Source organism: Rhinolophus sinicus, chromosome 3 (genome assembly GCF_057876585.1).
Source record: "Rhinolophus sinicus isolate RSI-liver-muscle chromosome 3, RSI-T2T, whole genome shotgun sequence".
Classification (NCBI taxonomy): domain Eukaryota; kingdom Metazoa; phylum Chordata; class Mammalia; order Chiroptera; family Rhinolophidae; genus Rhinolophus; species Rhinolophus sinicus.
This window is the reverse complement of record NC_142503.1, coordinates 174,476,793-174,620,971: the sequence shown is the minus strand read 5'-3', so window position 1 is coordinate 174,620,971 and position 144,179 is coordinate 174,476,793. Positions and strand designations below refer to the sequence as shown.

Genomic DNA, 144,179 nt, shown 5'->3' with positions numbered 1-144,179 from the left:
GAGAGAGAGAGAGAGAGAGAAGAGAGGAGAGGAGAGGAGAAGAGGAGAAAGTTCCATTCATTTCCAAGGTTTAGGTTCTTCATGCACCAGATTCCAGAACTTGGCTCCATCAATTCTTTCTTTCTCTCTTTCCCCCCCACCCATTTCAAGTCCCACCCTCTTCACTACCTCTTAAATCTTTAACTGCCGAAGACTTAGTTTTCCTCTTAAAAAAAAGAAAATCCTCTTAATCTACATCACTTGTCAAGCTGCCCCATCTACCTTTCCTAAGCCAACGTGTTTCTTAGTGGAGCCAGTAACCTTTACACTCCGAGGTGCCCCTTTCTCAAGCTCTCATTCATCTCCAGCCAGACTTCCACCCACCTTTCCATTGAAACTGCTCTCAACATTCATCATCAACCTAATTGCAAACTCCAGTGGCCGCTTTACAAGCCACATCCTTCTGAATAAAAGCTGCCATTCATCTTCCCCTTGCCGTATGCCAGGCTTTGCATTTATTAGCCTATTCAGCCCTTATACAACTTTCTAAAGTCAGTTCATACTCCTTTTTTTTTTTTTTAATATGTTGAAACCAAAGCTCTAAATCACACAGCTGGAAGTAGAAACTTGAACCCAGTGTGTCTTTTCTAACTCTATGCTTCCAAAGGATTTTCTTTCCGAAGTTATAGGAGTTACTCAAAGGGGAAATAAAAAACCTTGTAGCATTCTTTAATTCAGGAGAGAAAATTTCGCATCATGGGTAAATAACGTTAGCTACATTTTTGTCTGTCTCTGTGTTACAAAGATGTGAACTGAGCTAGACTATGAAAATGGATTCAGCATAAGCCATTACTATTAAGGACCGAAGCATCTAGGCTATGTTACAAGTAACATCCACAGGCTCAATCACACAGGGAAGCAGCTGAGCCTCAGATAAGCATGCAGGCGCTGAAATCAGATGTGTGTTGAAATTTCTGGTCCAATACTTACTGCGGTATGCTCCAGAGACCAAAATAGGGCCTGGCACATCAAAGACACTCCAACGATAATAAGGAGTGAATCTATGACCTCCAGCATGTTGCTGGACCTTTTGAGCCTCAGTTTCCTCATGTGAAAAATAGGTCAATAACTACTTAATTTGTAAAGTTGTTATGAGGATTAAGTGAGGCAATACTTGTAATATATTTGATCCAGTGCCTGGTACACTCAACACATATCAGCTATAGTAAGTGCTACAGATAGGTTTGTCTCTCCATTCAGAAAGGAGAAAGATTAGAGTGAAGGTTAACCTGTTGTAACCAAGAGAATCAGTAAGACAGTGACTTAAAGAACATGGAAGGATCTTTCTCATGCCCCCAAATTTTCTGTAAATAAAATATTACAGACTGAAGCATTCTGAAGACCAAACCATTCAAGGGACTTATAAGAGGGAGAAAGAACTGGACAAAGGTCCATATCTACCCAAGAGTCACCCCCAATGCTCCTTGTCCTCTACACTTACTTTCCCCGCAAGCTGTCAGGAGCTGGAGACTGACCAATTACTGGGCTCTTTTCATCTTTAGTATCAAGAGAGAAGCCTCAAAAGTATGAACTCCCAATACCAATTCATAACAGAGCCATTGTGATAGAGAACACATACTCCCAGAAAGAGAGACCTTCTAGATCCGCCCCAGTCCTGGAAGTTAGTTCTTCCCCCATACAACAATTAGGGTCAAGGCACACAGGACCAACCCAATGAAGAACACTTGACATTCTATCTATTTGATTGATCAGAGTACCCACAAATAGGTCCAGTTTAGTCTGGAAGAAATGGCTTACTCTAGTGTAGAGAGTTGTGGAAGGAAATAGGAAGCCCTGCGTGTGTTTCTTCCTGATCATTGTACCTCAAATAAATAGTCTCCTGTTTTAAGAGCTTGGATATTGAGTATTTAATTCAATGACCATGGCTTGGGTTAAGGAGAACTGGAGTAAGATACCCTGCAGTGCGATTCGGCTGTCCTACTGAGCGCTGAGAGATCTGGATGAATCCACAGGGAGATACTGCTAGGAATCCAGAGCTGCGGAAACTTGGAGCCTGACGGAAAGCCAATGACCAGGGAAGGCCCGGTGTCTCCAGTGTTAGCACATAAGAACTGGTGCAACTTCTGAGTCTAAGTCGGGTTTCCAGGCTGCCTGGATTAGGCTGACTGTAGTCCTCTCTTCTGGTTTCTACCACCCTAATTCCTGTGCTCCCAGCCAAGGGCCCTCTTCAGAACAGCAGGGCATGTGGTATAAATAGTTGAGTGTTGCTCAAAATGGAAACAAGGAAAGAAGAGCCCAGACATGGAGACAGAGAGGATCATGATGGCCTCAACTACCATGTTAATGAGCTGGGATTCTGTTTCTTGCCATATAAAGAGTCCTAATTGATTTGGCCACCAGCCCCCTCACCGTCTTCCCCCTCTAAAACATACATCTGAGCATGCTACCTTCTGGCATAAAACCTTGCAACATCCCCTGGACACAAACCAGCTTGTATAGGACATCACTTGTGTAACAGCGAAATGCTCCAGTCTCTCTGACTCCGTCTTATTTGGGCCTGTGTTGTTCCCAGGGCCTTCAGGCTACAGATCCTGCGTCAGACAAACGTGTTAATCGCTAGAAGAATTCTGCTTGGGGCTTGAGTTTTTACAAAAACAGCCCCTCCCATTTTCCCTTTCTTTGATGTAAAAGCAGCCTGAACTCTACTTTTTTGAGAGTTTGAGAAATTGCTAGGACTCACATCATGCTTGGTGCCATCTCAATAAATAAAACTTTCCTTGCTCCAAAGTCTGACATTTTGAGCTTCGGTTCTTTCGAAGCATCAACACATGGACTTTGTACTTGTAACACTGGGCTGGCTGATCAATGCTGCAATACTGTGATTTGTAAGAAATATACATTTGAATGACCAAATATATATTTCTTTTTTTGCCCCCCTTCTTGCGCCTTTCCCTGCCTCCCTCCCTCCGGTTCAAGGAACTGTTTCTCAGTCTAGTTGTGTAGGACACAGCTCCCTGGCCCAGGCTGGCATTCTGAGCCTTGCGCTCCCTCCCGCTGAGGCAATCTGTCTCCAGCCTTTGGTCAGCCGCTCACAGCAGCTCATGCCGGCTGCTCACGATGGCTGCCAGCCACTGACGGCAGTCCACGCACAGCAGCAGCCCTCGCCGACCAGCTCCAGGGAGAGCTGTTGTTCACAATCTTAGCTGTAGAAGGCGCAGCTCTGTGGGAATCAAACCCGTGGCCTCGGCGTTGTTAAGAGCATGGCGCTCCAACCACCTGAGGCACCAGGCCAGCCACCAAGTATATGTATGTATTTCTTAATATATGTGATCTTTTTCCACTGTTCCAGACTGACAGCTCCTTAAACTCTTGGAATTTTCTAAGTGTTGAAAATGATAAAGATGTCTTTTATTATGTGAATGAAGTGACTTTTGGAAGCCCCCGAGGATAGGGGCTGGTTGCCAGCAGAACCTGTGATTAGAGGGTTAAAACTCTCAGTCCACCTCTGACCTCCTGGGGGAGGAGAGGGACTGGAGGTTGAATCAATCTCCAAAGGCCAATGATTTAATCAGTCGTGCCTATGTAGTGAAACCTCCTTAAAAACCCGAAAGGACTGGGTTCAGAGAGCTTCCAGGTTGATGAACACAACGTGGAGATGCCAGGAGAATGGCATGTCTGGAGAGGACATGGAAGCCCTGTGCTCTTTCCCCAAACCTTGTCCAACACATCTCTATACCTGGCTATTCCTGACATACAACCTCTTACAATAAACCAGTGATCTAGTAAGTAACATGTTTCTCTGCATCTTGTAAGCCGTTCTAGCAAATTAAATTGAACCTAATCAAGGGGTTGTGGGAGCCTCTGATTTATAGCCAGTTGGTCAGAAGCACAGGTAAGAGCCTGGGCTTGAGACTGGCGTCTGAATTTGTGGGGGGTGGGGGGGAGGGCAGTCTTGTGGGAATGAACCCTTAACCTGCGGAATCTGATGCTATTTCCAGGTAGATAGTATCAGAATTGAGTTGAATTCTTGGGCATGCTGCTGGTATCTGAGAATTGCTTGTTGGTATGTGGGAAACAGACCCCGCACCCCCCCCCCACACACACACACACACACATTGGAATTGGATCTCAGAACACCACTTAGGTGCCCACTCCTTGTTTTTGGTGATCAGCACATCCTGTCCTCAGGATTAATCTCTCTCAGCAGCTATGTTTCTGCTGCCTGAAACTACCTCGTAGCCTTTACTAGCTGCCTCATCATGAATCAAGAGATTCTCCCTACCTCAGGAACTTGGAGTTTTGAACTGAGAGACCCAACTCTGAGGCATTTCGATGGCAGCATACCAGAAGGAAGTTGGCTTCCCAGTCTCTGACTGAAGTACTCAGAGCTGCCCTGGCGCTGGCACCTCCTGAAACCGGGGTGTTCAAACCTCCTGGATCTCATGAGATCCTCTAGCACCTTCCACTAATTTTCCTCTTTTTGCTTAAACTAGCTCAAGTTGGCTTCTGTAATGTGAGCAAAATAACTTAACATCCTACATTATCCAGTTTAAGCAACAAAAAATGGGTTTACATTAAGGATTCAGAAGTGTCTTGTGAAAACCAAGGGCAAGAATGTGCCCAAGCTTGAAAGGAGTCTGGAGACTGGAAGTGGGAGCTGTCAAGAATTCCGGAATATAGTCTCTCTCTCTCTCTCTCTCTCTCTCTCTCTCTCTCTCTCTCTCTCTCTCTCTCTCGTCTGTTTTGTTTTTGTTTTATTTCATTTTCTGTCTCCCTGTAGTCTGGCTTTCCTTAATTCTCAATCCATATGGAGGAAGATGGCCACACGATGTCACCAAATTTTTAAATATCCTCCATCAAAAAGCAGATCCCAGAATGAGAGTGGAACCTCTTAGTCAAAATTCCAAATTCCCTGGTGTGGAAAATCTGATTAACCCAGCTGGGCGCGGTGTCTATCCTGGTCCAATCAGAAGAGATGAGGTCACAAGACACAAACATGGCTGTTGCAGAACCCACCTCATAGAAGAGAATGAAGTGTAAAAGGGCCATTGTAAACTAGGCTGACACTCTAAATGTTGAACAAGTGACTCAACTTCAAAATGGCCCAGTCTTCCCTAGATCCGACTTATAATCACCCACCACCCGTCTACCAGAGCAGGCCAAACCAGCTTATCTGTGTTCCTACGCTAGGCTCTGCTTTGGCAAAGACCTGTGAAAATGCCTATCTGCCTGAGTCATGACTATTTTCCTCATTATGTCTAACATTGGAAGATACATCAATAATTACCTGCTGTACCCTGCAACATTTGGGAATAATTGGAGGCCTACTGTGTGTCAAATACTGTGCAAGGGGTTTCATAAATTTATCTCATTTGACCTTCTCAATAACCCTAAGATGGGGATTGCTGACCTTATTTTATGGAAGAGTAAATACGTTCCAAGAGGTCTAGTTGCCAAGTTCAATAACTCTGAGTGACAACGCGGAATTCAAACCCAAGCCTGTCTGAACTCAAAGCCCATTTCCTTTTTCCACAGCTAAGGTCAATCCCAGTACGGAACGGAGGCATAGAAAGAGTGGAGACATGTGCCTTGGAAAGCAGGCGCGGAAAGTGAAATTGAGTTCAGGCTGAAGGGCTCAGGCACCGTGGGTATCTGCTCAGTTTCAGAGGATATGGCACTGACTCCACAGCCCTAACGCAGCATACTGCCTCTCTGATCCAACCTGCCCCCAGGAAAATGGGGCCAATGAGGAGCAGAGTCACATGATGGTAACAATAGGGCTTGAGATTCTGTGCAGTGATTAATCTTCTGAGTCTCGAAGCATTTTATGAGCATTGCCTGTCCCAGGAAGACTTAAAAGGGGCTGAATATAGGGCAACCGCAAATAAGATAATAGCTTACATTTATTGAGTGTGCACTGTGCCTGACATTGTACTCGGAACTTCATGTGCATTAAATCACTTAAACCTCCTAACAAAACAAGTTTGCATAAGAGGAGACTGAGGCTTAGAAAGTAACTTCCAAAGTTACACAACAAGTAAGCATTTGAACTCTAGGCGTTTGTCTCAAAAGAGCTCCAACTTTTACTACCATGACAAAGACATAAATACTTCATATGTGCTGAAGAAACTCCAGGACATACCCAGAGAAGTTTAAGAAAAGAATCTGTTACTGGAGAGGGAGGCTGAGGCCAAGGAGCCGTTTTCTCCCGAGCGGGGAACCAGAGGAACCACCAGGCAGCTCCAGGTGTGACCCGTCACGAAAAGCGGCCTGATGAGCAAGCAGCTTTCACCTCCTCAGCAGTCAGTCCAGGCACTAAGAGCTACAGCAGCTGCTCCACCTGGCTTGCCCAGGTGTGCATGTGTTGGGTATGTGAACCACTGGGGGACACACTGAGACTTTCCAAGGGATATTTGGGCATTAAATTCCATGTTAAGGGATCCATCGGTCATTCTAGAGCCTTGTCATACTCAGTTTGGGCTGCTATAACTGGATGCCATAACGTGGGTCGCTTGCGAAAAATAAAAATTTATTTCTCACAGTTCTGGAGTCTGGGAAGTCCAAGATCAAGGTGCTGCCAGATTTGGTGTCTGATGAGAGCCCGCTTCCTGGTTCGAAGACTGAGCCTTCTCACTGTGCCCTCACATGACGAGAGGGTGAGGGAGCTCACTGGCGTCTCCTTTACAAGGGCATTAATCCCATTACCTAATCAACTCCCAAAGGCCCCACCTCCAAATGCCATCTCATTGGGGGTTAGGACCTCAACATATGAACTTGGCAGGGGGCACAAATATTTAGTCCATAACAATCCTTTGCTTCAATATGAACTCTTTCATAAGATGCCTGTTGGTCCAGGCATCTTCTTTCTAATAGCCCCTTTCCCGCTAGACAGAGGTTTGGGATGGGGAGAGGTTAACTTTCTTTTGTCCAATGGCGGAGGAACGCCTCTGAGGCACCAAAAAAAGGGATAATCAGAAACATTGGGTAGGTATCGAGAAAGCCACTATGTCTAATGACAAAATAACAAATTCTTTTGAAAATCAAATCGTTTCCAATCCTTTGCTTTAACTCAATTACAGGAGGACATAACCAAGTTGACAACTAATACCTGATTAAGTTTTGATAATTCATAAAAATATTTTTGACATTTAATTCAGTAGGAATTTTACAAATTGAATGATATTGCTTTAACAAAATTCCATCCAATCCCGTCTACTTGTTCATATAAACATTTCCCAGCATTTAAGTATGTAAATGTCTTTTTGCAATGAAAGTTATTCATCCACAGTTATGTGGAAAAAGTAACCCTATCCACCTCATTAACAGATGTATTTCCAATAAAATTACTTTTGAAATGGAACAACTATCAAAATGTGTAATATATTTCGGTCATTTTGATCACAGGCAATTAAAACATTTTTAATTTCTATTAAATACCTAATTTTTGATGCATAGAAATATGAACGGTGCTTAAAAATGCTTACAAGTATAAAAACATATTGGGATAAAATTCTGAGGGGGGAGTGGAATGGAAATGAGTTCAAGAAAAAGAATTATATAAATTTCTGTGTTATTAATAGAGGTGGTTTCTGTGCATTAAAATGGAACATGATGGGTATCAAATTGCAATGGTATGCAGGTCCCAATGGATTTATATAAAAGAGTGATGTAATAGTTTTTATTTCGAAATGTCAGTATTTAAAATACACTAGAAATTATATCATTCGTGACTATGTAAATCAATGAAAAGTTTTAGATGTCAACTTAAAAATGTGGAAAAAGTTACGTAGTTTGTGTGTTTTATAAGACTAAGTGAACAATCAGATTGGAAGAACACAGGCCTGAGCTACAGAACACAGGGCAGTAGATTTGAAAAGGTGAGTGTTGTGGGAGTTACCCCACCCCACAGAGAGACTGGACACCCGGCCTCACACTGAGTCCTATCCCCACTCACACTGAGTTCCTATCAGGTGACATTCTATGAAGCAGATGGTTTTTCTCAAAGGCCCATTTCAGTACCCTCTCTTGGCAACTCTCCCCCTCCTAGTGGGATCACCAAGCCTATAAGTCAACAAGTTGTTGACCTTCTAAGTCAACAACTCTGAAACTCACAGAACCACCAGAATCAGGCCCATTGGAAGGTCTGGTTCACAATGCAATTTCAGTGGGCCCTTATAGACCAACGGAATCACATTTTCTGGGGGCTGAGAAAGAAACTGTCCCAAACCCAAGCTGATGTGAAACTCTGTGGTCTGGTAGGAACAGCTGTTCCTTCCCAGAACTTTGTATTCCTGATAAAACACTTGAGAAAATCTATTCTGATAGATAGACTTAGCCTTTTCTGGGAATCTCACCCAGCCTGCTATGGTCTTGGGAGGAGCCCAAGGACCTTTAACCAGTCCTAGGAGATTTCTGATAATCTTTAACCTGACATTCTTCTTTTTTCTTTTATCTCCGGTCTAACAATGGTTATCTAAACCAGCACTGCTCAATAGAAATATAATGCAAGCCACAAATGAAAGCCACATTTACTATTTTAAATTTTCTAGTGGCCACATTTTTTAAATTAATTAAACAATAATGAAATTAATGCAATAATATATTTTATTTAACTCAGTATATCCAAAATATTATCATTTCATTGTGTAATCAATGTAAAAATTATTAGTGTGATGTTTTACATTTTTACCATGTTGTTTTAAAAATCCAGTGTGTGTTTCAGACTTTCAGCACACATTTCGAGTGCTCAGTAGCTATGTGTGTTTTGTGGCTGCTGTATAGGACAGCAAACATTTAAACACTCTTATTTTTCCCTTTTAAAATGTCTTTGACAAGAAAGAAGTCTTTCAATTGGTTTCTTTTTTTTCTTTTAGAAAGCCTCCTCCCTTGCAGCATTTGAAACAAAACTTTGATGTGTGTTTGTAATCACTGTGTCTGAAAAGTTGCTTTGACTAGGGCGTGGGTGAGGTTAACAACTGCTTCAGGTGGTTCTGCGCAGCCATAAGCTTTGGGATCACTTTTGTAACTAGTCCACATCAAATTCCAATTTGCAAGTGGCCAATTCTTCCCCAGCTGTCTCTATGGAAACCTACCTGTCTATTATCCAGATTCTTTCATACTCCAGAGGCAATGATTGGTACAGCTGCCAAATGTATTGCTTCTCCTCATGTACTAACCTCAACAAAGGGATGGTACACTCCTGACTCTAGGCTCTGCTACATGTCCCAAATGTAGAGGCTTGAAACATGTGCATTGTATGTAGACAGCTCAGTAAATGGTGGCTGCTAGGTTTAGATAGCCTCCGTTCCAGAACCAGGTTCTACCATTCAATAGCTTCGTGATTTGGACGCGTTACTTGACCTCAGGTCTTCATCTATAAATAAGGAGATAACGATGTTCCTACTTCATTGTAGAGTTGGACCCAGTACGTAAAGCCCACTGGACCAGGACAAACCATGGGCATCTCACCCAAAGGACGTTGGGAGGAATTTTTACAGGGTTTGAGGCTTCTGCTGAATGATTGGGGAAGGAAGAAGGGAGGAGGAAGCAGCTGTGGGTTGAGTGTTGTCATGAAGTAAGGACAGTTGACAGTGGAGTTTCTCAGCAATCTTTGTTTATGAGGCAAGAGGAAGGAGGGTGTCACTGGTAAGGAAGTAATAAGGTTCCAAAGGAGAGGGGCCTGTGACCTTGGCTACAGTTCCGTAGAAACATTATTTTAGGTTCTGTTAGAAACTTCAAGTTTTATGGTTCATAGTCGTAAGGAGTGTTAAATGAGATAATATATGCAAAGTGCCTGGTGCATAATAAGGGCCAATCAACGGCAGCTGCTCTTATTAGTGAGTATTAGTGTCAGCACTGGTACAATTCACCTAGGTTTTCCGTAAAACCGTTCCTTTCCTTCTGCTGCATGGGCTACTGCCACTCAAAAGTTGGACAGGTTTTTATTTAAATCTTAGTCCTCACCAGATTGCTCATTAAAGACGCATCACAGAGGCTCCTGGTCCAGGAGTCCCAGTGTCCTCACACTGCCCACAGCCAGAGGCTCTCTTTTCATCCATGACCACTGCTTTCCTTACCTAAGAATTCTGGCTTTGCTGTGTCAGGACTTCACTTCTGGGTTTTGTTTTGTTTTTCAGGTACAAATTGCCTAAAGGATCCATAGGGAAGGGAACCTAATTTTATCAGGAGTCAACCACTCATTTCAAGCCTGCTACACTAGATCAGGGCTACTTGCTCAAAGTGGCACACGCACACACACATATACACACACTGACAAAAGACTCCCCAGGTTCTGTGAGGTGTTTTGTTTCCTGTGTACGACACCCACACCTGTACCCTCCACCTCCACTCTTTCACACCTGAGGAGACAGAGTCATTTTCAGTGTCCTCCCTCAGCGCCTGTTTTCATCAGACTGGTTTTTCCAGCTCCACCTTCTCTGAGTGTAGCATCCAGGGGCACTTCCTGTTTTCAAATGCAATGATACTGGGATTAATAAAATAAAAATGTATTTATTTTGAGTGTTTTAATTGCTTTTAAATAAATTGCTTATTTTTCTATATGCATCTCATAGGGGAAGAGTAGACACAGAGAGGAGCTAGAAGAATCCAAAACGCCACCATAAGCAGACCCCCACACAACACTAACATGTTGACATCTTTCCAGATCTCCTTGCTATGGATATGTTCTTTTGTCAACATCAAAATTAGGCTCACCCTGTTGGCAGTATTATAACGTTTCCCCCTACTTAGCAAGAATATACCACAAACGGCCTACTCGGTCAAATAAATTTTCACACCATGACTTGAAGTAACTGCTTATCATTTGTGAATTCAATTTGCGGAGGCCTGGCAGCCTTTTCTGTTTGTGATGGTTTTTCAACACCAGAAACATAGCACCGAGTGAGTGAATAAGGGGTTGCCAAACCATTTGAAGCATGTGACAGACAGCTGTCTCTCTGACCAGGACAGGAGCTACCTGACCCTGTCCCTCTAAACGGAACACACTCTTTTTTAAAAATGAGCTGCCAGAACAAGCCACCGATACTAAGAGCTCAGCAGCAGTCAGTTGGACAAATTTTTCTTGCGATTAACCTGCAGTTCCAGATGTCTAACGATGCATTCCACAGGAGTGGGATCATGCTGTGCTAATCATTCTTTATAAACTGCCTTTTACTACAAACCAAGACCATCTTTTCCTGTCAGTAAACATCATTTCAATCCCTCATTTAAAAAAATTATACAACATTGATAGACTATTGATAAATGTTGAAACACAGAAATAGGTACGTGGAGGTTTGTCGAACTCTTGTCTTAATTTTATGCCTGTTTGAAATTTCCCCTAATCATTTCTTTTAAATAGGTTCTAGTGTGCTCTTACATTCCATCTTTAGTTTTCTGAGACCACACCCCAGGCTCGGGGAGATTAATGAATACTCAAGTTCAATGGAGGTGTGTGGCCAGCTTGGAGCAGAAGACCAGTTAGGAGATTTTCAGCACGGTGTCCGTTCTCACTCTAGAAAAGCTATTGTAAGGGGGCGGGAGGCAGGAGGCGGGAGACAGAGGCGGAGGTAGCTGTTCTTTGCAGCTCTCTGGTTGCTCTTTTCCTCCAGCCTCTAGCTCAAGCTTAGGGTGCCGGGGAATGTTATTAGCACCTGGGTGGTCTGGAAGGAGCTGCCCTCTGTACCCACTGGAGGCAGACCATGGGTGTCGGAGGATGCTCAGTGATGGGATGGGGTGGAGAAGATTTCCTCATGGCGCATTTTCTGCTTTCTCCCGCCTGAGGCACCTTTTGCCCACCCCCAGCCCTACCCCTTGAGTGTGTAGTTGCGGAGTAACCCAGAGATGCAGTGAGAGGTGCTTGCAAAAGACACGTGGGGTTGAGGAAGCACCTGACAGCGAATTAAACAAGCGTGCAACCTGTTCTGGCGATGTGATCCCACTGAATTGGTTTGAGGTGGGACAGGCCAGCAAAGGTGCAACAAGCAAAAGGACTGGTCATTTACAAAGAACTAAAACTTCTGGCCCTGCAGGCTTTTTCACCTCTTTCTTTCTTATGTTTGCACAGTATTTAAAAACCAAAATCATAAACTTCTCGTATTTGGTCTAAAACCAAAGTTATTACTGCAATTAAAAATCAGGGGATTTTACCTAAAAATTTGTATTTGGGGACTTGTTTAAAAGCCACCTGGAGATCTGCCTTCAGACCTGTTGGCTGTGGGTGCTGACAAGGTCACCATCCTCCCTCCCTCCCACAGGCCTGGCTCAGGGAATGTAAGCTCAGGAACCTTGGTCACAGACTCACAGAATGTCAGGAGAACATTTAGTCCACACTGTGGTTCTCAACCCATTAGTGGTCCTTGAAATCACTTTATTTTTAATGAACTAGAATAGAAGACAGGACTGTAACAGAGAGAAGAGAGGAGAATCTTGGCTATCAGAGGACATCGAAAGCACGGTGTAAGTTGTACTCATATGTCCTACAGTAAAGTGCAGTCAAAAAAAACAAACCAAAACAAGGTTTGAAAATTGCTGAACTAGCCTAATCCTCTCATTTTACAGATCAAGACATTAAGGACCAGAGAAGATGAGTGACTGCCCCACAGTCACACAGCAATGCAGTCAGAGCCAGGAGGATGTGCGGTCCCTGACCCTACACCACCCCCACCTTGTCTAAGGGTTGGGACGGCTGAACACACCTGTGGTTAAGCCAGGCTCAAGTCAATACTCTTATTAGAAAGGACACGCCCACTTAGGGGTTAAAAATGTAACACAAAGAACTGTGCTCCTTCTACTTAGAGTCAACAATTAATAATTTGCCACATTAACTGTATTGTGTGTGTGTGTGTGTGTGTGTATGTTTGGCTAAACCATTTGAAAGAAAGTTGCATAATCATGACATTCACCCCTAAACACTTGTCGTTCAGGGTGTCATGTGTGGTCTCTGCTCCCGCTCCCTGCACAAGAACACAGGTGTCTTGTGGGGAGACCCTGCTCACTGCGCCATTTGTCACGTAGGGTGTCATGCAGGGGTCTCAGCTCCCACTCCCCACACAAGAACACAGGATATGGTGAGGCCAAACAGGAACACCCATGGAGCCATAGGTAGGGGAGTCATACCACTATATTCTCCCTGGCAGCTGGGTTGGAGACACAGGAGGCAGAAGCCACACTATTCTTAACCCTCACTGCGCCGCTTGCAGGCTCAGCCACCATCTTCTTGTTAGCCCCCATTTTTCTGCAGGCGTAGCCACGGCAGTTATATTAGTGGCCAATGGCTCACTGGTTACAGCTGATGGCCATCTAGCCACAGCTGATGGCCATCCAATCACAGTTGATGGCCATTTACTACCTGAGCCAGCACTTTTCTATGTGAGGCCGAGAGCCTGGAAACTGCTTTCTGGGGCTCTGTCCCCAAAACACTTCAGCATGTATCTCCCAAAAGTAAGTAAAGACATTCTCCTATGTAACCACAGCACCATTACGACACCCAAGAAAATGAACATTTTCTTGAATATTAATTCTATAGTATCATCTCATATCCAGGACATATTCAAATTCCCCCAATTGTCTGAAAAATGCTTTCTAGGATTGTCTTTCCCTGCAATCCAGGAAGCAATCAAAGCTCACACATTACATTTGATTGTTTTTATCTTTTTAGGCACCACCTGTTAGCAGCTGCCATGAAGAGGGAGCCAGCGTCCAAGTGCATCCAGCGCCCGCCCCCGCCCCAGCCCACATTCACACCAGTGTGCCTTCCTTGTTTTAGCCTGTGAATTTCTAAAATATTAGACATATTGATACTTAAATGAATGCCAATATCACTTTCCAAAGCAGAAAGAAAGAATCTGAGAGTATTCTAAGTTTTTGCCTTATCTCTTTAGGGGATCTGGGTCTCAAATTAAGCTTTGCTGCTAAGTAGCAATGCGACCTTGGCAAGTCCTTGGTGATACCCAGGAAACATTCGATGAATGAATGAACGAAAAAAACAAATGAAACAATTTGTTTTTCTCATTGCTCTAGACTTATCATTTCTGTAAGAAAAAAAGATTCAGAGGATCTAGTACAGATCTTACATCTGTTATTTTAAGTTCCTGGTCCTAGTACACAGACACACACACACACACACACACACACACACACACACACACACACACACACACACACACATTGGATATGAATCTTTCATCTTTCGTTAAAAAAAATCCCCCATTCCTTCGGGTAGAAATGAGCTCCCAAATGTACACTTAGTGCGCCACCTGTTGGACACATTACATTGACGCAGTCTCTCTCACTGGAACTGACAAAAAGTCAGATGTCAGAAAGTTCTTCAAATGTTCTGAAGCAGGTGTTGTTCCTCGTCACCAAATCCATTGTCAGTGCCTGACCATCACTTTATGAACCTAAGCTCATTTTTAAGCTTTACCAGGGTTTTAATTTGAATTTGAAAGAGGATCGTGTGCCTGAGCAACAAACTATCCAAATGCAGCAAATACGAACAGAGGTTGGCGTTAAAATGAAATAAATACACTGCAAAATCAATGTGGTGCATGATTATGGGACTGCAGGAGAGCATCTGGGCATAAGGCAAGCAACGACTGACAAGACTTCAGGGAGAATTAGATAAGTCAACAACTGTAGTTTGAAATATTACCACACTTCCGTGGTCAAACAGATATTAAGGATCTGAGCAATATCATTAATAAGACTGAGATATTAGCTGCAGCACTCTGTACCTGGAAAAAATGGAATACACATTCTTTTTGAGAAATCTGACATTTAGAACAATATAGTAAATCATAAAGAAAACTTCTACAAATTCCAAAGTATCCTTATCATTCAGAATATAGTCTTTGCTACCAAAGCAAAAAAACTAGAAATTTATAACAAAAGTAGAGCTTTTTTAAATCTTAGGATAAACAAAGGTCTTTGAAATATTTGGGAGGACAGAAACAATAACTTCAAATTTTGGGGAAAAATTGGATGGCCTCTGAAAGAATGGGAACACAACCTATGGCTTCCCAACTGAGGGAATAATAGAAATGATAGAAAAAACTAATGAACTTCATCTAAGTTGGAAACTTCTGCGCTTTGAAAGACACTGTTAAGAAAGTAAAACAAAACAAAAGACAGGGAGCAAATATTTGCAGAATACACACCTGACAAAGGATTAGTACCCAGAACAGAAAAGAACTCCCAAAACTTAATAAGAAAACAAACAACCCGATTTGTAAATAAGCAAAAGCTTTCAACAGACACTTAAACCAAAGAAGACAAATGAGTGGCAAATAAGCACCTGAAAAGATGCTCCACATCACTAGTCAAAAACGGAAATAACCCAAACGTAGTTCAACTAGTGAACAGAAACAAATGACATATTTATACAACGGGATACTATTTGGCAATAAAAAGGAATGACTTACTTGTACATGTAACAACATGGATGAAAATCAAATGCATTATACTAAGTAAAAGAAACCAGATTTAAAAAGCTACATAATATATGATTCTATTTATATGACATTCTGTAAAAAGCAAAACTATAAAGACAGAAAACAGATCAGTAATTGCCAGGGGCTGGGGTGGAGAAGGGGTTCACTACAAAGGAATACAAAGGAATTTTGACAGGGTTTGGACCATTTCTATAGCCTGATTGTGGTGGTGGCTACATGATTGTATGTGTCAAAACTAAAAGCTAAAACAGATGAATTTTACTATATATATAAATTATATGTTACTAAACCTGACCAAAACAAACAAACTATAGACAAATTTCTAATAAGATTGATCAAGAAAAAAGAAAAAATCACACAAGTAAACAATTTTAGCAATTGAGAAATATGAAAAAAGACATGATTATGGATAATAAAAATTTTAAAATTAAAAACACAATATCTTGAACCACTTTAAACAAATGAATTTGAAAAACATTAAAATGGATAAGTCTATAGAAAAAAGTCACCAAGATTATCTCAATAAAATGGAAAATCTAACTAAACCAACACTCATTCAGGAAATTGCACTGATAATCAAAAGACTCTTCCACCAAAAGACACCAGGCACATATGATTTTATAGCTCAGTTTTATCCAACTGTTAAGAAACCAATAAACTCTATATCCTACATACTTTTTCAGAAAACTGAAAAGAGGGAAGCTACCTATTTCATTTTATGGGGCTAGTATAGCTCCGATAGCAAACAAGGACAAGACAAGAAAATAATGGACCATTTTCACTTATAAACATAGATGCATAAATAAAAAACAGCAGTGTATTTTAAAACACACATGCAAGCACTCCCACATGCTCTTATCATAACCAAATTGGGTTTATCAAGAATACAAGGATGGTTTAATAGCAATAAATTCTATTACTATTCAATATAATACAGTACATTAACATATTACAGAAAAACATGTTTGCATCTAAATAGGTGCAGAAAAAGCATTTGATAAAATCAAACTCTGGTTCATTGTTAACAACACTCATCAGACTAGAAATTAAAAGGGTTTTTTAACCACCTTGATGCCCATAGCCAACTACTCTTAGGGTCACGTCTATAGTCACCCAGATTGGATTTTCTGGTACTTGTTGCCATGAAAGAGATTACACACCTCAGGAAGCAGATGCTACCAGGGGCCTGTTTTAGAAGTTGGGCTTGTATTAAGCATTTTGGGGAAGTTTTAAGGCAGCTTGGTTTTCCTCTGGACTAGGTGCTGCCAGAAAGTGGGGGCCATTCTGTGACCGGACATTTTTAGTCAAAGAGGCCCTCTTTTCCATGACCTCTGCCTGCTGCACAGTCTCTACTCCTGGTAACTGTGACACCACACCGAGAGCATGCGTTAAAGCCTCCTAGGGTGCCCCTCCACCTATGAGATAATGTTGAAAGCCCTGACAATGGCTCTCAAGACTCTTCCTTATAGAGCCACCATTTTCAGGTCCATGCCATTTGGCAGCACACCCCAGCCCATACACCCTTTTCCAACCAAACATCACAGCACCTTTCACAGTTCTAAGCCAATGCTCACACTTTCAGCTCTGCCTGGAAAGTCTCTCCCCGCGCTCAACTCTTTTCTGTCCGGCAAACTCCCATGGCTGCAGGACCCAGCTGAAGGAAACTTGCTCTGCAAAGCTCTCGCCAACTGTTCTGCACTCCCTTTTCCCCCTGTGTCATACCCCTCCTCCTCATTCCTGCAGCCCTTATTTCCTCTCGCCTGCCCTTTCTTGGTCCTAATTGCCTCCTTCAACGAAATACTGAGTCTCTGGGCCTGCCCTGCTGGGTGCTGAGGAATCAAAGGTGAGGCAGGAGGCCACAGATCAGTGGTGAGACTATTAAAGAGCCACACGTGAGAACCTCAAAGACAGAGCAGACTCTCCCTAGTCAGCTCCGTAGGCCCAGCCCCCCAGCTCAAGACTGGCACTTTGCAGATGCCCAGGGACATCTGTTGGATGAAAACAAAAGTCTGTTGTGGCTTGAATTGTGCCCCCCAAAAAGATATGTTCAAGTTCCAATCCCCAGTACCTGTGACTGTGACCTTATTTGGATGTAGGGTCTTTGCAGATGTAATCAAGATAAGATGAAGTCTACTGGATTGGGCAGATCTTAATCTGATCACTGGTGTCCTCATAAGTAGAGGGACATTTGGATACAGACATACGGGGAAGAACGCCACGTGAAGACTGAGGCAGAGATCGGAGTGATGCATCTATAAGCCAACAAATGACAAAAATTTCTGGCAGCCACCAGAAGCAGGAAGGGGTAAAGCCTTCAGTGGGAGAATGGCCCTACTGACACCTTGATTTTGGACTTTTAGCTCCCAGAACTGTGAGAGAATACATTTTTGTTGCTTTAATCCACCCAGTTAGTGGTAATTTGTCACAGCTGCCCTAGAAAATTAAAACGGAGTCCAAGACTCATTGCTCATAAACTCCCGGGTCACACTTCTCCCACGCCCCAACCCAGGAGGCGGAAGCTGCCCCAAGCTCCGATACAGGGTGGATTTCAACTTTTGGGTCAACCTCACCCTCCTTCCTTAAACCTCCCCTCTCCACCCGCAGAGGACCCCACCTCATCCGACACTAGATGGTGCCAGCGGGCTGAGCCATCGCAGCTCCGTGGGCTCCACAGGCAGCTTTTAAAGGGACTCGGTGTGAGGACTCGCCATGGGCTGAGCTCTCAAATCCAAGACGAGGATCAGGCATCAACTTCTTTAAATTCTTCCCAGACAAGAGGCTTATGTCCTGCCGAAGAGAGGAAGTCGGATCCTCCCCTCTGCAAACTGTCCTGCCAGTCCCTGCTGGCCCTTTGCAGCCTCGGAGTTGGAGTTGCTGGGGGTGGAAATCAGAGTGGGGTAACTGCCTGCCGAGGGTTCTGCACTCACAGGCTGGCTCTGCTCTGATCCTTCAAGTTCCTCTACATCTGCCTGAGGGAGGCCAACCACTTCCATTTTCGCCTCAGAAGCGATTCCCTCAAACAGGCTTCGGTGTTCCCTGCGGATCAAGTGCGATGGACCCCTCCCTGGGTCCTGCTCCCCCAGCCCCACACTCCTCCACGGTGATTATTTAGGTTATTTTCAAATTTTGGCTTTATGAGACAATTGCAATGACTAGCTTGTACACATAGGCTACTTCACATGTGAGCAAGGACATCTGTAGGAAAAATTCCTGAAAGTAGAATTTCCAGGTCAAAGGGTTCATTTAACAGTTTAATTAAACCCTTAAGTTAATTAAGTAAATAACTTTATTTAGAAACAATCACAAACTTCTAGAAAGTTTCCTGACCCATTCGGGAGTATATTGCCCAACCCCCTTCAAATACTTGAATATGCATTTCCTACAAACAAGGACATTCTCCGACATAACCACAATATAACCAACAAATCAAGGAATTAACACGGATACATTACAACCATCTAATCCTCACACCCCATTCAAGTTTTGCCAATTGTTGCAATAACACCTTTCACGGCAAAAGGATCCAGTTCAGAATCATGCCTTGCGTTTCTCTGCGTTTCTTTAGTCTCCTTCAGTAGGAAGCAATTCTTCAGTCTTTCCTTGACTCTCATGTCCATGACATTTTGAAGATTACAGGCCAGTCCTTTCATACAAAATCACTCAGTTTGGGTTGTGTCATTTTTTCATGTCTAGATTTACATTGCATTTCGGTGGGAATATCATGGAAGTGATGCTGGCTTCTCTCATTGCATCCTCTCTGCGGGTTCATGATTTTGACTTGTCCTGCTTGAGTAAAGTAATGTCTACCAGGCTTCTCCACTTTTGTCTGTATGGACTTATGGTCTCCTATTTTATTCAATGGATTATAATCCATTATTGTTACTATTTTCACGCTCGAATTGTTCCTGATTTGGTCAGTAGAAGCCGCTTCACATGGGCATCCTTTGGGCATCGTTCTTTGAGTATTTGCTTGCTTGCCGACACTACAAAATGTCCCAGGCTCCTCTTGTAATCCTCCTGCCTCGGCTATGGAATCAGTCATTTCTCCAAGGAGCACGGGTTCCTTTCAGTGGAAAACAGTATTTGAAAGCCAAAATCTGAGCTCTGTGTGTGCTCACTGCTATTGAGGTGTCCCTGGGAAGAGCTAGGGAATCTCTCTCTCTCTCTCTCTCTCTCTCTCTCTCTCTCTCTCTCTCTCTCTCTCTCTCTCTCTCTCTCTCTCTCCATTACATTTATATTTATTTCTATAGCCATTTGTGTAGATTGAAAACCATGAATTCACACTAATCCTGAAAATTACAATCCGACATTGCAGGGTTCATCTGTTTGTTTTGTTCCCACTCTGAATGTGTTGCTCTCCCCTACACTATGCTTTAGAATTGAACTGTTCAGTCAGAGAAGGGAAAAGGAGCAGCATTATACTTTGATAGCTGTTGCCAAATTGCCTTCCATAGAGAATGTACCAATTTATACTTCTGCTAGACATTTTAAAAGCCTTTTCTTTTGCTAATCTGGTAGGTGAAAAATATAATTTCTGATGTTTTAACATCTATTACTCTTATTATAAGACAGTTTGATTATTTTTTAATGTTTCTAATGAAAAACAGAGAAACTTGACAAGGAAAGGGTGTTATAAGTGGATTTAATTACTGTCCCTCAATTTTTGCCCTAAGGAAAATAATAAAAAAGGGTAAAAATAGCTCTTACCATTATAATGGCTGCCTGGCTGTTGCTGGCAGAAACTTGGTTGCAAGCAGTGGGCTTCCCTTCTGTTGTCTGTCCCAAGCAGCAACTAAATTGCCTTGTCCTCAAGACTTGAACCATTCACGTGATTTCTGAAGACATTCCCTGGAAGCAGGGGACAGGAGCTGGTGGGTTTTGACCAGAAAGTCAGCTATGGTTGGTGCTCTATTTTTGTAGGGAATAGGCTCTGGGACAGGAAGTCTCTGGACACTTGTTTATGGGTATCCTGACATTTCTTTCTTGGGACTAAAACAATTAAAGTTTTGTCGACCCAGAGAAGAAAGGCAGTTCTAATTTTGGCAGATCTTAACCTTTTCACTGAGTTAATTGAGTTCAAGTTTGTTCTCCAAAATGTGTCAAAAATCCACAGAAAATAATTACAGTATTTATATTTTTAAGTAAATATAGTTAAGGTGCTACAGTTTATTAAAATGAATGATTAAAGTATAAAAATTTCCTATTGTTCTTGAAAAACACAAAAATATAGAAAAATGTACATCTGCTTTCCTAAACTTCCTTTCTGGAACATTGAGCTCGTGGGGTAAAATTGAATGCCACAGTCAGCGGCGTGGAAATATTCGTCTATAGACATACATCACAGCGAAAATGTTAAAACAATTATGTATTAGGTTGAAATTGCCCATATGTGACCTTTTTTGTTAACCTGCAAAGATGGTAATTTCATGTGCTTCATAGTTTTGTATGTTGCTACTTTTGTTCCTACAGGTCTCTATAGACTGAAAAGCCCTCTTCTTCATACTTCCCACCCCACACAGCTCCTTGTTCACTCACTTTCCAACCTATAGTGTTGAAATACAATTCATCCTCATGATGCAAAGAAAACAGCACCTTTCCTAGGAACACTTTGCTCATCCCCCCAAAGAAATTACCTCCTCCTCCCTCTTTACTCTCCAGGCACTTTGCTGGTGCTTCATTAGGTGTTTTCCTTTCTTTTCTTCTTCTTCTTCTTTTTTTTTTTTTTTTAATTCTGCCTTAAGTTTTAGGTAGCTGTTTCATCTCCTCCCACATTAGTCTACAAACTCTTTGAGAGCAAAGACCGACTCAGGCACTGCTGTGCCCTGGAAACTAGTACCAGGCTTTGTGTAAAGTAAATCCTAAAAAAATTTTTGTTGTTGTTGAATGAATTAGCAAATGAACGAACGAACGAATGCTTGCAGCAGGAGAGACTACAGCATCAAGGTCCCTACAAGTCTTTGGAGCCTAGATGTTCAAGGGCCTCACGAGACCACCCAGAAGCCACACAGTTCCCGCCTGCGCAAGCTTTCTCTCGGTGTGTTTGTGTGTCCTTCCTTCCCACACCCCCAATGGTCCCAGATGTGCACCCCAACCGGCAGGCTTAACCTGCAAACAGGCTGCCTTTGCTGGAGGCCGGGCTACTTGCTCCCCTGTGAGACCGCTGGGGGACGTCCACTCTTGCCAAATCCTCTGGGGTGCCCTGCCAAGTTGAAAATCATTGTCTACCCTAGGCTCAGGGACAGTTCAAGCTGCCCCAGACGGGCTGCTCAGGACATTCCTATGTTGTGAAATTTCCTTTTCTGGGGGCACTGGGTGTCATGGGAAATCTGAAATGCCAAACAGCTGTTCACCTCTTGGTGTGGGATGGGACTGTCCTCAAGCCCTGTAATGCTCCTCCACCACCAGGGAGCCTTGAGGAGGGACCCCGGCCGTCCTGGGAACGTGTCATGTCTTGCCCCAGGTTCAGATCAATTCCTCGCCTCAGGAATTTCAGATGAAATTCCTATACGGATGAGACTCAACACTGTGATTCCCCCTTTAAATAATCCTTTTACTATTCCGTATTCCCATAACCATATGTAGGAAGGGAACCGGGTTTGACTTTTCCTCTCAAATATGAACATCTCGGACATCAAACGTGCACAGTTTTCAATGTCGTTATAAAGAGTAAGCAAACATTTTAAAAATTCAACTTTAGAAATTATGATACAAATGTGAATCAAAACAATACCATTTCAACTGGCATATTTTTTAAATTGACAATTGCCAATGCTGGTGAGGTTGTGGGAAAATGAACACTGCCAATGAAACTATAATTTGGAATAACTTTCTTGGTGGGCAGTTTGAGGTATAGCAAAAGGCCCTAAAATGCACATTTCTTTTGATCCAGCAATTTCATTTCCAGTAATTTATCCTAAGGAAATAATTTAAAATGCTATCAAACCATTGGTTATAAGAGCTTTTTAAAAAAATTGGCAGCCTGAAAGTCCTAATTACCAATGATAGAAAACTTTGCAGCCATTGAAGTGGTGCAGATGAATGTTTTATGGGATTGCAATATAGATTGCAAAGTTTAAAAAAGCAAAGTACTATTTAAAAGTGATCTTTTTAAAGAAGAAACTATGTATGCATATAGGCATAGCAATAAGAACAGTATTATTGGTAGGAGGTGGCAGTCTGTGTGATTTTTCTTTCTACTGAAATAATGTATGTATTACTTTGGCGGATTTAAGATATTTTCAGTAGTCTGAGAAAGACCCTGAGCGATTATCCCTACGTTTGTTGCTGTCTATGGGTCTCAACTTTGCAAGCTGGGAGGTGGGAGTTCAGCAACAGGGCAGGAAATTCCTTTTCTCTCCTCCCATCCACCTTTCCCAACCTGAGGCAACCACTTCAAAGACAGTCCTCCCCCATCAGCTCTGAGGGTTTTGTGGGCTTTGCTATCTTTGTCCCCACCCACCACCTGCCATCAGGAGAAAGGCAACAACCCCAGGGTTGACCCCATGCTGACAAGTCTCCCTTCCCCACCATTCCTTACCTGATGGGACACGTTTCTGCCTGTTTCCAGACACAAAGACAACTTACCTGTCACTGAAATAGGCAGTCTTTCCCTTTTCTATTTTTTTTTTTTCTTGGTGGGGGAACAATTCCTTCTGCTTTGTGAACTTATTTCTTACCACGTCTTGCATAGCTTAAGTGTCCCCACCACCACGCTGGGCCCCTCCCATTCTTTGAAATAAGAGTTTATTATCTTAGTGAACAGTGTGCCAGTTCCCTCCCCTGAAATTAAGTTTTCCTCCACCTGAAGCTCACTGGTTAGAACAGGCTCTGAAGGCAGGGAAAGCCGTGAGGGCCTTGAGAGCCAGGCAGTGTCGGATGGTGTCAGGAATGGGGTATTTAGCAGAACTCCCTGGGCTTGAGTGAAATCCCGGCTCCACCTTGGACAAGTGAATGTTCCTCTTTATGCCTCCGTTTCATTGTATGTGGCTGCAGCAGTAAGGGCACCTGCCTTGTAGTTTCTGTGTGGATTGCACACCAAGTGCGTAAGAACCGTGCCTGGTACATTGAAGTGCTTTTTAAGTATCAGCTATTATCACCATTCCTTTCAGAAGCTGCGAAAGTGCTCTTCCCTTTCATCGTCCTGGCAACGAATGGCAGGGATGTTTGTGCGGATCCTGCTGAGGCCTCGTGCTACCGAGGGTAAGACCGCGTGCGTGGTTGGCACAGATGACCTCAAAATGTTTCCCCTCCCGACACTGTCAGAGAAACACATCCGGCTGTTAGCCCCTGCCCCCAGCAAGTTTAAGCGTGGCCTGATTTTTTTACCCGAAGTACTCTGTTCACACCCTTACTGCTCCCTACTGTGAGCCTCTCCTCGGCAACCAGCTCTTCACCTGTATGGCCTTTGCTCCAGCTGCCTCCTTCCCCACAAGACCTACAATGTCTTACATGGTCGCCGCGTACAGTACGCTTTATCCCCCTAAACTCTCTCTTCCTAAGAGATGGAGACAGCGCCTCCCCACCCCTGCCCCTGCCAAATACAGAGATTACGAGCCATTCTGTTGTTTAAAACTGTTAAGGCACTTCCGGCTGCTGTTCGGCTGAAGTGAACCGCCAACCTGGCTCACGAGGGCCCCCACTACCTAGCCCTGCCCCCTCCCTCAGCCCCGCCCTGCAGCAGCGCTAGAAACCACTCCGTCTGGTTTCTCAAACTGGATGTGCTTTCTTCTGCCTTTGCCCCTTTGCCTCACTTTACTGGCCCTCCACCTTTCAGCTTACATGCCACTTTGTCCAAAAGGAGCTTTCCGACGGCCCGCGCCACCCTGTGCTTCCCGGTCACAAGCGTCCCGCATAGCGTCGCCGCTGCCTGCCTCCCCAGCACAGGAGACCCGGCGGGCCCCCAAGACGCGGTCCCGCCGACTGAGTCCCAGCTTGAGCACAGTGGTTGGCACACTGAGAGCACTTACAAGAAGAAATCAATTTGCACCTATGTTTGTGGTCTCTCTTCCTTGTCATATAGACCACCTTTGTCCCCGCTCCTCCTCTCCCAGAGCCACGTCTTCTTCCCTTTGCGAGCTCCTATGCACACACTTTTCAATCTATGGTTTCTACAAAAACTTTGTGGAAGAATCGCCATCTCTCACAAGTGCCTCATTAAGAAGGTGTTTTTTTTTATTATTTAGAAATGCAGTTATATACATAGAACAATTAAAATTAAATTAAACTTTGTACAAATATTAAAATACTATCTTCACACCCACTGCAATGTACAGGATACCAAAAAAATATATATATATCAAATAAAATAAGCAAACCCAAACTGACCAAGTGACATCCTGCAGAGTCACTAATGCATACGTCGTTAGAAATCATTGTATGAGTACCATTCTGCAAGAATTCCATAGTGGTGTGGTAAGCCAGGGCAGGGGTGCTGGGGGGGGGGGGGCAGCCACGCAACCTGCACCCATCTCTCCTCCCTGCTTGGCAAGCCAAACGCTTTGCCCCTGCACCCCACCCCAGAGAGCTTTGCTGCTCGGTACACGGCTCAACCTTGGAGTTTTTGTTCAAAGTTCTACTAGGTTTTCAACCGGAGATTGAGTTGTTTCCCAGCAAAGCTGAGACTGCTGTCTTTCCCTCTCCAGGGAACCAGCTATTGTACTCCCCAGTACACCCATCTGCCAAGCAAAATCCTCCACGAGCCAGTCACTGGGCACCAGTAATGAGAGTCCCTATGCTGAGAGCCAGGAGACCCGCAGGCCCCACCAGAGAAGCTCCCAGCCTGACCTCAGCAAGCACATCTGGAGCTCAGCTGGAAAGCCTGTATATCACTTCCCTTCTGGGTCCTTTATTCTCTTTAAGGGGGAAGAAAAGGGGCAAGGATTAAGAAATGTTTGTGGCATATTCCACTCTTGATGCAAAGATGTAACCTGGGAATAGAAGTGACATTGTTACGCGGGAAGCAAGTGGTCTGAGAGCTCAGCTGAGATGGAGGGGAAAGGCTGAGAGTACTACTGATCCCCGTGTCACCACTTAGGAGGCAGGGAGAGCATCCCTTTATCTGGCGTGTCATCCAGCTTCTCCACAGGACGTAAAGCAGGAGCGCGGGTGGCAAGGGCAAGAGGAATAGGGAGGATAACCTTAATTCCAGTTCTGTTTGCAAATAGTTAGAACGCACACGGAAATGCCTTCCACAACCAAAAGACTCAAAGTGGCCAGGATTCAGCTCATTTCACACTTTATACTGAGTGAAATGGGAACGCGGCACAAAAAATTCAGAAATGGCAATAGAGCCTACATGCTAAACTGAGGCATTGAAAGGGATGGAAATTTTAAGTGATTTTCATCATATACTGGTCCTTGTAAGTCGCTGGAATGTGACTACAAGTTGCCAGGATATAAAACCTGTACGGACTCAGCTCACGTGTGCAAAAAAAATACCTTTCTAAAAGTCCTTTGGTGCTGACCATTCTCCTGGACAAGCCCTCTGCTGGACTCCCCTAGAGGTGAGCCCAGGAAAGCCAGGCTATGGACAGTTTTTCCACCTGCTCCAGGCTCCTCTGGCAGCCTCTTTCCTAACAGCCCGCCACCTGACACCACCTGTCTCTCAGGCAGTCCCCACCTCAAGGCAGCTGTGAAGTCCCTAATCCCTTGCAAGGAACAAAGCCCAGAAGCCCCAGAAACAGCAGCACATGGCTGATGGCTAAGAAACTGCTTGGGGGGCGGGGGAGAAAACTAACAGCTGTCAGCAGCAAGGAGGCCTGGCTCCTGCACCCACAGACTCAGGGCCTTGGGGAGGGGCTCATCAAAGCCAGTGACACGTGCAGTGGGGGAAGAGGCTCCCCTTTACCCTGACTTTTCTTTCCCACCAGCTACACAAGTCTGGGCTTGTGACCCACAGGACAGTATTCGTGGCAGGCTGGCTGGTGAGAGGGGAGAAAGCTTCAGAAGGAAGGGTTTTCAGTTTTGTGAAGGCTCAAGCTGATAACCTATGTGGCTGAATAAACCTAAAATAAAAAGTGCAGTCTCTTAGAGGAAAAATAAACCACCACCCCAGAGTAATGATATAAAAAAGGGTAAGGTCTTCTATTTTAAAAAACATTGTAGGCTAGAATTCAGATTTTGGAAGATTGGAAATAAAAGCTGCAGGTTTAGCAGTGAGACTTTGGACCCCCCACCATCTGCTCCTGCTTTCTGTTTTGGAGGAAGACAAGGGTACCCCCGTGGGGAAGGAGAGCCCATGCAGGTGAGGCAGCTGGGGCGTTAGGGACCCACCCTCCAGATGGGCCCAGAGCCAGCGACTGCTGGCAGGCACTCTCTGGAAATGGCCTCTTCTGGGGCCAAGGACAGCTCCCTGGTACATGCCATCTCCCTTAGAGGCTTCTGTTCTAGTTCTGGCACCTCTGACAACATTCCCATCTAACCATGCTGGCCGGGGCTCCTGGTGGGGAAGGGGAGAGGGGTGGGAGTGGCCAACAGGCATGGCAGGCATGGCCCTTACCCTGAGAGAAAGGAAGACTGCAAGTGGCGGCAAGAGACCAGGAATGAGCGGGTAGTAAAGTGCGTGAGTGGAGGCAGAAGGCTGAGAGAATGCCATCCCCTCATCTCCGAGGCCCTGCTCCTGGAGCTACCCTGTTGGTCAGGGGCTGAAAATACACTGGGCTCTTTATTACATTTAACACCCCAAACAGGCTGGGGGAGGAGCAGAGGTGCAGCACCGGGTCAGCTTTGAAGTTTCCCAGCCCCAGTGCTTCAAAAACAAGTACTACTTGATAGCACATATTCTGAAGATGGCAGCAGCCTGGCTGAGCTCTGCCAGCCCAGCCCTGTCAGCTTAGACACGACTGATGGAGAGACCCCAGCAGAAGCATGTGGAGCATGGAGCCCACTCCTTCCACACCAGAGCCCAGAGCCCGGCTGCTTTGTTTGCAGCCATTCACCCAGGGCAGGCCGGCAAGGTGGGATGTGAGGGCGGTCTCAGCCCCTCCCCCAGGTGCCAGAGAAGACCAAGAAGCAGTCTGTCAGTGAGACAGGAGGGGAGGGGATGGCGGGGGAGGCCAGAAGTAGGAAAAGCAGCAGTGCAGCAAGCAGCAGGGCGCTTCCTGGAGCAGTTACTAAGGCACGTGACTGTGGCGAGGACGGGGCTGGCGCTGCCTGCAGCTGCCTGGGGACTCAGTCTGTGCCTCTCAGGTTCCCTCCATCACCACGAACCCCGATGGGGCAACCTGCCCCAACTGCCAGGGACCAGATGGGCATTCCGTGGCATCTCAGGGATGATTCCCCTTGGGCCTCTGTGGGCAGCAAGGAAGCAGGAGCTGCCCAGGATAACACCCAGGAGGCAGCATGCAGCGTCCCTGATACTCCAGGAAAAGAGGAAAACCGAGGCCAGGAAGGTCGCTGTTGGAGGAGGAGGTGAGTCTTTGCATATTAGGAAGACAGTTCATTAGCAGCCACCTTACTGGCCTCCTTTGGGATCTTCTGGATGTTTTCTGGAAACTCAACTCAGCAGGGGCCAGAAGCGGCACCTCTGAGCTAGACGCCAGGTGCTGGGACAGCTTTGGTAGGATTTCCCACATCCTCCACCCTCAGTCAAGGAAATGTGCCACTAGGGGCAGGCCCAGGGTCCCAAAACTCTTGCCCCATTTAGAGCCACTCTTGTCTCCACAGCCCTCTCTCCTGGATCTGCTTCTGCTAAGGGCAGCGATGCCAGCCCTCAAAGAAAACAGGCCAGCCCCAGCCCCAGCCCCTTGTGTGGCAGGGGGCAGCAGTGCGGCCACTAAGGCTTGTAGGACAGGAACAGGCCTGCGTGACAGGGAAACTGGACGGGCTTGTGGGAAGGCACAAGTAAACACAGCGGCTCTCAGGCCCATGTGGGCTGGTGGGGCTGCTGCCAAAGAGCTGGCTGGAGGGGACCCAGAGGGCTCAGGGAAAGGAAAGGTTCAATCCAGCACATTCAAATACGTCCCTGACACAGATGGGAAGGCTGGGCCAGGCAAAAAGCCAGCTCCTTCAGCTGTCCAGCAGGCAGATGGCGAATCTTCCTTGAGTTTCCAGCGAGGTGGGTCTGTAGGCCCTCAGAGATACACAGATCCACAGGTGGCAGCTCAGGTGTCCGGGTAGGGTGGCTGGAGCACAGGGTGCTGAAACCCACAGGGAGAGGGAGGAAGGGCAGAGAGGCCCATTGCAGAGGAGAGAGGCCAGTGGCAGCCCTCATGCTTCTTTCAACAGTGGGATATCTGCAGGAAGAGAAGGAAAGCACAACGGTTACCCCATGTGGGTCTCGATGGCTGATCCCAGTGCACGGGTCCTCAGGCAGCCCCTAGTTTAATGGAATAAAATGAACAGCTCATACCATTTTAGGTAGTCTAAATCCCTCGCCTCTTTTTTAGATCTTTCTTACTCATCTCTCCTACCTATGTGATAAAATCAGAATGTTCAGCCTGGTATTTGAACCCCTTCTACTCCCACTAATTTGAACCTCTTTCCTGCCTAACTGCTGGGGTAGTTGCTACTCTTCGTCCTTAACCTCACCCTATGAGACGACAGAGCCTTGCTTAAGTCCTCCCTCCCCCTCAATGCCACCCTCCAGCTGTATGACAGTGCATAAACGATTTACCCTCTCAGGGTCTCAGTCTCCTAATACCTCAAGCTCCTGACTTCCTACGGTACTGTCAGCTTCAGATAGCTAAGGCATGGCCTACAACGAACTCAACAGCCTCCGTGTTTTGTCTTCTGAACCCCTCATTCTGACACGGACCCTACAATTCTTGATCCCATTATTTCTCGGGTATAGCCCCCCCTCTTCCCAAGTGACTGACAATCCATGCAGGCAGAGAGCATGTTTCATATTTCTATGCATTACCCCTGCAACCTAATCTGGCACCAGGCACAAGCTGGGCTCTTGAAAATGCTTGTTTGATACATGGAACAAAGCAAAATAGCAAGAAGGAGAAGAGGGAAGAGCAGGCACCATCTTGGCTCCTTAGGAAGCATAAGGGCTGAGATTTGCACTTGGACATTTGTCAGTATGTGTGGACACACAATATGTGTGCACTTAGACACATAGTATGTGTGGCTCGCTGCCCATGGGGGCAGTGGCTTCTACCTTTAAAGCTGGGTCAACTACTCAGTGGCCCTCACTAGCTCTATATCCTACCAAGAAAAAAGAAGGCATGTTACTGATAATTGGGAAACGCCATAAAATGATCTGCATTCAAGAATTTCCAGCTTCTTTACCTTCAGATATTCTAAACCTTAGACACTTACCCAGGAGTCCCTGGAAGCATAAATTTTTCTCTACGGCTCTTTTTGAGGGACTTTGTAAGTGCAGAAGTCCTCACTGTCAAAAGGGACACATCTAAGTTTTGTCTGCATCCTGAACCACACTAGGATTTCATGTAAAGATATGTTTTAAAGTGACAGAATCAATCCCCACATTCAATTCTCCAAGCTCCAACAAAAGCAGAGGTGTCAGGAGGTGTCTATTTCATTCTATGGCTGGTTTGCCACTAAGGGCCTGGAGTCATCTAGGAGGCAGCATGGCACCATGGGATTATAATCGCAGGCTTTGGAGCCAGATCTACCTGGTTTCAAATCCCAGCTCAGCCACTTCCCTATGGGCAAGTGACTTACCCTCTTGGAGCCTCAGTTTCCTCATCTGTAAAATGTGGATATAATATACTTCTCAGGATCATTGAGAGGTTTAACTGAGATAGTGCAAGAAAACCAACTAACATAGGACCTGACATTCTCCTACTTACAATGAAGTACTCGAATGCTCTGGAAAAGAAATAGGCTTCAGTTTTCTCTGTAATATGACCCCACACCTCCTCATCATTCCCGTCCTTTTGGGAACATAAAAATGATAACGAGAGGACAAACCCCCACCCCCACCTCCAACCAGCTGTCTACCCTTTGATTTAGCACAGCCATGTGGCCATGAATAATTTTGGAGACTCCAAACCATTAAAATTCACAGACAACAGTGAAAGTGTCCCTATACAGAGCCCAAAGAACTATCTGGAGCTGAGGGTGAAATCCTCTTGTGCAGGCTAATACCCCAGGTATTGTCTTTCTTCGCAGCCCCCCGCCCCCCACACCACTTATTAGAGGCTCCCAGTCCTTCCTCACTCCCAGCAAGGACCCTGAGCTGCTAGTAATTCACGCTCAGCACAGACCACCTACCATCTGTGTAGTCCTCTGATGTGAGGGATAAAAGGCTTTGTATGTCACTGTTCTCTGAATCAGGGGCTTCTTTGTGCGCCAGTTGGCTGTTCCCTGAGCCGGCCACCCAGGACGAGGTGGTTGCCTGATGTACCATCACAGTCTCTGAGCCCCGGGAGCCCCAGGCTTCACACAGTCCAGACTGGCCCGGGGCCTCCTCCTCTCCACCTGCAGAGGAACAGGCGCCCTGGTCCTGCAGCTGCTGCTCCCTCGGCCCGTTCCTCCCACTGGGCGCAGACTCTTCTGACAGCACAATCTGCACTCTGGGGTCAGCGGGCGGCACACAGTGACCGGAACTGCCATACACAGCCTCCTCGTAAGACGGCAGCGCAACCTGGACTCCATCCACCATGATGGAGACCTGGTCCCCAGATACCCCCTGCTCACGCCTGTATCCGGAGGAGGAAAAGACAAAGGAAGAATTAAAACACACACACACATGAATACTGCAACACTCTAAGTACCAATCAATTTTGAGCGCTGACCATCCGCCGGACACCGCACTGAGTGCTGTATACACTTGGTCACACCGAATCCTCCCTGAGCCCTTTCACAGAGCGAGTCACCAAAAATGCAGAAGAGGCTCAGAGAAGTTCAATAACTTGCTCACAGTTACACAGCTGGTAAGGGAGGAAGCTGGAATGTGAATCCAGTTCCGGCTGCTTCTAGAGATTGTGTTCTTAACCTCTGGGCTCACAGGCACCTAGACTGTGCAAAACTAGGCACCTAGAGACCTGGGCAAAGAGCCATTCGTCTGGCACAGGCAGGCTGAGAAAGTGAGAGGACGATGGGTGCACATACCCAGGAACCCACTGAAACCATGGCCTGTGGACTCTAATCGGCCACACCGAATGACCTGTGAATTACATCTCCACACAGCGATTTTTAAAAAAGGAGAGTAGAGAGAAGCACTGTGGTCTTGAAATGGGATACTGGACTCCAACTTGGAAGAATTTAGTTCTGACTCTGCCACTTTGCGTGCCTTATTATTATTATTATTTTAACTTTCTAAAGTTAAAAAAATACTGTGTATGAATTGTAACACAAATATGGAAAATAACACACAGAAAAATGTGTACCTCAGTGACTTATCGCGAAGGTCACACTGTATAAACCATACCTCGGTCAGAAAGAGAACCTGCCGGCACCCAGACCTCCTCTCCTGCCCATCACCTCCCACGTCCTCATCACCTGAAGTAACGGGCATCCAAATGTTCGTGAAAATCACTCCTTTGCTTTTTGTTTTAATAGTTTTACTGCATATACATGAAATCCTCCAACACTATAGTCTTGCATATTTCTGATCTTTCTATGAATGGGGTATACAGTAAATTTGTGGGTATATATGTGTATGTGTCTGGCTTCTTTTACTCAACTCAACATTATGTTTGCGGTTTATTCACATGGACACATTTCTGGGGATCACTTGTTATGTGTGTACACTTTTCTTTTAATCCAAACCATTTTGAAAGTAAGTTGAAGACATTATTGAGTACACACCTCCTAGAACTTCTCTCCTGTGTAACTACAGCATATGACACCTAGAAATTGAACATTGGTATAATACTGTAACACAAATTTCCCCAACTAGCCACAAATACATCCGTTCCAGGTGTTTGTTTTCATCCATGACCCAATTAAGGATCATGCACTGTATTTACGTAGCTGTCGTGTCTCTTTCCTCTCCTTTAATCCAGAAGAGTCCCCTACAGCTTTTCTTTCATGACAATGACTTTTTTTTATAGACTCTAGGCCAGCCGTCTCCTAGAATGTCTCACAACCTGGACTTGTCCAATTGCTTCCTTGGGATTAGATGGAGGCGAATGTTTGCCTAGAACACTGGATAGCTGCTGTGCCCTCCTCAGTGCATCACAATAGGGGACATATGGTCCATGGCTGGACCGCATTATATTGCTAGACTGTTGTTAGTTCTCAATTTCCTCATCTGTTCTTGGAGGTAAAACCTGTGCTACCCAATTCAAATGGCATACACACTGTGAGGATGACAGAAGTGGCACTCATGAAAGTGCTCAGAGGTTTCTGGAGGAAGGAAAACTTTGATGATAAGGTGGCAAGGAAAGCAGTGTGTATTCTAGCATGTGCTTAACTAGTTATTCAAAATAATTTTTGTTGTTGTTTAAAAAGTAATACATGTACACAGTACAAAACCTAAACAGAGTCCATAACGAAAACCAAATCTATCTTCCACTCAAGAGAGGTAAAATCAGCCAGACTAACTAACTAGTTAACTACAAGGGGGAAAAGCTCCCTATTTGAATGAAATGTCAAGAAGATCAGCTTGACTTTATGTGGAAACAGCTTATTCTCTCAAGTAAATAGTCCCTTCCAAATCCTCTTTATTCTATTAATTATTTAACAACCTTAAAAGTAGCTGATACCCTCTCTCTCAAACAAAACAAAGGAAAAAGAAAAATCGCACGTAGTCCAGGAGATTAAACAGAGCCTGGTCCATATCTGTAAATTCCAAGTAGGAACATTGTATGCTGTTCCTTGGTGCCTGTGACTGACGACAGTGACTTCTGAAGGGCTGTGAATGAACAGAAACTGTTCCAGTCGGAGGGAAGGAGGAACTGCCAGGGCAATGCACTCAGGTGGTCTGGGAGGGGCCTGAAAACTTGCATTCCTCAAAGTTCCCAGGTGACGGTGGTGCTGGAACCACACTCTGAAAGCCACTAATGTAGGTTTTGGAGTTGGTTTGGACATGGTTTTGGAGTTGGACAGATAGGGTTCAGATCTCAGCTCTGTCATCATCTAGAGGGAAGACCTGAGAGAATGACTTAACCTCTCTAAGCCTCAGTTTCCTTATATGAAATATTCCTATGAGGATTAAGATAATGTATGTAAAGCAACAACACAGTGCCCAGCACATCCAGGAGTGTAACACATGGCAGGGCCCCTTCCTTTCCCTGGGCACCCACAGACACGCACAGGCTGGCAGACATCCCAGCAACCCTCTGCCAAAGGCCAGCGCTCACCGCAATGCCCATCACCCACTGCAACTGGGCTCACCTGCTGTGATGGAAAGACTTCAGCTTTGGCTGCAGCAGCACAAACAGCACCACAAGGAGGAGAATGAGCGCCACGGAGCTGGCAGTGGAAGCCACTATGGATAGCGTGGGGACCCCGAGTGACGTATTGGTGTCTTTGTCTACAGAAACAAGCCATTATCAGAAGCGGTTTGTATCCAGACACATAAAACATGAGCCCCACAGTTGATCTTATCAAAGGCCCTTTGCATGGTTCCATGCAGAGACATGCCACAGCGAGGGCCATATTAGGAGTAACAGTGCACAGCAGCTTATGCAAACAAGGAAAGGGGCCATTTCCCTAATCCGCTTCCTGAACCTAATATTCCCTTCACTGAGGGCCATCTGACACCTAACCTCACTCGCATGGAGAGATTATCTTTATAAACCACTTCCGATCCTGTCCCCAGTAGTCATTAAATGGACACATCATTCCACTATCTTAAGTCCACCCATCTTTTTCCTCATGTAGCAGAAAAATTTGTAAGAACTGGGCTGTAATAACCCGCTGTTCTAAGATCCTGCAGCTTTAGTTGTCATTCTCAGGCCGGTCCCCTCCCTTCTCTGGGGTGTCATGGCCGTGCAGCCTGAGTGTGAAGCAGAGACGGCTGGACGATGCACACTTTCCCGCAGCCAGCTGGATGTTTCTGTCATGCATGACAGGAGGAGGTGGGGGGGGGGGGGGAGATCTTCTGTCCAGCTGGACTGTAGCTCCATAACAAAACAGTCCATTATCATTCAAGAAAAAAATAATATAAAAGAGACACTACAGAAGGTGTTGGCATTATGCTTATGTGTTAGCAAAACACAAAGTCCACCAGCACTTGGCTAGGTAAACGAGATTCTGAGCATCAAAGGCCTTACATAGCAGAACAGATGCCTCAGTGAGGCGACCGAGCCCATGAGCGGCTCAGCTGAACCACAGTGGGACATGCACCAAAAACCCCAAACGTCTTTCACAAAGACATGAAATCACAAAAGAAGGTAGACTTCAGGGCATCAAAAGGGCTGTATTACCCCCCAGCACAGGACGCTCTGGGGAAAGCGGGCACCGTTTCCTGTAAGTTAAACAAAAGCAGAACCCCTTTTTCATCTGCCCAACTGACCCTCGTTGAGATGGCAGCTGATCTCCATGGCTGGTTTCCATTCGCCATTTTTACACGTCAGGTATTTGTAGTCACCCTTCAACATGTAGCCTTCAGCACACAGGTACTCGATGACACTGCCCGAGTTCAGGGGGTCTCTGCAGGGCCGAGGGTGGCAGACATAGCCCCCATTCTCTGGCTCTGGGGGCAGGGAACACACTGCAAAGACAAAGAGAGTGGTGAGGATTTCTAGTGGGAGTCCTCTCAGTGACACGGACGGGGCGAGTTCTGAAGCCTCAACAAGAAACACAAGAGCAGCAGAGCTGGTCCAATGGAAAGGCTGTTGGTCAAGCCCTGGAAATTCAGGTTGCCACTGAGAGAGGAAGTGCGCCGGCAACAAGGGAAGTCTGGCTGCTTGCAAAATTTTCCCTTCCTCTCCCCACTGCTCCTTAAGAGAGCTGCATCCACAATTGAATGGTAGACTCTGACCAAGTCCTGAACTCAGAGATCTAGCGCATAATATGGTTTTAACAATACCTAATGAAACACACAATGAATCAGCGAAAGGTGGTACAAAACTCTTAACCGGTGGGGGAAATGCTAGCCTTATTTCCAATATCAATACCAGAAAGGACTTCATCGCGTAATACAAATGCACCATCTTGGCGGCAGAGAAGATTTCTGATGGATTTGCGGGGATTACCTCCCATTTCCAGACTAGTTACTGGCATCGGGTGTCTCCAGCCCGTAGCAAATCCACATTTTTCATTCAGGACTGTCCAGTTTTAAAAGCCCCTTCACTTCCTATCTTACGTATTCATCTGACAGCTCCATGAGGTAGTTATCATGACTCCCCTTTGAAGATGTTAAATGACTTTTAGCTATGCGTAAGACAGAGTAAATGGCAGGCCTGGGAGCAGAGTCCAGTCTTCTGGTTTTAATATCTGTGCTCTTTCCCCAGCAGACACTGCTTCTACCCCATGAGCTAATGAAGAGTGTGTATCAAGGTTACCTTCCATTCAAACAGGCCAGTTAGGGGGATGTGGATAAGCTGCAGAAATGGTAAGTCAGAGGAGCTGGAAGGTCTGAGCAGCCCTGGGGAGGAGAGGGTGACCTCTGATTCCATGGCCTGCCCTTCTGACCCCGGACCAACACTGCAGAACTGAGTCCCCAGGCAGTGGGCTACGGAGTGTACGTAGCCAAAACAGGAGGGGCCGCAGCGTGGACACTAAGGGACCATTGTCTGGAAAGCTAAGCTGGGAGAGAAGGCGCGCTGGCAGGACGGCCAGAAACCCACTAACTTCAACTTTCCATAGCCTCACGAATGCAAGAAAGACACAAGTTTGCAAAGGACATTGGATTTGGCTGACGGCCGCCCCACCCTGGAGACCACAAGGACATCAGTATGAGAATAGGATCTGTGGGGTTTTTTTTCACTTCCTCTAACAGACCTGGAGTCACTGTCTGTCCCAGATAGGTGCTCTCCCATTCACAGGCCGACCCAGCACTCACTCAGAGGTGCCCTTCCCGCATCTCACCAAATACCACTTCCTTTCAACCTACAAACTGCTATTAGCAAGCTGACTGCTGGCCAGGCTGGGACTGGATGACGTGTCTACCAGGGGACAATGGCTCCCCGCTCTCCAGCTGCTTAGCACTAAGATAGAGAGAAAAGACTCCAATTTTTTTCTTATTGGGGAATATTGGGGGACAGTGTGTTTCTCCAGGGCCTATCAGCTCCAAGTTGTTGTCCTTCAATCTAATTGTGGAGGGTGCAGCTCAGCTCCAAGTCCAGTTGCCATTTTCAATCTTTAGTTGCAGGGGGCACAGCCCACCATCCCATGAGGGAATTGAACCGGCAACCTTGTTGAGAGCTCGCGCTCTAAGCAACTGAGCCATCCGGCCGCCCTTCCGGCAGCTCAGCGGCAGCTCATTGTCTTCAATCTAGTTGTGGAGGGCGCAGCTCACTGGCCCATGTGGGAATCGAACCGGCGACCCTATTGTTCAGAGCTCTCGCTCTCACCAACTGAGCCCCAAGTCTCCATTTTTAAAGAGCTCATTAACAAAACAAAGCTGGGGTGTATGCCACAGGGATCCGGAGAAGTCTGGGTAGCTTCTCTGAAACTAGCAGATGAGCCCAAATAAGTCTCCTCACTCCCTTCTCCAGACGGTTCCCACACCACCCACCTCGTCCAAAGTCTTGAGCAGGAGGGAGACAGAGGCAAACATGCATTCTGGAGCCTATCTAAACTTTGGCCAAGTAGTTCAAAGAGCTGGCCAGCTGAATTTCCAAAGAAACCTCAGCAAACTGTTTCACCCTTTATACTTTCCCTCTTTTGTTCAGGGCAACAAGCCTGCCACAGATCCCCTGGCTCTCCTCTTACTATGTCTAATTGGTTCATTTCCTCCGCATAATTAATGCTGAGCACCCCAGGGCAGCCCCTGGAAGCAGGCAGGACCCACACTGCCCAGTGTGCTGGGAAAGATGGTCTCAGGGGAAGAGCTGCTCCTGCGTTGCTGGGAATTTCTGCTCATAAAGCCACATCCTCACAGAATCTTCAGCAGGACCCTGAAGGTCACTAGCACTCATTTTATAAAAAGAAGTGAGGTCTACAAAGAAGTGACTTGCAATTCAATTTCAATTCAATTAATATTCATTGATTACTGTGTAGGGGTCATTGTACCGTGCTCTGGAAAAGGATAGAAAGACCAACACTTCAGGTACTTGTAGCTACATAGAGATATGACAAATAAGCACACACATATTTTAAGAGTCATTTTCTTTCTGGCTCCTGAGTTTTGTGTCTTGTTTAAGGACACTTTCCCTACTCTGAGGTTATACTCCCCAGCATTCTTTTATAGCATTGTACAGATTGGATCTTTGTTATGCACATAATACTTTCATAGAAAAAAATCATAGGAAGTATAAGAGTATACATAGTATAAAATTAAAAAACTAAGAAGAATGTACAGTCAAAAGTGAGCCCTTCTCCGTGCCCTAGTCACTCAGTACCTCTCTCTAAACACCGTACCAATTTCTTCTGTATTCTTCCTAAGATATTCTACACAGATTGATTCTAAGACATGTCAAAGAATGTGATTAGTGTTATAAGAGGGAACTGAAAGCAGGAGAGATCCCATCTTGTGTGGGGGACATGAGGAAAGGCCCATGAAGGAAGCAGCATTTCAAACGGGACTTTACGTCCTCAGGACAGGAGGTGGTAGTTTGAAGCAAATGCACTGAAGTAGGAAAGTGCAGGGTAAGTCCAGAGTAGTAGCCCAGGTTAGCTGGGTTGCATAATATAATAAAGAAAAATTGCACCCTCTCCAAAAATGTAAAGAGCAATTAAACCATCTTGACTGCAACAGGGAGTGTTCACACTATATTCAAATGAAAAGGGGAGCCTCTGAAGGGTCTTGAGAAGGGCAGAATTACAAGAGAAGCTAAATTTGATGTGAGATGGACCAGAGGTAGAGAGAACCTTTACAGTATGTACAGTATAGCCACCCTAGTATAGTAAAATTAACTGTATAAAAGTTCTTCTACGTTGACCTATGAAGGTCACACAAAGGAAACAAAAGTGTATAAGGTTCAGCATCGTAAAGAGGCTGCCCCTGGTCCAAAGAAGGAAATAAGCAGGACTTAGAAGGAACAAAAAAGGCAAGGTCATTTTAAGACACCAAGAAAACAAGAAAAAAATACAGCCTTCTAACGCGGTAGAAGAGCAGAGTGGGCGAGTCTTGGCAAAGGCAGGTTTTGGCGAGGACCCTCTCAGTGACGCGCAGCATTATTAGCAGGAAAGGAAAGATCAGGAAGAACAAATAAATCATCCAGTGGCTTCCAGAAGCCACTGTTCTGGGCAACAGGCTGACTTAATCTGAGCATCCGGCTCGCTCTCTGACAACCCCAGGTCCGCAGAGGGAGTTACAAGCTCTGTTCTTAACCTCAAGAAGACAATAAACTCATCTGATTTGGCAAAGCTGCATAATTTTAAAAAGAGAGGGAGAAAACCAAAAGATAGAAATTTTACAGGGGAAAAAAATCAATTATCCTTAGTTTCCCTCTCTGCTTTCCACTGTCTCTCTCAGCCACTCTGGCTTCTGGCGAGCACAGGAAGCGGTGAGGTAATTCTTCAGGGGCCCAGCCGGTGCACAGTAGTCATTCAGGGACAGGCCATCCAACCAGCTGGTGACGGCGCAGATGGAGGAGAAGCAAACCGATCCGGTGACACTTCCACCACAGCGCCACCACAGCCTAAAACCCCCAGTAGAAACCAGTAAGAACCTTCAGTCAGCTCTTCAAATGTTCTTTGCATTTGTTGTTTGGGGGACTAGCTTTTTAGGAAGTGGCAGCAAATTAAAACAAAACAAACTTTCATAAGAGTTCATAAAAAGCAAATCAAAACAAGCTCTAGGAAAGGCCCCAGGGTCACAGCGTTCAGTTTAACGAACTGAACAAATACTCAAACCCCTTCAAAACGAGGCATGGGGAGGAGGGAATGTGAAATCAACTTGAGGAGGGGAAGCAGATGTTTAAATACCTCGCGCATTTTTAAAAGGCTCTCAACAAAAGAGGTTTCTGGTTGACGACAGTGTCAAGCACACACGACACTTCCGAACACAGTGACTGAGGCTTGAGAAACTGTCGTGTCCACTCACAGCTCTGAAATAATGTCGTTTTAGACAAAACAATCAGTGCAGCAGAACTAAACTGGATACAGAGAAACAGGTGCTTAATCAGGGTGCTGAAAAATAGGCTGGCTGAAGAAGGATTTCTGGGAATTTAGGGGAGCAGAAAGAGGCTCCCCAAGCCCAGCACCCCAGTATGGCCGTCGTAATCATCAGGACACAGTTGAGGCAGAATCGTCCATGTTCCTATTTGGTTGTGATTCCATCAATGATTAAAGCAGGTGTGGTCACCACACAAGACACCCCAGGAGGGCCATAAAACTGAATGTGACAGTGACAGGCCTGTGCCCTCAAATGCTCAGAAGCTAGGAGGACACAGCCACGCACACAGCCAACTCCAATGGAAATCAAAGAAGGTGATGTTCAAAGGTGCGCTTTTCTATTAGCCTGGGGTGTCCTTCTGGGCAGACAGGCTCATCTGAGCACTGCTGGCAGCCAGAGGAAGGTGACAGGCCCTGGCGAAGAAGAGAAACAGAGCTAAAAATAAGGAGGGAGGGATGCAAAGGATGAAAACCACATATCCAGCATGGCATCGTCCAACAGAAATACACACGGGCCATTCTAAATCTCCTGGTAGCCACATGGGTCGAGTGGCCACTGCGCTGGGCAGCACAGGTGCTCAATGCAGAACAAGTCTGTGTCTGAGAGTCAGCATGAGCCTGGGGACCAAAAAACAGTGGAAAGGGTTCAGCATCATGCCATAGGGCACGGAATATTAGGTTCAACTGCAGGTGTGGAAAGAAGACAGCATTGAGCGCTCAGGGTCCCGTCGGGTTGTTTTAAAAGCATAGCCTATGTGCTCGCTCTCAAAATCTTTTCCTGCTTTATGAAGGTCCAATTTCTACTTCTAGTCCCAAATGGTTTCTTAGGAGTACAGAGAGCGAGAGAAAAATCCAGGTGAGAACAGAGCAAAAAGGTGTTCAAATGTATAGGTTTTTCTTTTGGGGGAGGAACAGAAGACGAGAAAGATAATAATTCCTACAAACAGTGGATTACATGCGCCAGGTACGCTTCTGAGGTCTCTCTTTATATGAAACAGGTACTACATTTTCTTCCTTTTGCAGAGAACAACGAGGAGGCTTAGCGGAGTTGAGAAATTTGCCCCAAACCACACACCTGTAAATCATGCAGCTGGATTCCTGAGGCAGCCTAGCTCCTAAGCACTGAGAACACCTGGGCCTGCTGACAGGGCAGCACCCCCGCTTCCATCCTGCAGCGCCCCCTCTGAGCTTTGGGAACATGGAGCTACTCTGTATGTGAGAGGAAAGTCATTATACAGTGAGCAGGCTAGCTCAAAGGGGACGGGGTTTTCCTCAAGAAAGCCTCGCAAGACAGCTGGGATGGGTATTCCAAACAAATGCAGAGAGCGGTTAAATGGCCATTATCTGATTACAGTCAAAAGGTTCCTTCTGAGGCCCCCTTTAAATCTCAGTAATAATAGGTCATATTTATTGACCATCTACTATATGCCAAGCACTAGTTTAAGCACTTACCTCATTTAAGCTTCAAAAAACCCTGTAAAAAACATGTTACAACATGAGACAGATGAGCAAATTGAATGAGGTTAAGAAACTTGCTCACGGTCACTCAGCAGGGGGCAGGACTGCCCATGGCACTAGGCAGTAACAGGATTTCTGAGCCCAGATTCTCCTCTGGAAAGGGAGCCACACAGAGGGGAGCCCAGTGACAGACAATCTGGGTACTGTCGTGGACACTGGCCTCTCCAGGCCTGTTTCAGTACTGAGGCACTGAACTAGATGACCTCTGTAGTCTCTTCTGACGTTTGCAAATTTGTCTAAAGTTGGGTGGGTGGCTGGCCTCACCATCTATTTGAGTTTCCTTCATAAAAGTCCTGCAGCCACCATGGTTTTTGAATTGAACACAGGGTATGAGCGGCTTGAGGAGAAGCATCCTGTCTGTGCAGAAGCTACTACATCTGCTGAGGCAGGTGGGGGCAGGGAAACAGGCAGGAGTTCAGTTACTCAAGAGATACCCAAGGGCTGCTTCTGTCCATGGCTCTCCCTGGCTTTCTGCCTGCCTGGCCCTCCACTCAAATAGTGAAAAGTCTAAAGCTGGCTGCAGCAATCGGGAAGAGATGATTTCTCACGCCATGTGCAACCTTCCTCTTCTCTAAGACAACCCTTCCCAGCAGTCAGACAGGAAGCCCATTGTCCAGACAGAATCCTTTTTCTCATGAGAACTCTCCACATGTGAGGGGAGGGCCAGCCTTTCCCAGGGTGTGGCCCTGGAGTGGATGGGGGAACAGAAAGAAACCACTCATGGCTTAGGCTGCCCCCTACAGCTCCTCTGAGGGCCCCATTTCCTAAGAGAGGCCCAGCCCAAGCCCTGCGACTCATGGGTGGGTCTGGCTTCAGAGCCAGTCCATCTTGTTTTACGTGTGGGCCCCTCACTCCCTCCACCTCACAGGCGAGGGGAAACGCCAGCCAGCAGCTTCACAGCCAACAAGAAGGAACACTTTACTGAACCCTGCCCCAAACATGAAAACTCTTGCCACCTGGAAGCAGCCACCAAAGTCCTTACTCATTCCGAAAGAAGAAGTGCTGTTTCTCTCCTCAGCCTGGAAACCCTGCCATGAAAGCAAATGTGGTCAGATCAGCTACAACCCCACCCATCTTTCAAGATTCAGTTCCGAGGTCACTTTGGAATGGCCTTGCTCAGGAAACCAAAACGTCCCAAAGAGAAGTTCTGGAGAGAATCAGGTAGCACAGGGCAGAGCTTACCAGCACGGGGCTAAAATGAGAGTGCCCACGTGTTGCTGCTCTGCCAGTTCCCCACCATGTGGGCGTAGGCAGGGCTTCCTCCCCCTCGGCTGTAAAATGGGGGTACGACAGGTGTCGACCTCCCAGAGCTGCTGTACAGATTCATCACAATTATGTAGGTAAAAGACCTGGTGTTGGGTCTGTCACACTCTAAGTATTCAAGAAGCAGATGCTTTATTTTTCCTGTGTTCTCATAACACCTTCATCCTCTCTGTAAACTATCACCACACTGTCTCTGCAATTGCTTTCTCAGGGGTCAGTCCTTCCTCCACCTCTCTACTAACCCCACCTACCCACCCACCCGAACTGTACGACGAGCATTTGCTCTGCTCATTTTTGTACCCCCCAGTTCTTGGCACAGAATCTGACAGAGAGTAGATGCTTAGTAGAAAACTACTTAACTTGCAAAATTTTGCCCCCATTTCAAGGCACCGTCTTGCTTCTAACTGCAAAGGGTCATGTGGTTTCTGATTTAAGATAAGTTTCCAGAACAGACAACAGCAAAGAGCCCTAAGAGGATCAGGGCCATGGGGGGGGGGGGGGGGTAAGAGCACGGCCTCGGGGGTCAGACAGAGCAATCTGGGTTTGACCAGGGGCCGGCTCTGCGACCCTGTCAGCTGCCTGAGCTCTCCTGAGCCTTACTCTTTAACAGCCAGCAGTCCCCTCCACGCAGTGTCTGGGAGGACCGATAAAACTATACCTGGAAGCATCCTGCATCGTGCCTAGCACAGACCAGGCACTGATAAATTCTCTACATGTACTTTCACATAGCAAACTAAACCCTTACCTCTGGAAGGGCAAAGACTTTGGCAAAGAAAAGAAAAAGGATTGTTACAGAAATTTCTGGATATCTGGAGAGGGGACAGGCAGAGAACAGAGCAAGATGAGCACTTGGGGGAGCCTGCTTTTCTCTCCCCTTGCTCCAGTTCAGTAATACGCCAGCCCCTTTGGCCACTTCCCTTCACAGAACAGCCCGGGCGGCTCTGGACTGACGAATGGCTCCCATATGGCCTGTTACCCTTTCACCCCCTCTTGTTCTCACAGCTCAGGGACTTGGGGGAAGAGGCTGCCACCTGGGGCTGCACCCCCAGCGCCCTTACTGTCATAACTGCTGAAAGAAGGGCGGGCAGGAGGACCGCTCTCCTTCATCCTACTGCCCAGGCTGGGGCCACGCAGTGTCTACAGCCATCCACGCAGTGCAGTGACCTACAGAGCAGTCCACAGCTGTCCCCCACCATCATCCCCAGGATGCGGGATGACAGGCCATTCCATGTGCAGCGACAAACACTGCTATGTTCCCCTTGAGAGTGGTAGTTAAAGGGTGAAGAGAAAGCAGTCAGCATTTCTTTACTTCATGAGCACTCGCTACTTCCTGGTTTGTTCTCCTTCACGCTGGCATCTAACTAAGCTGCACTTGCATTTGCCATCCCCCTAGAATCCCCCACCCCCAGGAGGACGCAGGCTTCCCCAGTCAGCTGCTTAAGGCACTGTCCAACCTCAGAAGGGTAATCGGTGAGCGGGTGATAACTAATTTAGAAGACTGCCTTGGAGTTTAAATCAGGATTGGACTCTTGGAAACAAAGTTTTCACAGCTGTGGTTTCATTTCCAACTCTACAATTGAATGGTAACTCCTAATGCCACGTCCAGTGCCAAGAACACACAGTAGGCCTCCAGAAACAGAAATTTAAATTTAAAATAAATGTAAAGATGTCTACTGTCCAGCAGGGTAGAAGTGAGGCCGAGAGTTAACCTTTATTCCAGGCACGACACTGGGCTCTTCGCAGCTGTCATCCTATTTAACTGTCCTGCCCTGTGAGGAAACTGCTATAAGACTCAATTTGCTCAGCAGAAGAAACTAAGTCTTTGAAAAATTTAGTAATAGCCTGAGGTTACAGGGCTACTAAGTATTAACAGTGTAAATTCAAACTCTGGCTTGCCCTCCTCTCTGTTATAGGAAAGCTCCTAGATTATATTAATAGATGTCACTGGAAACATTTGCCCCAAGACCTACAGAAGTGTAACATGGGGGTGGGGTACTTTTGGACAAAAGCTGAAGGGAATCCTGTTCGTAGAAGAATGTGGACTGGTGAGTTTCCTTGTGCCTAGAAGACTTGGCTCACATCTCAAGTGGGGCCACATTTTTCCCCCGAGAAGTGGGGGGGGGGGGAAGGCAAGACATCTAAGACCTTCACTAATCTCTGAGCACTACAAACAATGGAGCTATTTAAGCATTACAGATACCAAAGCTGCAAGCGGGAAAGGTATGGGAGCATTTTCAGCTGGGAATGTAAGTCTTCCAAGAAGGACATGTAAAAAGAAGACTGCCACGAAACACAGAATGGGGTGCAACCTAGACAGAGGGCTACCTTTCTGCCAGCGTCAGAATGTACAGCGTCACTGGGGCATCCCTTACAAAGCCCCAAATAAACAGCCTCTGCCATGTACCACCAGGGAGTCAAGCAGCTGCTCAACAGACCACGGCTACGCACAGGCCTACACAGCTGCAGAGGACGAAAGGAAATCATCAGAAAACGGTCTTTATGGATGGTGGCAGAAATCAGCTGAGGACGGTGGTACCTAAAACCAGCAAAACACTATAGTTGTTAGAAAAACACTCACCAGTCATTGAGGGGTAAAGGTCTGAATGGAATTTTCTGAAGAAAGAGATGACGGGGTCTCCTTGTGACCGACAAGGTGTAACTCACAGACCATGAAGCTAAGACAGACACACCATAAATAGTGAAACCTGCCCATTCTGTAAGGGCTGACCTTCCCAGAGACAGGGACTAGGAAATATAAAAGGGAAAAGAAAAGGGTTTTTTCTTTTTTGGGGTGGTGGTGGTGGTAGTGGTGGTGGTGGTGGTGGTGGAATAAAGCTGCAGGACCATGGGTCTTGCACTTCTCATCTCTGAACCAACGAGGGAAAGAAACACTGACAAATGAGCGTGGGTAGACGGAATCCAAAGTTACCAGGCCACTGATCTAGACATTCCTCCTCGTCTTGTGGGGGATGAGGTTCTATTTCTTAAAGCACCTATCTGAAACCACTCTCTCTCGTCGCCACCACAGGAAGAGCGGCGTGTGGTGCCTTCCGGGTTTCCTCCGCACCTCCCAGCGGGGGAACTCGGCACCCTGTGCTCTCATCAGCTGATCAGGGCAGGGAGGAATGAAACCCACCCAGGGGTCTTTTCGCTCTTCCCTACTTTCGACATTGGGGTCTTTCTAAAATTCTGGACCACATGGGCCGACGGAGGTCAGTCCAGGGGCTGCAGGCCAGAGTGCTCCTCGCAGAGCCCGCTCCTCCTCCCAGGCAGCACAGAAGAGCCTCTCCGCTCCTGAGAATTCTTCCCACATCCTTTTCTCTGAGAAAGCCTGACTTAAGCCTCTAAGGAACTTGAAAAACAAGAGGAATCCACACAAATCCCTGAAGTCCAAAGCAGGGCACCTGGCCCTCAAGGTGCTTTCCCATATGCCTGGGACTGCTTGTCTTTGATTTCGCCCTGCATATGTATCAGCCTGGTGCCTTAGCAGATTGCCGACTCTCCTTGATCACTCAGCAGAGACCTCAAAACAGATTTATGAAGCTTGGGTCTGGACCTGGTCAGAGTCAGGGGGAGAGTCTCAACTGCCCTTTATTTGTCACGCTGAGGCCCATGTTCCTGTCATCTCCCCTAGCCTCCCTTGGTCTCTGGCCCCTGACTCTGTGAAGCCACTTTGACTGACCAGTCCAAGATTCCTAGTCAGAAGATGCTGCCTGTGGCGGCCTTACCCATTCTGTGTGTCAGTAGGTACCTACGTGTATGTCCAAATGTCACACCAGTGAGCAGAAAAAAACCCTTTAATCTTTTGTCTTTCAAAGAATGGGTTTAGGGCCAGCCCGGTGGCTCAGACGGTTGGAGCTCCGTGCTCCTAATGCTGAAGGCTGCCGGTTTGATTCCCACATGGGCCAGTGGGCTCTCAACTACAAGGTTGCTGGTTCGACTCCCGCAAAGGATGGTGGGCAGCGCCCCCTGCAACTAACAACAGCAACTGGACCTGGAGCTGGGCTGCGCCCTCCACAACTAAGATTGAAAGGACAACAACTTGACTTGGAAAAAGTCCTGGAAGTACACACTGTTCCCCAATAAAGTCCTGTTCCCCTTCCCCAATAAAATCTTAAAAAAAAAAAAAAGTAATGGGTTTAATAACTTTCACCCAAAAGAGAGTAAGAAACATTTACAAGTGTTAATTCTTTTTTTTTTTGGTTTTTCAAAAACTTTTATTTACTTAAGTGTGTTTTTCCAGGACGCATCAGCTCCAAGTCAAGTAGTTGTTTCAATCTAGTTGTGGAGGGCGCAGCTCACAGTGGCCCATGTGGGGGTCGAACTGGCAACCTTGTTGTTAAGAGCACCGCGCCCTAACCAACTGAGCTAACCGGCAGCCCCCATGAATGTTAATTCTTATTCTTTCTTGGTTTCACTTTCCCAATAGGAATTCGTTTATTAATTTAACAAATATCTACTGAGCCCTTGCAAATGTGCCAAGTTGGTGCTAGAAATTCAAGAGCAAATAATAATACATGGTTCTGTCCCTGAGGAGACTTCATACTCTTTGGGGATATAGATAAGGAGCCCCAACCAGGTTATAAGAACAGTAATATCTACTCTGTTTACTTCCTAGAGTTCATGCAAGGGTTACACTTCTCCATTCATTATTAAACAAGCTTTTACTAAGTACCAATACACTGGCAGGCAATGGGGGAAGGAGCGTAGGAAGATGAATAAGATAGAGGCCCTAGTCTCTGAGAGCTTAGTGTCCAATAAGTAACCATTATAGAAACACGTTACAAGTCAAGATGGGCTACGACAGAAGGTTGTGCAGAAGGACTAATCCAATGAGGAAGAGATCAGAAGGAGGGAAGAAATGGTATCAGGACTGACTGTAAGGGAAGTAAGATTGTGGCCATGGGATAAAAGACTGTGATTATGGGATTGTGACTGGAATAAAGGAGAGTGAGAAGAACACATGAGGATATAGGGATACAAGCAAAGGCAGAGAAGCAAGAAGAGGTGGTATGAGTACGGAAACCAGCAAATGATTCCAGATTTAACAGAAGAGAGCTGGAAATTAAGAAAATCAGGCTGGCGCCCAAACAAGGAGGGCCCTGAATACAAAGATAAGGAATGAAAAATCTTGGATTTTTCTTCTATAAAATGAGATTTTAAGGAAGCTTCCAGTCCTAAAATGCAAAGCCATGTTATTAATAATAAAATGCAAGTCTGCCCTCTAGTACTAACCCAGCTGAAGAAACCAGCAAAGTCTGCTGCCTACTCTGGAAAAGCTTTGTCCATGGAGCTGGGTACGCTGATGTGGTGGAGTGGGGATAAGGGAAAGACAAGAGGGGAAAAGCACATGAGTTTTCGAGTGTAGATTCCTCATGCTTCTCAAGTGTCCCTAGGTGAGGGGGGCGGGGAAAGATCCAGAGGGACTGGAGCAGAGGGAAGGAATACAAAGATACCTTGTCATCAATTCCTTTCCCAGGGCTCTCTCACGTGGCAGCAGATGGCCTATCCCTGGAGGACTGGATCTCAGCAAGCAGCTGCTCCCAGGTCCTGGTTCTAACAGCTGGGGTCACAGGACCTTACTGCACAAGCGGAACAGCAGAAATCAATGGGTTCCATTGTGTCTGCATGCAGAAGCTCTCCTGGCCAGGCCCATACCCATGCCTGGCTGGAGCAGAGGACTGGGAAAAAGAACACTACACATTTTAAGACTGCACTTGCAAATTAATGGAAAGACACAGTAGTATAAAGCCCAATTTTATTTAAATTACCTTGACTTTGCTAAGAAATTGAGATGCTAATTATTTAAGAGATAAAGGACTTGCCCCTAGAAGGCAACGTGGGGGAGGCCTCTGGGCAGATCATAAGCAGAGGAAAGTCACTGTCTCTGTTCCTTCTCTTCTTCCTGCACGGAGGAGTCTGGCTCCACCCTACCAGCCCAAAAGCGGGCTATGTGTTTCATGTACTAGAAAAGGGGATAAAACTCCATAAAACGATGTGTGTGTACACAGAGGAGTATAAGTGTATGATTACATAATTAGGCACATTGAAGTATTTATACTGCTGAGACTAAAAGCCCCTACTCAAAGGAATTCCACCAAAGTTGAAAGGGGAAAAAGAAAATAGAAAATAAAGCATCTAATTGCAATCTTCCACAAAGCCAGACATCCCCAGCTGGTGCCACAGCTGAATTCTCTTAATTAACATGTTGCAATGGCAAGTATGAAAGACACTGTATGCTTATCAACTCCATGCCGTGGCCGGCCGGCCCTGGGAACAGGCTGCAACACTGCTATAATTAAAGAGGCCTTTTCCTCTTTCTATTATAATGGTGCCCTTGTGTGGGACACTGGTTATTTTCTCCTTAAAAACTTAGTTGCTTAAAGCACGCACATGCAACGACTCTATACCCACAAAGTCAGGGATCGAGACTGAAAAACACGAAAAGTTAACAGTTATTTGTTGGTGGTTGTTTTTCTCTTATCTCCCCACACTTAGAGCTTTACCAGATAGAGCAAGCTAGCAATATTTCAGTAGCTCAGCCATTTAAATAGAAGCCCATCCGACAGCTTAAAATCCTAGGTTAAATCTATCTAAATGGAAAAAAAAGTGACAGAAATTACAATATACGAGGTGTGATCAAACAATACAGTGAATGTTTAAATTTTAAAAAAATGTATTACAATAAAAGACACATTGCCATTAATCCCCTTAAAATACTCCCCCTCACTTTGAACACACTTATCCCATTGTTCTTACCACTTTCTGAAGCAGTTCTGGAAGTTCTCTTTCATACCATGTTTCCCAGAAAATAAGACCTAGCCAGACAATCAACTCTAATGCATCTTTTGGAGCAAAAATTAATATAAGACCCGGCATTATATTATATTATATTATACCCAGTCTTATATTACATTATATTATATAAGACCCAATCTTATATTATAGAAAATAAGGCTGGGTCTTATATTAATTTTTGCTCCAAAAGATGCATTAGAGCTGATTGTCTGGCTGGGTCTTATTTTCAGGGAAACACGGTATCTTTAGCTGCGTTGTCATGGCTGCCTCGATGTCCAGAATTGATTCAAAGCATTTACCTTTCATGGTCATTTTGACTTTGGGGAAGAGTCAGAAGTCATACGGTGCCAGATCCGGTGAATAAGTGGATGAGGACACATTGTAATGTTTTTATTTGACAGAAACTGACATATACCAGAAGTGATGTGTGACACGGAGTTCTGTCATGATGGAGGATGAAACCATTTGCCCATTTCATATTAATATGTTGTTTGTGATCAATGATTTACCGCACACTTTAACACACACCTTGTCAACCGTAGCTCACATCCAACTGACTGCACTGAACAAGTTGAAACTTGTCACACAGTTACTATATATAGTTCAACACGCCACTTCCCATATTGAAGATCCCTGCCTTTCCATTGGATGGCACTCGGCAGCAGTATTCACCGTATTGCTTTCTTTTTTAAATTTTATTGGGGAATATTGGGGGACAGTGTGTTTCTCCAGGGCCCATCAGCTCCAAGTCGCTGTCCTTCAATCTGATTGTGGAGGGTGCAGCTCAGCTCCAAGTCCAGTCGCCGTTTTCAGTCTTTAGTTGCAGGGGGTGCAGCCCACCATCCCATGCGGGAATTGAACTGGCAGCCTTGTTGAGAGCTCGCGCTCTAACCAACTGAGCCATTTGGCTGCCCCTTCACCATATTTCTTGATCACAACGAAAAGGCTCCATGTGACACATCCCTTCTGGTACATGGAAATTTCTGTCAAATAAAAACATTACGGTGTATCCTCATCCACCTTATTCACCAAATCTGGCACCATGCGACTTCTGGCTCTTCCCCAAAGTCAAAATGATTCAGGACATTAAGGCAGCCACGACAGTGCAATTAAAGACACTCATGAAAGAGAACTTCCAGAACTGCTTCAGAAAGTGGCAAGAATGATGGGATACGTGTGTTCGAAGTGAGGGAGATTATTTTGGGGGGATTAATGCAATGTGTCTTATACTGTAAAAATTTTTTTTTAAATTTAAACATTCACCAATATTGTTTGATCATACCTCATAAATGAGTACAATGCAGGGGAAAAGGCATTAATCCATTAAGAGAATAGATCAGCATGGAATATATTCCAAAAGATAAACTCTCACAGTTTTGGAAGGGCCCTGCACACTTACAAAAAGGGTTTTGTTTTTGCACAACTCTTAATCACACCAGAACCTGGTTAGAGGTAGTCCCCCATTTCCCTGAAAAGAGCCCCCAAAGTCAAACAGTAGATTTATACTATATTATAAGAAGTCATGTTCTCAGAAGTCCAAACAAGGTCGTAAAATGCCTAATTACACTCTGCTTTTAGAGACAATCTTAGACAATACAATTTGGGTATTTTATACATTATTCTTTAACTATTATTTTTTTATTCTTCACAACTGAGCAGGGCTATTTAGTTATAGTCAGCAAGTGTTCAACTGACACTAATAATTCCCTACTACTGACACACTCATTTAATTTCAAAATCTTTTCCTCAATTATATCAATTTTAGAAGAGCTACCCTTTTTATAAGTACCATCAGCAGTGTAATTTTTCCATGTTCAACTCATCCTCACAAAATATGAGGACAAACATTCCGGTGACTGCTCCAGCAGACACGCCGCACAGACGAAGCCGGCCACACTGCTTGGAGCGCTGGGGGCTGGCAGGAAGCCACACCTCACCACTGCTGAGAGCTTTTCTCAGCTGCTGCACAAAAGTCCAAATTCATTACACAAAGGCGACTGGAGTGTCGACTTACAACGTACCAGAGGACAGGTTGTTCCTAAGACAAATGTTTAAAAGCTGACTGCTCAGAGCATTGCTTCAGAACTGCCTCGCGAGGTAGCAAGTTTGGATTTCTTGCCCCCTCACTCCCCTACTCCAAAGGCCCAGTCATTTTGGTGAATCCAGAGAAAATGTACTGAGCTAGGCCCAGACACAAATGAGGACTGTGCCCAGGACCAAGGGTCTTTGGCACTCAGCAACACACACACCTGCATTTTACAAAGAAGCCAGGATTGCATCCAGGGCCCGGAGGTTTACCGCATGGAGGGGAGTCCAGCCAGGCAGCACGTGCCACAGGCCTGTTACTCAGGCTGACAGCTCTTCCTGGGTTTCCCCAGTCTCCAAGCCTTGTTCATGGAAAAAGGCTCATCACACATGCAATCAGGGATCCTCAGGGTCCTTGCAGATGCCTCCAGTCAGACCTTGCAGTAGAATAATGTTAGTTGAACATTAATTCCTTCCCCAAATGGGAGCCAATAGGCCTAGGGGAAACAGAATCAACGTGCCTCACATACTCTGTGCCAGTGGGGAATGTCCTCTAGAGCTAATGCCCTATACCCCAAAACAGCACAGAAGTTGTAGAGTAATTGATTCTGAACTCTGGCCTGCTGCTTTCTCCCCCACCCAAGCCCTCAACCTTCTCAGGTAGCTTCACCTCTCAGAGGCACAGAGGAAAACAACACAGACCATGGCGCTTTCTGCAAATGTAGGCAGGTCACTGAAAGCCAGGCCCTGGTTAGGGAGGGTCTTGTTACTCAGCTGTAACAAACTGGTTACTCAGAATGGTTTGAACAGTTTATCTACCAGCCATCCAGAACAGAATATCTGGGGCCTGGCAACTTCCATGGAAAGGGGGAGAAAGCGCTGGTCTTTAAAGGCAGTAGTAACATAAGATGAAAGCTAAAGACTGAAAGCTCCACGCTAAATGTTCCTCCCTAGCAGCTCTCCTGCCCAAGGGCCCCGAACCCCTCAGCAGAGAGCCACGGCTGGCAGCGGAGCCTCTGCCTGGCCTACACCCTGGCCTGGCAACAGGCTGGGATGATCCTCAAAGAACCGCTTGCTTCCCAGGGCTGCAACATGAAGTTTCGCACTGGCCATGCCGTGGGTCTGTGCCGGGAGCCTGGGGTGGGGCAGCTGGGAGTGGCAGGTGTGGCCCAGGCAGGTAGCAGGTATTGAAACTGACATCCATTGTCCGATGTAAGAGATCTAAGGAGTACTTCCCATGGCAATCATTTACTTTTCTCTCATTCTACTGGAAATTAATAGATCTTGTGATAAGCATAACATGTATGCTTGTTCGTCCTCCTTGATATGCTCTCTAAACAAAAACTTTTTTCCCCAATTTCCATTTTTTACCAAGAGCAACTACTAGATTAGATACTCTTATTAAGAGCCCTTTTGATTGGTCCTCTTTGATTTTAGTAATAATCCAAAGTTACCCAAATTCCTTATTTAAAATTGTTAAGGGGGGGTACAGGGGCACAGGGGAAGGTGACGTGACAGCATTGGCAACATCCGGAAACAGCGCTCTTTCACTGCTGATTAGGCATAAGGTGACTAGTGTCACCCGTCCCTAAACAATTAATTCCTGGCCAATCACATTCTAAAATGACCAGCTGGAGGCTTGGAACCTGCACATTATGCTGGGGCCCCCAGCCTACCAGGGGACATCACCTCCACACTGAGTGGGCCTGATCAAAGCTGTTCTCAGGATGGCACCCATAGCTGGTCCTACTCAGCCAGCCACCTCATGGCCTGAGTTGCTGTGCCCAGCCAGGGGGAGCTGCAGATGGCCAGAGGCCACAGGTACTGAGGGACCATGCTCACGTAAGACAGCAGAAGCCTCTGCCAGGCCGTTCCTTCCCCACTACCTAACATCACAACTTCCTTCCAAGAACTACGGATGGAGTTGGGGCTCCCTCCTACTGCCCACCTGGAGGCAAACTCCAATTTACCCTGGGAGGCTAATCTTCCCCCAAGTACATTTTCCCTAATAATGCCTTCTTGTCAGAATATTCAAAAGGCTGCCCATTTCTTTCTACAAGTCTAAACGTTTCTGCTGGATGTGCACGGCTCTCCATGATTTGGCTGGTCCCATTTTTCCAATGTCAAGTCCCACTAGGCTACCGTACTGCCTCACTCACCCACGGTCACGGCCTCAGATCAATCTTCTAACTCTTCTCAACTCTTCCTCCTTCCCCTCTTCTCAACAGCCTCCACTGTTTCCTCTGTCAATTCAAACCCGACCCATAGGCAAGGCCGGATCTTAATGCCTTCTGCTATAGGAGTCCCCTTCCTCTGCCCTAAAGCAGCCATGGCTACAACCTAGCACACAGTCACATGCCATTCTGCCCACTGTTGCTACACGGGAGTGGGTCCGGTCTCCCCAGGGTACCATGAGCGTCTCACAAGGGCAGGGAGGCCCCCTTTACCAGCCTGTGCACATTTAAGGCACTGGACAAACACCCGCTGGAGCCTGTGTCCAAAGGGCTGATACAACATGGACTAGATGCTTAAAAACACCCTGCCTCTTGCATCCCAGAAGTGATCCCTCCCTCCACCCCACTCCTGGACCCAGGCCTGACAATCTCGGAGAGACACTGCCCACGGACAGCCAGCATTCCAGCTCGAATCAAAGCATGGAACAAAGGATTTCATAACATCCCCACCCCTCCCTCAGGCTCCAAAGCTCTTCAAGGGCACCCTGTCTAAACAAGAGGTGCAGTATATTTTTCGGAAATGATGAAGCAACTTCCCATAAGAGGCAAGAAAAAAATTCCCCAAGTGCAAAAAGGTTTCTTGGAAAACAAACAGAACAGCTTCCCTGTCAGGAGAGAGAAAGACTTTGACATCCAGGTCCCTCGTCCTCGGCAAAGGAGCCTGTTGTGCAGTGGACAGGGCAGGGAACAGGAGAGACTGAAAGCTGCGGGGAGAAAACAGGAGGCAAACGCTTATGAGCAGACAGAGAACTCAGCGTAGTTTTCAGAGTCGGAGGCCCGATCTAATGCTTCATTTGATTCAGCTCAAGGTGCTACTGGGAACTCCCCCGCCTCCTTCTCGTACACATCACATCTTAAACAGCAGATGTGATCCTAAAAAGTTGGGTGCAAATGCAATCCTATTGTACATGCATGGGAACAACTGCACAATAACTCCTTTGACGGATGATAAAATCCTTTTTTAATAAAAATGCTTTAAAAAATTTTGATGGGGAAGGATAATTTTGTATTCCATACATGTGGTTTAAGGATTGTTTCTCACATATTCCAGAGTGTCTGGGTTTCAGGGGAGGGGGCATGGACAAACTTGGGTAGATCATTTTGCTTGATCTGAAAAGTTTTTCTAACTACTCCTCATGTTTCTCTTTTAAGACTACTACTAATCAAACATGACAGCAACATTAGCAGAACTCTTCAAGCTAGAAGAAGAGCATCAGCCACAAAGGGAAGTTCTCAGGGCCATGTCTGCATGAAGGCCTGATGTGTCCACAGCTAGTAGGACAGCACCTGTGTGTTCACACCTCACTTCTTTGGCATAAGTCCTTTCTTCTGAAACTGAGACTTCATACCCGTCTGGCCTATTTACGTGGCAGTGTGCAACAGATCAAATCCTAGCTTTGCCCTCAGCAGCAACATAAGCCAGGGAGTAACTCTTCCCCTTTTGCTGTCTTATCTTCCCCACCTACCTAGTGACTATTCTCCAGAACAAATGAAAGGACCATAAACAAGCTGCCAAAAAAGTCGTTGTTTTCAGATGCAGTAATGATGTGAAGAAGGCTCCTGCAATCGTACAGTCTCTGACTTGATTTCCCCTGCAGAGACCTCGCCTTCTTAGTTCCCCACCTCAGCCCTCAGGCCAGCAGCCTTTCAAGCAGGAGTCCCTTTTCGCCATACCTGTGTGAATTCCTGCTATAAAGCTCATTCAGAAAATAAAAGAGTTAATCTACTTGATTTCCATCTCTAACAGATTTCTATCTTTTAGGCTGCTAAGGGGCGGCAGGAGGAGGGGCGTGGCTAAATGGGAAAACAGCACCTTCTAGAACGCTCACCCTGAGCTGGACCTTCCTGCTGGCAGCACTAACACTTACATGCAACTCATGTACCACTTTTTAAGTATGCCAGTTAATTTAAAGTAAATGTCAATTTATAATTTTTCAAAATGAGCAGTCACCGAATTCATGGTGGGGAAAGTAAGGGACTAGGTGTTTCCATCCATCTGTTCAGTACTTTCCTTCCCTGCAGGCAAGATATGCTTGAAGACAATTTATTAGGATGTCCATATCAGCTCTTTAACCACAGAAAATAAATCCCCTTCTCTTGAAGCTACTAAAAGAACTCGGCTACAAAACGACAGGGGCAAATCCTATAAATAGAATTTATAGGGAAGGAACTTGTGGAAAGGGACCGAGATGTAGCAGCTGTACCCTAACAAAGCAACAAGCGAAACTAATGGAAACTCACTCCGAGTCTTCATTTTATTTGGAAAGGCTGAGTCAGTGGGGAGACTAAGATGAAAAAAGGAATTATCCTCAGAATTCATACTTGTTGAGTGACGTCTAACAGTCAAACAGGCTCTCCTCCAACAGACAAATGGGGAACAACATTTCAGATGGAGGGCACAGCATAAGCGTGGCACTGAAACACATTCCACAGTATATTATGAGAATGATAAAATTCCTGGGGAGCTTTGAGGACAGAACACAAGACAGGGAAGTGGCTGGAGAGCAAGGGGAAAGCATGGGGGCTGTGTTGCTAAAGAGTATGGACCTTAATATAAGCCTTACAGTGAGCCCTGAGTTTGTTTTCCTTTAAATAGAGACGTATTATGCTTAGTCTGAAATTTGGAGTTACTCTGGCAGCAGGGTGGAAGACAGATTTGAGGGGAGGGAGGCGGGAAAGACATTGGAGACAGAAACAATAAGAGTCTGGTGAGAGCTGATGAGACCGTGGAGGTCGGCAGTGTGATTTTTTTCTTGGAGAGGCCATCATTCATACCCTTACCTGCAATTAACCTGCTCGCTGCCTGCCAGCCCACTGCCCCCGCCTACCCACCCAGCACAGACACAGTAAGGAAGAAGAGTTCTGGTATTTGCATGCTAACGAAACTCACGTGTCCAGAGGAAACAGGGGCTTTAGAGAGGGGATCTGCTTCCAGAATCCCTGTCACTGGCAAGTTCTGATCCAGAGGGACAGGAAGCTGCAATGAACTAATGAACCCAAGGATCCAAAATGAAAGTTAAACCTTTTTAAGGAGCGGCTGCTTTATTCTGCAAAATGCTAGGAGACTCTCTTGAACGAAAGGGGTCTAGAGAAGGTGACTAAATCTCTGCTTATTTTTCCCTCATCCCTTCAACTCCCCCCCCCCCCAAAGAAAAAGAAAAACTCAAAAAATATATATTAGGATAGATGTAGAAAATATTCTATTCAGGCTACATAAATATTTTTGAGAAGGTGAAAAATTAAAAAACTCTTCCTAGTGGCTGAAGGGCCTGGGAAATGGCAGCTGCCACCCACAAAAAATACATTCCAAAACTTGTAAGAAAATATAAGAGCCCATCTTTATGAAATCTGGAAAGAAGTTCTTAAACAAGTCAAAGAAAACACATTCCAGAAAGGAACAAATATAAATAAAGTCGATGCTGTAAAGCAGCAGTGGCTCTCAAACTCTTCGTTCACAGGTCCCTTTACACTATTAAAACTTATTGAAGCCCTCCAAAGAGGTGCCTGTGTGTTACATCAATCAATATGTACCACAGTGAAAAATAAAACTAAAAATATTTATTTGTAAACTCAGTTAAAAAATAAGAACAGTAAATATCAGAGCAATCGTGTCAACACACGCCATGTATCCTCTGGAAACTCTGACTACACATCTGTGAAAGAATGAGTGCAAAAAGGGCATATAGCGTCTTAGCATTAATATGAAAATAGTTTCAATCATGCCAGTCTCCTGAAAGGATCTCAGGGACCCTGGGGAACCACTGCCATAGAGAAAGTTAAAATAATCTACAAATTGGAAGAAGATAACCAAGGAACTACAAAATTAAAGCCACATGGGAATTCCATTTTATGTACATCAGATTAGCAAAAATTAGTATCTAACACCACCAGCTGTTACAAAGCATGTGGAGAACTAAGAATTTTCTTATACATCACTACTGGTACAAACTGACAGAACTAGTTTGGAGAGCTATTGGGCAATATGTAGAGAGTTGAAGTTGTGCACTTCTAATAATCCAGCGACTCTACTGCTACATGTATACGCCAGAGGAACCTTGTGTACATGCTTAGGACACATGTACAAGAATGTTCCTTGCAGTATTGTTCTAACAGCGAAAAACTAAAGTCACTTATATATCCATCAATGAGAGAATGGTTCCAAATGTTTTGGTATATTAACACAATGAAATGTTACACTGCAGGTAAAACAAAGCTATCGACATGGCTAAATTAAAAACCAATGTTGAGTGAAAAGAGGGAGGCTATGGAAGATTACATACAAAACATATAAAACAATACTCTACATTGCTCAGGACACACATCCACTAAGAACACACACACAAAAAAACAAAAACTCAAACAATCCCATAAAAAAATGGGCAGAGGACCTGAATGAACAGACATTTCTCCCAAGAGGACATACAGGTGGCCACATCCATATGAAAAGATGCTCAACACCACTAATCACCAGGGAAAGGCAAATTAAAACCACGCTGGGATATCACCTCCCACCTGTCAGAATGGCTGTCATGAATAAATCAACAAATTGTAAGTGCTGGCGAGGCTGTGGAGAAAAGGGAACACTCGTACCTGGTGGAATTGTAAATTAGTGCAGCCACTATGGAACACAGCATGGAGGTTCCTCAAAAACTTAAAAATAGAGCTGCCATACAATCCATCAATTCCACTTCTGGGTATTTACTCAACAAAAACAAAAGCACTAATTCAAAAAGACATATGCATCCTGTGTTCATTGCAGCATTACCAGTAATAGCCACGCTATGGAAACCACCTGAACGTCTATCGACAGAGGAATGGATAAAAAAGATGTGCTATGCACATATACACAATATGTACATATACACAATGGAATATTATTCAGCAATAAAAAAGAATGAAATGTTGCCATTTGTGACGACATGAATGGACTTAGAGGATGTTATGCTAAGTGAAATAAGTCAGACAGAGAAAGACAAATACTGTATGATTTCACTTATATGTGGAATCTAAGAAACAAAATAAACAAAATGAAACAGAAACAGACCCATAGATATAGAGAACAGCTCCAAAGGGGAGGGGGGGAATGAGGGAAAAAATTAAAATAACGCGTGGATATAAACAAACTCATTGAGAATTTAAGAAAACAAATAAAGTGGCTATATCCTAGAACATATTGCACACTTAAATGTTAATTCTTTTCACTATACTACAGGTATTTTACCACACCCCAAACTAAGGCATGTCATTTTTTTAACAGGGGATTTGGTAACTTTTCTAATCTTCACAACCACCCTAGGTCCCATTTGGTCCCAAAATATAGATAGAAATCATGCGATTCACCAAGACTGCCAAATCCTATGGGAGACGGGGGTTACTTTTTCTAGGGCTCTCAATGTACACAACACTGAATTCCAGACGTTTTTACCCACCCACTGGCTGACCCCTGACCACTGCCCCTCGCCCCCCAAAACACATCACACTCAACTGAAAGCTAAGCTACCAGACAGCATCTGTAAAAAGGCTCTTCTCAGCAGTCGGAGCGTGCAGTAACTCGGAGCACGGACTTTGTCTGAAGACCTCGGCCCCACCGCGGTCTTCAAGCCAAGGTAGCAGCCAGACTGGCCCCCCTGCTGTCAGCGTCAACTTCACTTACATCGTTTCATCTCCACTGCTCCCATTCCTCCTGAGTTTGTCTTAAACACAGTCCTCAGAAGTGGGTCCTCTATGACGTCAAAACCCAGGTCCCCAATCCCTAATGCTTTCTGCAAGATGGAGGGCACCAGCACTCCTTTAGGGTACAGTGTTTCTTAAAGTGGGGGCCACCCTCACCACGTGCAACAAGACCATGGGGGCAGTTGGTTAAACAGCTTGTCTCTGGAAGGGAACAAATGAAACCTGTACCCTTGGTTTCCTCTCTTCAGTGGGGAGAACTGAAGGGCTGTAGACTCTTCCACGTTAAAAAACTTGTAAAGAATGCAGATTGCTGGGCTGTAACCCAGACCAAGTGAATGGTTCTTTGTGGGCACAGTATATGAGAACAAAATGTTAAAAGCACAGTAAAGCTGGAAAAGCATCATCCCAGAGGATGTTGGTTCTTCTAAGTCTCATGAAGGAACCAAACCTCACCACGTTCTCCATATTCCAGAGTCTCAGGCAGCCAAATACCAACCAAACTCCCTTTCTCACCTCTCCCCTGGTTTGGATTCTGCCTTCCCACCCAGGGTAAGTCTCAGCTCTTCTGGAAGCCTTCCTGGATGATGGCAGGGTTAATTCTCTTCTTTCTAACAGCACTCAGCACCTGAGCCACTTACAGAGAACAAAGATGGACTCTGTCTTATCTTTTCCCCCAATATGACCGTGAGGCCCTCAGTTGAAGCAAGAGGGCCCAGTGCATATGTAATAGCTTCTCAACACTTAAGTGGTTGAAATAATGATAAAGACAACAGCATAGGGAAGTCATTGTTAAAAGCGGGCACGCATGCGCGTGTGCACACACACACACACACACACACACACACACACACAATGTAGTACAAAAAATATTTGATTTGCCATGAGAGGACCTGGGTTCAAATTTCAGCTTTATCCTTCACTGGCTGGGATAGGTTTATTGTGAGGATACCAATATGACATGATATACAAGAAAGCGCTTTACATCTTGTCAACTGCCAATAGTGCTAAGCCGTTATAGCTACTGCTACCAGTTATTTCTGCGAGCTCAAGAGGGAGTTCATATTATTTATTCCCCGTTAGAGCCAAGAGAGGGAAAGCACAGAAATAGGCACTGCAACCATAAAAACACGAGAAAGGAAGCCTCCGAGACTACAGTTCCCAAGGTCTGCGCGTAGCCACCGTCCTGCTGGAACCTCCCCTACTTAGGCCTGTGGGCTTCCACCAGCGCAGGGAGGACGTGCCCGGGAGACACTCAGTAAGGAGAACAGTGCCTGGCACACCCCAGGAGGTCTAGAAATGTGGAGTGATGAAAAGCTTGTATATACTGCCTGGGACAAGAGATCACTCATGGGGACCCTTTCCACCCGCATACCAAGAACTAAGTAAACAGCTTTATAGGAGCAAAGTGAGCAAGACTGAGCCCCCAAGTGAGTGTGAACTTAAACACAGCAACGGTCTTAACATCTGGAAGTACTGTCACAGCCAGTCATTAAGATCATTTTCAGGGGCTGGACGGGTGGCTCAGTTGGTTAGAGCGCGAGCTCTGGGCAATGGGGCTGCCAGTTTGATTCTCACATGGGCCAGCGAGCTGCTCCCTCCGCAACTAGAATGAAGTCAATGAGCTGCCGCTGAGCTCCCGGATGGCTCAGTTGGTTGGAGCGCGGGCTCTCAACCACAAGATTGCTGGTTCGACTCCTCGAGTCCTGCAAGGGATGGGGGGCTGCGCCCCCTGCAACTAACAATGGGAGCCAGGCTGCACCCTCCACAACTAAGATTGAAAGGACAACAACTTGACTTGGAAAAGGCCCGGAAGTACACACTGTTCCCCAATAAAATCTTAAAAAAAAAAAAAAAAAAAATCATCTTCAAACTGCTCTTCCACTAAATGAAAACAGAGTGCAGTATCCAGCTGCCTCAGATTAAAGCAGGGTAGTGTGGGGGGGAATGAGAAACAGAGTCAGGATTTCCCATCACTGCTAAAAGGAGGGTGTTCAGAAGGGAGGAAATTAATGGAATCATCAAAAGGCTGGTGATTTCACTTAAAATGAATTAAATTTGATCTTTCCGTTTCAACGAAGCCCTCAGGTGAGGCACTGCTTGAGCTGCCTGAAAGGCGCCCAGGCAGGATCAGGGGTCAGCCATTAACCACGGCTGAGGACTCTTCCTTGTGCCCCGTCAGACAGAGGCTGGACAGACAGGGCCAGACAGTGGTTCTACGGCAGGACGTGCCGGGCCTTTAGCCTGCCAGTACTGACAGCAGGAAATAAAGGCTGAAAACAGGGTCAAATTCAATCTGAAGAACAGCAAACTCCCCTGGGAGGGTAAAAACACTCTGTAACTCACAGCTAGCCTACATGAAGTACGCAGAAGAGAGAAGGGAAAGGAAACAGAGTGGCGCGTTCTGGGTGTGCCCTTTACACAGATGACTTACGTAGGGCCTTTTGCGATCTTCTCGGGCATACCCTAACCCCTAACGCACTCAGCATGTGAACGCTGATGGCCAGCTCTGCCAAGGCCCAGAGGAGTTCAAGTAAAACAGTGGAAGGAGAGGGAGGAAGGATGGAAGAAAGGGGAGATGGAGGGTAAAAAAGGACAATTATACCAAGTTAAGAAGACAGGAGGGAGAAACTAAAGGAAAGGAAAAGAGGTACATGGATACAGCCCGCTATTCCATCCACCCAGCAAATATTGACCCGGGCATCCCATGAGCACCATGCCAGGCACTGGAGAATGTGGAATGACAATCCCCAGCACCCTGGAAACTAGCACTGATCAGACTGCCTGTGAAACCTTCCAGTCGAGGGTGATGATATGAGAAAGCGATCAGGACCCAAACAAGATGCTAAGTCCTTTGTCTCTGGACAGGTTTTATGGAAGCTGCATGATTGCAGAGGCCAGAGACTCTCTAAAATGAAGAGTTACTCCAATACCAAACTACTTTCACTTTTAGTAAGCCAGTCCCTGTAAGAGATTCTGATTCAGTACTGCTTATGAACAGAAGTTCTCACACAGAGATAAAACAAAAAATTAAAATAAAATAAAAACAAGTAATAAGCAAGCAGAGTTCCCGACCCTGGGGGAGGAAGCAGTCAGGGGAGGCATTTAACGAATCCAGGGTATCAGAGCTCAAAGGGCTATGAGGGTTCATCCAAGCCTCACCTCACCCTTGAGCAAAGTGAGGGACCTTCAGTTACTGCTCATCAGAGGCAGAGCTGGGGCTGATGCCGGGACCCCCAGCTCAGGGTCCTGTTCCTCATACCACAGACCCCGAGCGATGGAAAGACTTCCTAAAATGCACACTTTAAGAGCTCACTGCTGCCTAAGAGGACAGAGTAAGAAGTAGAGGGAGGAGATGCCCAAGATGCCCCGGCCAAGGGCTCACCAGTCTGGTTCCTCTCTCTGTAGGAGAGCTGGCAAGGACCAGAGCCAGCTCACAGCAGGTAAGAAATAGACCTGCCAGCATCCTCCCTCAATCACTTACCCTGTTCCCAGTTTTCAGATGAGGTGGGTCCATCTGCAGCACCCTCCTTCTGAACCACCTCTCTCCCCAGTGGGTTCAAGGCCTCCATCTCTCTACCCCCCACCTCACCAAAATTTGCTCTGAGACGGGTCAGATGGGCTTGCTCACTCCAAGTGTAAATTGCTGATTCTCAAAGTGTGGTTCCCAGATCACCAGCAGCAGCACGTAAAAACTTAGTAGAAACACAAGTTCTCAGTCCTCATCCCAGAACTGCTGAATGAGAAACTGTGGAGGTGGGGGTCCACCAGGGGTTGTGACACGCGCTCAAATCTGAGACCCAACGGCGCATATAACTTAAAGGATTCGGCCTGCTGGTTCTCTCACAAGTTTGTGACTACTGACTGGCAGACCTCTAGAATTTAAAGCCCAGGCGTCCACAGAGCTGCTGCTAGAGGAAGGAGGAGCTTCCTAACTCAGTACATCCTCCTGCTCCCAGGGCTCAAGACCTTGTGTAAGAAAGTGCACTAACTGTCACTTTCTTAAGTCTCGAGCAGAGGCAGGTAAGCAGACCTGGGCTTGGGGAGAAAGGTCCTGATGACCTTGAAGGGCTTCACCTAGTCATGTGAACAACACGAACCTCTCTTCGCCAGCTCTAGACTCTTCACCAGACCTCAGAAAGAACAAAGGTGGACCAATGGGCCTAGGTTTCCCTGAATAAGCACCTTCTGTGGGACACATCCGAGTGGCAGGGGGGTTTCCACTGGTGTGTAGCAGGAAGTAGACACTGGTGCAGAATCTGACACCTCAAGCCACCAACCACAACCTAAACAGAACGGAATTAAGAACGCTGCCAGCTCCCTTTCTGCTTCCCTGTTCTTTGCCCCAAACTTCCTCTGATTATTGGCTTTCTGCTTCTCCAGTTTATACCAGATCCTCATTGCAAAGATGGACTCTGTGGCTTCTCAGAGAAAAATGGATGTTAGATTTCCAGGTCTCTGAAAATCCTGACTATGACACCCTTGTCTGACATGACCAGTTGTCTGGGGAGGGGGGGGAGGGAGGGAAATAATTAATGATCCCTCCCTTTCTCATACTTTTTTATTCCCAGGAACGAGGCATTATCATATTCAGAGGTCCAAGCTTTAGATTTAGACTCCACAGATTTGGGCTTCAAACTCAAGATTCGGGGCTCTGTTGGAGATTTTAGTTTGATATTGTATACAAAGGGGGCTATTAAACGCCAGCCTCTGGCCCAGGAATGGATGAAGGATTAACCAGGTAATGTTAAGTAAGTGCTTTGAGCAATTCAGAAAAGAGATGCTGACTGAAAAGCATTGTAATAATCCCTTCCATTGGGATAGACTTTTATTGTTGACCCAGCACTTTTACATATATAATCTCAATTAATCCTGTTACTCACATTCTTAATTATTCCAGAGTCAGTCATTACTGGCAACAGAATTTCTGGATGCCAGGGAGAGGGCCTGCAAAGCCTCTCAACTGCCTAACAAGGTACTGAGAACAACAGCACAGGGAACAAGTTCCTTTGCTGAAAGTCACTCTAAAGAATGCCAAGTCACACCTCTGCTGGAAGCCACACCAGTTCTCTGCACCCTCCCCCACCCCAACACATCAAATCACAGGGGTCCTCCCGCAGCCCAACCTCTGCGATCACCTGGGCCTGCTCCAAGATGCTGAGCTCTGGACTACATCTGCAAGCCCCAAACGCCGGCTGCTCCTCCACTCTTCTCTTCCCAATCAGTTAAGAACCTCCCACACCCTCCAGCCTCCCTGTGGAATTCCTGACTGGAGCTGAGACCCACACAGGATCCTGTGTGGTGCATCCTTGCCAGACACGCCTCCCACGGGCTGGCTGGGCTGAGGCAGAGGATGAGACGGCTGTCCTGAGTGGGCCCTCCTTAGGCAGGCTGCAAGGGCGGCCTTCATCAGTTACTTCCTGTTCTCATGTGCAAACAGGAGCCCGACCACCATTCTGCTCATCTGCAATCTTCTCCACAACTTGTACCAAAATCAACACCCGCCTCCAGCCTTCTTTATTTCCCTGTTTAGACTTATTCAGCCCTTATTGCATTAACTGGTGTTTGTTTCTTCTTTAACCCTGTGATTCTGAGGATACTCTAGCTTCTTCCTCCTCCTCCCCTTCCTTCCTCCTCCTCCCTCCCCCACAATGCAGACAACTCAGTTAGGAAAGGCACCTCACCCCTCCGGTGCTTCCCCCAATCTGTGCTTTTGGTTGATGTTCAGCACAAATCTCTGAACTCGCAGGCTAAAGCCAGACTTCCTTTCTCTTTTTTGAAATGCCAGGTTCCAAACTTACTTCACCAAAGTAGAGGAGACCACTCATTCACCCACCAGGGCAAGAAGCAAACCAGTTTAGGGGACAGAGTATATTGGACTTCCAAAGTTTCAATAGAAGAGACATGGAAAGTTCCAAAGGACAGGAATGTCAAGGTGAGCAGAGCAGGCACTGTACAACCCTCTCCTTCCCTTCCCTCAGATGGCCCCCCACATGCTGGCTGTACCTGCCACTGGCGAGGTGCCACATGCCATGTTTCCCCGAAAATAAGACCCAGTCAGCTCTAATGCGTCTTTGTGAACAAAAATTAATGTAAGACCCGGACTTATTTTACTATATTATAAGACCGGGTCTTATATAATATAATATAATGTAATGTAATATAATGTAATACAATATAATATAATACCGTGTATAACATAATATAATATAATACAATACAATATAATATAATAACCGGTCTTATTTTACTATAAGACCCGATCTTATATAACGTAATAATAATATAATATAATATAAGACCGGTCCTATATTAATTTTTGCTCCAAAAGACGCATTAGAGCTGATGGTCCGGCTAGGTCTTATTTTCAGGGACACACGGTAGTTAACAATGATGATAACCCCATAACCCTAGATAGTAAGTATGTTATCACCCCATTTTCACACATATGAAAATCAAGGGACATCACCTTTGAGAGACTGGCTAAAAATGACACAACCTGTTAGTGGCAGAACTAGGTTTCTAAGCAGCCTGTCCGGCCCAGGAGACTGCATTCCTTGCCTTACTTGTCCGTCCTACTTGCTAGGTCTCAGTGCAGACTTCTCTCCCTCAGAGGAACCTCCGTGACCATCCCAATCTGAGCCAGGAGCCCCTCTGTGTACCCCAGTGCAGTGCAACACTTCCCCGGTTACAGCACGTATCACACAGAATGGTGGCCGGCCTAGTCTTGGCACTCAGGAGCAGTTCAACAAGTAAGTGACTAAACCAGAGACGAAGCCATCAGCTCTGTGTTCTTCCCGGTGTGGAGCACGGTGCCCGGCTTAGCCGCCCTCCTCTCACAGGCTGCCCGCGAAGACCAAGCTACAGGTGATCCAGTCCAGGACTTGGTCCCACTACGCATGTCCTGCTGTCCTCCCTGCCCACCTTATGTCAACACATACTTGCCAAACGAGTTAATACTGTTTATGAAACACCAAGCCCAGTCTGTCCCACAGCACGCCTAGCAGACCTTGGTGCTCATTAGGGAAAGTCTATAGGGTTTGTGTATCATGGTCTGCAGAACGAAGGGCTCCAGTTCCCCAAAGCTGCAGTCCCCAGAAGTCTTAACGAGCTGTCCAATCCCTTCAAATCAAAGATAGTCAAGATTCTTGGAAACAGAATCGTTTTCATACGAAACCTCTCTGACATTTTCCCAAAAGAAAGGACTGAGATTAGCAGCTCCTGCTAATTCCATTCAATAAATACACACAAAGCCTATTCTCCTTCCTTCAGACCCTCTTGATTCTAGGGCTAAGGTGATGGCTGGTGTCTCACCGAGGAGGTGACTTTGAACTGGATCTTAAAGGATGCCAAGAAGTATGGGAGGGAAGGGACAAGGCAGCATTCCAGCCACAGGAAGACCAGGGTATGTATAGGCTTGAAAGTACTTATGTTCAGGGAAAGGAGAAAAAGGAGAAAAAGGAGCTTGACGTTAGGGACAGAGGTAGAGGAAGCGATGGGTGAGGAAGGGAAGCCACATCCATCCAAGCTGTTCTTCCCTGGGTCCCCTCTCCCATCAGGGAATGTTTCAGGGCCAGCATGGTTTTCCTATGCATTCCTCCACAGGACCTTCACTCCCTGCGGGTCATGAGGCCTCCTTTTCCTCCCTGCTCATCACCTAAGGGGACCCACACTGGGTTCAAAGAGCCTTACCCAGTCTCAAAGCTAGCAGACTCCGTGATAAACGCTTCTGGCAGCCTGCCCAGCCCCACTCCTCTCCCCCCAGAAGAGCACCACCTGTACCCGCTGAGGCAGGACCATACTGGAGCCATACATCAGCTGGTCCTCACATACAGGCCAGACCATGATTCTGTGACCCCCCCCCAGCCCCGCCTACAGCACTGTCTCCAGGGTGAACTTTTGAGCCCACCTGGAACGATCACTGGCCTGGTTACAGCGAAGTGGAAAGGACTCTGTCCCTACCTCCAAGGAGCTTATGTGCAAAGACAAAACCAAGAACATAAACAGAACCAAGACTGAAAGACAAGTGTATATAAGAAGACCTCAAAGACTGAATGGTCTACCGTCTGAGGGGTATAAAGTAGAGACCCACGCAGCCTACTGAAGCCACTGGCTCCATTATGGACATTAATCCACAGTTCTGAGCAGCCACGCACGGTTACCAGGCAGCTTAGCAGGGCTGCCCTGGTTCAACAGCACAGGTCCCTGCATTCTGGCCTCCCGAGTAATGAGAGGAACTGGGAAGCAGAACAGCCATTTCCCCGCACCGCCCTGTGCCTAGACCAGTGCTCAGTCAACACCAACAGGCGGCTCCTCACGCCCACTCAGCCCCTGCCTGGTGTGTGACAATCCCGGCGACATTCACAGCCAGAATCAACAAGGCCAAACTGTCAGAACTCAAGCCAGTGACAATAAACACACAGGTCCTGCCCTTTCCCAAGGACACATGTGCCTACTACATGTGAAGAATTGGCCATCAGGCCCTTTGTAGTTCATAAAATGTCATTTGTTACTCAGAATAACATAGGCTACAGCAGAATTATTGTTTAACCCTATTTAAACTTGGCCATAACTTCCTGAAACATATTTCTCCTCCTGAGTTGAAACGCCTTAAATACTTTCGTGAATTTAAAAAGAAAACAAAACTTTGCAAAGAAGAAATCTTAAAGAGAATCTGTTTACCTTCTCGGCACTACTTCCTAGAATTCTGAAAGATTAAACAGTTGTACTTTAAAAGATTTGGCTACTGGCAAAGCTAACAAGTCAAAGGAGTTACACAGGGCGAAGTCTCCATCTCTTGGGAAGCAAATGACTCTCGGTAGGAAAAGACTCTTACCAGAAGAAATGCTGTCAAATGTAGCTAAGAAAAGGAGGCAAGAACTACCAAACGGAGGGAAGACCAGAGAGTTCTCATTCTTTTATCCTAGTGCTGTATCCTCCCAGATGTGTTTAGGAATCTTTTGAAATGTAACCCTTCAATCACATCTCAGTGCTGATGAAATAAAATATTGTCTTTAAAAGAACAGACCCTTAGGGCTCTAAAATTTTGGGAAGTTTCAAAACTGACTCCCAAAGTTCCTAACAAATAGCAACTTTGAAGAACCCAGGCTCTAAAATGCCAATAGGACGCTGAAGGGAATGGCTTACTGAGAGGTTCCCTAGCTGACTCCCCAGCACCAGCACTGCAAAGGGGCAGTGAGTGCTCGTCTCAACTTGTCTTCATGTGTGGGATGCCAACACGTGGCGCTTGAGAATTAGAAACTTACAAATTATGAATAACTCATGCAATACGTATCTAATTCTATACAGGAAGACCATCTGAGACATACAGAAGAAACCAGGAGCAGTTTCCAACCCCGCATCTGTCTGAACTAATTCGCTGTGGCATCAGAAGTACAGGATGTATCAGTTAGTTCTAGAATCTGAGCTTCCAACCTGGGAATTACTTCTGTGTATGCCAGGCACTGTCCTAGGTGCTTTACATATACTCTTACTCGATCCTCCCAACAATCTTACGAAGTAGGCATTAATATCATTCCTATTCTAGGGAAATATCGACAGTGAAGTCAGGAAAATTATCCAAGGTAACAGAAGCAGCTAGGAGCAGAGGCAGTATTCAAACCCAGGCAATCTGGCTGCAGAGTCCATGCTTTTAATTAGACTACACTGCCTCTCTGAGACACAAGCGGCGGGGGTGGAGCATAACGACAGCTATAGATATTATACTGAGCTGTCCCAGTGACCCCCGTGGCTCCACGGGAGCTGCAGGCGGCATCTGCCATTTTAAGACATTTACAAACTGAATCCTATTCCACCTACCAAGAGACAGCTATGTGAAGAAACCCTAGGGACAATCCCTCTTCAACAGTTACAATCTCATCTTCTAGTGAATTCAATTGCATGCTTTCGGTTGGCTGCAGGTAAGGCAGTGAACAAAGCGGAGAGAAATCAGTAGCCAGCCCCCACCCTTCTCATTCGCACCGAAAACAGACAGGTTGTCTCTAATGCTGCTGTCCCTCTTGACCCCGAAGCTAGACACGAGGTAGGCCACTCCTGCTCTGGGCACAGGCCAGGCAGCCATCCATCCAGCACACGCCACCTAGAACGGGAGGGCTACTCACATCCTCTGCAGGCTCCGGCTCCTAAGTGACGCGGAGGAAAGGACTCTCCCAGTGGCTAGTGAAGAAAAGAGTTCTACAAACATGTCTAGAGTAAACATTGAGTGCTAACCCTAGTTTGTTTTTTATTAGCACCCTGTGACCCCCTTTTTCAGAAAAATTTGAGCAGGTAAGGCTAACCTCCAAGCTCTAAAGTTAGCCCAGGTTAGTGGGGCACCTTTGCTTGGCAAATGAAATCTGCGTTTGAGGGCTTTAACGAAACTTAGGTGTTCAGTCTGGTGGACTCCTGGTTTCTTTTGTTCAAAAGTTATAGTGCAAGGCTTGTACCATGTGTTTGCAATGTTCTAAACATGGCACAACAATTAGCCTGCAGAGGGTAATTTCTCAATGTCTTTTTATGACGCCAGGGTGTAACAAGCCCTATAATGACCCATCCAACCTCCTACCACAATCCTCAAGTCTTTTTATAGTCACAGGTAATTACACCGTGGCGAGATTACATCACTTAGTCAGCAGGGCTTGCAGCTGACAGGAAGATGCTCTGAGGACGTTTGGGGAACTACAGCCTCATTTAGCAAACAATTTGCTCTGGTCCCTATTGTTCCTTCCCAAGAATAGAACTGCCTTGGCAAACCTTGTGCCTACATTGCGAACCAAACAACCAAGGGCCGTTGTAGATGAGAACAGAAACCACCACAGAAGGAATCATGGTAACCCAGAGATGACTCCTGCATCCCTTATCCAGGGGAGAAAACAGATGGTGTCTTTCTTCCTTTAGCAAAATCATCCTGTGACGGTTGAGCTGAGTCCTCCAGTAGAGCAACACGAGACACGGCTCTCAGAGAGGCCTGCATCTCGACACAGGTCGTGTGGTTCCCAGCAGACCATGGCGGCAGAGTCAGACAGGCTGGGCACAAGTCCCCGCCACCACCTACCATTGCCTGTCTCTGAGCAAGTCATCTAACCTCTCTCTGCCTTAGTTTCTCATTTGTAAAATGGGTGCGTGACTACCTAGCTCAAACACGTCCCAAGAGCTTTAAATGGGGTAACACAGAGCCTGACAAATAAACTACGCTCTACACGTATATGCATCACTTGCCTCCGTGTGCTCTCCTTTCGGTTCAGTGCACATTATCTGACTCTAGGTCTCTCACAAAGGGTGAGGTGAGCCAGGACCACCTGCCAACATCACTTTGCCATAGCAACGTTAAGGGCCAAAGCCACATCATCCCCTGAGAGCCTGGTTCTCAATATTTTCCATCTTCAATGAACATTAAGTGCTTGGCTTTCTCACTCTGCCACGAAGAAATGCAGATGGCTGCTTTCCCTGCTATTTTAAATTTGCTTTAGGTGCTTGTGTGATGTTTAACATGGTCTGAAGTGTCATGGCAGCATTTTAAGGGGGAAAAAAATCAGAAACAAAAAAATTACTGAGTTTTCTCAGTAAATATGCTCAGGAAAGGGAGAGAAAGAAAATCAAAAGCTTTTTATGAGTCAGCAAGCCATTTGGGTTGAGACTACCAAACTATGCAAACTTGGAAGACAAAAGGAGATCCTGAAGTACTTAATCCTTCCTCAACTAGTCATTTGACACCTTAACCCCATCCCAAAAAGTGACTATGTATCTTCAGTTCCCCCTGCTTCCCCCCTCCCCCAACTCCAGTTCAAGCTGTTGTTTCTCAGTCTAGTTGTATAGGACACAGCTCCCTGGCCCATGCTGGTGTTATGAGCCTTGCGCTCCCCCCTGCTGAGGCAGTCGGTCATTGGTTGTCCGTTGGCTGCTCACAGCAGCTCACGGCTGCCGGTCACTCATGCTGGCCACCGGCCGCTCCTGGCAGCACACGGTAGCCCAGCTCCAGGGAGAGCCGTTGTTCACAATCTTCGCTGTAGAGGGCACAGCTCACTGGCCCATGTGGGAATCGAACCAGCAACCTCGGTGTTAGGAGCACGGACCTCCAACCACCTGAACCACCGGGCCGGTCCCAGTTTTGTTTTTTTAAAGACAGTAGATGATGTCATCTGCATAGTCTCCTGCCCAGCATGACTCAACGGTAGGCCACATAACATCTGTTATTATTTGAGAATTACACCGCACATTTTATATGTCAAGTGCCTTCCAATCATTTTTATTAGTCTCTGCAACACCAAGCTAACATCCTTAAGGATCTTGTTTCTGTTTGATGGAGGACACAGAGGTAAAGTGATCTGCCTAAGGTTTCTTAAGATCACAAGTAAAGGGAAGGGGTTGTGAGCCCTGAGAGAGGCTGCTACATAATTGGGATCCCATTAGGTTGGTGCAAAAGTAACTGCGATTTAAAAGGTTAAAAATAATTGCAAAAACTGCAATTACTTTTGCACCAACCTAATAATTTCTTTCTAGTCCCTGCAAAAGGCAAGTTGGGTAGTATGAGCATAGGTTTTATTTTTTTTAATAAATTTTATTGGGGAATATTGGGGAACGTGTGTTTCTCCAGGGCCCATCAGCTCCAAGTCATTGTCTTTCAATCTAGTTGTGGAGGGCGCAGCTCAGCTCCAAGTCCAGTTGCCCGTTTTTTCAATCTTTAGTTGCAGGGGGTGCAGCCCACATCCTATGTGGGAATTGAACTGGCAGCCTTGTTGAGATCTCACGCTCTAAACAACTGAGCCATCCAGATGCCCTACATAGATTTTATTTTTAATTCTAGTCTTCGCCTGCATGGTGTGACCTGGTGTGAATGAGATATGCTTCCTTTTGCCACGCCTAAGTAGGCAACTTTCAATAATTTCCTCCATCTCTTCTAAAGGAATGACCAAAGGGGAAGGTAGACCCAATGCCTCTCTAACAACTTCTCTGTTAATAACAAATCCCGAGCTGTAGGTAAGAGAAAACAGGTTGGAAAACTGAACCCTGAACATGACATAACTTTATTCTAGAACTCTCAAGTGCCTCTTCATACATGATTCTTTTCTTCTAACCTGAGCAATTATGAGCAAGAGTAGGGGTGACTGTGGTATTTATGACCAGAGACCAGGCAGACAAACTGCCCCCCAGAATATGCCCACTTACCTATGTCCAGTGGGGTTCTCACAGTCATGAATGTGCACATATGTACACAAACATATTCAGGGTCTACTAGAGCCCACTAGAAAACAAGGCTCTGTATTTTACAAGCACCTCATTTTAAAATGCCTCTGGAATGGGTGTTCAGGGCAGCTATGGGTAAGAATTGCAGAAAAAGGAAGAGGGGACCTTTCCTGAACTGAATTGCCTTTCCTTGACTTCAGAGTATCTCAGAATCTTGGTGTGTGTGTTTTTTTGGCAAGCTTGCTTGGCATGCCGCTCATGGCAGGCACAGCCATACAGGTGTGTTCTGGGTTTCAGGCCAAGGAGTCGGTGCCTCCTTCCCTTAGACGCCACTCCAGAGAGAGGGAAAAAGATTGGCAGCAACTTGGTGCGCTGGATCTAAGTAATGATGAAACCCCTTCCCTGCCTGCATCCTGCTCTGTGCAAGTACACGTTTTATGAGTAGAAAGACTTGGAGGGTGAGGTTGCAGGGGAGGGAGGATTCTTTGCAGGTGGAGGAGGGAAAGAAAACAAGAGCCAACTTTCCCATCCTGGGCTGAGCCCACACTATAGACATATTATTTTTCCACATTGTAGAATAATAATCCCTTCATGCAGCCAGTCTGGAACCATCAGTCCCTGATAATTGATTTCAGACTTTGGATGGAAACTTGGGAAGGTATGGGTAGTTGAGAAATGGGAGAGGGCAGAGGTGAAGTCCACAGAAAGGAGGGTGGGGTAGAGGGATGACTTAATAAAGTTAAGGAGTCTAAAGACTTCAGACACAGAAGGCAGACCCTAATACTGTCAGATAAGAAGCCAGGGCAGCTTCCCCAGTGGAGTCTTGGAAGGACGGCCACGGTAGTGCACAGGCACCGGGCCAGGTTCTAGTCCTTGCCCCAAGACCCTGAGCAAGTGTATGACCTCGTAAGTCCATCCTAGCTCTAATTGGTCCTTCCTTCCTGCTCTGACGCAGTTATTCCTTTGATGCACATACTTACTAAGCACCATTTGTCCTAGGCTGGGGTAGGGTGGCTAACCTTTTCTATGAAGGGCAAAATACTTTATAAAATCTAAATATTTTAGGCTTTGGGGCCACATGCTCTATGTCACACTACTCAGCTCTGCCACTGGAAAACAAAAGCAGCCATAGATAATATATACACGAATGAACCATTGCTATGTTCCAATAAAACTTTATTTATGGATACTAAAATGTGAGTTTCATGTAATTTTTACATAATATGAAATATTATTCCTTTGATTTTTTCCCCAACTATTTAAAAATATAAAAATCATTTTTAGATTGCAGGCCATACAAAAGCAGACAGCGGTAGGATTTGGCCCGTGAACCATAGTTTGCCAACTTCTGCTCTAGCGATACAGTGGTAAACAAGAGAGGGCCTCCACATTCTGTGGTTCTGACACCACCACCTCCAAAGGCCTCCTCTGGCTTTGGAGCGGCCCTATGAATATAGGCTCTACTTCATTTTGCTGCACATTGGTGGAGGCTGGCCAGGTTTTTCTTTCCAACCTCATATAACCATGATGCCCCACTGTAGGGTCCCAACCATTAGCAGCCCCCTTGGTTGTGCCGGGGACTCCTTCCAGCCAAGGAAATCTCAGGTTTATGGGAAAGGTTTGGGTTAAGTGTCAGAATGAGGTGAATGAGAGGCAAAAGATGAAATCTGTATGTGGGTGGTGAGGAAGAATATGATGGAACAAAAAAACCAGTAATATTGTTTCTCCCAACCATTCAAAAAAAAAAAGATTAAATGAAATTGCACCATAACCTATCTGTATGTGTTAAGTGGTGGGAGTTGACAGAAAGGGAATGAAAGAGATAAAACTGATCTAGAGATTCTTAGAGCTACACCTGTATCACCCGGCCTCCCTCCAAGCTCTGTCAGAATCTAGCTGAGACCCCTCCCCAGAGACTCTGGTAGAGGTAAGGCCTCCACTGGTACTTACAGATACAGAGGCAGGTCCTGCAGCATCACCCGAGGCCGATGGTACACACCCAAATATGCCCTTTCTAAAAAGGAGCCCAGGTGTAAAGGACCCCAGGAAGAAAACCTAGGTGTCTTCAGAGCATTGTGGAAAGCAACAAAGACCATACAAAGCAAAGACCAGGGCTCACTACTGCATTTGTAGCCCCGCCCGGGGCGCTTCCAGACCTAGATCTTCAACCAGAAAGTCCTCAGAATCATTCACATACAGACTAAGGGAGTAGATGAGACCTTAAAGGTTATCCAGGTCAACCCCTTCATTTGACAGATGCAGAAACTGATTCACAGATGGTTCAGTGGCTTGTCCAAGATCACAAAGTTTGTAGTGTCAAACTGCTTCACTGAATTATTGGGTTGGTGCAAAAGTAACTGCGGTTTAAAATGTTAAAAATTGCAAAAATCACAATTCCTTTTGCACCAACCTAATACAATACCTCAACTCTATACTCATTCTGAAAAAAAGAACAGAAAGACAAGAAACAAACAATAAAGAGCTAACAATCATAAGTACTTAGTGTGTCATCTCAATCTTCACAACCACCCTATGAGGTAGATACTATTATTTTCCCATTCTGCAGCTGAAGAAACAGGCTTACAGAAGCAAAGAGACTTGCTCAGGGTCACAGAGCCAGCAAGTAGCACCGTGTTTCCCCGAAAATAAGACCGGGTCTTATATTAATTTTTGCTCCAAAAGACGCATTAGGGCTTTTGTTCAGGGGATGTCATCCTGAAAAATCACGCTAGGGTTTATTTTCCGGTGAGGTCTTATTTTTGGGGACACAAGGCAGGACTGGGCTCTGAGGTCTGACAGGCAGTCTGATTCTAAAGCCTGCACCCTTAGCTGCACCTCACGCTCTGACTGTCACACCCCGTCCTGCCTGATGGCTACGGCTGGGAGGAGAGGGGGGATAATGTCACCACCCACAGGTTCCCATCCACCCATTTTCTGTCTGGCTGGCTCATTAGGCCTCTTGCTGCTGCACTACAGCACGAAAGTCCCAACCCTGCTCTCCGGTAACTGCCTGACAGATGGAGAATCCCCCATTGCAGTTCTGAGGAGAAAAGAAACCATGGTATTGAGTCTTTTCCCTCCTACAGACAGAAGGCAAGCCGAGACTCACCTGAGGCAAGTCCGTCTCCAAGGAGGGAGCTGAGGATCACCAGCGGAAGGAGTACTCCATGTCCCACGGAGGCCACGGCAGACGCTGAGGTGCTCTTTGGTGCTATCCTGCCATGGCACATCTTTTATCCGTCCAAGTTATTTTGAAAAGGAAAAAATTAAAAACCAGAAAAATTCTAAGGTCAGCCAGGGGCAGATTCACCTATAGAAAATAAACAGAAAACAAAGACATAAGTAAAGTGGAAACTTTATCCATATGTTAGTTACAAGTAGTCACTTTGGTAAGGAAGCCATAATCAGGAATTTTAGCAACTGAATTCCTGCTGCCAGGAGAAGAGACAGCACACAAGTGGCTTTTTTTCCTCACCGGGGAAATGCCAAGGCCGGCAGCAAGCTTCCATCAGTGTCAGCGTCCAGGAGCCAGATCCTTGCGACAGGACAAGGAGACAAACCTGGCTCACCTGGAGATCTGCTGGGCACGGCAAAGCTTTCCGAAACTGCCCCAGCTCTGCCTGGCTCCCTGCCTCAGAGGCTCCAGCGGAGAGCAGAGAGGCATCTGTTGACACAGAGCTGCTACACCAGGGTCAGGCTGTGCTTTTGCCACTTGGACTCAGAGCAAATCCAAATAACCAAAAAAAAAAAAAAAAAAAAAAAGAGAGAGAGAACATGTGTCGAAAGGGAGCACTACACCGCCTAGAGAAGGAATGCAGCAGTGGGAGCCAAGGGTCCGGGCTCGGCCTGCTCAACCGCCCGAGGCTGGATGAGCCCCTGAGGATCTGACGCTGACTCCACAGCCATGAATTTCAAAAATGGACTAATTAATCAAGGCTCGCCTGACACACCTGTGACTCCAGAGGCCATGCCTGTTGGCTGTACCTGGCAATGATTGGGGGAAGGATGGTTATAGTTATTAATTAGCCCCATCACCCATTCCAGTTGGAAAAAAAAAAAAACTTCAGAGGAGTATCTTAAAAAAAAAAATCAGGAGTCAAGACTTTTTAAAGATTTTTTTCTACATGCCTTCAGGGAAGCAGTTGGATTGATGATACATTATGATATAGGCCTATTATATTTTACTTAACTCATTTGACTTCATTTATCCTAGTTTATAATAGTTTATCCTAGTTTATGATCATTTATCCTAGTTTATAATAGGTATTCCAAATAATACGATTACATTTCCTTTTTAATTTGAATTCCATACACAACTCTTTCTCCATTAATAAGCCCTTATGGAGACAGACAGCAGAGCCTGCCATCTTCAACCCTAAGGAAAGACGCCGCTGCAACTGTCAGGGGTGCTATCCAAACCTGACTGCAATCGGCCTCTAAAGCCATGACTCGGTCTATGGTCCTCTTCTAAAGAGAGTTACTGCATGGGGTGGCCTGTTAGCTCAGTTGGTTAGAGCGTGGTGCTGGTAGCACCAAGGTTGCCGGTTCAATTCTCCACATGGGCCACTGTGAGCTGCGCCCTCCTTAAAATAAATAAATAAATAAATATAAAGTAAATAAAAAGTAAATAAGTAAATAAAGAGTTACTGCAAAGAGCAATACGAGTTGTCTTAGTCCAAAGGAAAAGCAACTATGAGGGTCTTCAATGAGCCAGGGGTTTAAGAGCAGAGGCTGCCACTGGGTCCTTATCCACTATCCCCAAATAGTTGTGACTGTGTCAGTCTTCTGATCCCAGCTCCCCAGCTCCTCTCCAGACTCCATCGTGAGCCTTTACTGCTGTAGAACAGGGATGGTTCATGGAGAAGTCGAGGGATGAAGCCTGTGCGTGACACAAAACAATACATACAACTGTGTATGTAAATGTATGCAATGTGTACACATTTATGTGGCTAAGAATTATGTGGCTAAGGAGGGTAAAGTCAGAATACCAAAAATTAAACATGTCTTCTACTATGGCCAATTTACTCTCCCAACCTCAGTTTTCTCATCTGTAAAATGGAGGCAGTAACCATACTGTCTTCATGGACTAATAGACAATGTAAGAATTAGAATCAAACAAAGCACTTGACACAGTGCCTGGAACTTGCAAGCCTTCAGTAAACAGCAGCTGCTATTGCTGTTGTAATTATTAGTAAGACCTGAGCTGTGGAGACCTTGGAGGTCATCAGACTTCACCTCCTCATTTGACAGATGCCAAAACCAAGGTGTGACGAGGTGGAAGGATATGCCCAGGGCCATCAGTCAGCTAGCAATGGCCCTTTGGTCCTGTTATTTTACATGCAGCCACAGCAGGTGACCCAAGGCAACAACCAACGCATCATCAAATGACACCTGCTTGGGCACAGCACATGCACAACAAATACTTCTGTAGTGACTGGATAAAGCTGGATGAGAGTGGTGCTTAGGTGTTTGTTCTGTGCACGAGTGGAGGTCACCAGGAAAGACTACCCAGAAGAGGTGATGCTAAGCTGACCGCTAAAGGATGTATCTCGTGAGAAAGGAGGAAAAGAAGATACCACATACAAATGGATCAGAGCAATGGGAGTACAGCACTCCTGGCAGAGGCTAGAGGCAGACGCTAGGCTCAGGAGTTTAAACCGTACCCTGAAAACCACATGGAGCTTACAAGGATTAGAAACAGGGAAGTTACAACACCAAATTCATTAAGGAAGCTAACTCTGGCAGGGATTTCAGGGGGTTGGGGAAGGAAGGGGGAGGAGCCAAGTGGTAAAGAATCTTAAATTTAGTATTTTATAATTAATGAGATCTTTGGAGGGCAACCCGACAGCATCTGCCAAAAAATGCACATATTCTCTGACCTACCAATTCTACTTGAGTCTGTCCTCAGAAATGACATGTGCAATGACATATATGCAGGATATTCACGCATTATTTGTACTGGCAAAAGATGGAAGGGGGATTAGTTAAATAAGTTGCCATGCTCCCATATAATGGAATATTATGCAGTGGTTTAAAAAGAAGTGGGCAGTTCAGTCCTTACTGATATGGAATGACTTCCAAAATTAGTACATGAAGCAAACCAATTGTGTGTATATGTGTATCTTTAAGGACACACACACAGACACACACGTGTGCACTGAAACAATGCACAAGAAACTGGGAGCTAACAATTGCCTTCAGGGAGGGGAACTGAATGGTTAACAAGAAAAGATACTTATTTTTCCTTTACTGTATTCCCTTGTTGTGCCCCATGTGTGCATTACCTATTCAAACAGGTACGTTTGTACCAAGGCGTTCCTGTCGACCACTGTCTCCTCCCTCAGCAAACTCCCACTCCAATAATTCTGACTGTGTCCTCTGCCAGGAATACGATCCCTTCCAGGGCTCAGCACAGGGCCATGTCCTGGAGGAATTCTTCCTGACACTTTACACCATGCCCACCTCCAGTAGAACCCCCTTTTTACTTCCAAAGTGCACCTGCTGTGACTGCACCTCTAACAGGTTATTACATCTATTTGTTTACCTGTCTCACCTGACTAGACTCAAAGTTCCTTGAAGGCGGGGACTGCGAATTACTCAAGTTGGAATCCAGAAGCCAGCACAGCGCCTGGCACCTGACACGCAGGCAGCAAATGTTTGCCAAAGGCAAAGTCATGACTGCCATGGGGAGGAGCAGTATGAACTGGGGAGAAGACGCACACATATGAGTTCCTGTTTTGTTTTGTTTTAAAGAAACAGCTGCCTCCTCCTTTACTGCTCAAGCAACTACCTGGGCCAAGGGACCAATTCCACCATGAAGCCTAAGAACTGATCAAGTGCAGAACAGATGGGTTGATGGAAATGGGGGTTTTGCGAAGAATAAATACAGAGGGCAGCCAATGGGGTGTTTACACACGAGGCTGGGCCAAGGGTCAGTGCTTCAGAAATAATATAGCGAAAAGCAATCCCTACAACCCCAGGGTATCGCCCAGAACAGGAGAACCCAGCTACTGTGGAGGATCACACTATACATCTCATTTTAAGAAAGGATCTGCTTTGAATACGGGAGGGAGGGTCGGGGGGAGGGACTGTTCTTGGATTGTGGTTTTAGACCAAGTCAAAAGAAAAACACTTTAGAACAAATCAAGCCTGGGTATTCCCTAGAGAAACACATAGGCAAAAACCTAAAAAAAAGAATACATTTCATTTCAGTATTCCTTTAGTATGTTAGTGACCACTTCCCCTAATTAAAAAACATTATGATTAAGTAGAGACAAGAGTAGAATGGTGTTGTCAGGAGAGGAATGGGAAGTTATATTGTTTGATGGGTACAGAGTTTCAGTTTTGCAAGATGAAAAGAGTTAGGAGATGGGTGGTGGTGATGGTCGCACAACATTATGAATACATTTAATATCAGTGAACTGTACACTTAAAAATGGTTAAGATGGTCAATTTAATTTTATCACAATAAAAAAGATGGGAAAAATTATGATTAAAGAGGAATCTGGAACTAAGCTTCATTTTCAAAGCCTGTACTCACCCATCCTTACAAGGCACATAACATCTAAACTTAGAGGTGAAACGAGAGGAGAGAGACGGGCTACAGTTAGTCCCACCTCTGCCACCAACAAGCTGGCTGGTCATGAAGACCCTTTGGCTTACGTTTCCACATCTAATAACCTCTCTCTCTCTCTCTCCCTCTCTCTCTCTGTCTCTCTCTGCCACAGAATTCTCTATGGCATTCAAGCTCCTCTTCATAGAAGCCGTCTCTTCCTCCAGCAGCCAGCTTGCCCCTCCAAAACACAGGTGAGCAGTCAGGGAAAATCTACATTCGCCCTTCATATTTTCTTTCTTGGGACTAGGGCTGCGGCCCCGATAGAATGTGGTAAAGGGAGACCCCCTGCGCTAGACTGTCAGCCCCTTGCGGGCAGGGTCTGACCTCTTCCACCTGTGTGAACCCAGAACACCAAAAGCTGGGCAACTGTGCTTTGCGCATGTAACATGCGCATGAACACTCATTTCCTGTACACAATGACCCTCCGAGAGGAAGAACACTACCCTTCCGCCGGCTCTGATCTCGGGGAAGCCACTAACCTCATCGCAGCCTGTGTTTCCTCATCTGGAAATTGGGGCTGCTGCTTGCTTTGAATGTCTCCTTAGTCTCTGGTGAGACTCAAAGAGACACAATTTGAGGGACTGCTCTGCAAACTGGACTTAGATCCTTCTACGTATAGTCTTAGCCCAGAAACCAAGACAGCACAGAGCTACCTGAGAAACTGCTCATCATAAAAACAACGATGACAAGCACAGTGATAAGGAGAACCTGGAACCCAGGCCTAAAGGTCACGTGATGTGCTGGCTTGTTGTTGCCATAGATGCTTCCAGGTTAACCAAAGAGCCTGCTAAGATTAAAGGTGCCCTGGGAGTCATCTTCAAAAACGGCTCCCAGCCCGGGGAGGCAGCAGTAGGTGGGGCCACCCTGTCCTAGCACCCTGGGGCCCAGATCTCCTCAGGGATCTGGCTGCATTGGGGTCTACACTGCGGAGAATGTCACAGTCCTGCTGGGGGCAGGACTGAGTCACACTGTCCTGAGCTCTCTTCTGGGGAAGCTTGGCTCGCACATGCTCGGTGTGTTTCTCACCGTTTTTTTGAGATCAGCCTAGTTTACATGCAGTTTTCAGGATAAATTATTTCCTAAACCATGGCCCACTTCTCCATTAGTTAGGAGAGGGAACTGGATAGGTAAAACCCATATAAATTATGTTCTTGCTTCAAACTAGTCCAGAAAGGGGACTAGAACAAGCAAGTGTATTCCTTAGAGTAACCATCTTCACTAACGCTGATACTGCCCTGTGATGGGGGAAGACAAAGAACAGTCCGTGAAGTGTGAACAGAATTAACCAGTGAATACCTTTCAGAGCAAGATGATAAGAAGTCCTAACTCTGTGAAATCCGAAGCTCCCCAGAGGGGCGTGACAGGAGAAGCGACTGACACGCTTTCTAGCCGCTGCTTCTCTTCCCTTCAGCGTCTCCCCTCCTCACTTCCACTCACCCTGAAACGGCAGGGCCACCGCTGCACTCGATATCTAACTGCTGATCAGATCTTAATACCTCCAACTCTTCCCCCCCCAAAATGATGAAGTTAAATTGCTTCTGGATGTCGTTAGTTTATTTTTCCCCGTGTGGCTAGATGGCTCCTTCAAATCTTGCTAACCTCGGTGTCTTCCCTTTCTTTTGTGCCACTAACATCTGGGTGCTTCAACAGGCACAGAGGTTTCTAGTGGACTTTACATCATTGAGAGCCAAAATGTTACCCTATCCATTTCCTCTTAATCTCTAGTTCCAAAGCCAAGACACAAACATCAAACTCACTAAAATTCACCTCCTATAAATCACAAAAATAACCCTCATAAGCCCTCATAAGCCACCTAAACTATGGCAGGCAGCTTAGACGTTGTTTTGAATTGCTCTGCTATTCCTTGTATCCTTGTCTTGCTTCCCAAGACTGCTCACCCATCCTCTGGTTGTCACACGTCCCCACGGCCCTATTCCTCAGGCTTCAGACAGCAGAAACACCAGCAGACACGCTACCACCCCATCCCCGAGGCCTTCTCTTTAACAGTCGCCAACATCTCTCTTCTAGAATCTATCAGCAGCAGGACTGCAGCATGGACCTGAACGCGGGAGGGAGCCAGCCCCACCAATCCACGTGGAGCAGCCTCAAGCCTCCATCACGCTGCCTGGTCCTCAAGGGTGTGCCTGGATGATCCCCAAGTGCCCTTTCAGTTCTGAGAATCTGGAATGTCTTCTAGGGAATAGGAGGGGCCAGACGTATTTCCTCTGAAAACACCAGTTAATAAACGTCCTGACTGGAAGGGAGAAATGTGAAATCCAGTCTCTTTGTTCTGCACGAGCAGTCCTTTCTCCCCTACCTCTCCCAGGACCTGTGCTAGCACCTACCTCCCTCTGCACTGCAGCAAATTCAGGAGGCTCCACTTTCCTGTTTAGAGCTTATCAATCCATCAGCACATTTGTATAAGCTATCTGTACACAGTGTTCTTAACGTGCTTTCCAAAAATAACACACGTCTAACAAAAAGAACAAAAAAAAAAACACCCCAAAACCCAGTGTGCGCGCGCGCACACGCACACACACACACACACCACTGCAGAGCTGTAGTGGCCAAGAGAAAAAGAAGCAACAGAGAAGGACAAAAGAAAACAAAGAACAAAACAAGACAGGCCAGAAATGGGCGAGAGAAGGCAGCGTGCCTGTGAGCAGGCACCGGCTCAGGCTGTAAATGTCCGCCTCTGAAAGCAGGACACCACTCCTCTAGTCCCAGCTTCATCAACGACTGATAGGATGAACTAGGATAAATCACTTTGCCTCCCTGTGCCTGTTTCCTCCTCAGTAACATGAAACAGTGCAACTAAGTATCTCTCAGGGAGGCTGGAATCGTGAAAAGATGCTGCAGGCTGGGCCAGACTCTCTGGTCTGCTTGGATATTATTAAGGGGTCCAGGGCAAGTTATTTTCAATTCCCATCTATGAACTGGACAAACAATCCCCACCTCACCGAGTTCCTGTGAGGTGGAAGGAGATAAATGTGAAGGATGCAAGACAGTGTCTGGAACAGTGGGCACTCACATTAGTGTTGGCTAAGGCCCCTTCCTGCCCTAACAGGCTGTGCTGAGCCCCCACTGGACTTCCAAAGGGCACTGTTTCAGCTGGGCTGGAAATACACGCCCTGAGACTAGGCTCAAAACACAATTTAGATGACAGAACAGCCAACAGTGAAACAAATGAACTGCCAAGGTTCTCTCCCATGAAGTTCTAAAAATATTTTTAAGGAACTTAGCGATCACTCCCCCCAAGTTAAATAATCATATATGTGACTATACTAATGTTTGTGCCTAGGGGAGCCTAGGAGGTCTTCTAGCCTGTTGTAGGAAAGGATGAGGGCAGGGAGCTTAAATGTGTGACGCACACACACACACACACACACACACACACACACACAAAACCTCACTGAATACCTGTCATTACCCCCGGTTTATAGATAAGTGGAATCCAAGGGGCCTGGAAATTTTTCCTCCTCCTGCTTTCCTACTGCAAAGGGCTCCCTGCTCTTTTTCTTTTTCAATACAAGGTCAAGCTTAGTTGCCTCTCTTCTGGGAAAACTTACCAATTCAGCCCACAAGCATAGAAGACTTTTCTGTACCTTTACCATCACTGTCTGGACCACAAATGGGACAACCAATCATATCCTTCCCCAGGGTCCCTCACAGTTAGTTACTTAACTGTGGTAATCTTCATTTACTACAGGCAGTAAATTCCTTCAAAGACCACTAATCCTGCCTCTTTCTGTGCCCCAAGCTGCTCAACATTTACTTGTTCAGTAAAGGGGAAAAAAGATAACTCCAAAAGACATAATTTGTGTAAGCAATACAAGATGGCAAAGTAGCAGCAGATATAAAACAGGAGGGTAAAAGGTATAAATCCTGAAGTTTTCACCAGGTAGCAAAACAAATGCTTGGTAGCAGCAGCTATAATTGGTCGGTAGACCCTAGAGATACATCTATGTGTCATCACACGCCTCTGTTTGGTTCCCATCAGAACTGAGTGGAGCAGGCTTCAATACCCACTTGGCAAATAAAGTCTGGGAAGGTGATTTGCTAAATCTGACTTCTTAGGGCTCTGTGTTTGCAGTGACTATACTGCAATTCAGCAAATATTTACTGGCTGTCTTCAGTGCGAGGCGTGGGTGATTACAGAGATGAAGGGGAGCCCAGTTCTTACTCTGAAGGAATCACAATTGACGTGAGCAGTATTGTATGTTTATCAGTATAACACTCTGAAATTGTTACTAGGACCCAATAAAAAGGTTTTATAAAAAAGGAGCTGTGAGAACGTAAACTAGATAGGAACAAAGACTTTGGATTGGGAGTAGAGGGGAGGTGAAGAGAGAGCTTTGAGCTGGACCTTGGAGATCACGCACATATTTAGTGAGCTCTCAGGACAGTTTTGCACGCATAGTGTGCTAATTACAAAGAAAGAAAAGGAAATGGAAGAACAATTCACCAAAAGGATGGCAGAGAGAGAGAGAGAAAAGTGACAGTTTTGTCTGCCAAAACCCACTGAATGCTGTTGTCTGGTAACAAGAAATAAATATCTGTCTGTCTCTCTATATATGTTTACTCAAGGGGATGTTTAACGGCCAGATTTGGGTTTTCAAAGTACTCATGGCTCTGCAGGAAACACCTCCTCCAGGTCAAAAATAGTGAGCCCAAGAGAACTGGCTGATGCAGTTATGTTTACTTTTTATCATCTCTGTGGATTGCTTTCCAAAGGTCTCCAAGTGGGATGGTATAAACAGGTCTGTGTCACTTCCTGGTTCTCAGGCCTTCTGCTACATTCCCAGTCAGTCTGGGAAGGCTGCCTATTTAAAAATAAACTTTAAAACCTCACCAAAAACCCCAATTCCAAACCGCCTTTTCCTCTACTTCATTCAATTTCACTGAAATTAAAAAGGGTTGAGCAAGAAATTAGACAAAAATGACCATAGAGAATGAATTCTCATGTCAAAACAAAAATACATGCTCATTGAGTTCAAGGTCAGGAGAACTGGATTCTGCGCATGTTCTGCCTCTAACTGGAAAACAACCTTGGGCAAGCAAGATGCTTCATCTTTCTGCATAATAGCTACTTCAGCATACTCCTAACCCAAAGCAGTTAGCCAGTCTTTCTGGACCGCTTTCCTTCTAAGACAGCACTAATAACAGGTACCTCATAGGGCTATTGTAAATATTATATGGGGAAATGCATGTAAAGCACTTAGCATAGTGAGTCGTCAAAAATGGTAGGTATTATAGCCATCACCATCTGTTATTATCATCGCCATCGTCTAAAAATGTAAAGGTTGAGCTAGATGACTGCTACTTGAAGAACTTCTCTGGCTCCAAAATCCTATGATTCTTTAAGTCACTTTCTCCTTTTCTTTCTTTCTTTTTTTTTATATATTACAGGGGCTTGATGGAAAGCAAAGGAGATAAACTTGAAAAGCATGACAGTTACAAACACATCGTCTGTGTTCGTTAGAGATACTAGGATGTAATTAGGAAATCCACCAGTGAGTAAAAGGCGGCACAGTACCCTCTCCAGTGGAAAGGTCTTACCATGTTCCTTGAATGAAACTCAAAGCATGTGGCAAGTTCACGCACAACACACTGCGTCTACTCCCACGCACACCAGGGGCAGACAACGCCTCCTGGGCCAGCACAAGCTGACTTCACCCACCTCATCTTTAACTGTCAGCAGCTCCTTCAAGCAGCCCTAAAAGATAGCACAGTGGCCAAAGCACCCATTTCTAATAATAACTAATCCTTCCACAAAGTATTCCTGTTTTAAACAAAAAAGTGCCCTCTCCTTAATATAATTTAAATGTGGCCCCAAATCAAATGCCCTTCCCCAAAGTTAGAGTAATCAGAGGTGTTCAGTTTTACCAAGGCCAAAGTGCTAACCGGTAATTAAATTCAGATGAAATCAAGAAACTTTTCTTTTATTTATTCATTCAGTGCCCATGATGTGCCCAATTCTGCAGAAAATGCCCAAAACTAACAGGACAGGACGAGTGAGAACAATAAAGGATGCTGCCCAGGATTCTGGCCTCAGTGGCTGGGTGAATGGTAGAAGCCACCACAGGAGAAAAAGAACAAAGGTGGACAAGCAGATTTTGCTGAAGAATGTAATGAATTTAGCTCAGGTTATTCTTGGAGATGTTGAATTGTAGGTACTTGAAGGATATCCAGGTAGAAAGGTTAGCAGGCAAATCAGAAATGAGTATGAAACTGCCGAGCACTCTGAGCTTCGGATAGAGCCCTGGAGTTATAAGCCTGTAAGTGATGGTTGAAGCCATGCAGAATAGATGAAGAAGAGAGTTGAGTGAGAGGAGAGTCAAGGACAAAATCCTGAGGAGAATACTAACTTTATAAAGAGGCATATCGGGGAACGAGAGCCCAGGAGTGACATTCCAAAAAGTACAAGGAAACCAGGAGCTTGTGTATCAAAGATGTCAAAGGAGGGACACAGAGACTCAAGAAGGATGTGAGGGGGAGCTGACAGATAGAGCAAAGGTCCAGTAAGATAAAGAACAATTTCATTAGAATGGTAAGGGTAGATTGAATTCAAAGTGAGAAAATGGACACAAGGGGAAAACTAATTGGCTTGGGAAGGGATTTAGAAAAGAAAGGAAAAGAAAGACTGGATGATGGCTGGAGGGAATTTGTATCTTGTAAGTTGTACCTTCTCAGTTGACCCCATGATTTCAGTTAAGGCTTCCTAAACTGTCCGGATAGCGCCGAGACGCCACATGGAGTCCCTCTGGACTGACACTCCCACAGGTTATGGTTGGCCAAAGCTAGGGAGAAGCTGGGGTGATGACTATTACAGAGCTGCTTGCTTCCTCAGTGTTCAATAAAAAAGGTTCTCCACTCTGGCACTCCTCCCCCAAAACTTGTACCTCTAATGTAGACTTCATGAGTAAGAAGAAACAGTCAACCTAGTGGCAGGGCTAGAGAAATGACCTTTCCTGGTGTCTCTCAGGCCTTAAGATTCACCAAAAACATGGTGCCCATTTCTGGCATTTTCCTCCTTTCTACTCAAATGTCACGTGAGTATTTTCTTCTGAGGTTCAGCTTCAGGATTTTAGGATCATGTTCTTTACCTCTATATACTGAAGAGTAATAGCCCCAGTGAGGTATGCACTTAAGCTAAACAGGATACTGTCTTTTGGCTCCGAATGTTCTCCATCTTGTGTAAATTCCAAGAGTTCTCCTAATTTACAACTAAACCATGACTCTTCCTGTCCTCTTCCTCACAAATTACCCAAACTTCCTGCAAGCTGTCAAGGTTGGACTGTGAGGCCTCAAGCAAAGACGAGAAGCCGGAACCTGCCCACCTTTCCTTCCCCTTTGATTAGCCCTAGGCCCCTGCCCCCACCTCTGCCCTCACACAGCCCTCTGATTCTATAGTCCCTCTTCCAAGGCCTACCTGCTCCAGTTCTAACTTTAATCATACTTCCAGTTCTCTCCATGTGGGGCTCTAAATCAGGACCCTAGAAGAAAGAAATCTGATTAATTCACAACAAAGGATAGTCCCTTAATTCTCCAAACAGAGATTCCAAAAGTAATCTCAAATTAGTCAAAGCTCAGGCAGAGGCACCAAATGAAGAACTTCATAAAGTCTAGGTAATGTCCTGGAAGATGTTAAGAGGGACAGAGGAGGTTCAAACTGTACGTGTATGTGCATGTTCATGCCGGGATAACAGCTGGAAATACACCCAACCTCCTTCTAAAAGTGAAGCATTAGAATACAGGTAAAGTTACCTACCATGTACAGCATGATACTGAACCATACTATTCTTTTGGACACAGCAGGTATTCAATAAATGTTAGGTAAATTGACATGACCTGAACCTGGCAGAATTATCAGTAAAATCTGTCACAGTGGAGCCACTTTCACGGGAGGAAAAAGACATCCAAGGTTAAAAATTGGTCTGAGGTGATGGTTTGAGAGACTTCTTTCTCTAGTCATGATGGAATAACAGGGAAATGAGAGAATTGACTATCTTTCCTTAAGCAACTATAAAGCCAGATATAATACATGTAAAGTATGTTTTTCAGACATTCAACAATAAACAGGGCAGTGATCCTAAGAAAAGGGAAAGAAATGCAGTGAGCCCTACTAGTGCCCAGCTAACTCCCTAAACAGTTTCCAGGCCAACAGAGGAGGGAGAAGAAACCTGAAAGACTTTAACAAGCTCGATGAGTTGAAGAGAGAGTTGGGAATTTAGGGAGGCCAAGGTGGCTAGAATTTGCAGGGCAAAGTAATTGAAAGGAAAAAGCTGCAAAGAGAAAAAGCGCCAGATTTGCAGAGGGATCCTCTTGAGTCTTTAGTTGAGTACTGATATGTGCATGTGTGAGAAAACTAGCAAGGTGGGGAAATAATCAATAGAAAGAAGTAGGTAGCATAACCCCCAGGGCTCACAGAGAGTCAGAAACAGTTTACGTTCCCACCGGCCAAAGTGGAAGAAATCTCCTTATGGGGCACTGATGGAATCTTCCAAAGGGTTTACCCTCAGTAGTGGAACCAACCTAGCCTTAGATTAAAGGCTGTTGTGAATCTAATCTAATAAAACTGAAACGCAAGCTTTGAAAGTATCAAACCATTTCCAAGAAACTGAATTGCTTCTAAGAACAAAGTCCAAAAGTAATGAAAGGAATACAAAAGTTCCAGCACCAGCAACATAAAACTCACCGTCTAGCTTCAAATAAAAAATTAATAGGCATGTAAATAGGCAGAAAAATATGACCATAATAATTAGGTAAATAAACAATAGAAACAAACCTAAAAATGACACAAATGATAAAGTTAGTGGACATGGATATTAAAATCTATTACAATATATTCCATGTGTTCAAGAAAGAAGAAAGCATGAGTACGATGAGGAAAGAAATGGAAGACACGAAGAAGACCCAAACTGAACTTCTAGAGGGCAAGACACAAATATCTGAAATGAAAACTATATGGGATGGGATTAACAGATTAGACACTACTGCAGAAAAAGTTAATGAACTTGAAAACACAGCAATAGAAAATATCCAAAATGACATACATGGAACATCATCAGTCAGCAGTGGTACAATATCAAGCAACATGTCATATGTATAGTGGGCAAGCGCGGTGGGGGTGGGGGGTGGGGGCGGGGAACGTGAATAGGCACAAAACATATTTTAAGAAATAATGGCTGAAAATTTTCCAACTTTGATGAAAACTATAAATGCACAGATCCAAGAAGCTCATCAAACCCCAAGAAAAAGAAGCACAAAAAGAAAACAAGGCACATCATAATCAAAATGCTGAAAATTAGTAATAAAGAGATAATCTTAAAATCAGCCATGGAGGGTTAGGGGGAAGAGAGACACACTGTATTTGGAAGAACAAAATAATTATAGCAGGTTTATTGTCAGAAACAATGCAGGAGGCAATAGAGCATGTTTAAAGTATTGAAAACAATTCAGTTTGGCGAAGTCGACAGGAACTATGAAGCTCCCATCACTCATCCCTTGTTGTGCCCTGAGTACGATTCTTCAGGGAAGCCTGTGCTGAGCACAAGACGGGGTCTCAGTGCCCTTAAATACAGTTTTAAGTACAACAGTCTACAAAGAGTGAAAAGGGTATAAAGACACTTTCTGAGGCTCACAAGAGGGGCATTTACCCATGTTCTATACTTATGTAGTCAAAACATTACAAACTGTAGCTCTTACATCGTCTTATGGCAACACTGCTTAACACACTAGGAAAGAGACAAGAAAGGTCTACTGCAGGATTCATCCCAAAGCAGAAGAAAATCAAGTTAGAAATAAGAAGTGAATCTCCTTAAGGAATGAGTTAGCGGTACCAGCATCAGGCATGAGTAGGCCGCCTTCCCTCCCACTGTACGTTTCTATTGGTTCATAGGCGTCTGACTGACCTTTACAGATTCAGATAAAATGTTTCCAAATGGAAATATGCTCCTTGAGAAAAGTGGGTAAGAATAACTCAAGATGTGAATGAGAGGTACTCAGTTCTTAGCTATAGCATCCAGCCCCGGGCAGCAAAATCTCCTTAAGTACCCTGGGCTACACCCCATTCTTCAGAGTCCAGCTTGGTGCTCCACATCCTGGGGGGGTCATTAAGACAGCAATTTGTCTGTTCCATGCATTGGTTACTCTGGTCACCCCACTACATCACAAACTAAACTATATGGTACCAGGAAAACTGGGGCTCCATCCGTTATACACTTTTCTTTGTAACCCTGAGACCAACACACACTCAAAATTTAACTCCAGTGTAAGTGCCTAAGAGGGACCCTTCTCCCCAAATTACTTATTGCCTAACTAGTGGTTCTCAAATGGGGGCAATTTTATACCCCTTCCAAGATACCTGGCAACATCCGGGGGCATTTTTTATTGTTATAACTTGTGGGGAGGGTGCTCCTGACATTGGGTGGGTAGAAGCCGGGGATGCTGCTAAACATCCCACATACAAGACAAGCCCCCACAACAAAGGATTATTTGGCCCCAGACTTCCACAGTGTTCTGGTGGAGAAGCCTGGCCTCCGTGAATTAACGCTGCACGAAGCAGCAGACGCCCGCAGACCTATGTGATTGGCGCATGCAGTACAGAATCCCTTCCCACCACCAGAAGGCCTCTCATCCTACCTCCTGTCATGAAAACATTTGCATTTTCCCATCACCCCGACCTTGGGTTTACAGTCCCTCAGAGAAGAGAGCAGCTGAGGAGTTCAGACATCTGGCTTTTAATCCCAGCTCTGCCACTAGCTGTTTGATTCTAGACATGTCACAAAACTTTTCTGGGCCCATTTCCTCTTCAGTAAAATAAAATGGTCAGAAAAGATGACTTAAGAATTCTTCTGGCTCTAAAATTCTGTTTGAAATGCTGGGTTTGGCCTTATCTATTTACAATGAGTCAAAGAGAAAGGGGGAAGGATCCAGTTTCTGTGCACATCCACCCTCTGAAGGGCAGAAGTTCTTATATTGGGCCAACAAAATGGGGCCAAGGAAAGCTCCAGAAAAGCCAGCAGTTCAGGCATGAGGGACCCAGGAAAGGGTTCTGTAAATACTGGCTTTTCAGCCTAGGCCCTCAGATTTAAAATATGAAAGTCCTTACTTCCGAAGTTCCCACTGCCTTCCCGCAGGCCCACCTTTGTGACTGGTATGAAGAGGAGGACGAGGTGAGCTAGGGCCTTGTTATTCAACATACGGGCTATGAACAGCAGCACTGGCGGCAGCTGGGAGCTTCTTAGAAATGCTGCCTCTTACCCATATCCCTGATCTACTGAATCAGAATCTGCATTTTAGTACAGTTGCCCAGGTGATTCACCCGCTTGTTGAAGTCTGAGAAGTTTGGTTTAGGGCATGCTGCCCTTCTATTTCCTGCTTTGTCACTGCTTCGCTTGGTAAAGATGACTTTTAAGACTCTGTTCACATTCTCCCCCATCCCACCCTGCAGTTGTTTGTACACACACACACACACACACACACACACACACACACACACCAGTTAAGAGCCTCCAAAGCCAGAGTCACCAAGAGTGATGGGGTAGGTTCCTCTCTCCTCACCTCCTTCCATGTCCACACAAGGCCGGAAAGAGGTGAGGCTTGAAGCACAAGCAAAATTAAGAGTTTTTCCAGTGACTGATTTGGCCCGCCCTGTGGTTCAGAGGTTCCCCAGAAGGAGGGTGGAAAAAGGGGTGGTGAACCCGAAGGTACCAACTCTGATGGGAAGAGACGCATCATTTGCATCTGAACAGAGACCAACAGGAGGCCAAAGTTACATTTCTAAAGATTTTTGCTGCTGCTGCTGCCGCCGCCGCCGCCTTATGTTATATAAAGATTCCTGGGGGCAAGGGCTAAAGGGCAAAGCGCACGCAGAGCAAACAAAACATGCAGCCAGGGTCCCCCAGCGCAGTGGGGGGGGCAGCAGCTGGAACAAAAGCAAGACCTCAATGAAGAGCCGCGTAACAGAGCCCTGTACAGAGGACAGAATGTGGGGAGAAGGGGGGCTGGGCCCCACCCGAGTAGTCAGAGCAGTGAAGGAGATGAGGCTGCTGAGCACCCCTCACCCCACCCGCGGTGGAAAGCAGCAGATGGCCCAGCCACGGGCAGCTGGCAGGGACAGCAATTTGTGTGCCTGTCTGCTCCTCCACCAGGGCTGGCAATGGGGAGGAGCAGGGCAAAGTCCGGGGCCCATCTCAGGTGGGAGCAACACCTTGAAAGAGGACGTAGGGCAAGGTGACATCACCACCAAATGCTCTGCCACCATGAGAAGACCCTCCAAATCAACTCTCAGCATTACGCAAGGTTCCCCAGCACCTCCGCGCAGCTCACCAGAAAGGTGGGGTTGGGGGAGGCCCCGTGCAGCTTGCAGAGGGCTGAGGCGTGCTGGCGCAGGAGGGCCATTTCAGCATCCACACTCACTGCACACACCGCATTCCGGGCCACAGCAGCCACGTGGGAATGTGGTGCTCACAGCAGGCGGTCTCTGCCCTCTGGGAGCTCACCACCGGGTCCAGAAGAATAAGGCGACAGTCATTCAGGGCTGAGCGCAAAGCAGAGGGCAATGCGGAAGACAGAGGAGGGCACTCCGACCCGAGTGGGCAAGCAGCAGTCTAATTGGACACGGCCTTCAGGAAGGTGTTAGCAGACAGCGCAAGAGGTGGGAAAAGGGAGCGGGAAGAGCACAGGCAGACGCCTGGAGGCAAAAGAAAACCGGGAAATGCAGGTTGTTCTGTTCCAGCCTGTGCTTTAGCTCAACAGCAGCGTCCTCAGGCGTCTGTCCTGGGATCCTGACATGTTACTGCCTCAAGGAACTTGGGATCATCCTGTAAAGTCCAATCTTTCCATTTTAAGGGGGAAACTGAAGCGTAGAAACGGACCATGACCTGCCCAGGGACACACGGTTAGTGGCTAAACAAGAACTCAGTTCTAATTCTCACTAAGCCAAGTTCAGTTGAATATCTCCCGGTCAGACTGTGAGCCCTGGGCCCCCTCAGACAGCGCAGCCCCGCACTGTTCTCACCGCTCTCTCCTCTAAGCACCCAGGGAGCGGCTCCCGTCCAGGCCCCGCCAGGTGACACCGTCCAGCAGCATCGTCCCCAGGAACTCCCGCGTGGCAGGAGCAGTCCATGAAAAGGCAAGACTGGCTACCTGCCTCTTCTGGAAAGGAGTCAGAAGGCACAAACAGCAATACTCAAGGTAGGTTGCAGCTTGGGGCGGGGGGTGGGTATTTATGTGTGTGCTTTAGCAAAAATGGGTTCCCCTTGGGAATGAAGAGGGTTGTTCTGAGAGCTGAAGGGAACTATCAGCCAACATGGTAAAAGGAGATGAGCCTGAGATCGTCCAAACCAGGCGGGTGTAATTAAGACTCCCCCACACTCTTCCCCAGGAAGCCCACCCCTCCCTATGGCTGGTCACACTAAGCCAGCTGGGAGAAGTAGTCATTTCAGGGAAGCTGAAAGCCTCCCTGTTGGCTCAGCTGTGGGGGGTGGGCCACCAGCAAGGGGGCAAACCACTGGAGCATCAGGGTACAGCTGCCCTTCCTGTCACCTCAATATCTGCCTTCAATAGCCCTCGCCTCCAGCCTGCTGCCCACTCTGAATCAGAGCGTGTGCAGAGTGGAAGACAGTGCTCGTTAGCTTTGCGAGTGTAACCCTTTAGAGAATCTGAACAGAAGGCACAGTCACTCAACTCCAAAGCAGAATGCCTCCTCTTCTCAGAAAACAAAAATGTATGGTTAAAACTGTGCAGAAAGAGGCTAAGGGGCTTTCGGGTAAAGCCCATTTACTAACCTCATTTGGATGCCTGGCGAACCCAAGCTCCAAGGCCTTGAAGCACTGGTAGGATGCAAACATCCTAATGATCAGAAATGTTTTCTGTTCCAAATGCTCTCAGATGCTCTGACCCTACCCTCAAATGCAATCACCATAGGCTGGTCCTGGCTTTCAGGGCCAACACCAGCCCAGGGAGACCCAGGACAAGAAAGACGCCCACCAGAAAAACTGACTTACTCGGGCTGAAAAGCAATGTTCGGTCCAGTACAACAAAGGGGCCATAACGGGCATCCTGTGTCCTAAACTCTTTCACATCTGTCACAAAGAACGTGTGTGTGTGTGTGTGTGTGTGTGTGTGTGTGTGTGTAGAGGGAGAGCTGCACTGGGGGGGGAGGGGAGTGTTACTGTAGCCAGACTTCCTTCTCTCCCATCCAAACAACCCTTTAAAACTCGCCTCCTGAAAGGAAAATGCAGTTCTGATTTCCAAACCTCACTGTTTGAGAGAACTTCTTGTTTTCTCTCTGCTTTTTAAGACAGATGAATGCTCTCCTAGGGGAAAAGCAGCTGTAAATACAGGACAGGGTAAAAAAAGAATCCTGTTGTGAGTTCCAGAGGAACCATTATATGTAATACTATAGTAAAAAGCCTTCTCAAGAGAAGCAACAACACCCCATTCCAAATGGAAAACATACAACTTCATTCAAAGTACTTCTCTAAAGTATAACCTTTGAGCAGATGATTTCTCTATACTCCATGGCTGTTTTCCGCTACTTAACAGTAATACCTTCATACGTATAGTGAGTTTCTTCCTAGGAGACTTAGAAAGAACTAGTTCACAACTCAATTAGAGTACCTGCCACTGAGTGTCTGTTATTACTGTGAGTGAAAAGTGGGCTATGCAATAAACCTGACAAGCTCGGGGGGCACATGGCAGCCCTGACAAACTCAGAGGCTGAAAGAAACCACAACACAGGACGGTCTGATCACAAAGTCCTAACTGGACAGGTCATGGCGGACAGTCCCATCGCAGGCTTATAGCTTCCTTAGCAAAGGTCAATCTTTACCTTAAGTGAGCTCCGTCCATTGTTGTTGTTGTTTTTTTAATTTGACTGTTATTTTTTTAATTGGGGAATATTGGGAACAGCATGCTTCTCCAGGGCCCCTATGCTCGAAGTCATTGTCCTTCAATCTAGTTGTGGAGGGCGCAGCTCAGCTCCAAGTCCAGTCGCCGTTTTCAATCTTTAGTTGCGGGTGACACTGCCCACCATCCCATGCGGGAATTGAACCAGCAATCTTGTTGCTGAGAGCTCGCGCTCTAACCAACTGAGCCACTCGGCTGTCCATCTGTCCATTGTTCTTATGCATCTAGGATAACGTACCTTTGAAATATTAGAAAAATTTTCTTTTCTAGATCCCTCATTGGAACAAGCCCCCAGCACGAGAGCCCAAGACCCCCAGAGCAGGAGACCGCAGAACCCCTCATTGTCATCTTGTTCCCCGCATACCATCTCTATGTGCTGTAAATGTTAAAATTATTAACTAGCCTGTACTCACCAATGTAAAAGTGTTTCTCCATTTTGCCTTTTATCCAATTCTAGAGATTTCTCCGCTTTGCTTTCTCTCTCCTCCTTAATCCATCACCAATGGGTGTCATGGACCCCGCCTTACGTCTCCTCCTTTGATTCTAATGTATAAAATAAGCTGTAAAACTGTCATTCTCTGGAGCATTTTCTCAATCTGTTGAGATTTTGCTTGCCGGAATATGTCACCAGTTTGACTCAAATGAACTTATAAAAATCCTCCACAGGTTTGGACTTTTCTTCCATCGACATTATCATCATCATTATTAAAGGGCTAAAATAAACTTCATTGCCAAACTGCTGCAGACATTTAAACACAGCTAAGCCATCATGTTTTTAGGTAGACTGAGGCCACAATATTTAGTAATGGAGAATAGAATGGGAAGAGGGTATAAATCTGAGTGAGATAGACAGCCTGGCTTCTGCACTTAATACTTTACAAAAGGAATAACATTTTTCAAAGGCTCAGGATTCTAGGAAATCACCCACTGGCTTATTATACCCCTCCATCACAACAGTCATGAGGCTGCCTCCCCAATACCTAGTATTTGCCAAAAATAAAAGATCTAAAGAGGTATTTCAGAGAAAGTTTATGAGAAGAAAATTCAAGCTGGTTTTATTTCATACAAGCTACAATAAATGGCTTTGCCTTTGCAACCACAGTTCCTACCTAGAATTCCAGTAAGTTTTGATGTGCCCCATAGATTTAAACTGGATTACAAGGAATTTAGCTGGCTGAAATTGGCCCCAGCCCATAGTTGTTACTAACCTGTTTCACAGTTCTAGGTGAGTCTAAGAAATAAAAGGGAGATGGGGGGAAAAGTCAGCATAACGCTTAAAAATCTGCCCAAGTCAAAAGAGGAAGACACAGCTTTTAATTTCATGGGAGAATCTATTATTCAAATGAAAAATGCAACATAAGTCTGTAAGTCCCATCATTGACAAAGGAAACAAAGAAAGTGTTTGTATTTGCAGAATACATTCAAATCTCCAAACTTCCAAGATGAAATCAATACAAATGTCATGAATACAAATAAATCAAATCCTCAGTTCAACAGGTCTGCCACTTAATTGTTCCCTTAAACGATAAGCTTCCCCACATCAGGGACCTTTCACATCCTCCTTTTGGGAGGATTTACCACACAGGCATCTGGCCTCACCACAATTCCTCAAGAACCCTGGTCAACTTCTAGGAGGAACACATTTTCCCACCGAGGTTTCATGAGAATCTCAGAATGAATTTTTGGAGATAAGCCTGACCCTTCCTGTCCATTCCATTTTCTCTCAGGTCTTGGTTTGCAGAGTCCTAAAACTCCTGGATGGTCTTCTGACCTCCAACCCCTGCTCTGCTCCAGGCCATCCAAAATCCTGCTAGGAACCACACTCCCAAAGGACTGTCAAATCACCCTTCATCTCCACGGGTTCTACCCCTTGCATCTACCTCTGTCAACCCCACATATCACCCTTTCCTGACCGTCCTCTGTAGATAGCTTGCAAAATGCACAGAAGGCACAGGCCCCAGCCCACCAGGAACTTGAATGCAGTTGGGGGGGCTGCATACCCAGACAGCAAACAAGGCGTGCAATAAGGCAAGATTATCTATTTCAGTATCCCAGGTAGGTCCAGTAAAATGCTAAATCATGAGGTGTAATTAGAAAACAAGGAAGAACAAGCAGCCACTTGTGAGTTATGACAAAAAAAAAAAAAAGGAAGAAGACAGGGATCTGAACCAAGACAAAAGGGTCTTAAAAAAGGAAGAAAGGGAGATCTGACCTGATAGCTTTGAGGGCTGAATAAGTACGGAGAAGGAAGGAGGGAATTTCTGGGGCTGGAGGCTGAAGTAAGCATGATAAATTGGGGGCTTCGGGGGTTGGGAAGCGGATGGGGACAGGGGGAGGCGGGGAAGGCCAAGAATAAGGGAAGAACAGAAAATAAATTCCATTTGAGATCCTTCAGGACAATTTCTATAGTTTTCCTAGTACCTATCACATAGCAGTGCTGGTGATTCCACAAAGTACTAAGCATTCAACTGAATACTTACAGTAAGGCCCATTTGTGCAGCCACGAAAATAGGCAGAACAATCCAGCCTTGGATCAGTCAGCAGTGGGGAGCCAAGGGAAGTTCCTGAGCAGGAATCTTAACCTAATCCAATTCAACATGCGTTTTACTGAAGGCCTCCTATGTAAGAGGCACCAAAATTCAGGTCCTTGCCCTCAAGAAGCCTGCCACCAAGGGAAGGGCTGGTAATGCTCCCTCCCACACACACAGCGCTTCCTTCTCTTACGTAGTCTCACTTGAGACAAGAATGCTGTTCACGGGAGAGGAACATGGCAACAGAGACTAAAGCAGCCTGGGAGGCCAAACAGGATGATGAGGTCTGGCCAGGGTGCTGGTGACAGAAACCTACAGAAGAAAGAACTGGCAGGGGCTGGTTAACGACTGGAAAGGAGGGACTCAGAAGGGAGTGATGATGACACAGAAGTCAGAGAGCAGGTAAGACTCAGGTTTCAGGTCCCAGATGGAGACTTTATCTTCAGGCCATGCTTCGGTTCCCTGACCACTAAATGCTAAGGTAGGTCAGCTTGGCCACTCTGCCTGTTTCTGGGAATGGGGGTTACATATTCCATCTGCCAAAGGTTTTTTGTGCTAGTTGTGATTTCCTGTAATTCCCGTTTGCAACGGGGTGAAGGGAATCAATACGGAAGAGGTGAGGATTCCGCTGTCCATCACCACAGTGATAAACACATCTCAATAGTCCTGCACTGAAGTTTTACTGGCAGGTCTCATCCTGGGAAGAAGAGAAAAGGGGGAGGAAATGTGACATCTAAAAAGACCCTACCCAATGAGTTTTCCTCCTGGGCAGAGCCCTCCCAGGTGCATTTAGTGAGAAAGAAGGGATGAGATGGGACACTATCAACCCTGAGAGCCTGTACCAGTTCCTATAGCGAAAAGAGGCCCAAGATTCCTTATGATCTGCCTACATGAAAAATGAGCACAAAACCAGGAGAGCAGAATCTACGTGAACCAGGCCAAACACGCTGGAGTATGCAGCAGGACTGGAAACAAGCAGTGGGCCTTCCATACTACCTGCTCTGAAGGGGAGGGGACGCTTGGGGACACGGTGTTGCTGAGTGCTTATCCCCAAGGAGCGCTGCCCAATGTAAGGCCATGAGCCACAGGAGGGTGAGCGTGGCATCCAGAAATGCGGCTGTTGCTTCTAACACCCTGTGGGCCACTCTGCCATCCCTGACCATCCTAGACAAAGGTAGCAAAATAACAGGTGAACAGTGGTGATCTCTAGAAGGGAAATCACATGTCTGCAAGTAACCTCTACTTCCTAATCTTTCTTTAAGAAACAAGCACAGCTTGTGATTGCTTAAATTAAAAAAAAAACCAGTAAGTTAATGGGGGAAACGAATTTGAGATGTGTACCTTTACAAAGGAAAAGTGCAATGAGCCCTCTTTCCTAACCATTAAACAAAAATAACAGGGGGAAAAAGTGCAGATTGAATGAAGAACAAACAGTTGGTTAAAACAACATGGTGGATTCTCTGACATTTTCTAAACAAGTACTTCTCTCCCACCTGTGGCAGCTTCTGACTGCCTGAGAACAGTTATGCTATACCCTTCACACAGGGTCCTCAGAGAACTAAAACTAGAATGTGACCCGAGATTACCTGTTATCACAAAGCATTTTCCCAGTGCTCTATTAAGGCTTCCTGTGGATGGCTAAAGGTCTTTTTTATAAGCCTGTGGTCTGGCTGTGTCAATGGGAATGGGATGTTTTGTCGTTCTGCAGGGCTCGATTCTGTAACTGGGGTGGTCACACTCTCAGTAACATGAAACCTCAGGATAATAGTAATAGTATCATTAACTGGCCCTTCACTGCTTAATCATTGTGCGTGGATTTAAGCATCTTCCATCTAATATCTGATTTAATCCAAACAACAACCTTTAATCCTCACAACAGCCTTAAAATCTTCATTTTTAGGCAAAGCAGAGAAGTTAAATAACTTGCCCAAGGTCACACAGATAACAATTCATGCAACCAAGATTACAACTTTAAGCAGCCTGGCCTGAAGGCACGCAATCTTGGTAGAGGTTCAAATTTATTCCATGTTAAATAATGTAATTGATTTTATATTAAAATTATCCTGGATAAGTGTATTATGGGACAGGAGGCAAAATTCCCATTTATTATAAAAAGAAAACAGGAAGCTTTGAAGATTGTTCACACTGCTGCTTGCCGCTCTCTGATGGGCTTGGACTTGGCTTTCTAGCTCTACTTCGGAACCAGTGCAGAGGGAAATGTGTTTACTATTCGGATGCCAGGACCCACCCACAAGGCAAGTGATTCCCAAGGCACTGGGTGGGTCAGGTAATTCTAAAGCACACTTTGAGAAACACTGCTTTGGGGTATTCCGAAGAAACTTCTGAAGCCACTGCAAGATTTGGGAACTAGGTCATTAGATGGTGATGGCTAAGCCTCTGAACTGCTCATGAGACAGATAATCACTTCCAGTAACAGGCACCACAAGCTAATAATGCTGTTGACAGAATGGAGTGGAGTGAAACAGGAATTCAGAGACATTTACTCCCAGAGCTCTCATGCATCGGATGAAGAGACTGCCTTCTCCATGACCTGCATGAATGTTTGCCGCCAATCTTCCACATCAGAAATATTACCTGGCTAGAAGCTGCCTCAAAAAATGAACCTGATTTCTCTGGAAAATGACTGCCAAAGATGGATATATTGCATATTAATAATCGAATGCAGATATCCTTAATAGAAACTTCAAGAGCAATAGGCTGAGAGGGGAAGTTATGTTTTCTTTCATGTGTGTTCTTTAAAAGTCCCAGCACAAAGCACATTGCCTGGATCTTTGCACTGGTTTGTAAATTGAAGAAAGCTGCATTCGCTGTAAAGTTCTGCCTGTTTCAGTCTGTCAGTAAATATCCAACAACATACGTGAGCTCACCAATCTGTCCTTCCTCCTTGTCTTCAGTTGTCTTGTATTTCAACTGCATTAGTGTCCAAGAAACATGGCTTCAGGTTCGGAACTGCTTGCAATAACTGAATTAAGTTATGCAGAAATTCTAACACTTTCGTGAGCACCGGCCTGACCTTTCCCTGCTCCTTTTGGTCTCTCAGGGTAAGTCCTGGCTGCTGCCACCCTTGAGGTGGGACTCCTTCAGGGTCTTTACATGGGCCACATGGTGTGGCCAAGGGTTCAGACTGCCTGGCTCTGCTCCTTACCAGCTGTGCATCCTCGAAAGGTGTTTTCAATCCTCTTCTGGCATCAGTTTTCACAACTGTAAAATGGGTATAATGTAAGCAATCTACTTCAAAGTTGCTGTGAAGATTAAACAAGATAATACATATAAAGCACTCAGAACAGTGCCCGGCACATAAAAAGCACTTAATACATGTAAAAAATAGCACTTTTATTATGAGTCTGCCTTGTAATATTAAGAAAGTTTTGCGTAAATCTAGAGCTTTATACTTTTCGAAGCAGTTTCAATTCATTATTACAAAATCAGTCCTCACAATAACCATTTAAGTTAGACAACACTGGAAGTTTATGAACACTTCCTGCTATACGAAAAAGGAACTAGCCTGACCGTTGGACCTGTTTACTCATCATTCCCTCATTAGGTCAGAGACCTGTCTCAATCATCTTTGTATACCATCCTCCCACACACACTAGCACGTATCAATAACTCAATGTTGAATTGGACTGAATGTAGGGTTGGCCATACTGTAAATAGCAACCCCAGACTTGTGGCAAGGAACTGGGAACAAGTCAGAAGCATCCTTCTCGGGAATTCCTGGCTACCTTAAACACAGAGACTAGAGGGCTCCCTTTCCCACTCCTGACTCCATCTCATCCCTGAGAGGAAAAGGAGCATCTGCAGGAGGGGGGGCAGCTAGGGGTCACTTAGTGGTACTAGTCTTTGCACAATCTCTGAGGCAGCAGGGAGTCACAATAATGTAACAGGGCATTACTTAGCCTCTCCCACTGGGCCAAATGGGGATCTATAAATGCAGTGTTTCAAAGGCAGATAATGCTGCCTTCGCTAACTGAAATGGGAGCTGCCTTTCAGTAGAGTATGGGCCAGTCTATAAATACCAGGGATTAAAAGGCTTCCTGCAGGGCCCAACTGCCACCTGCCTAAATACAGCGGCTATCTGGTCCTCCAGGCCCAAAAACAAACCCCACACAGCTTCCTTCAGGGAAGAGCTGCCATTATACCAATGGTACACACCCTTCCAAGTTATACCCCAACTTGTTTTTCCTTTTCGTCTACTTTGGTTTATTTTTCTCACCAACCTCTCCTTTCCATACCCTCCACCCAGGACCACCCACTCCCAAGCACCCTTCCCCTGAGGCTCCTACCTGGCCTGGTCCTCCTTTCTCCAGGCATTTGTCCTCTGTCTCCCTCACCACCCCATCCTCCACCCCAACTTCCTAATCCATATATTTTATGAAAAAATGAAAAAAACACAGGCTTTGGAATCACTCCAACCTTGGTTCTGGCTCCAGCCCAGTAAATTCTAGTACTTAACTTTTGAAGCTTGGTTTTCTTATCTCTACAGTGAAAATAAGCCCCCTCGGTACAGCACCCAGCACAGGGCCTGGCACAGAGCATGCGCGCAATGCTTCCTGCCTTGCCCCACTCCCCACAGTTCGCTTTTCTTTTCTGGGCCCTGTGACCTTGATATAGCCACTCTGTTTAGGTATCACACCTGCTACATCCAAATATCTTAATCCACAGGAATAACTCGAATGATGAACATTTTCATTACCACGGTATCTGTGCAGCAGCACGTTCTGGGCACATCGTCCCATCAGCGACCTTTAAATTACACTGAAGAGAGGACTGGTCCGCCACTTCTCCACCACAAACGACTCATTTGTGACGAAAGTCACCAGAGAGGATGGGAAGACAGAGTTGAGAGTCACTTCTGGCCAAAAGCAAGGGATAAACCCCAAAAGGAAGATTCCCATAATTCCATATTTACATGTAAAACATTTTTAATTAATTCTGACAGTAAGAACAGCTGCCAGTTTTACTGGAAACACCACCTGGCTCATTTCTGTTAAGGCCCAGGCACGACTCACATAGGCCTGGGACTGCCTACAATATGGTCCCCAAAAGGTGGCCTCCTAGATGACAGCTCCAAGGCAGTGTGCCATCCTCTCTCCCCAGTGCCCTAACACTGCTCCTGCAAGTTCATGATTAGGCCTGAAATAAACCCAGAGCTTGGTTCTTTCATAAGTATCTCCTCTAAAACTTCTAGGCATCACCCTTATAACCAGATTTAATTTAAGCACATCTATCTTCAAAAATCAGATGAATACTACAGAAACATGATAAACAGCCTGAACAACTTGCGTTTTAGAGGGACTTTCGTAAAGCAGAGGGGAGGGTAACTTTTCCACTGAACAGTCTAATTGTGCGATTAGCTAAGTGTAAAGGGTCCTTTCCATGAGCTCTTTAAGGTCATCTGAGAATCTTTCTTTTGCCAAGCCAACAGGAAGCACTTTGATGCCATAAAAAAACCAGGATGGGAAAGAAAGCAGGCTGGGAATCAGAGCAGATTTGTCTAGAGGTGCAGTGACTTGGTTGGTATTAAGGAATGAAAAGTGAGGGCCTTGGGAGCAGGTCCCTCGGACTCTTCAGCTCCTGAGAAGCAATTATAAAACGCGAACCCAATACCTACCGCGAGGATATGGTCCAAAGAAAAATGGACTAAGGTTTGCCAGCCACCACTAAATGTAAATTTGGGAAAAGGTGTATCTAAAAGACACAAAAACAATGTAAAAACTATCAAGTGCAAAAGTCCGTACAAATATGCACACACCTTCATCCCCTCCACTGAGCAAACTTAGACTGGTAAACATTTGACATTGTAGTTCCTGTATTTTTCATCAGCTGGTTAAGTATTTCATGACGCGTGAAGGCAGCAATGCAAATGAGGTAAAGTCTGATAAAGAGAGAACCGAAAGGGCAAGGGTGAGAAGTACACTGTACAAACCCAAGATGAGAAACTGAAAGTGCGATCAGCTCTGGCCCCCACAATGAGTCGGGGGACGAGAATCACTCTCTGGAAACAAGACTGGGCAGAAATCACTCAGGAGTTTTTCCTCTCAAAATGTGAATATACAGAACAGGAGTCGATAGCAAAGCTCAAAATCTATTTCCTACCAAGCCTGGCTTCAACTCAACCATCCAGTCCCACACACAGGCAGGTAGTTACGGAGAGGTGGGAAGTCACAGGCAGGACCAAAGTGGTGTGGAGAGACGCCTCTCCCTAGACACTGAGCCCATCCTCGTGCAGGCCTTTGGGGTGAGAGAGCGAGATGAGCAGACTCAGCGCTGTGAGCCTGTCACGTAGATGCCAGCAGCAGGGCAGGTTCACAGAGAAGGCCAGGCCTGAAAGAGTTGAGAGACCTGACCCTGCGAGGGCAGTGGTAAGGAGTCTAGGAGGATGTGGAAGAAAAGAGAGAGGAAATCAGCCCCTCCCTTTTGTCATTCTGCCCGTCCATGTGCCTTGGAAAGGGGAGAAAGGACCTGCTCCTGAGCTGGCCTCTCCGCCATGCTCAGCCCCTCTCTGCCCAGACTGGGGGAGCCTCTTACCTGCACCGCCCTGGCCAGTGCTGATAACAGTTCATGTTTACTGAGCAATTCTATGCGCCAAACACCAGGCTGATTGCATTACATGTCCCCTCCAAACCCTCCACATGTAAGATACTATGCTTAACCCCCATTTCAGTGGGAAAAGATGGGGCTTAACAAAGAAACTTACCCAAAGCCACACAAACTAGACACAAAATCTAACACTGTAAGAGCAAGGGTTGACTACTAATATCACTTCTTCCCCCAAAAAGCTGCCATTTGAGTATCTTTGGTTGTCAGGTACTGTATCTAGTGTTTTAAATATCCTATTTTATTTGATTTTCATAATAATCTCATGAGGAAATACTTTTAAACATAATTTTAATTAAGTCAGATACATACCAGCAGAAAACTCAAGTGACACAACAAAGTTTAAGAAGTTAGTTTCCTGTTACCCGTCCTTAGCCCAGGATTCCTGGCCCCAGGTAATCATTAATACCTTGGCAGCTGTCCCGCTAGAGACAGGCAGTGTGCCGTTATCATCTCCATTTCACAAATGATGAAGCTGAGGATCAGAGGGGTTACATGTGCTCAAAGTCAGACGCCGGGCAGTGGCTGAGCTGGGAGTGAGAGCAGGGCCCGTCTGATTCAAGGCCTGCGATCCTCCACTGCCTCCCATTCAGTAGCCACTGCCTAAAACAATCGTCCATTTCCATTCACCATAGGAAAGGGGGGAACTATGCCGGGCCCAGAGCCAATCTTACTCCTCCACTTTCCCAACTAAATGGAAAAACCAGCCAGGACTGGCCAAGGACACCCTGTGCCAGTCACATCAGCACTGCTTTATGTTTCCTCACATGGAAGCTGTCCTGGGTGAGGCAGGACCTTCTCCTTTACATCCTCGCTGCCCACACAGGCTCGTCTTTCAGAGGCTCATCTGCCTCTGAAAACAAGGGCAGGATAATGGGGAAGACGAGGTCACGCCTCACCGACAGGAGACCATGGGTCCCTGGGGCAGCAAAAAGAAAGGAAGGACACTCCTTCAGGACCCTCATGAATTCTGAGGCCAAGACAGTACCCCTTTGGAAACAATCTGAGGGGCATCTCGGGGAGGCCCTGGGCTCACCCTTGCTGCCTGGAGTCAGAATACATGTGCAGAAAGACAGAATTAAAATTGCAGCAATGCCTGATACAGATATGTTTGCAGGGCCACTCAAAATCCCCATCACAGAGCCCTTGGAACCCAAGGAACTCTGAACTCCTGCTCTGGCAGAGCCCCAACTGGGCTCTCTAATAACCCAAAACTGCATGGATTTCTAGATACCAGGGTTTTCTCTCGACGGCCTCCCTGCTCCTCCAAAAAATAAAAGCCCCGTGGGCTACATGGGAATGCTTTTTCCTCAGATGAAAGTTGCCTTTTTAAATTAGGTACATTTTCACATTTCTGTCCCATCACTACACAAAAATATACTGACATCGTGACCTTGAGAGAATCTATGTGGAGATGGGGGTGGGGGAACAGGAAAGAGTTGTTACTGCTTTTCCTGAGCAAGTTAAAATTTAGCCAGTCTGCAATCCAGGAGGTTTCCCATTCCCCTGCATGGGATACCAATGTTTGATTCCGCCTGAGCCCAGCTGACTCAGCAGAGTATTTACGTGTACAGTGCCTGCTCAATGTCCACTTGTGATCAAAGGCCTGGCTTTCCCATTTGTAAAATGGGACTAAAACCTTTCTCAGAGCATTACATGATATCTGCTGTGGAAAGCATTTTGCAAAATGAAGAAATCTTTATTGCTACTAATACGGATACCCAGCCTGCAGAGAAAACAGAGGAAAATTAAACCAGCACTTTCCATCCTTAAAGGCTTGACATCTATGAGGGTAAAAGAGACCAACCCGAACACTGGAGAACAATTCAAAAAATTTGTTAGCCTGTGCTGCAAAAAATCCCTGTGGGGAGATGATGATATGGGAAAGCACATTCGATAAATATTTCTTCAATTAATAAATGCGTTCAGATGCATTGCTTGAAAAATATCTACTTTGTGTCTATTCATAGTTTTATCAACACCAAAGGCTCTGAAATCTGTTCATTCTACGGTTGCTTACATATATCCCAAGAAAAGCAGTCAGTATTTATAGAGAGCAGCCCTTCTTTGAAAGATGTGATTTTTCAAAAGCGTACACAGACCCTCAAAGGAGATGACCCATATAATTATATTTTATAATTCCAGAACCACCCCCAAAAGAGCTCAATTCTGGAGAACAAAGAAACAAGCCATCCTATGTTAACCACTTTGTTGCCTGCAACCAGATTCACAGTGGATGCTAAAACAAACAAACAAACACAAAAACAACATTCTGGACAACCGCTAACACCCTCTTTCCTTCACCTCCTCCCATCTCCATGGTTCCTGAACTATCTTCTTTTCCTGGCACCAGCCACAGTGAACTTGGTGAATGTTAACAGCATTTTATCACCTGGTTTATATTTGTTTTCACTCAAACCAGGCCTCCCTCCAAATGTCTTTTTAGAATGTCATTCCTTGTCATCAAGGCTCATGACCTCAAAATCACCCTGCCCTCTCCCTCTTTTTATTTTAATTCTCTATACTTTGTCAATTACTTATCAACCAACAAATTAATCCAGGAGCTGAGTACAAAGGAGTGGACAAGACAGTCACTGACCTCAGGGGACTTCCGATGTCAGCCTGGAACCTGGGCCTACACAGAAATGGCTACCCTTAGAGGTAAAATATATGGGGATGTGCATTTATTGGGAGCTTTATTTTTGCCAGTATTGTATTAGGTCCTTTACTGCCCTCAGTAGGTTATACAGTCACAGATATATGAGAAAAAGGGACCACAAATCAACATTTAGATCTAAAACTGAGGTTCAAGAGAGATGGAAGAAAGATTCCCTAAGGAATTCACACCACTGATCCTGTCTATTTCCCAACTTCTTACTGTTGAATACACACCTGCTTTTCTCTCTTAGCTTAAAAAAAAAAAGGTATTTCAGAGTCAGAAAACGTTCCCACATTAAAAATTGATTGGTTAAGTAAAAGCCAAAAACCAGGAATCCTCACACCAAACCCAATTCCTAGACCTAGCTCACTCTATAGGGAAAGGCAACTTGCTTCCTTGCTTGGGAGGCCAGGACAGACTCTCCAAGGATATTTTTAAAAACCTCCTCCATTCCAGGGGGATTATTGGTTTTAGGCACAGATGTCACTGAAAGTCAGAGCAACTCCTTCAGAGCAGTCAAGCTGAAAGTCGACTTTAAACAACAGATTCCTCTATTACTACTTTCAAATGAAATAATCCATGGTTATTCCCCCAGAATGTTAACTCTATGAGCACAAGTACTGTGTCCATTTTGTTCCTTATTCACAACTGTATTCTACCGTAGCCACAGGTACTCACCAATACTTGCCAAACAAATCACTAGATCTACTTCCTTCCAGTTTCTGCAGCAACCATCTACCCATCTCCCACCAGCCTGAAGTCACATCCCAACCAGATTTATCAGTTCATAAATCATTATGACTTGAAAGTGCACGTAAAGGGAAAGAAACATGGACCAATGCACTCTGATGAAACCCGGAGCCTGTTTTCCTTGCCATACTGCTACGTAACAAGCAAATTCACACAGGACTGAAACAAGGAGATAGATGGCCTTTCCGTGACAGAGTTTCTACCTGGAGGCGGACTGGAATCAAGGACTGATAAAGGTGTGACCAGCCAACATACTATTTGTTAATTCTCTATAAATGTCTTGAGCATGCCAACGGAAAGAGCAGCACCCAGTGAACACAAAACTGCTCAACGGCTTTCAGGATGGGAAAAGGCAGCATGTACGACCTCAGCCCAGGCAGCTTATTTCCTTTCTGGCTGTTTAGAGACATGTATCCCACTGCATTTGGATGGGTGGCTGATCGCATATGACATAAACCTGAGGAAATCAGAACCACAGTTGTGAAGGGTTCTGGTCTGCTGGTGGAGTAGGAGGGAGGGAATGTCAGCACCCCCCGACATGTTCCCAATTACTGGGCAGTTCTACTACACCTAGAATGTTACCAGTTCCTGTCACTGTCCCACCTGGGCAAAGAGAACCCCAAGAAAGGGGGAAATGACTCAGAGAACACATCCCACTGGCCTGGAGTCAGGTGGTATTTTTGAACTGCAAAGCAGCATAGTACAGAGATAAAACAGTTAAGCAGGCCCAACCTAAGAATAACAGTGCTTGTTTTAAGAACAGTTCTACCCTTAAAGACTCATTCCCCTTTGTAATTTCACTATTAGACTCAAAACCACAATCACAAAAGGGGCATGAATTTGTTCCTAACAATATGAATCACACACCCTGATGGGCTTCCAAACCCCTTGCCGGGACAGGCCCAGAGGAGAAGAGAAATCGAATACACTGGGGTAGAGAAAGCACTAGACTAGTAATCAGGGCCCTGGCTTCTCCCCTGGCCCTGTCACCACTCAGGTAAGTCAGCTCTGAACACCCAGTTCCTGTTTCTCCTTTCTATAAAGTGAGGAGGTATGAGATGATCCCCCAAGTTCCATCCTTCCAATTCTAGCATCTCATGAGCCTACAGAGTCTCGGCACATATGCAGTTTGCTGTGCAAGGAGTTTTGTGGTAACATCTGGATAATATAGTCAAGAATTTGAACCTTCAGATAAGTGTCGTCTCACCTCATTCCATCTTTTGAGATTCCTAGGACTTGGGAATAGAATTTGCATTAACAGATAGAGCCTATTCCAAATCCAAAACTTTTGGCAGTGAATTGTGGCAGGGAAGTTATGGCTGCATTCACATACACACAGAAACTTTTGGAAGGACTGATCCTGGGGCTTGGCTCCAGGTACAGAAACCTAATACAGGATTAGGAGAAAATAATTCAAGGTCCTGGTTTTTGTCTGGCTTGTTGGACAAAAGGTATGTGCCCTGTGTGCCACATGCTTCTCTGGGGTGGAGCCATATTGACCCTCTGATAAAGAAATTAGGTAGCCTACACATACCATGCTTTCAAAAGCTTTTGGTAGGGATCTAGGAGCAGAGAAAGCAAGACCAGCTACTGCATCATTTCAGTAACAGGCTGGTATGATGTGAAACTACACAGGGGTAAGTCCTGTAGAGGAAATGACACTCCCAGTGGCACCATCTGTTCCTCTTTGTGTCTGGCATGATCTATATTTTTAACCTCGGTGCAAGTAAGGCCCACCAGTAGGAGCCCTCCCCTTCCCTCGCCGACTGGCTCTCTATTCCGTGAGCATTCCACTCGCCAGCCTAGCAGAAGCCTCTCAGCAGGTGCACACGCTGGCATGGAGTCTGTCATAGGAAATGCTTCTAAGATCTATAAATTACATTTGATAAGGAAGCCTCTGTGGGGTTCATGGTAAAGTTCTCTCCATAAAACGCAATGATGCGATTTAGAACTGAGGCCTAAAGATGCTGAAAATCCTCTTTAAAAAAAACAAAAGTAGCAGTCAGTACATACGCACTGAATTTGGGCAGTACTGTATCTGTCAACTCACATTACCGTTCCAAGTTCTACACCAAAGATTTAGAAACAATGCTGTTGGAGAGTTCAAACTTCATAAACACATGATTGTGTGTTGGTGTGTGTGTACACACGTGCATACATGTAACATCTTTTCTTAAATCAGGGCAATATCCTCAACACCTTAAGACCAACAGATTTTGCTGTAACACTGTTCTTCCCCAAACTGTATAACCCAGTAGAATGGTAACTCCAAAGAAAATGAATGCAGCTTTTAAAATATCTCCCTGAAAAATGAAATATATGTTCACACAAAACCTGATACATAGATGTTCATAGCAACATCATTCCTAATAACCAAAAAGCAAACGTAAATGTTTATCCATTCATCTATTACATGATGAATAAACAAAAGGTGGTATATCTATACAACAGATTATTTAGCAATAAAGTGGAATGAAGTACTGCCACATGCTACAACATTAATGAACCTCAACAACACTATGCTAAGTGAAGGAAGTCAATTACTAAAGACCACATATTGTATGATTCTGTTTATATGAAATATCCAAATAGATAAACTAGAGAGTAGATTAGTTAGTTGTGGCTGGGGGCATTGCAGAGGGGACTACTAATGGAGCTTCTTTTTGGGGGTGATGGAAATGTTCTAAAATTAGATTATGGTGATGGTTATACAACTCTGTAACTATACTAAAATGAACTGAATTGTATACTTTAAATGGCTAAATATAAATTATGTCTCCATAAAGCTGTTTTTTAAAATACACATAATAAGACAACATAAAATAACCCCTCTGAAAAAAGTCTCCTTGAGCAAACTTAGAAATAATCTAGATGTATAAGAGAGGATATTTAAACCACAAATGATCCATGATGGAATATTATAAAGCCATTAAAATAATTACAAAAGGCTATGCGCCATGATAAGGAAAATGTTTACGGGAGAACGCTATGTGAAAAAAACAAAACATACAATTGAATGTACTGAGATTACCAACTAAAAGAAAAAAATAGAATACATGGAAATGATGTTTTTATTAAGATAGTAGAATCATGGTGAATTTTTTTCTCCTTTGTTTCCCAAGCTTTCTATAATATTGGCTCAGTGTATTGTTGATTAAAAACAAAAACAAAAACAAAAAAACAGTGTTCCTGCAGTTTACCTAGCTACAATTTAAAATACAAAATAAGCAAAACCACCTTGTTCTCTTTTTCAAGGTCCCTTTTTTAAACTTCCACTCACTTAGTTCACTGAGATCAACTAAGAATAGCCCAAATAAGACAGATTGGAATAAACACTCCTATCCCATTCTCAGAAGCCAGTTTCATTTTACTGGCTTTATCAGAAGCCAAAGCCTAGTCCAGCCAAAATTTCAGCAATTGCTCCTACACACAAAGTAATTCCACGCTCTGATCTTAAACTTCTGTGGGTGAAGGCAAGTTACTGCTGGTGGGTGACTGGACTTGGAAAGATTGGATGTTTCCCCGCCTTAAGAAAGGGGGGGGAACGGGGAAAAAGCCCTTATTTGTGTCTCTTCTCATGAGGCTTTGTGTCCTATCTCCAATTACAGGAGAAAAGGAACCTGAATCATTTTATTTTTTACCACAAAAGATCCTCTTCTGAGTAATAAAGAATTGTCAGTCACCAAATGCAGTCTGCAAACCCACTTAGAACCTATTACTGTCATCAGGAATCCGAGATTAATTTTCTCCAAATTTTTGGCAGGGGCCCTGCCAAAAAAAATCCAAACACCCCAAAACAGTATAACACTTGTATATGTATGGGGGAGGTGGTAGTACATTTAAGGGCACAGAGCTACCAGATAATTTTAAGGATCTACTAATATTGGACACAGTATCAGGAGCTGTATCTATTTCTGCCTCAGAAAAATGCTTCAATAATATTCTCTGATTTTTGGCATGCAGCCTTCAGATGTTTCAAGGGTGGCTACTTTCCTTTTTTGAGATGTAAAAACCAGGGAGGGAGAATATATCACAGGCAACACCAGAGTCTGTGAAACCCATTTAGTTCTCACTATAGTTGCATTTTCTGCTGTTGCTATACCAGTGCCTTCACAGGGACTCAACTGTTCCCCAGCCCTGACAAGAGCACAGGTGGCCTTTCATGGCTGAAGTGACCCAGATTGGTGGCACTGCAAGGTCTACCAGCAGAGAAGAGACTTCCACACTCTGGTAAGAAGCAGAAGATGAGAGAACAGATAGAAGGAGCCCTGCTGGTTTCTAGGACACAGGACCACAAGGGAAAGAAAACGGACACCTTCACTGAAACATGGGAGCACATACACAGGTGCCTGACAGTCTCTGCCACTAACATCGAAGCCTGTAAGAGGTAACGCTTTCTGCAGCACCTCCAACTTTTCAAATAAAGCTTTTTACACAGAGACACTCACGAACTTACAATCAATCATCCTAGGGAATAGTGGCTATTGCCTTGAATCCAAGCCAGGGAGGGAGTGAACAGGTATCTTGATGCTCAAGGATGGTCACCCCAATGCTGTCCTGAAATTGCTTCACTGGTGTCAGATCCACAGCTGTTAGCAGCTTCAAATACTCATCACAAAATCCCCAGCCCCGACCTCAAGCTGCATCCTTCACGCCCACCAATATGGAAATAGCCCTCCCACATGACAGGATCAGGCAGTGTTTCTCACTGCTCTAGTTTTCACATTCCCTGCAATGTGGCAACATAATTTAAGAATATTAATTTCTTTAAAATTCCATTAAATGAAATCTCACTACCATGGGATACAGGAGTGACCCCTAGACTGAAGCCATCTTGAGGAGAAAGCAGGGGAAAGAGTATCTATTATCACACATGCACTTGTTCCAATGCTCATTTATCTTTAACCCAAGTGTCTTAATCCACAACACCTAAGTCTGCACAGGAGCAATATTTGCTTTCAAAGTTTGGGGAGGAAAAAAAGGCACTGGGCTTCTTCCTCTGTTTGTTGCTTCTCATCTTTCTCGTACTGCCTGAGGGAATGCCCCCTAAACAAGACATCCCTACTGCCCAAGCAGATAGAAGAGGGAAAATTAATACTGCTTGTTAGCTTCAACTAGGAGATTGCGTGTCAGTTCAGGAGCTCAGTAAAACGCTTCATGCATGGCAATTCCACAATCAGGCCCAGTGGATCTGCTAACATTCAGGTCTCCAAGCAGGCATTTCAGACCTGCAAAAAGGCATTAGAGCCCTGCTGCTGCCTTTCAGTGAGTTGTCACTTGGTAACTGGGGAACTACAGGGAAAAAACAAACACAGGTGCTCTCTGCCCTTCCTTCTCTGCCTGCAAGAGGCTCTGCTAAAGACATTCTCCACACTTCACTTGTCTGGGTAAGGAAATGAGTAAAACTATGTGACTCACTAAGTTTTTTAAAGATATTGTAATTCTCTGAGCCACAAACAGATACCAGTAGTTACCTGGCTGTCCAAAGAGCTAAGGATATGGAAAAAGAGCACAAGGAAAAATTTAAAACATAAGATAAGTTTTTATCTGGGGATGGAAAAGCATTGAGGGAGTGAAACAATGCTTAGAAGCCATAAACCTGAAATAACTACTTTTAATAAGCCAATTGAATTACTACCTTTGGAGGGTATACAGGTGTGTGTGTACACAGGGAGAAGGTAGCTGTAGGAATTGCTGCCCCAGCGACAGGACAGGAGGAAATCCCCTGCCAGGAGATGCACCATTACATAAGAGCACACGTTCAATCACCACGAGATGGAGACCTGCCAGGAAACCAGACAAAGTGCTGAGGTCTCTTCATCTGCCAGCCTGCATCTGTAACACTTATTTTACCTAACTTCCTCTTCTATCTGCCCAAATTCTGTGCTTTGAAAAGGCAGGCCCCAGCAAATAAGCTGAACACTGCCATTTGACAATGGGTTTGGCTCAGGGTTTAAACACTGCAGGGCAAAGGCAGGGGCAGGCCCTACTCTGAGCACCCAGAGACCTGTCCCAGTCAAGCTGTAGGTGAGCATTTGTTTCATATGCCATTTCTACTGTGTGCATCATTCATACAAATATTTTAAACCACAGTAATGAAAAGAACAAAAAGTCATTCTGTGGACAGGAAGTTCTATATCCAAAAAGTCATTCTGTTGACAGGAAGTCCTATCTATCAAGCTTCACACTAGTATTGTCCTCTATTTAACTCATTGGGCAGAAGTTCCTTAAGCAGCAAATGGCAATGAGAATTAACCAATGAGAATTAACAACATAAACCAAAATAAATTGACTTAAAGACTGTGAACTCTATGAGGGCACTGGCTGGGTTCTGTCTTATTCATTGCAGGATCCCTAATACCTAGCACAGTACCTGGCATACATTCCGCATCGCAAAAATACTTGAGCACTGAATGAAAGAATGAATGAACAAATGAATGTTATGCAAACATACCATAAATGTGTATGTATGTTGAAGAGTTATGGGTACTCAGGATCTGAGTAGTGCTTTGAAAAGGTTCTAGAAAAACTCCAGTTTTACCAAAAGGTAAGCAAACTAGAAATTAACAGTATAATCTAGTAATTAACAGGGTTCCATCACAAACTATCTTTGTGCCTTGTGCAAATTATTTGTTTGGCTTTGGTCTCAACTGAAAAAAATGCGAATAACAACAATATTTACCAAAAAAGTTTGTTGTTTATGAAATGAGATCAAGAAAGTAAAGTTCTTGGCACAAAGTTTTGTATACAGTAAGTCCCTAAACACTTTTCCCTATTACTACTATTACTGTTGCTTTATTAAATACGTACCTCCTTTACTCAGAGGGAAGTAGGCACACGCACACCCAACTCTGAAAATTTTTCATTTCTCGTTGAAAATACATCCAGCTAAAACTGCAAAGACCAGAAATGCAGAGCTTAACACCAAGCACATGTCTCTGCTAGCCTCTACTAGATGGTGACAATTTGGGTGTGGAATTCCCAAAACAGAAAAGGTGTGTGTGTGTGTGTGTGTGTGTGTGTCCTTCATACACACGAGTATATTTTAAAACAGAATAATGAAAAGAGCAGAAATGAATTATGAATTAAGCACTATGAAAAGCTGAAAGAAACACTTCCAACCCTGAAGATCTAGAAAGAGTAAATACCTAAGTTTAAATGAACTGGGTAGTTTTATTGCCCCTCTGTATAGAACACACACAAAGTCCATTACCAGGAGCAACAAAGACCAGGGAGTCGCCTGCCACGGAGAGAACATTCTGTGGGAACAGCAGCATTAGGCCTCTTGGCCAAGATGTGAACTTCCCTCAAACCAGCCAAAGATCTGATTTTGACGCCTCTTTTCTTCTGGATTTTACGGTCCCCTAAACCACCTCCTCCTCCTCATCTCCTTACAGGTAACTTTTTCCAGTTAGTTCAGCAGCCCCACAGCCACAAGCCTGCAGGAGAGTCAGACGTACACTAATATCAGGAGTCTCCGAAAAGCAGGAGTGAAACAGAAAGTCTACATATATAAACAGGAAGTGGTTTCGGTGAGTCTCAGTCCGGATAATAAGACAAGTTTTTGAGATTAAAGACCCGACAGGGCGCGGGGGCTGCAGAAAGCTACGGTGCTCACACACACGGACTGCAAGGTTTGCTCAGGAAATCCACCGTCGCTAAGCCAACCCTGCCCCCACGCGCGACCCGCAGCTTTGATCGGCAGGCGGGGTACATAACAGCAGTAATAAGAAAGAGGACCCCTGCTTACCTCCTCTCCAGCGACCCGCCAACTGTGGTCTCCACCCTGAACTCCCGGACAGCGACCGCGACCCCGAACGCCCCGCGAGGCTAGAGCAGCGCGCCCCGATCCCGGTCACTAAGCTCCCGGCCTCACACCGCCGTCTGATCCTCCTCCCGGCCTCAGCACAGCCTCCCCTGGCTGCCCTCCCGGCACGGTGCCCGGCTGACCCACCCCAGCGCGGGGCTCGCGGCCGGGTGACAGCCGGACTGGCAGATAGCAGCCGACGCCGGGCGGCCGGCGGGGCTCCCCAGCGTCCCTCACAGGCGGTGCGCGTCGGCCCCGCGTCCCTGACAGCTGGCCGGGAGCGCCAGTGACACAATGCCCGACCCCGCCGCCCCCCGGCCCCGGTGACAACTTACCCGGGGAACGGTGCGGCGACCTCCGGGATGGGGGCGCTCGCAGCTTCTGTGGCGCTGGGATCCCCTCCGTCGCCTGCGCGCTCCCGCAGGTTTCTCGGGACTAGGCGAGGCCGCGCGTGCCGCGCTTGCCCTAGTCTGGATGGCGCGGGCCGGCACTCCGGGAAGAGGAGGCGGGAGGCAGGGAGCGAGACTGTCGCCGGCTGAGGAGAACAGAACGCGGCAGCGGTGGCGAAGGCAGCAGCTCCCGCGTCAGTGGCCCAGCTGTACCGCGCGGGCGGGGGAGGCCCACGGAGGGGGGAGAGGAAGGGGCGGAGCCAGGCGCGCACGCAACAAGCGCCGGCGTCGCGTCGCCGCGACCGCCCCGCTGGGAGGCCCCGGCGATCCACGGCTGCCAACACGCACGCGCCGCCGCCGAGCTGCAAGCCCTACGGGAGGTGAGCCTGGGTGGGGGTGGGGGTGTCTTAAAGAGACAGTTACGTCGACTGTGAGGGAGTGGACTGGGAGGTGGTACTGGCTCGGACTGTGCCGCGTTTGCAGTGCATCCTCCAGTTATTTTACTATTATTATTATTTAGATTTTTAAGATATTATTTGGATTATTGGATTAATATAATTTTCAAAGAATTGGTTTGCACTCAGGTTCACAAGGTGCTTTAACGCATGTTGGCTTATTAGCTTTTGAATCGTTCGCTAGACCTATCCCTGAGGCAGGTCATTATCTCCCCGTTAAGCAGTGCTTCCTAAACCTTGGTGGTAGCCTGCCAATGTCAAAATTGCTCAGAGGGGTGGGGTGGGTGTAATTGGGGTCTTACCTTAAGCCCTTCTGAGCCAATAAAACTAGGGTCAGACGCAGGGATCTATTTTCATGAGCATTCCCAAGTGATTCCTCAGCACGCTAAAAGCACGACGGATCTCAACGTTAAGAAAACTGAAGTTCAGGGCTAGGACTGGCAGAGTCGGGGCTAGAAGTTCGCCACACTCCTAAATTCATTTCCCATCTCAGCCTTGCCTCCTGTGGCTGTTTATATATGAGTAGTTTGTGCACTGTGGCTACATCATTTACTGGTGATCACACTGCAGTACTAGGAGGTAAGTCCTCCACTGGTGTGTTTACAGGGCTTGTGGCCCCTTGATGATGGTGACTTTTTATCTTTGTACCCCAGGGCCTTGTACAGTGCCTGTCTCAGAGGTGCTTAATAAAAGTTGGGGCACTCCTACTTGAGGATCTGCCAGAGTCTGCACTTGGACCCACAGACTTTTCGCCTTTGCTGCCGCTTGTAGAATCATCAATCATCCCAGTTTGCCTGCGGCTAAGGGAGTTGCAGGGACGGGGACTTCCAATGCTAAAACTAGGACAGTCCATGGCAAATGGGGAAAGAGTTGGTTCTCCTGTGGTATGACTCAGAGGACAGGGTATACCTTCCCCCTCTCCCAGGAATATAACTATGCAGGAGCTTGTACCTGTACCACTTTGAGAGCAGGAAAAAGAAGCTTGGCTCCCTGAAAGTGAAGGACAGAAAAGGTTCAGAATTAGTAGTTGTGTCTTTGTTGGTATCATTATTACTTATAACAGGAGTGACAGCCACTGTTTATTGAGCACCTACTGTTTGCCAGGTACTGGGTAGAGACTTTTATACATGTAACCACTGTCAAACTTGAAGAGTCTGGAGGCTTTGGCTAGAAATAAATAATAAAGATTTATTCAAGGATGTTAGGGTTTGTAAACCGGAAACACAGCTAGGCCATACCCAGAGTGTTCCAAGGAAGAAAGAAAAGCTACGAGTTCTTATAGTGAAAAGTACATCTTGAGAAGAATCCGTTCTGCATTCTTAGACTCTGGATTGGTCCTAGATGGTAATCCTCTAGACGACCAGTGGTCTGGATAATGGATGTCGGGTGGTTTGGGTATGTGAACCTTCTTTCCTTAGTCCTTCAAGGGGTGGTCAGAGGGTTATCTGGAGGTTTGATGTATATCCAGGCATTTATGCAGTGTTTAAAAAGTTCAAAAGTTTAAGTTCTCAGGCTAGTTAAAACAAGAATAGAATCATTTCCTCATGATTCAACTTACTTGATTTTGTAATTTAGCAGCTTGACTATAGTGACTCCATCTTATTTCTTCACTATTCTTCACCACTAATTTTGAGAACAATCCTCCAAGTTAAGTATCGTTAACACCATTTGACACATGAAGAAACAGGCTCAGAGAGATTTTTATGACATCAAAAACTACTTAGCATATATGTTGTTGCAAAACCAGAATTCATTCTTGCTTGTTCCAAAAGTCACACTTTTTCAAATAAGTCATACAGCCCCTCAGACCCCCAATAAAAATATCAAATAATGACCCAAATTGACATTACATATTTCTTGATCTTTTAAAAAGTGATTTCTTGCACATTAGCTCATTTGATGTGCACAACATCCCCATAAAATGAGACATTTCTTGGTTTTTATCTATAAGGAAGTTGAGGCACCAAGCAGATGACTGGCTTGTCTGACCTCAGACAAGAATTAGCATGGGGTTTCTTGTTTTGATTCAAGATTACTTGGGCAGGCTTCAAGCCCCAAGGAAGTAAACAAGTAAACCTGCTGGACTCCAGGTGAGGTGCAAGTATTCAAGCCATGTCACCACAAAAAGTCAGAGTCCAAGATGGGTGGATTCTTAGGGTTGGGCCAGCACAGCTGAGGGGTGGTTCCCACTCTTGAAGAACATCCTGAACTCAGGTGCTTGTGTGAATACCAGGACCTGAGCCATCACCTGGGGCACTCCTCCTCTGACATGTCAGGAACCTATGAGAGCCAGGCTTAGAGGCCCAGTCCCTGTTGGCCACTGGTCCGAGAGGCCTTTGCAGAAGTCACAGCTGAGAGTAGGGCTGCCCAGAGCAGCCACTACGATTCCCTGCACACCCCATTCCTGAGCCCAGCTCTGTGCATCTGAGGCAATGTGCACCTGACGCTGCCCACTCAGCAGGTTTATGTAAGAAGGTGATCCAGACCCTCCTGCTTTTTCTGAAGCACTGACAAGTCTTTGACAACATTTTTTATCTCTGACACAGACCGGATAAGCTGGCAAAAAGTATTAGCCCCACTTTACACTCAAAGAAGAGTCAAAGTAGCAAAGAGAGCGTCTAACTGCTGTGTCTTCATAACTGCCCAGGCTCTCTCCCTCCAGCCTGATTACCTGCTTCTCCTCCCTGCCCTTTGCCCATGGAGGCAGCCAGCAGAAAAGGAGGAAGGTGCTGAGGGCAGTAATGGATGGCCTGAGCCTCTTTCAGACACAACCAGTCACAAACCCCACCCACATTGGTCATTTGACACCGCTTTCCTCTAGTGACTTCTGTCCTCTAGGCTACCCTGATGGTTCATTTTCACGTGACTTAATGGTGGGAAGGCAGGGTTGTATGATTGGCTCTGCTAGCTGTGGGCTGCAGGTAGATCGAGGAATGGAGTGCTCCCCTCCTTCCGTCTGTCCAGAGAGGCAGAGGCGGGGCTGTGGAGCTCTGGCAGCCATTGCCTACTTACTAAGTCCGTCATACTGTCTGCCAGGCATTGTGCTAATGGCTTTACATATATGAACTCATTGAATCCTTGCAGTAGCCTATAAAATAGGGATTAATACGATTGCCTGCATTTTACAGCTGAGGAAACTGTGGTACAGAGAAGTTAACGATAAGGCCAAGTCCATAGTTACTAAGTAGCAGGGCCAGGCCTGCCTACCTCTTAGGGAATAAAACTGCAATTTGCAATTGTGAGATTGTGAATTATGAGAAATATATATTTGGTCATACAGATGACCAAAAAACACATATATTTTTCATATATATTTGGTCTTTGTCCATAATTCCTGGCTCACAACTTCCAAAACCCTTGAAATTTCCCAAGTATTGAGAATGATAAAGGTATATTCATGATTGGAGGGCTGGAACTTTCAGTCCCATCCTGACCTCCCAGGAGGGGAGAGGGGCTGGAGGTTGAATCAACCACCAATGGCCAATGATTTAATCAATCACGCCTATGTAAGAATGCTTCCATAGAAACCCAAGAGGACTGGGTTCAGCATGGAAATTTGGGGAGAGTGGTGTGTCTAGCGAGGGTTTAGAAACTCCTTTTCCCATACCTCGCCCTATGCATCTCTTCCATCAGACTGTTCCCTTTTACAATAAACCAATGATCTAGTAAGTAACATGTTTCTCTGAGCTCTGTGAGCTGTTCTAGCAAATTAATCAAACCCAAGGAGGGGGTTGTAGGAATCTCTGATGTACTGTCAGTCATACAGAAGTACACGTAACAAACTGGACTTGCGATTGGCATTCTGAGTTGGAGGGGGTCATTGGAACCTTCAATCTGTAGTAGCCAGTTGGTCAGAAGCACAGAAAGCTTGGGCTTTCAACTGTTTGGCATCTGAAATGTGTGTGTGTGTGTGTGTGTGTGTGTGTGTGTGTGTGTGTGTGTGTTTCTGGGGGAGGGGTGGGAGGGCAGTCTCACCCATGGAATCTGATGCTATCTCTGGGTAGATACTATCAGAATTGAATTGAATTCTCAGACACTTTGGTGTCTGAGAATTGTTTTTTGGTGTGGCAGAACCCCACCCACAGTAGAACTGGGTCCAGGAGCCCAAGTTAGCACTGCAAAAGACAAATGTGATTTTTAAAGGGGACCAGAGACAGTTAACTGCAGTACTGGAAACTGCTAGTATGTACCATCTCTCAAGAACCAACTGAAATTTCCAAGATTTTTGTGAGCCAGCCTTTATTAAAAATTAAATTACATATGAAAAATTAAATTGTAATTTTTAAAGTCATAAATACCCAAAACTTACCACTTCCCAATTATTTTACTACATTGTATTCTTATCTATGTTTTCAAGATTATTTACATCTATTATATAAGTATGGTGGAAATACTACATAATATTATACTACTGAGTTTTCCCGAAAAGAAGACCTAGCCGGACAATCAGCTCTAATGCGTCTTTTGGAGCAAAAATTAATATAAGACCTGGTCTTATTTTAATATATAAGACCAGGTTTTATATAAGACTGCATATAATGTAATGTAATGTAATGTAATGTAATGTAATGTAATGTAATGTAATGTAATGTAATAATATAATATAATATAATATAATATAATATAATATAATATAGGGTCTTATATTAATTTTTGCTCCAAAAGCCGCATGAGAGCTCATGGTCCAGCTAGGTCTTATTTTTGGGGAAACACAGTATTTAGCATCTATTCCCAAATCCACATTCAATGACATCACATCAATAGCTTGAAATCAGACGCGGTGGAAATATTTACACCATGGAAATTAGCAAAAGCTACAAATCAGCCCCCTACTCCCAGAACAAGTTGTTAAACATTTACCAACACGTGTGTCTGCAGAAGCCATCAGGTAGCTGTGGTGGCCCAGTGCTAGATAAACTCACCAACGAAGCCATTAGGGTGAGTGAGGGTAGGGAGCACATGGTGTGCCCCTAGGAGACAGATCCCAGAGATTCTCCATTTAACAGGGAAGGTGGGTGATGTCCAAAAAGTGTGTCAGTTCCATCTGCCTCCACTGAGGTGCACTATGAAGAATTCTTTTTTAAAAATGTCCCCCTGTTGGAGTTGGATTGCCAGGTAACCAGAGAGAAGAAGGGGCAGGAACCTGAGAGGAAGCCTGCCTGGAAGAAGGGGCAGCTGGTCCCCAGACCCTAATGAATGCCTGACCTCTAGTGGTGGGAGTGAGAATGCAGGCTTCTGCCCTCTAGCCTTCTGGCAAGATTCTCACATCTCTCCTTCCGTGGAGCACACAGCCATACCACTTCCCAGCACAGAGCACAGGATGGCAGGGACAATCCTTGTGGAACTAATGGACCATGGATAGAAGCACTTGCTTCAAACCAGAGGGTTTCAATTACTCCCTCAGAACCTATGCCTTCTTTGGCGACCAAGTATTTTATAACACTCCCTTACTCCCATGAAATGAAAGTCACAGATAACAATCTGCCTACACACGTATTGCAAAAATTAAAATAATGCATTCATATGTTCACCAAAAGTCATCAACAAGAATGTTCACGGCATCATTATTCACAATAGGCTCAAACTGGAAACAACCCAAAAGTCCACCTACAGCAGAATGGATAAACACACTGAGGTACGTCCATACAATGGAATACTATGCAGTACCGAGAATGAACAAACCAATGATTCACACAACACGGATGAATCTCACAATATGATTTGACTGAAAGAGTTTATATGAAATTCAAAGACATAGGCAAAGTGAATGTAAAGGTGTTAGAAGTGGTAGAAAAAAATGGTAGTTACCTTTTGGGGGAATTGTGAATAGAGGGGACCTCCAGGGTGTTAAAAATGTTCTGTTTCTTGGGCCAGCCTGGTGGCTAAGGTAGTTGGAGCGCCGTGCTCCTAACGCTGATACGATCCCCACATGGGCCATGAGCTGTGCCCTCTACAGCTAAGATTGTGAGCAACAGCTCTCCCTGGAGCTGAGGTGCCATGAGCAGCCGGAGGTCGGCGTGGGCTGCTGTGCCGCCAGTGGCCAGCATGAGTGGCCGTAGGATGCTGTGTGCTGCCGTGGGCTGCCGTGGGCTGCCAGGAGTGGCCGGCAGCCATTGTGAGCGGCTGACAGCCGACGAGAGCTGCCGTGAGCTGCTGTGAGAGGCCAACCAATGATGGGCAACCGACTGCCTCAGCGGGAGGAGCTCAAGGCTCATAATACCAGCCTGGGCCAGGGAGCTGTGTCCTACATAACAACTAGACTGAGAAACAGAGGCTTGAATCGGAGTGGGGGTGGGAGGCGGAACAAAGGGGGGGGAAATGTTACACAGATGTGTTCACTTTGCAAAAGTTCATAGAGGTTTATACTTATGATTTGTTCACTTTTTTGAAGTATGTAGTTACTTCAATAAACTTTGAAGTATGTAGTTACTCAATAAACAGTTTGCTTAAAAAAAAAAAATCAATCGATCCAGTGCCAGCACCTAGAACCACCATGACTTTGGCAACTATAAGTGCAGATGGATGTAGGTGTGTGGTTTTAGTGACTCAAATGCCTTGAGCAATGTTGCTGCCTGTTGTTTGATTTTTCTGAAACAGAGAGCTCCTGGTAAAGTGCTGAAAAATAAAGCACACTCTTCCTGCAATTTACATGAAAATTTCTAATCATTATGAACACTTTTTTGTTTTTTTCCTACATAAACATCCAGTGGGGCATACAAGAATCTGTGGAAGAGAGGAATGGTTTCCTTCTGGGTTGGGCTGTCCTATCTGTTGCAGACCAACTAGCCCCTCCCCACAACACCCAGAAATGGGGATGATGGTATGTAGTACCTACCTTATAAGGCTATTGTAAAGATTAAATGTGTTCATTTCAATTAAGTGTTTGGAACACAGCCTGGCACACAATGAGCACAAAATAGGTGCTTGATATTATTTTTATCACCCTGACCCCCATCCTCTAAATGCAAAAGGTGCTGTCAATTGTAACAACCAAAAACACCCCCACACATGCCCAAACAACCCCTGGGGGGTGACACTGCCCATTACAAACCATGGTTTTAAGCCCACTGGATGGCCAGAGCTTCTAAGTAGCAGCATCATTCATTCATTCACTCATTTATTCATTCATTCATGTGCTAAGGACTGCTGTGTTCTAGACCCCACACTCAAGTTGCCACCGGGCTGGGCGGGAAGACAAAGATATCCACAAATAATGACAACACAACCTAAGTGTTTACCCAGCCCAACAGCAGCATACTGTCTCTCTGAGGTCCTAGCCTCCTGCAGAGGGGTCTGCCTTTTGGTTAGTTTGTTTGAATTTTTTATTTAGTTGCAAGTATTTGAAAATCAGAAGATTTCACATAAAAAAACCCAGACTTTCTGCTTCTCTTAAAAACTCCAAAGCTTTGTAAACACTAGGCTTGCATTTGTTTATAGGGTCAGGAGCCCTACATTTGCCACAACCCCCACCTGACCTTCATTGAGTTTCCCTCCCATGAAGACCCTGGCGTTTGGGGCCACTGTCACAGATCTGTCTATTGTGGGTGTGGGGACCCTGAGGAAAATTGAAAGCTTCCAGGAGGGAGACAAGTGAGTCCTGAAGGCTCAGCCAGAGGCAGTTAAAGTGGGAAACGTCATTGTGAAGGAAACAGAAGGAAACAGCGTGCTCAAAGGCTGTGCTCTGAAGACAGTGGCGTGCTGGAGGCCCAGTCCCTAGTACGCGGACGCACTTCACAGAGCACTCCCTGCAGCAGAGGGAGGCCTGGGACGAGCTGGGAGCCAGGCCAGAGCTTTGACAGGCCCAGGTCTGAGACCAGTCTACTGTCTCTTCTCTGCATACTTGCTTGACAGAGGTACAAGGTCAGAACAGAGAGTGCCAGAACTGAAGTGCTGTCCGACAGACACCACCCACAGGTCCTTGTACCTGGGCCTGCCTGTCACATGCCTGGGGGCCGGGGGACCTTGGGAGATGAGGAAGAAGCATGAAGACAGTGGCAGAACAGCACGGTCCCTGGGGTCCCTGCAAGGCTGGCATGACTGAAGGGGCAAGAAGGGCTCCCTCCCGCATGTCTGAAATATACCATTAGAGATTCACATCCCCTAGCTCAGTGCTTCTCAAACTTTTATGTGCTCACCAGTCACCTGGGGATCTTGTAAAACGCAGATTCTTATTTAGAGGGTCTGGGTTGGAACCTGAGAGTCTGCACTTCAAACAACCCACCAGGACGCTGTTGTGCTAGCCCAAATCCACACTTGGAGACTCTAGTTCAGGGTTTCTCAACTGCAGCCCTATTACTATCTCAGACCGGATAACTCCTTCTTGTGGGGGCCATCCCGCACATTGTAGGGTGTTTAGCAGCGTCCCTGGCCTCTACCTACTAGATGCTGGTAGCAGCCCCCGGTTGTGACAACCAAAAATGTCTCCAGATATTGCCACACATCCCCTGGGGTAGGGACAAAATTGCCTTGGTTGAGAACCATTGTTCTGGAGTCCAGAGGAACTCTTAAAGCATAAGAGTTTATCTGCCTATGGGCTTTGCTAGAATCTAGAGAGCTTTCAAGGCACTGAGGCAGGGCAGACCTCATAATTTGTGGGGTCCAATGCAGAATAAAAATGCCTTGTTCAAAGAGTAGGAAAAAAGTGCTGTTCAAGGTACTAGAATATAAAGCTTTTGCCTTTAGAAATATTTTGTTACTTATAAAAGATAATAGGGGCAATAGTGATACATGAGTAACAATGTAAACTCACAGTTGTAAAAAAGTATTTTTGGTGGCATATTTTATGTAATGTAATATATAATAATACTTCAATAATGTTAGATCTTGATTGATCGTAAGAATTTTCTGGCTTGGTTTTCTGCAAATTCATTTATGAGGTCATCAAAATTTATAATTTTAGCAACTTTATTTTCAGACACCATAATTGAGAATGATGTTAGTTGCTCTTGGTAAATGCAAGATTGCAAGTAATGCTCAATAATTTTTAATTTTGAGAAGGAGTTCTCTGCTGATACAACTGTTACTGAAGCTGTTAAGAGTATTTTATGGGCTGTGACAACATTGGAATACATTTCTGATAAGTTATTCCAACATATAAATTTAAGTGCATTTAGAGCTGATGATTCTCATGGAACAATCTTTCTAAGCAGATTTAATTCTTCATATCAGTTTCACGCAGGTCTGAATTTGATTTTAAAGGTTAGTTTACACAATGGCTTTTTAATGTTTTTTTCTGATGTTTCCTATACCTTGTGGAGGTTGTATAAGAAACTGAAAGTGGCTTCATCTTCTGAATATAATTTAAAGCACCTATTTATGCATTCTCTCGTATCTTTAATTATAAGAAAAATTAATATTGAAATTGTATTGCTTGTTAATAATTGTTTATTATTGGTTTATCCAAAGCTTCATATGAATATAGTGTTCTTTTCCATTGAGTGCAATGATCTAATTTCTCTAAGGCTATGAATATTTTCTTTGCAATTTTGCAGCAGTTTTAAAAACTGAAGATTCTAAAAATGCCTTAAAGAATTCTAATAATTCCCTGTTTTGCTCTATTGCAATGTCTATACATATGCTTTTATTTCATAATAATTTACTGCCAAAATTTACTGCCTAGAGGCCAGCAATTCCAGCCTGGGAGCTCAGGCCCAAGAGTTATTATCTGTACAGACACTGCAAGGATGGACCCCAGAGGCACAAGTGGGCCTCCCATTGGCTGTCCCAGTGCTACCTTCCTGTAGAGCCCCTCCATTCTCCTGTGGCTGCTGCTGCTGCTGCTGCCACCACTGTCACTGCCACCAATCTGGCCTCAGATCTGGCCCAGCCGCATTAGGATCCAGTGGAACCCCAGACTGTCCCAGGTATGTGTGTGCATGCGGGGCCACCAGGTCCATTGCTCTGTGTTCTTGCTGCCTGCCCTGCCATGTGCTGTCACCAGGCATCTTAGATCATGCATGATCCATTGATCCATTGGATTTCACTTACAAAACACTCTTCTATTTCAAAAATTACAATTATTAAGAATTTCCAAATGATGACAGAACAAGAGCATTAAACCAAGGCCGTGTCCTGAACACAGGACCTGTACAACTACACAGGTGGCCACCCAGGAAGCCGGCCCCACGCTGGGTGGGGGTAGGCAGTGCATGAGTTGGGCCTTAGTAAAGAATCCGTGGGCCTCAGAGGCAGCGGGAGGGCATAGGGAACGGGCAATCATGGCGTTGATTTTCAAATCTACACAGAGGCATCCCCTGCACAGGTCGATGTGGGCAGGCCGCTCTGCATCCCTGTGGGGACAGGAGTCCCTGGGAGAAAGCAGCTCCATGGGGACGGCCGGTTCCTACCGTTACTTAGGGAGTGACCTCCAATTTCCAGGCCCCCTTCCTATCACCTCTAACTCCCTGCACTTTCTCTATTTGCTGCTCTCACACCAGTTCTTGTTCCTGACTTGACTCCAGCTTTTTCTCTCCTCTTCCTTCTCTGTCCCACCCACCTTTGCAAGTTTGTTTGGGGATAGGCCCAGATCTTCCTTGGTGGTAAGGAATAGTTCCAGAGAAAGATTAATTTCAGGGGAGCTAGACAGATGAAAATCTTCTCCCAAAGGCCAAGAATCATTGGGGGGAAGAAACATGACAAAGGGAAACTGGCCTCAAAATGCAAATGCTTTTTGAAGCCTTCAGTGAAATCCAAGCCTCCAGCCTCTCAACAGCTCACAGGGCATGCCGCCACAACTTCTGGAGTAACTGCCCTAGAACAAGCCAGGGACTTGAGCTGAGATGAACGCTGACAGCAGAGAGAATCTGGTTGCTAATGGAACACTCCAGCACCGGCAGGGATGACCCTGGGGCCACAGATTCTAATAAACTACTTGTGTGTGCAAAGTTTCAGTACAAGAGCACGTTCACATTCATAGCAGCCCTGCGAGACAGGAATCATTAGCCTGCTTTAACGATGGGAAATGGGGGCTCAGAAAAATCAAGTAACCAACTCAAAGTCACCCAGCAAGTAAGTGTCACAGCCAGGATTCAAACCCTGGTCTGCCTGACTCCAAATCCAATATTCGTTTCAACACCGTGGGGTAATGTGTCTTTGTCCCAAAGCTGTGCTTAAACAGATCCCTGCAGTCAGCAAAACGTATCTTTCGTCACATCTTTTTAGGCCTCCTGGCTTCCTCTTTTTTGCTCTCTCCTTTTCTGCCCTCACTCAGTCACCCAATGCTTTCAACTGGCCATTGTGAATTTCAGGGATCGTAACATGCCCGTGGAGAGATGTCCGTCAGCTGGCATACCTCTTTGTTCCTCAAATCACCTACTCCGAAAAGCAGTAAGATCAGCTATGAGCTGCTGGACTTTGTGTGCAAAAATATGGGTTGTGGATATGGTGCCGACATTATTTCTACAGTTTCTCAAAGTCTGACTCCTTTGCAAATTTCAGTCATTAAGTTGTTCCTGTTTTCAAAATAGGGAGGCTGAGTTTATGTAAAGATGGAAGAGAGGGGAATATCCACTGAGTACTGTGTGGGTGAGGTGTCAGGGAAGTGATCACAGGGACACTTGTTCTGGGCCCTTTCTTTCCGGCTGAAATGACTCACTGCAATTCCAGTCTCGTGGGCACTGAGCGGGCTCCCCCAGGGACCCTGACAGCCTCTACATCAGCATGGTGTCTGCAGGTCTTTGTTCACCAGTTTTGAGAGCCACCCAAACCCCAGTCCACGCCTGCTGCCTGCCCAGCTCTCCGAATACTGGCAATCCACAGGCAACATCTGCTCCAGAGGCTTAATCCAGCATTTGGAAGGTTTCCCTTCCAATATCACTGGCCTGGCACCACTCCCAGCCCCCGTCAGCAAAGAGCTGCTGTGTTTATGTGGCTTTTCCAGCAATGGCTTTGTATGGTCTAGGGAGCGGCTTTGATCTCCATGGAGCTGGGAAGGGCTGGGGATGGGGGAACAAGGCACAAAGAGGAGAAGAAAGGAAGGCGTGCACACACGTGTTCAGGCTCCACACCTTCCACCCAGCACCTGAAGGCTCTGTATAACCCTGAGGAGTTGACAGATGTGACACATTTAAAATTCAACTTTGATACCAACCCTCAGGCAGAAACAGTTATCAGTTCAAGCAGTATATATACTGTGGAATTTGGAATTAAGAGGGGTGTCTCTAAATGTACTTTTCATCTAGTGATGGGGCACACGAATATTCTGTGACCATATTAACAAAGACACTCTTTCTACAATGCTGTTGTCCGGGTTGCCAGCTTCACAGATTATTCAAAAATATTGCTCTATTATGTGTCCGCTATAAGAGGACAAGCCTTTTGTGACAAGTGATGACATAGATAGATGTTCAAAAACAGCTAGTAATTTGACAGAGGTCACAGCAATTTTGCAGAGAAAATGACATAATTAACAATCCAATGACTTTCAACAACTAATGAACTCAGGGGCCCAGGATCCCCAGGGTCTCTCTGGCCTGCAAGACCTACAGCCAGGCCTCCAGACCCTCTCCCCAGTCCCAGCCCCCAAGAACCCTCCTGCTGTCTCCCAGTGAGTCCCTCTGTGGCCTTTCTAGAAGCACCGAGTGTTCGCTTTGGGAAACCATCCTAGGACCTCTCAGGTTTCCCCCACCATGCACTGTCTCATAGCCTGCCTTGGGCTCAGCCCTTTAACTCTAGCCCTCCATATTTCCATTCAAGCCCAGGGCCCCTCAGAGCCAAGGCTCTCAGCAACCCAGCTCCCCACCCCTGGGTTCAGGGACGGGATTAGGTGAAAGCCCCTCGCCACTGCCTGGTGGTTTCCTGCATATCCTTCAGGGGGCCAAGGGCTCTCTTGGGCTCTTATACCCACACCCTAGAGGCTTCATCCTTCTTTCCCTGAGACTGGCATCATTGGTTGGAAAGCTGAGTGCTTCTTTCCTATGGCAAGGACTCGTGCTCTAATGGAAGCTGAGGGGTCGCCCATTCACTCCTGCCTGTTGGGCATGTCTTAAGCATCATCAGGATGTCTCCAGGAGCACCACATCTCCTTTCGTGTGCTCTTAGGGACTTTTGTGAGACTTAGAAGTCTTCAGGCAATTTAGTAGGCCATTGCTTGAGTTAACATTACCTTTAACAAGAGAGGTAACTACTGTGATGTAAACATACTCAAGATAGCTGCCATAGCCCCAGCCATCACATCCCCATTCCGGCAGTAGGAAAAAGAAAATGGGGTGCTTTCCTGGAAGCCCCACCTAACCATTTCCTGTTACATCTTATTGGCCACTTTGATTTACAAGGAGGGTTAGGAAGTGGAATATTTTAGCTGGGCACATTTCTAGTCCTAATAAAATGAATCAGGGTTCTGTATTAAGCAAGATGATAAGAACGGATATTGGGTAAACAGTTAGCAATCTCTGTCTTACTACTTTTTATACCTTGTATTTTTTGTCGTTTGGGGCTACATGTGTTTTTGGAAGTCAGAATTCCTTGGATTTTATAATGGTGCTATGGAGCTTATACTGTATATTATATGACACTCCCCACTGGGGTGTGGCACAGCACTGTGTAGCCCGCATTTTCACTTTTCTGTAGTGAAATGTTTGAACAGTCACATTAAGTGCGATAAATAAAAGTATAAATGACTCCAGAGTAGTTCAGGTCAGGTTTCGTCACCTAACCAGTTTTTATGCCAAACTTAGGGGAAAAAACTCAGTTTTTCGAACTTCTGGGATTTCACAGTTATGAATAAGGAATTGTGACCCCCGTATCCTTATTTTACTTAGGAAGAAAGCAAGGCTCTTTTTCCTCGGAGAAGTTAACGTGACTCAAAGTCATATAGCTATAAGTGGTAGAGCCAAAATTGAAATATGGTTTTTCTGACTCCAAAGCGAGTGCAAAGGAAAAGAGGCCTGTCTGAGTCCAACTTTCTATGACAACTCTCAGAGTCACATCGAAACAACACAGGAGTGCCTGCTTAGATTGAGGTCTGCTTCAGGGAGATGTTTAAAGCCAAGTGTTATAAATACATTTTAAATGCACACAGATAAGCTTAAATTGTAAAGAAACTATATGTTATATATTCTGAACAGTCCAAATGATTAGACTCATTTCTTTTACAGTCCAAAGAGCCTACTCTTTTACCACTATTTATATACTTTTTACATTACATGTACATTGTATAAAATTCAAAATGTACCAATGCGAGAAGTAAAACCAGTCTCCCACCAATTCTTCCCAGAGACAACTGCAATGACGTTTTTGTGTATCTTGCCAGAGATAGCTCTTAACTTAGAAATAACCAAATGGTATCAGTGGTTGTCTCTAGATAATGGGATTAAAAGTGGTTTCTTTTCCTTATTTATACTTTTTTTTCTACTGTAGGAAATGTCTGTACATACTCATTTTATCAACAAAGAAATCTGATTTCTTAAAACTCCTTCCCACTGATCCTAGATTTTTCTGGAACAGCTTTCATGCCTCCCTAAATCTTCGCTACCTGGGAAAATGGTTTTCCTGACCCACCCTGCTCACCACCCTGGTACAGCACCTCTAGGATTGCATGAGCACGCGTGGATCTCCAGGTGGTGCCTGACCTGCTCAGAGAGGAGAGGTCATCCTCTGCTCCACTCCAGGCCTTACTTTTATCAGCGCAAGTCAAAGTTACGTGAACTCTGCCAGATCAACTGAAACTCCAACTTCTCTCACCCAAGCCCTGTTTAGTCAAGTCCATGATGTCCTGTGTTTAGGCAGTTGCTGTTCTGAGCCCAAGTACAAGACTGTACATTTATTCCATTGAAGTTCTTGGGACTCAGTCTAGAATCACAGCTCACTCAGAACCCATGAAAGTCCCGTACTGTTTCTCAAAGGTGCCAAACCCACTTCTGCTGAAGGGCCTTCCCCTAGATTCTCCCCACTGTGACTCCTTTTTATACAGATGTCATTTACTCACAAACACCTTCCCTGACCTTTCCGTCTAAAGTGGTCCTATCCTATTATCCCACTTTATTTTTTATAGCACTCCTGTGAAATTGTCGTATTTGGTTTCTTCTCTGTTCCCATTCTCTTCACTAGGATGCAAGCTCCATGAGAGCAGGATCTTGTGTGCCGTACCTCAAACACTCCCTGGCACATGGAAGGAGCTCAATAAATGTCTGTTGAATGAATGGAGTTTGTCAGTGCTAGTGAAGAGCTTTAGACGGCGTTCCAACCCCATCTCAACACTTGCTAGTTGTGTGACCTTGGGCATTTTAACCCATCTAAATTGGTTTCCTCATCTGTCAGCTGGGGACTGCAATAACTCCCACTTCTTAGGGTCACCATGGCATTAGACAAAATGTAAGAAGTGGCCAAGTGAAAAGTGCCTGGGACATAAATGCTAGCTGTAGTTATTTTTATTCTCTCTCTGCCCACATGCGTGTGTCATCTTTGGTCACCCTGTCTACATCCAAGTCATGGGAAAACCCTTCAACAGCACAGCATTTGGGGCAGCCCTAGCACCAGGGATGACACCATGTGACTAGTCTGACTAGGAACACGCGTCCCCATGCCAACCACAGAGTGCATCCAGGATCTTGCCTTTGATTGCCGGCGTTGCCCGGATCTGCGGGCCTAGTCAAGGAAAGGAACTGAAAGCAGGCTGGCTCCGTTCTTGGTGAGGCTTCTTTTCCTTGTGAAACTCACAGACCAGACCATCTGTTGGCTGAGCTCACCCAGGGCTGATGTCAAGTTCATTTTTTGCCCTGGGCTGGGTTGAGTCCTGTTGCCCAGCAACAGAACACCTGTGTGCCCTTCCTGGCTCCCTGGGTTGCCCTGGGCCCTGGCTTCTGGCTGTGCCAAAGCAGGAAGGACAGGCTCTGGGTGTTGCTGGGTTGCTCTGGTGGGGAGAAGTTAACGGGTCCAGGGCCGTAGGGAGAGAAAAAAGATTGCCCTGTGGGGCAAAAGGCTGTGCTCAGGGTAGAGTCAGCAGCCACTGATTCCCCAAAACATGGCCAAGAAAGTACTTGAGTCTCAGTATTTGGAATCTGTTCTTTAAAGACAGTTCCTCTGTATGCATCTTTGAGGAGGCAAGTGCTCTTTGAAAGGGACACATTTCTCAGTGGTCATCTTAAAGCGATTTCCTTGGAGAGGAGACTCTAGTTCCTAGAGTCAGTTGAGAAGAGGGCCAGAGGGGTGAGCTAGGAGGTTTGGGAGGTGAGGTACTAGTAGAGCTTTGTGTAGGGAGCTTTGGATGGCATAGCCACATGTGGCACCCCACGAGTTGATGGGGAAAGCAGATGAGCCTGGGTAGAACGATGGAATGGTTCTCGTGTCCCCATCCACTTGGTCTGGCTGAGTCCTGTTTGTCCTTTATATCTTTGCTTCAAGGTCACTTCCTCAGGGAAGCCCTCCCATCCCCTAGACTAGGTCTTATTCCCTCTCATAGCCCCCACTTTTGAGTCATAGCTCTTCTCCCTGCTGCAGTATGTACCTGTCTCTCCCTCTAGTCCATCCACAAACACCACAGGCTCTGTGAGGGCAGTGGCCGTCTGTTTACATCCCAGCCCCAGCACCTGGCCCCATGCCTGCAAACAGAAGGCACTCAAGAATATAGAGTATCAAACGAATGGAAGAACGGACAGATAGAACTGGGGGGACACAGTGCAAGGGGCCTGCCATCCTGCTCAGTTTACCCTGGCCAGTCTGGCCTTCCTTGTCAAAATCAAAGGGCATGGGTGTGCTGGGAGGCTGATGTTCTATTTCCTGTGCCCGGCAGGGGAAGCCGGTGTTTCCCAAAGATCCATATTGTCATTGTTCCAGCTGCATAATGAATAACAGCCATTCTCCTGCAAAGATGAAGTCATTTTCCTAGCATCACATAAAACCCACAAAAAAAGGAAACTAGCATCTATTATCGCACACCTACTATGTTCCAAGCAACTAGATGTCTTATTTGATTCTCACAACAACTCTGCAAAGCAAACAATTTCTATTTTTACAGATAATGTAACTGAGGCTCAGAGATGTTAAATAATTTGTCACGTTCACAAAGAACAAAAACACAATAGAGCTGAAATTTGGACGTGTGTACGTGTGTGTGTGTGTGTGTGTGTGTGTGTGGTCCCAAAGCCCATAACTCGGTGGAGGAGGGTGTCATGGCGGGCCCCATTTAGCCCTTAGTGCTGCCAGGCGTGTCCATGGCTGCTCATCAAAGCCCAGAGGCATAGATGGGGAGAGCTTCCCAAAACATGAGGACAGAGAGGGGAGAACATGAACAGAGAAATGGGACCACGTGTACTTCCACTTATTCATCAAACCTTTATTATCTGTGTCAGGCTGAGGATGGGGCTGAGGACAAATTGTCAAAATATGTCCACTCCTCATGGAGCTCACTATCTAGTGGGTGAATTGAATAAGAAAATCAGAAATCACAGTTCAGTAAGATTGACGTTATTAGATCATTTGTTCTTTTTTTTTTAATGTTTGAAGTTTTCTGTAATAAAATGTTTTAAAACCCATTGTAGTTCCATCCAAATACAATGCTCAGGGTGTGGTGAAAGCACAGTAGAAAGGCACCCGACCCCGATTGAAGGGCCAATCAGGGAAGGCTTCACTAAGGAGGTGACATCAGAGTTGAGTTTTGCTGGATGAGAAGGAGTTACTGAGGCAAAGCAGTGTGGAACAAGTATTGCCAGCAAGTGGCAGAGAGAGAGAGAGAGAGAGAGAGAGAGAGAGAGAGAGAGAGAGAGACAGAGACAGAGACAGAGACAGAGACAGAGACAGAGACAGAAGCATGAAACAGCATGGCCTACTTAGAGAATTGTAGGTACGAGTCAATTCCTACAGCCAAAATGAGGGAGACATTTTCTTCAAGTTCCCTTGTGAAATTGTCCTTCAGGTGCATTGGGCACTTCTCTGGGTTTTAGGGTTTTGGATCTGTGTTTTCAAATCCGGTTTCTGACTTTAGAGGATTAGTACCGCAAGCAGATGCGTGGAGGAGGGCGCCACCTGGAGGTGAGAATGTGGAGTGAGGCTTGAGTTTTCTTGTCAAAGTTTACCTTAGGTAAACAAAATAATCCTGCCTTCTACCCAGCTCTATCCAAGAGCTGAGCGTCAGGGAAATCCTCTGATCTCCAGGAACAAAAAGCAAAATAAGTAGAAGGCAATGTTTCCAAATGGAGCAGAGGAAATGAAATCCAGGTTAGAGACGTGATCTACAGGAAGTCAACCAAAAGAAAGCTTGGATTTGCTAATCATTTCATTCAAATACAATAATGATAATAATGACTTGCCATCTTTTCAGTGTTTACTATGCACCAGGTACATGGGTATACAGTATGCTATATGCTGAACACAGTTTATCTCAATTAATTCTCAGCAACAACCTTAAAAGGGAGATATTACTACTACACCCATTTTACAGTGAACAATGGCAGTTCAGAGAGGTTGAGTTCTCCCAGGATCATACAGCCAGGACACGGGCAAGCTGGGATTTGAATCCAGGTATGTGGACTCAGAAGCTCAGGCTTTCAAATGTTGAGTTAGACACCTGTCATGCAGGGTGTCACGCGGGGTCTCTGGTCCCGCTCCCCACATAGGAATGCAAGATATGGTGAGGCCAAAAAGGAACACCCACGGAGCCATACATAGGGGAGTCACACCACTATAGTCTCGCTGGCAACTGGGTTGGAGACACAGGAAGCAGGAGCCACACTATCCGCAAACTGCCGTCCACTTATCTCTGCCAACCAACCTCACTTGCTAGCTGCAATCTGCCCTCCTAACTGCAATCCGCGCTTGCTAGCTCAGCCACCATCTTCTTGCTAGCCCCCATTTTCTGCTAGCGTAGCCACGGCAGTTATATTAGTGGCCAATAGCTCACTGGTTACAGCTGACAGCCAACTAGCCACAGCTGATGGCCATTTACTACGTGAGCCAGCACCTTTCCACGTGAGGTCAAGAGCCTGGAAACTGCTCTCTGGGGCTCTGTCCCCACAACACCTGATGGATATGGCCATTAAACAGGTCCAAAGAGGAACACATCATCTTTGCTAAGTTTTGGTCCCACACCTAATCCCTCACCCGTTGTTGATTCTCTCTCACAAATATCTCTAATATTTTTCTATCCTCTCTGTCCTCACTGCTGCAGCCTTCGTTCAGGACATGGCCATCTCTTGCCTGATTAGACGCTCTTGCAGGAGTCCTTCTCCTTCCTCGCATTTATAAGTGATTTATAATCATCTCCCCTGTTACAGAGTCTATGGCGATAGGACTCCACCAGTATAATCCCAGTGCATGGCACGCAATAGGCACTCAGTCAATACGTGAAGGACCGAAGAGAGCCAGGAGTCATTATTTCCATTTCATCAACGTTATGGGCTGACTTGTATCCCCTCAAAAGTCATACATTGTAATGCTAACTCCCAGTGTCTCAGAATGTGGCTGGAGATAAAGCCTTTACAGAGGTAAGTAAGTTCAAGTCGGGTCATTAGGATGGACCCTAATCCAATATGACTAGTGTCCTGATGAGAAGATTAGGAAACAGAGGGATGACCATGTTAGGACACAGCAAGAAGGTCGCCATCTGCAAGCCAAGGAGAGCACCCACAGAAGAAACCAAATTTGAGGACACACTGATCTTGGACTTCCAGCCTCCAGAACTGTGAGACAATAAATTTCTGTTATTTAAACCACTCAGTCTGTGGTATTTTGTTATGGCAGCCTCAGTAGGCTAATCAAGAAAGGAAATCAGACTCAGAGAGTTTGAAGGACTTACCCAACGCTGGATAGTAATTACTAATTAGTTAGTAATACACTAATTAGTAATGCATTAATCACATTCTGCCTTGTGATTGATGTAACCCTGTTACTATTTAACTTCTTGAATGTTTGGGTATTATTACTTTACCTGGCATGCAGGGTGAGAGTCCTGTCTTACCCTTTCCAGTATTCCCAGACTTCCCAGCTAAGCTTGGTCCTTTTTAACAATAAGTTTTCATTGCATTTTTTGTTGTTCTTGTGTGATTGATTGATGCATTTGGAAGGGTAAAAGAAGCCTGATGGCAGATTCCTGATCTCCAAGAGAAACATGCAAAAAGGGGGCCACCATCTCAGTAACAGGATACGACTCATTTCTGAATCTCCACAAATAAACATCAGGATGACTGCTGTAAGACATTGTGGGGGGCAATGATGCACAATGTTTGACGTTAGAATTGCCCATTAAAACAAAGGGAGGGGGGAGAGAGAGAGAGAATGAATGTGCAGATATCAGGGGAAGGGGCCTGCAGGGAACAGGAACTACAACTTCAGAGTAGCCCGTCTGACAACAAGGGGCCGAAAGCACTGAGCAGGCAGGTGGCTTCGTGTCAGAGGCCGATGACCCAGTAAGAGAAGCAGAGAGACTGGAAACAAGTCTGGCTCCTGAGCAACAGCCCACTCTTTCAAGCAGACCCATACATGTCTTGTAGACAAATACCCACAGACTGCAGCCCCAGTGCATGGCCATGCTCAGGAATGAGGACACTTCTCCAATATCATACAAAATGGAATGAGGCCCTTCCAGAAAGGAGAAAAAACTTCCATTGGATTAATTGTAAGATTCCCTCTAGATTTCCCTGCTGGTGCACCTCCATGGTTTTAGTGCGGGCTGGTGTCTCCTGTCTCACAGGACAATTCTCAAACATGAGTATCACCTGCTCATGTTTGAGTTAGTTAGGTAACTAACTCTGGCAATTTTTCAAAGTGGCTTTATGGCTCCAAATAGTTTGACAAGACCAGTTTCAGGGTACATATGGTGGGCAAAGTGCACTAATTAGATCCCACTCCCTCTTTTCCATGCATTCAGCAGGAGGGCTTATTATGTATCAGGTTCTAAGCAGTTGTGAGCATAAACAAACAAGAACCTGTCCTGCCACAGTTTACTAGTCCCTGCCACCTAAGGTGGTCTTTGGGTGATGATGTTTCTACAGTGACTTTTTTCCTTCTTTTTTCCCCCTGCATTTTCTAATTTCCTACCATGATGAACATACACTGTTTCCCCAAAAATAAGACCTAGCCATCCAATCAACTCTAATGCGTCTTTTGGAGCAAAAATTAATATAAGACCCAGTCTTATATTATAGTAAAATAAGACCGGGTCTTACGTTAATTTTTGCTCCAAAAGACGCATTAGAGCTGATTGTCCGGCTGGGTCTTATTTTCAGGGAAACACGGTATTACTTCAATAAAGTATAAAATAAAACCCTTTATTTTTAACAAATATTACCTTTTACTTGCTGGTTTGTGTCCTGTATTTCTTCTTAAGGCTTTAGTCTCAAGAATTGGGAATGGTTACACTTTACACTGTGTATTACTCTGGGTCTAATCAGGAGACAGAAAACACAGTAATTTAAGCAGAGGAAGCTTAATATAAAGAGGTATTAAGCTATGAATGGAGAGTAAATATAAAGAGAACTCTCAAGGGTTCCCTAAGGCTGAGGGAGATTAATCAAAGAAGTACAACTTGGAAAGGGAGCCCCCTTCACAAGATTGGGGTTCAGATCTCATTGGAGAAGGTATGGCTGTAGCCCATTGCACCGGAAAGAAGCGTGTTTCAGGCAGAGCTGCTCCACAGCTGCCAGGCAAGCAGGAAACAATCTTCAAAGGTGGATTGAGGCTGGTGAGAGGGAGACAGCGCACGTGGTGTCTGCCTCAGGAAGGCTTGGGAAGGTGCTCACCAGCCTGGGCCCAGACTGTGAGGTCACCAAGAGACTGCTCTAGACACGCAACTGGAGCAGGGTGCCATTGGATGTTTCCACACACCTGCACCACTCATCATGCAGCAGGAGCAAGAAAAAGCAAAAAGCACAGCCACAGGAACCAGGAAGAGAAGCACCTTCCTTCTACAACGTCTCTCCAGCTCCCTCTATTGGCCAACCTTAGCATCGTGCTCACCCTTAAGTAGAAATGCAAACAGTCCATTATCTCAGAGCAGGTAGTGAAGAGTGAATTTGGAAGTGCAAGGCCATAAATTGCTAACTGGCACAAGTTGTTAGCAGTCATTAGGACAGGTATTGGTAATATTTTTCTATAAACAGCCTGACAGTAAATATTTTAAACTTTGGGAGTCATACAGTATCTATTCAATTCTGCCATTGTACGTGAAAACCAATATAGACAGTATATAAACAAATAAAACTTGATTTAAAAAACAGTGGATTTGCCCACAGATCGGTTTATTGACTCATGATTTAGAACTTTAGCGTGAATAATCACTGTTCTGTGAATAGGATTATATTGAGAAGGGGAATGAACACAATTAACACAGAACTGAGGTGGGGGGTGGGAGCTGATTGAAAGGAATTCAAATGCAGGTAACAATGTCTACATTGTATGGGTTTTTTGTCCAAATTAAGTGAGTGCTATGGACTCTTAATTTGAATGCTTGTGTCCCCCCTCCCATTTATATGTTGAAACATTAACCCCAAATGTGATGGTATTTGGAGGTGGGAACTTTGGGTGGTGATTAGGTCATAAGGATGGAACCCTCATGATGGATTAGTGCCCTTATAAGAAAAGACAGGTGATAATTTGGGTCCAAGATGGTGGATTAGGTAAACCCTATGCCTACTGCATCCCAGGATCTCACCAAAATTACAAATAAATTATAGAACAATCAACCTCAAGAATCATCTGAAGACTAACTGAACAGAACCCTTATAACTAAGGATATAAAGAAGAGACCACATCAAGACTGGCAGGAGTGGGGGAGATGTGAAATGGGTTGACCCCAAACCCACAGATAGTGATTGAACACTGAGAAGGACACCTCAGTGGCAGAGGTCCCCCAAGCAGAGGGAGGGGTCCCAACCCCGCACTGGGCTCCCCAGCCCAGGGGTCCTGTGCCAGGAAGAGGAGTTCCCACAACATCTGGCAGTGAAAATCAGCAAGGACCCTGTCTGCCCATCTTGGTGACATGGAAGGCGGCTAGAAACCCAGACGCCCTCTTAAAGGGCTCGCGCACAAACTCACTCACAAGCACTCACCTGGTCTCTGGTGGAGGGGGTGGCATATTGAAAGGCGCCAGAGACATACAGGGAAAGACTGAGTTGTATGGCTTCAAGGTGAAGGCTGGAGGGAGAGCAGCCATTATCCGTGTGGAGCCTGCCTCACGTGTAGCCTACAGGAAGGCACCATCTTTTCTATGTTGAACCTTCCACCAAAGGGCCAGATCTTAGACCACATTGGTCTGGTAAGACCCATGTGTGTTCACTGCCTTGGTGATGCCCTGGGTCCCTGCCCCGCATAGCTATGACTGCATCGTCCAGGGCACTCTCAGCTACCGAATAGCTGGCCTTGCCCCACAAACTGCAGAAGGTTTTTATAGCAGTGGAGGGCCTGTGGAAGCCCAGTGAACTTTTGGTGGTGGGCAGTGAGCACAACTTGTGCTGCAGTCTCTTCTGGGCCTCAGGCGAGTGGTGGCTGACTGCAGTGTTCTCGGTGTCTTTGCGAAGTGGTCACAGGCCTGGCACCCATGCCAGGAAGAACCCAAACTTCACTAACTCTGTAAAAACCACTGCCCATACCCTGTAGTTCCCTGGAAGCCCACCCCGCCACCTACAGCTGCATTGCCAGGGCACTCTCAGTGCCAGGGGGGCTGGCCCTACCCCACAAGCTGTAGAAGCCTTTTACAGCAGTGGACAGCCTATGGCTGTCCAGGGAACTTTTGGTAGTGAGTAGTAAGCCACAACTTGCACCTCAGCCACTCTTGGGCAGCTCTTGGGGATCTGCAAGCCCGAGATGAGCTGTGGCTGGCTGCGTTGTTCTCAGGGCACTTTGCAAAGTGGTCATGGGCTGGGCACTGGCACAAGAACTGAATTTGTATTAACCTTGTAAAAACCACTGGCCATGCAGCATGACTCCCTGGGACCCCACCCCACCCAGCTAGTGCTACATCTTCAAAGGCACTCTCAACACCAGGTTAACCAGCCTGGCCCGCCCACCGGAGGCTCCTTCAAAGGCTGAGCCTTACAAGTAGCCAGCAGGTGGCAAATAGGCCTAGGGGGCCCTGGGCCTTTTGCTAAGCTTCCCCAGGCCCAGTACTGGTGGCGCCTGGCCTCAGTTCACAGCAAGGCCACCCCCACGTGCCTCCATATTCAGCACAGGCAGCAGCCATCCACATATAGCTTTGTAGCTCCTATCAGATAGCCACGGGCCAGTCACAGGCAAGACTGAAATTGGCCTGTATGGGAGCCCCTCCCAAGAGACACCAGAAAAAACACACCCAGAGGCCAGCTTTAGAACCTAGTTAATCCCACAAGTGGTACACAAAAAGGGTGGTCTCAACAAGCATAAGAGCCTGCGAGGGCAAATCCCCCTCTGAGGGGTCAGCCCCCCACACAGCAGCTTATATATTGTGGGCATAGCCAATCTTCACAGTCAGTCAGCCAGGGAGTCAATCCCACTCACTGATGTTCCAAAAGCAATCAAGGCTCAACTACAATAGGAGAACACACATAACACACTCAAGGGACACTCCTGGAACACACACATAGGAGATAAGGGAGATCGCGCCATTGGACCACACAGGACACATACTACATAAGGCCACTCAGAAAAGACTGAGACATAGGAAATCTACCTGATACATAGAAGCAATCCCAGAGAGGCAGCCAGAATGAGGAAACAAAGAAACATGTCTCAAATAAAAGAACAGGAAAAACCTCCAGAAATAGAACTAAATGAAATGGAGGCAAGCAACCTACCAGTGACAGAGTTAAACACTGGTTACAAGAATGATTAAGGAACTTAGTGAGAATTTCAACACAGAGATAGCAAGCATAAAGTGTCATAGAAACCATAAAAAAAAAAAAAAAGAACCAGTCAGAAATAAAGAATACAATAACTGAAATGGAGAATACACTAGAAGGAATCAACATCATATTAGATGAAGCAGAGGATCGAATCAGTAATTTAGAAGACAAGGTAGCAGAAAACATCCAATCATAACAACAAAAAGAAAAAATAATAATAATTTTTTAAAAAGGATAGTTTAAGGGACCTGAGAGACAACATCAAGCATAACAACATTCACATCATAGGAGTACCAGAAGGAGAAGAGAGGGAGCAAAAAAGATCGAGAAACTTTCTGAAAAAACAGTGACTGAAAACTTCCCTAACCTGGTGAAGGAAATAAGACGTACAAGCCCAGGAAGCACAAAGAGTAGAGTCACAAACTAGATGAACCCAAACAGGCCCACACCAAGACACATCATAATTAAAATGGCAAAGGTTAAAGACAAAGAGAGAATCCCAAAAGCAGCAAGAGAAAGACAGCTAGTTGCTTACAAGGGAGCTCCGATAAGACTAGCAGCTGATTTCTCAACAGAAGCTTTGCAGGCCAGGCAGAGTGACAGGAAATATTCAAAGTGATGAAAAACTAGGACCTACAACCAAGACCACTCTACACAGCAAGGCTATTATTGAAAATTGAAAGAGAGATAAAGAGCTTCTCAGACTAGAAAAAGCTAAAGGAATTCATTATCACCAAGTCAGTATTACAAGAAATGTTTTTAAAAAACTTCTTTAAGCAGAAGAAAGAAGAAAACAAAGATAAAAAATATGAAAAATAAAATGACAATAACTATGTGCCTATTAATAATCACTTTATATGTAAATGGATTAAATGCTCCAATCAAAAGACATAGGGTAGCTGAATGGATAAGAAAACAAGACCCATACATATGCTGTCTACAAGAGACCTACCTCAGATCAAAAGACACACATAGACTGAAAGTAAAGGGATAAAAAAAATATTTCACACAAATGGAAACAAACAATCAAAAAAAAAAGCTGGAGGGGCCGGCCTGGTGGCTCAGGCGGTCAGAGCTCTGTGCTCCTAACTTCGAAGGCTGCCAGTTCGATTCCCACATGGGCCAGTGGGCTCTCAACCACAAGGTTACCAGTTCAATTCCTTGAGTCCCGCAAGGGATGGTGGGCTCTGCCCCCTGCAACTAAGGTTGAACACGGCACCTTGAGCTGAGCTGCCTCCCGGATGGCTCAGTTGGTTGGAGCATGGGCTCTCAACCACAAGGTTGCCAGTTCAATTCCTCGACTCCCTCAAGGGATGGTGGGCTGCGCCCTCTGCAACTAGCAACGGCAACGGCAACTGGACCTGGAGCTGAGCTGCGCCCTCCACAACTAAGACTGAAAGAACAACAACTTGAAGCTGAACAGAACCCTCCACAACTAAGATTGAAAGGACAACAACTTGACTTGGAGAAAAAGTCCTGGAAGTGCACACTGTTCCCCAATAAAGTCCTGTTCCCCTTCCCCAATAAAATCTTTTTTTTAAAAAAAAAGAAAGAAAAGAAAAGAAAGAGAAAAAAAAATCTGGAGTAGCAAAACTTATATTGGACAAAATAGACTTTAAGACAAAGACTACACTAAGAGACAAAGAAGGACATTACATAATAATAAAGGAATCAATCCAACAAGAGGACATCATCCTAGTAAGCATTTATACACCCAACATAGGAGCACCTAAGTATATATAATAAATATTGACAGACATAAAGGCGGAGATCAACAGTAACACAATCATAGTAGGGGACTATAACACCCCATTGACACCAATGGACAGATCTTCCAGATAGAAAAATCAACCTGGAATCAGCAGCCTTAAATGACACACTAGACCAGATGGGTTTAACTGATATTTTTAGAGCATTTTACCCCAAAACAGCAGAATATTACATTCTTTTCAAGTACATATGGATCGTTTTCCAAGATAGACTACATGTTATGCTTCAATATAAGTTTCAATAAATGTAAGAAGGTTGAAATCATGTCAGCTGTCTTCTCTGACCACAATGGTATAAGACTCGAAATCAATTACAGGAAAAAGAACTGAAAAACACACAAAAACATAGTGGCTAAATAACATGCTACTAAGTAATGAATGGGTCAACAATGAGATCAAGGAAGAAATCAAAAGATACCTTGAGACAAACAAAAATGAAAACACAATGACCCAAGATCTATGGGACACAGCAAAAGCAGTTCTAAGAGGGGAAATCATAGCAATGCAGACCTATTTAAAGAAACAAGAAAAATCTCAAATAAACAGTCTAACTTTACATCTAAGGGTACCGGAAAAAGAACAGCAAAACAAAGTCCAAAGTGAGTACAAGGAAGGAAATAATAAAGATCAACGCAAAAATAAATGCAAGGAAGACTGAAAAAAAAAAAGATCAATGAAACCAAGAGCTAGTTTTTTGAAAAGATAAACAAAATTGACAAACCTTTAACCAGACTCAGGAAAAAAAAGAGAGAGAACCCACATAAATAAAATCAGAAATGAAAGAGAAGTGACAACAGACACCACAGGAATACAAAAAACTTTAAGAAAATATTACAAGCAACTATATGCCAACAAATTGGACAATCTGAAAGAAATGGATAAATTCCTAGAAGCATACAATCTTCCAAGGCTGAATCAAGGAGAAACAGAAATAGGTCTGAACAGATCTATTACTACCAATGAAATTGAATCAGTAATCAACAAGCTCCCAACAAACAAAAGTCCTGGACCAGACAGCTTCATAGGGGAATTTTATCAAACATTCAAAAAGAATTAACACCTATTCTCCTCAAACTACTCCAAAAAATCCAAAAGGAGGGAAAGCTCCCACACCCATTTTACAAGGCCACCATTACCCTGATTCCAAAACCAGACAAAGACATTACAAAAAAAAAAAAAAAAAGAAAGAAAGAAAGAAAAGAAAACTATAGGCCAATATCCCTAATAAACATAGATGCAAAATCCTCAACTAAATATTAGCAAACTGAATTCAGCAAGACATTAAAAAGATAATACATCATGATCAAGTGGCATTCATTCCTGGTATGCAAGGTTGGTTCAATATCTGCAAATCAATTAACGTGATACAACAAATAAACAAAATGAAAAATAAAAATCATATGGTCATATCAATAGATGCAGATTTGACAAAATCCAGCATCCATTTATGATAAAAACTCTCAGCAAAGTGGGAATAGAGGGAACATATCTCAGCATAATAAAAGCTACATATGACAAACCCACAGCTAACGTCATACTCAATGGGGAAAAGCTAAAAGCATTCCCCTTGAGATGAGGAACAAGACAAGGACGGCCACTTTCACCATTTTTATTCAACATAGTACTGGAAGTCCTAGCCACAGCCAGCAGTCAAGAAAAAGAAATAAAAGGCATCCAAATGGGAAAGGAAGAAGTAAAACTGTC

The 144,179-nt window shown here is 45.5% G+C and overlaps 1 protein-coding gene and 1 long non-coding RNA gene across 8 annotated transcripts; one reads left to right on the top strand and one right to left on the bottom strand.

Moving 5' to 3' along the window:
• Nucleotides 1-24,598: 24,598 nt before the first annotated feature.
• SUSD6 (sushi domain containing 6) lies at nt 24,599-115,817 on the bottom strand. 6 transcript variants are annotated; one of them, XM_019733412.3, is made up of 6 exons: nt 115,455-115,808; nt 75,330-75,530; nt 34,822-35,019; nt 33,699-33,837; nt 30,630-31,057; nt 24,599-28,681 (listed from the first exon to the last, which is right to left on the bottom strand). In XM_019733412.3, the coding sequence occupies exons 2-6, from the start codon at nt 75,448-75,450 to the stop codon at nt 28,656-28,658; spliced, it is 912 nt and encodes a 303-aa protein (XP_019588971.1). In that variant the 5' UTR covers nt 75,451-75,530; nt 115,455-115,808; the 3' UTR covers nt 24,599-28,655. The 6 variants fall into 6 exon arrangements, with proteins under 6 accessions (XP_019588971.1, XP_019588972.1, XP_074183397.1 ...); XM_019733413.3 differs by lacking the exon at nt 115,455-115,808 and adding an exon at nt 75,696-75,826; XM_074327296.2 differs by lacking the exon at nt 24,599-28,681 and having other exon boundaries at nt 30,583-31,057; nt 115,455-115,817.
• Nucleotides 92,031-95,410, top strand: LOC141570536 (uncharacterized). 2 transcript variants are annotated; one of them, XR_012494624.2, is made up of 3 exons: nt 92,031-92,739; nt 92,883-93,035; nt 95,022-95,410. It is a non-coding gene; the product is annotated as an uncharacterized LOC141570536 (long non-coding RNA). The 2 variants fall into 2 exon arrangements; XR_012494622.2 differs by having other exon boundaries at nt 92,876-93,035.
• Nucleotides 115,818-144,179: the final 28,362 nt, after the last annotated feature.

Bases quoted from the DNA above. Each gene is read 5' to 3' on its own strand.
- SUSD6 (XM_074327296.2), bottom strand. From the start codon at position 75,450: ATGTGCCATGGCAGGATAGCACCAAAGAGCACCTCAGCGTCTGCCGTG. The intron at 35,020-75,329 runs GTGAGTCTCGGC...TTGTCTTTGCAG, and splicing joins TGGAGACGGACTTGCCTCAG to TGTGTTCCCTGCCCCCAGAG. The intron at 31,058-33,698 runs GTGAGCCCAGTT...CTCCGGATACAG, and splicing joins AAGTCTTTCCATCACAGCAG to GCGTGAGCAGGGGGTATCTG.